Source organism: Xenopus tropicalis, chromosome 4 (genome assembly GCF_000004195.4).
Source record: "Xenopus tropicalis strain Nigerian chromosome 4, UCB_Xtro_10.0, whole genome shotgun sequence".
Taxonomy (NCBI): Eukaryota; Metazoa; Chordata; class Amphibia; order Anura; family Pipidae; genus Xenopus; species Xenopus tropicalis.
Genome location: NC_030680.2, coordinates 2,193,427 through 2,304,190, shown reverse-complemented (window position 1 = coordinate 2,304,190; position 110,764 = coordinate 2,193,427). Strand labels below are relative to the sequence as shown.

At 50.9% G+C, this 110,764-nt stretch overlaps 2 protein-coding genes across 12 annotated transcripts; both read left to right on the top strand.

Annotated features, from left to right (window-relative positions):
• Positions 1-13,952: 13,952 nt before the first annotated feature.
• On the top strand, positions 13,953-106,288 carry plekha7 (pleckstrin homology domain containing A7). 11 transcript variants are annotated; one of them, XM_031900352.1, is made up of 28 exons: positions 13,953-14,146; positions 14,985-15,061; positions 18,219-18,276; positions 69,457-69,540; positions 79,084-79,195; positions 80,468-80,572; positions 80,964-81,036; positions 81,115-81,215; positions 84,145-84,323; positions 84,590-85,051; positions 85,196-85,709; positions 86,929-86,985; positions 91,203-91,256; positions 93,323-93,403; positions 93,952-94,020; positions 94,660-94,740; positions 94,818-94,967; positions 95,304-95,405; positions 95,800-95,908; positions 95,988-96,244; positions 97,464-97,670; positions 97,749-97,866; positions 98,039-98,130; positions 99,214-99,408; positions 103,924-104,079; positions 104,346-104,479; positions 104,908-105,050; positions 105,183-106,288. In XM_031900352.1, the coding sequence occupies exons 1-28, from the start codon at positions 14,064-14,066 to the stop codon at positions 105,203-105,205; spliced, it is 3,876 nt and encodes a 1,291-aa protein (XP_031756212.1). In that variant the 5' UTR covers positions 13,953-14,063; the 3' UTR covers positions 105,206-106,288. The 11 variants fall into 11 exon arrangements, with proteins under 11 accessions (XP_031756212.1, XP_031756211.1, XP_031756214.1 ...); XM_031900351.1 differs by having other exon boundaries at positions 86,929-87,015; XM_031900354.1 differs by lacking the exon at positions 93,323-93,403 and having other exon boundaries at positions 13,954-14,146.
• Positions 100,875-103,926, top strand: LOC116410230. The gene is made up of 2 exons (XM_031900362.1): positions 100,875-103,662; positions 103,787-103,926. Exons 1-2 carry the CDS (start codon positions 102,448-102,450, stop codon positions 103,847-103,849), a joined length of 1,278 nt encoding a protein of 425 aa, XP_031756222.1. The 5' UTR covers positions 100,875-102,447; the 3' UTR covers positions 103,850-103,926.
• Positions 106,289-110,764: the final 4,476 nt, after the last annotated feature.

Sequence of the window (110,764 nt, the reverse complement as noted above, 5' to 3'; positions counted from 1 at the left end):
TTTCACCTGTGAGAGACGGACCCCAAACAATGGCTTTATAGTCTGCAGCGAGACCCTCTGCCCCGGGTTACGGGCAGGTCAGCGGCCAAACCCCCCTATTGCTACCGAGAGAGTAGAACATTCCATCCCTGTAATATATAGCCCCCCCACAGTCTGAATGGTCTCCTCCTGTTCCCAGGGTTTATGCTTTATGGAAAGTGACCTGGCACCCATGGGTGCTGGACACCTCCCAGGGAGTATCACAAGGACTGGAAAGAAGGGGAAAGGTTCCCAGCACTGAACAAGTCTGTCCCTTTATCCCCATGTCTGATTCCTGTGCCATATAATGACGGGAAAATGCCATCATTATCTCTATATGTAAGGTACCAGCAAGGGGCCTGACACAGGGAATCAGTATTCTCATTGGTCACTTCTCTTGCATCTATAATGACGGGAAAATGCCATCATTATCTCTATATGTAAGGTACCAGCAAGGGGCCTGACACAGGGAATCAGCATTCTCATTGGTCACTTCTCTTGCATCTATAATGAAGGGAAAATGCCATCATTATCTCTATATGTAAGGTACCAGCAAGGGGCCTGACGCAGGGAATCAGCATTCTCATTGGTCACTTCTACTGCATCTATAATTAAGTAGAATTCTCATTGGTTATTTGGTTTCCATGTGTAATTAGGTTACAAAATCTGTTGTCTCCCCCCATAAACAATGCAATGAGATATCAGTTCCTATAGGGCCAGTGGCAGCTCTGGGCCGGCAGGGGGGGCACAAACAGAGAAGCCCAAGCGCCGGGGGGGTCGGATCTGAATTAGTTCCCCTGTTGACATTCCATTGGAATATCTGCCGCTCGGCCAACAATTCTCACAGGCGGGCGGGGCGAGCGCAGTGCCAAGGTCGGGCATGTGATTCTCCTATGGGCAGAACCCCCCACTCCCAGGTCTCACCTCAGCATTAACCCCTTGCAGGCAGGAAAGCCAATCCCATAGTGATATTAGTTGTATTTGCAGTCAGTTTATGGGGTTCCCTACCCAGAGAGGGGGAATGAGTGATACATTGGGGGGGTGAGGAAAGGAGATCTCACCATCAGCATAGGAAGGGGTTCCTTACTGTAAGGGCAGTCAGGTTATGGGGTTCCCTACCCAGAGAGGGGGAATGAGGGATACATTGGGGGTGGGGAGGAAAGGAGATCTCACCATCAGCATAGGAAGGGGTTCCTTACTGTAAGGGCAGTCAGGTTATGGGGTTCCCTACCAAGAGAGGGGGAATGAGTGATACATTGGGGGTGGGGAGGAAAGGAGATCTCACCATCAGCATAGGAAGGGGTTCCTTACTGTAAGGGCAGTCAGTTTATGGGGTTCCCTACCCAGAGAGGGGGAATGAGTGATACATTGGGGGTGGGGAGGAAAGGAGATCTCACCATCAGCATAGGAAGGGGTTCCTTACTGTAAGGGCAGTCAGGTTATGGGGTTCCCTACCAAGAGAGGGGGAATGAGTGATACATTGGGGGTGGGGAGGAAAGGGGATCTCACCATCAGCATAGGAAGGGGTTCCTTACTGTAAGGGCAGTCAGTTTATGGGATTCCCTACCCAGAGAGGGGGAATGAGTGATACATTGGGGGTGGGGAGGAAAGGGGATCTCACCATCAGCATAGGAAGGGGTTCCTTACTGTAAGGGCAGTCAGGTTATGGGGTTCCCTACCCAGAGAGGGGGAATGAGTGATACATTTGGGGGTGGGGAGGAAAGGGGATCTCACCATCAGCATAGGAAGGGGTTCCTTACTGTAAGGGCAGTCAGGTTATGGGGTTCCCTACCCAGAGAGGGGGAATGAGTGATACATTGGGGGTGGGGAGGAAAGGAGATCTCACCATCAGCATAGGAAGGGGTTCCTTACTGTAAGGGCAGTCAGGTTATGGGGTTCCCTACCAAGAGAGGGGGAATGAGTGATACATTGGGGGTGGGGAGGAAAGGGGATCTCACCATCAGCATAGGAAGGGGTTCCTTACTGTAAGGGCAGTCAGTTTATGGGGTTCCCTACCCAGAGAGGGGGAATGAGTGATACATTGGGGTGGGGAGGAAAGGGGATCTCACCATCAGCATAGAAGGGGTTCCTTACTGTAAGGGCAGTCAGGTTATGGGGTTCCCTACCCAGAGAGGGGGAATGAGTGATACATTGGGGGTGGGGAGGAAAGGAGATCTCACCATCAGCATAGGAAGGGGTTCCTTACTGTAAGGGCAGTCAGGTTATGGGGTTCCCTACCAAGAGAGGGGGAATGAGTAATACATTGGGGGTGGGGAGGAAAGGGGATCTCACCATCAGCATAGGAAGGGGTTCCTTACTGTAAGGGCAATCAGGTTATGGGGTTCCCTACCCAGAGAGGGGGAATGAGTGATTCATTGGGGGTGGGGAGGAAAGGGGATCTCACCATCAGCATAGGAAGGGGTTCCTTACTGTAAGGGCAGTCAGGTTATGGGGTTCCCTACCAAGAGAGGGGGAATGAGTGATACATTGGGGGTGGGGAGGAAAGGGGATCTCACCATCAGCATAGGAAGGGGTTCCTTACTGTAAGGGCAGTCAGGTTATGGGGTTCCCTACCAAGAGAGGGGGAATGAGTAATACATTGGGGGTGGGGAGGAAAGGGGATCTCACCATCGGCATAGGAAGGGGTTCCTTACTGTAAGGGCAGTCAGGTTATGGGGTTCCCTACGAAGAGAGGGGGAATGAGTAATACATTGGGGGTGGGGAGGAAAGGGGATCTCACCATCAGCATAGGAAGGGGTTCCTTACTGTAAGGGCAGTCAGGTTATGGGATTCCCTACCAAAGAGAGGGGGAATGAGTGATACATTGGGGGTGGGGAGGAAAGGGGATCTCACCATCAGCATAGGAAGGGGTTCCTTACTGTAAGGGCAATCAGGTTATGGGGTTCCCTACCCAGAGAGGGGGAATGAGTGATTCATTGGGGGTGGGGGGAAAGGGGATCTCACCATCAGCATAGGAAGGGGTTCCTTACTGTAAGGGCAGTCAGGTTATGGGGTTCCCTACCCAGAGAGGGGGAATGAGTGATACATTGGGGGTGGGGAGGAAAGGGGATCTCACCATCAGCATAGGAAGGGGTTCCTTACTGTAAGGGCAGTCAGGTTATGGGATTCCCTACCAAGAGAGGGGGAATGAGTAATACATTGGGGGTGGGGAGGAAAGGGGATCTCACCATCAGCATAGGAAGGGGTTCCTTACTGTAAGGGCAGTCAGGTTATGGGGTTCCCTACCAAGAGAGGGGGAATGAGTGATACATTGGGGGTGGGGAGGAAAGGGGATCTCACCATCAGCATAGGAAGGGGTTCCTTACTGTAAGGGCAGTCAGGTTGCAGCAGATAGAGTTTGGGGAGGGGCTAATCTCGTTGTTGCAGAACCCAAACAAAAGGTCATGTGACACCCGTGTGGGTTTAACCCTTGCGGCGCTTCCCATATAAATATCAGCAGGGTGACCCCCAATCTCACTGAGATACAGCGCTGGGGCCCCGGGGAGTCGGCCAGTGAGGAGCCACACAGGGAACGTGTTGTTATTGGCCGAAGCAATGGGCAGCGCTTTGGGCCGAGGGATGCACCAATAGGATTCAGATTTACTTTTAATTAAAGGGAAAGCTCATTAATTGAATAAATGAACAGGAAGAGGTGCAGATTCAGCCTTCCCAGCCTCCATTGTTTCCCATAATGCCCTGAGCCACAGGCGCACAACTGAACCTTCCCTTTAACCTCCTGCTGGTTCTATTTATACACAATCTGCTAATGGGCCCGAACCCCTGCGGTACCAGATCCGCTTCCCCTCCTTCTCCTTAGCAACAGTATCAGTTCATATTCGCTGTTTCTGGGCCGGGAAGCTGCCATAATGCTTGTGCCTCTCACAAGTAATGCCCAGGAATGGCCAGAAGGTGGGGCTCCAGGAAGCGGCTATCTGGCTCATTGCAAATGTCCCTCAGACAGAAGCCGACCAATGCTGGCAGCGGGGGCGGGGGGGGGGGCAAAGAATGTGGGTGGAGCTAAGGGGCTGCTAATTAGTGCAGATATTCACGCCGTGCAGTCAGGCCCCACAGCTCAGGGAGGAAAGGGTTACAGGCGAATGTTAGTACATAGCATGACGAGGGCGGGGCCTGGGGGCAATAACCCTCGGAGAAACCCGAGTCGCCCGGGACCCACACACAGGGGAACAAAAATAACCCATTGTCCCGGGATGTGATTGTTACACGACAAAGGCCCCATTCTGTTCCTGCACCCACGGGGCCACACTGAGGGCCCGGCCTGTATAATGTCCCTGAGCAGGCCGGGTATTGGCCAGAATAAGGGGCTGCTACCGGGTCAGGGCTTGGCCACCTATCAGTCAGGTTGGCTGGGGGCAAGGGCCACTTTGGGGCCACACATACAATCTATTTCCTACAGGGCTGCACAGGCCCCAGTGTGATGTGATTGTCAGCCCCGGGGGCAAAAGATTGGATCAGTATGGAATGCCCCAGCGTGTATGGGCAGCTATAGATGTCTAGCACAGGGGGCAATTAGAGGTCTAGCTGCCCCTTCCTCTTGTGGGTCGGAGAGACTGCCACATAGGGCTGTCGGGGGATGAGCAATTGTAAGAAGCTTATTGGCTCTTGTATGGGGCCCCATCAACTGCCCTTCTGGCTGATATCTGACCAACTGGGGGTAAGAGCAGTTACCACATGGCCCCATAAGGTCAACAATGATGTTTTATCCAATTAGTATTGAGATTGATTAGGGTTTGGTTTAGCATTATGGCTGGGGTTAGGGTTATGATTAGGGTTATGACTGGGGTTGAGGTTATGATTAGGGTTATGACTGGGGTTGAGGTTATGATTAGGGTTATGACTGGGGTTGAGGTTATGATTAGGGTTATAACTGGGGTTAGGGTTATGATTAGGGTTAAGGCTGGGGTTGAGGTTATGATTAGGGTTATGACTGGGGTTGAGGTTATGATTAGGGTTATGACTGGGGTTGAGGTTATGATTAGGGTTATAACTGGGGTTGAGGTTATGATTAGGGTTATGACTGGGGTTGAGGTTATGATTAGGGTTATAACTGGGGTTAGGGTTATGATTAGGGTTAAGGCTGGGGTTGAGGTTATGATTAGGGTTATGACTGGGGTTGAGGTTATGATTAGGGTTATAACTGGGGTTGAGGTTATGATTAGGGTTATGACTGGGGTTGAGGTTATGATTAGGGTTATGACTGGGGTTGAGGTTATGATTAGGGTTATAACTGGGGTTGAGGTTATGATTAGGGTTATGACCCAAGCACTTTGGAGTGTAAATGGTTTGGCTGCTGATTCCCAGTACAGGCTCTGGGCGCTGATTCCCAGTACAGGCTCTGGGCGCTGATTCCCAGTACAGGCTCTGGGTGCTGATTCCCAGTACAGGCTCTGGGCGCTGATTCCCAGTACAGGCTCTGGGCGCCGATTCCCAGTACAGGCTCTGGGCGCTGATTCCCAGTACAGGCTCTGGGCGCCGATTCCCAGTACAGGCTCTGGGCGCTGATTCCCAGTACAGGCTCTGGGCGCTGATTCCCAGTACAGGCTCTGGGCGCTGTCAGGCACCTGGGCAGGAGGAGCATTAGGCTTTGTATCTCTAAACTCTGTAAGCTGCTACAGGGAACAATGGCGCTATGTACATAACTACAATAATAATAATAATAGTACAACAGTCACAACACAAGGCTGAATAACAATGAATTCAGAGACACATTGCATGGTGGTGTAGAAACCAGTTCAGTCTGCATCAGAATATAACCATCAGCTCTGTGGCATTAGCGTCTATGACCTCACTTCCTGCTTCATGATTTGCCACGCCCCCGAAGCTTAGCTCCTTCCCTGCAGCCCACTGAGCATGTGCAGTGCCACTGACACACAAAAGATGGCCTTATAAGGTCCAAGATGGGGGGTGGGGCTGCTGGGGGCAAATATAAAAGCCTGGATCATTACTGTTATCAATGCTCTTTATTCTAATGAACCGTGACCCTCCCTTAGGGCTCACTCGGGGCACCCACTGACACGGGTGGGGTATAAAGGGGGTGTCATCTTATTTATTAGCACCCTGTGCATTCTCATACCCTGAGGGGTAAATGCTTTGTACATACCCCAAGCTGCTCCTTAATCCACACAGGGAGGTATATTCTGTATTGGGGGAAGGGACACCGGGGCCAGGGCTGATCCCCACCACTGAGGGGGGGCAATTCCTTCATCTGCCACTTAAGAGCACAAAGGCAGCAAGTTGCTTGAGATTCTGCCCTTTGTTACATATCCCCCTAAATCTCTCCTATTTACCCTCCCAGAAACCTCCCCTAAACTGAAAAGCAACCCCCCCCCCATGTACAAACGTGATTTGCACCCAATCTCAGCAGATAAGGCTGAAAAAAGACACTGCCACCAATTCACCCTTTGTTCTACGGAAACTGCCCAACCTCCAGGAAAAAGTGAGACACTTGCCCTTTAATGAAACCTCTTCTGCGTACAGAGATCCCATACAGCTCCTGTGCCACGGGGGGGGGGGGGGGGGGGGGGACAAGTGGGGTACAAGAAGGGAACCCCCAATAACTGGCAAATAGTAAAGTCCTTGCCACTGGGCCACCACATTTTCCCTGGGGGGGAATGACAGTGGCTGAGAATGTCTCAGATTTACGGATAGGGAGTTTCCCCGTTCCCACTGACAGCAGGGCTTCAGGCTGAGCTGCCCTATTAAGTACAGCACTAATTAAAGGGATTATGGCAGGGGGATTTCAGTGCCTGTTCAGGACAGAGGTCAGTAGGTTCATTAACCCCTTCTGTGCCTACCTTGGGCCACTCTAGCTGCTCTTTGCCCAGGGGCAGAGAAAGGCGCTGGCAATGGCAGGAAGGCTAATTAAGCACATAATAGCGGGATAAAAGCGACGCTGTACAGATAAGTGAGCTGAGCCTGACAGCAGCGCATTGTAAATCCTTATTGGGACATTCCCGGTATCCAGGTCAGTGCCGTATAATGTGCCCCCAGCGCCGGCTCTCGGCTTACACTCCCCCCCCCCCCCCCGGGGTATCATTGTCTCACTATGGAAAGGCCATGTTTTATACATACCTATTTATTATGGACTCAGGCGCCCCACCCCAGGCTGGCTCTGGCATCACCGCTGTGCCACTAATATTTACTATACCAAATATAGTTATGGGATTCCATACACAGAGAGGGGGAATGAGGGATACATTGGGGGGGAGGAAAGGAGATCTCACCATCAGCATAGGAAGGGGTTCCTTACTGTAAGGGCAGTCAAGTTATGGGATTCCCTACCAAGAGAGGGGGAATGAGTGATACATTGGGGGTGGGGAGGAAAGGAGATCTCACCATCAGCATAGGAAGGGGTTCCTTACTGTAAGGGCAGTCAAGTTATGGGGTTCCCTACCAAGAGAGGGGGAATGAGTGATTCATTGGGGGTGGGGAGGAAAGGGGATCTCACCATCAGCATAGGAAGGGGTTCCTTACTGTAAGGGCAGTCAGGTTATGGGATTCCCTACCCAGAGAGGGGGAATGAGTGATACATTGGGGGTGGGGAGGAAAGGGGATCTCACCATCAGCATAGGAAGGGGTTCCTTACTGTAAGGGCAGTCAGGTTATGGGGTTCCCTACCAAGAGAGGGGGAATGAGTGATTCATTGGGGGTGGGGAGGAAAGGGGATCTCACCATCAGCATAGGAGGGGTTCCTTACTGTAAGGGCAGTCAGGTTATGGGATTCCCTACCCAGAGAGGGGGAATGAGTGATACATTGGGGGTGGGGAGGAAAGGGGATCTCACCATCAGCATAGGAAGGGGTTCCTTACTGTAAGGGCAGTCAGGTTATGGGGTTCCCTACCCAGAGAGGGGGAATGAGTGATACATTGGGGGTGGGGAGGAAAGGGGATCTCACCATCAGCATAGGAAGGGGTTCCTTACTGTAAGGGCAGTCAGGTTATGGGATTCCCTACCCAGAGAGGGGGAATGAGTGATACATTGGGGGGGAGGAAAGGGGATCTCACCATCAGCATAGGAAGGGGTTCCTTACTGTAAGGGCAGTCAGGTTATGGGGTTCCCTACCAAGAGAGGGGGAATGAGTGATACATTGGGGGTGGGGAGGAAAGGGGATCTCACCATCAGCATAGGAGGGGTTCCTTACTGTAAGGGCAGTCAGGTTATGGGGTTCCCTACCAAGAGAGGGGGAATGAGTGATTCATTGGGGGTGGGGAGGAAAGGGGATCTCACCATCAGCATAGGAAGGGGTTCCTTACTGTAAGGGCAGTCAGGTTATGGGATTGAGGGGAATGAGGGATACATTGGGGGGGGGGAGGAAAGGGGATCTCACCATCAACATAGGAAGGGGTTCCTTACTGTAAGGGCAGTCAGGTTATGGGATTGAGGGGAATGAGGGATACATTGGGGGTGGGGAGGAAAGGGGATCTCACCATCAGCATAGGAGGGGTTCCTTACTGTAAGGGCAGTCAGGTTATGGGATTGAGGGGAATGAGGGATACATTGGGGGTGGGGAAGGAGTAAGGGCCCAGGTTATGAAGTGGGGTTACAGGATGACACCCCGTTTCATACAGCCTTAACCCTCTCACCACCGCAGGGGTCCCGGGCCAATGAGAGGCTGAATAAAAGGGCACATAGTTGTGCGAGTGCCAATCACGGCTCATGTTACCCCCCCGCCCCCTCCCATGCTGGAGCTGCTGTGGGGCCCAAACTCCCTCCCATGAATAATGAATGAGAGCCGCTTTGTCTTCCAAATCCCCTCTGGGCAGGTACAGAGTCCGGGTAACGGATCCCGCCAGGGAACAAAACAATCCCCCCCCCCCCCCAGCAGCCCCCCCTCGCTGGATCAAAGGGGAAGCAGCGCCTTTTATTTCTTTATAGAAACAATTCCAACATTTCTGCTGATAAATGAGATGAGCCGCTTGGCCACTTACCCCCCAGGGCTCCCTGCTGTACATTGTCTTGGCCTGCGGGGGGCGCTGTTCTGCTGCTTTCTATGCAACGGATTGGCTGTCTCTGCAAGGCGGGAAGTGGTATTGCTACCCAATGAATGAGGTGGTGAAGCCCATTCATTGTTTGCCTGACACAAAATGGTCTATTGAGTGCAGCAAGTGAAGCCACACAGAGCGCCGTCTGCTGGATGAAAGTGGTACAGCAGCAGATAGTGGCTTCTGAGGGATCTGGTTCCAAACTTGCCCCCCACCCCCCCAGCAGTGCCAGGATTCTCACCTACCCATTAACCCGCTAAATGCCAGTTGCCTATAGGCCGGCTGCGCTGTGTGGATAATAACTGCCCCGGGGCAGCAGCATTGGCACGAACACGTTGCACATTTAATTACTAATTTACACCGCTGTATCATTTCACTCATTAACTTTCACTTTAAATTGGGGATTCTCAGCCTCAGGTGCAGAACTACATTTCCCAGCATGCTCTGTAGGCTGGGAGTAAGGGAACGGCAAGTGGTAAGAAAACAGAGAGATAATAGATTTGCTCTTACAGTAGGACTCCTCCTGAAATCTGCCCCTGGGAGAGAATGGTCTGGGGCACATTCCTTGTTGCTCCCTCCAAATGCCCCACAAAATACAATAGTGCCACTCAGTGGGGGCAGTGGCAGAACCGTCTGGGAACATTCTACAGTCCCGTCCAGGGAGTCCAAGGTGACGTAGCAGGGATATACCAGGCATACAGTAAGGAGATGTGCCAGGGATATACCAGGCATACAGTAAGGAGATGTGCCAGGGATATACCAGGCATACAGTAAGGAGATGTGCCAGGGATATACCAGGCATACAGTAAGGAGATGTGCCAGGGATATACCAGGCATACAGTAAGGAGATGTGCCAGGGATATACCAGGCATACAGTAAGGAGATGTGCCAGGGATATACCAGGCATACAGTAAGGAGATGTGCCAGGGATATACCTGACATACAGTAAGGAGATGTGCCAGGGATATACCAAGCATACAGTAAGGAGATGTGCCAGGGATATACCAGGCATACAGTAAGGAGATGTGCCAGGGATATACCAGGCATACAGTAAGGAGATGTGCCAGGGATATACCAGGCATACAGTAAGGAGATGTGCAGGGATATACCTGACATACAGTAAGGAGATGTGCCAGGGATATACCAGGCATCCAGTAAGGAGATGGCCAGGGATATACCTGACATACAGTAAGGAGATGTGCCAGGGATATACCTGACATACAGTAAGGAGATGTGCCAGGGATATACCAGACATACAGTAAGGAGATTGTGCAGGGATATACCTGACATACAGTAAGGAATGTGCCAGGGATATACCAGACATACAGTAAGGAGAATGTGCCAGGGATATAACCAGACATACAGTAAGGAGATGTGCCAGGGATATACAGCATACAGTAAGGAGATGTGCAGGGATATACCAGGCATACAGTAAGGAGATGTGCCAGGGATATACTAGGCATACAGTAAGGAGATGTGCCAGGGATATACCAGGCATCCAGTAAGGAGATGTGCCAGGGATATACCAGACATACAGTAAGGAGATGTGCCAGGGATATACCAGGCATCCAGTAAGGAGATGTGCCAGGGATATACCAGGCATCCAGTAAGGAGAATGTTGCCAGTGGATATACCAACATACAGTAAGGAGATGTGCCAGGGATATACCAGACATACAGTAAGAGATGTGCCAGATATACCAGACATACAGTAAGGAGATGATGAACCAGAAGGGATATACCCAGACATACAGTAAGGAGATGTGCCAGGGATATACCAGGACATACAGTAAGGAGATGTGCCAGGGATATACCAGACATACAGTAAGGAGATGTGCAGGGATATACCAGACATACAGTAAGGAGATGTGCCAGGGATATACCAGACATACAGTAAGGAGATGTGCCAGGGATATACCAGACATACAGTAAGGAGATGTGCCAGGGATATACCAGACATACAGTAAGGAGATGTGCCAGGGATATACCAGACATACAGTAAGGAGATGTGCCAGGGATATACCAAGGCATCCAGTAAGGAGATGTGCCAGGGATATACCAGACATACAGTAAGGAGATGTGCCAGGGATATACCTGACATACAGTAAGGAGATGTGCCAGGGATATACCAGGCATACGAGTAAGGAGATGTGCCAGGGATATACCAGGCATACAGTAAGGAGATGTGCCAGGGAGTATACCAGGCATACAGTAAGGGAGATTGCCATGGATACCAGCATACAGTAAGGAGGCCAGGATATACCAGCATACAGTAAGGAGATGTGCCAGTATACCTGACATACATAAGGAGATGTGCCAGGGATATACCAGGCATACAGTAAGGAGATGTGCCAGGATATACCAGGCATACAGTAAAGGAGATGTGCCAGGATATACCAGGCATACAGTAAGGAGATGTGCCAGGGATATACCAGGCATACAGTAAGGAGATGTGCCAGGGATATACCTGACATACAGTAAGGAGATGTGCCAGGGATATACCAGGCATACAGTAAGGAGATGTGCCAGGGATATACCAGGCATACAGTAAGGAGATGTGCCAGGGATATACCTGACATACAGTAAGGAGATGTGCCAGGGATATACCTGACATACCAGTAAGGAGATGTGCCAGGGATATACCAGGCATACAGTAAGGAGATGTGCCAGGGATATACCTGACATACAGTAAGGAGGATGTGCCAGGATATACCAAGCATACAGTAAGGAGATGTGCCAGGGATATACCAGGCATCCAGTAAGGAGATGTGCCAGGGATATACCTGACATACAGTAAGGAGATGTGCCAGGGATATACCAGGCATCCAGTAAGGAGATGTGCCAGGGATATACCTGACATACAGTAAGGAGATGTGCCAGGGATATACCAGGCATCCAGTAAGGAGATGTGCCAGGGGATATACCAGGCATACAGTAAGGAGATGTGCCAGGGATATACCAGGCATCCAGTAAGGAGATGTGCCAGGGATATACCAGGCATACAGTAAGGAGATGTGCCAGGGATATACCAGGCATACAGTAAGGAGATGTGCCAGGGATATACCTGACATACAGTAAGAGATGTGCCAGGGATATACCAGGCATCCAGTAAGGAGATGTGCCAGGGATATACCAGGCATCCAGTAAGGAGATGTGCCAGGATATACCAGGCATACAGTAAGGAGATGTGCCAGGGATATACCAGGCATACAGTAAGGAGATGTGCCAGGGATATACCAGGCATACAGTAAGGAGATGTGCCAGGGATATACCAGGCATACAGTAAGGAGATGTGCCAGGGATATACCAGGCATACAGTAAGGAGATGTGCCAGGGATATAATACCTGACATACAGTAAGGAGATGTGCCAGGGATATACCAGGCATCCAGTAAGGAGATGTGCCAGGGATATACCAGGCATCCAGTAAGGAGATGTGCCAGGGATATACCAGGCATACAGTAAGGAGATGTGCCAGGGATATACCAGGCATACAGTAAGGAGATGTGCCAGGGATATACCAGGCATACAGTAAGGAGATGTGCCAGGGATATACCAGGCATACAGTAAGGAGATGTGCCAGGGATATACCAGGCATACAGTAAGGAGATGTGCCAGGGATATACCAGGCATACAGTAAGGAGATGTGCCAGGGATATACCTGACATACAGTAAGGAGATGTGCCAGGGATATACCAGGCATCCAGTAAGGAGATGTGCCAGGGATATACCAGGCATACAGTAAGGAGATGTGCCAGGGATATACCAGGCATCCAGTAAGGAGATGTGCCAGGGATATACCTGACATACAGTAAGGAGATGTGCCAGGGATATACCAGGCATCCAGTAAGGAGATGTGCCAGGGATATACCAGGCATACAGTAAGGAGATGTGCCAGGGATATACCAGACATACAGTAAGGAGATGTGCCAGGGATATACCAGACATACAGTAAGGAGATGTGCCAGGGATATACCAGGCATACAGTAAGGAGATGTGCCAGGGATATACCAGGCATACAGTAAGGAGATGTGCCAGGGATATACCAGGCATACAGTAAGGAGATGTGCCAGGGATATACCAGGCATACAGTAAGGAGATGTGCCAGGGATATACACTACAGTAGGAGATTGCCAGGATATACCAGGCATACAGAAGGAGATGTGCCAGGGATATACCAGGCATACAGTAAGGAGATGTGCCAGGGATATACCAGGCATACAGTAAGGAGATGTGCCAGGGATATACCAGGCATACAGTAAGGAGATGTGCCAGGGATATACCAGACATACAGTAAGGAGATGTGCCAGGGATATACCAGACATACAGTAAGGAGATGTGCCAGGGATAGAAGGTACAGCAGGAGGGAAAGATAAAAGGATAAATATTGGGGCTATAGGATCTATTTTGGCACAGTATTAGGAATATAAGTTCCAATAAAGAGATATATTGGGGTACAGTAGGGGAGATATAATACATATAATAAGGAGATATATCGGGTACAATGGGGGTATATAATACATATAATAAGGAGATATATTGGGTACAATGGAGGTATATAATACATATAATAAGGAGATATATCGGGGTATATAATACATATAATAAGGAGATATATTGGGTACAATGGGGGTATATAATACATATAATAAGGAGATATATCGGGGTATATAATACATATAATAAGGAGATATATCGGGGTATATAATACATATAATAAGGAGATATATCGGGGTATATAATACATATAATAAGGAGATATATCGGGGTATATAATACATATAATAATAACAATGAGGGAAGCGAAGGAATTCTCCTCACACCGCAAACTTCTCAGACTTTGTTCCCCAGTCACATGGCCGCGCCTCCCAGTCACATGGCCGCGCCTCCCAGTCACATGGCCGCGCCGCGCCACCTTTCCCAGTCGGAGTGCAGAGACGTGGGCGCGCCCCATTCTCCAGCCTGGGATGTAGGAGTACGCGCAGGGCAGGCACACAGAGAGAGCGGCCGGTGGCAGCGGTGGGTACGCGCGTCCCGGTGCCGCGGAGATGGCGGAGGCTGCGGGCGGGAGCTGCTTACCGGGCGGCTGGTCGTACGGAGTGTGCCGGGATGGGCGGGTCTTCTTCATAAAGTGAGTTCGGGGCAGCAGGTGGCACTGGGGCTGCTGGGACTTCGCTAACTTGTCTGGAACTAATCCCTACTCACTCACTAACTAATCCCTACTCACTCACTAACTAATCACTACTCACTCACTAACTAATCACTACTCATTCGCTAACTAATCCCTACTCACTCACTCACTAATCACTACTCATTCGCTAACTACTTACTAACTACTCATTCGCTAACTAATCCCTACTCACTCACTCACTAATCACTACTCATTCGCTAACTACTTACTAACTACTCATTCGCTAACTAATCCCTACTCACTCACTCACTAATCACTACTCATTCGCTAACTACTTACTAACTACTCATTCGCTAACTAATCCCTACTCACTCACTCACTAATCACTACTCATTCGCTAACTACTTACTAACTACTCATTCGCTAACTAATCCCTACTCACTCACTCACTAATCACTACTCATTCGCTAACTACTTACTAACTACTCATTCGCTAACTAATCCCTACTCACTCACTCACTAATCACTACTCATTCGCTAACTACTTACTAACTACTCATTCGCTAACTAATCCATACTCACTCACTCACTAACTACTTACTAACTACTCACTCACTAACTAACTAATTACTAACCACTCACTCACTAACTAATTACTAACTACTCACTCACTAACTAACCACTCACTCACTAACCACTCACTCACTAACCACTCACTCACTAACCACTCACTAACTTACTACTCACTCACTTACTAACCACTCACTAACCACTCACTCACTAACCACTCACTAACTACCCACCGACTGACCCCCCTGTCCCTCTGTTTCCCTCACAGTGACCGGAGCCGCAGCACCAGCTGGTTACATCCCCGCACCGGGGAACCCGTCAACTCCGGGCACATGATCCGCTCAGGTACTGACCCCCTGTCCCTCTATATATGCCCCTCCCCTGGTCACATGATCCGCTCAGGTACTGACCCCCTGTCCCTCTATATATGCCCCTCCCCTGGTCACGTGATCCGCTCAGGTACTGTACCCCCTGTCTCTATATATGCCCCTCCCCTGGTCACGTGATCCGCTCAGGTACTGACCCCCTGTCTGTATATATGCCCCTCCCCTGGTCACATGATCCGCTCAGGTACTGTACCCCCTGTCTCTATATATGCCCCTCCCCTGGTCACATGACCCACTCAGGTACTGACCCCCTGTCCCTCTATATATGCCCCTCCCCTGGTCACATGATCCGCTCAGGTACTGTACCCCCTGTCCCTCTATATATGCCCCTCCCCTGGTCACGTGATCCGCTCAGGTACTGTACCCCCTGTCCCTCTATATATGCCCCTCCCCTGGTCACATGATCCACTCAGGTACTGACCCCCTGTCCCTCTATATATGCCCCTCCCCTGGTCACGTGATCCGCTCAGGTACTGTACCCCCTGTCTCTATATATGCCCCTCCCCTGGTCACGTGATCCGCTCAGGTACTGACCCCCTGTCTGTATATATGCCCCTCTCCTGGTCACGTGATCCGCTCAGGTACTGTACCCCCTGTCTCTATATATGCCCCTCCCCTGGTCACGTGATCCGCTCAGGTACTGACCCCCTGTCTGTATATATGCCCCTCCCCTGGTCACGTGACCCGCTCAAGTACTGACCCCCTGTCTGTATATATGCCCCTCCCCTGTCACGTGACCCGCTCAGGTACTGACCCCCTGTCTCTATACATGCCCCTCCCTTGGTCACATGATCGGCTCAGGTACTTACCCCCCATGTATATATATACCCCTTCATATATCTAAACCCATATAGATACATATATGCTCATATACTGACCTCCCTATATATATCTGTCGGACTGGGGTACCGGGGGCCCCACTTGAGAACACCACCCCAGGGGCCCCCAAAACATAAATGTGCACCAGCCTGTGACCTTGCTATGTACATGGTAAGTGGGGCTGTCTCAACAAAATATGGGGCTTTAGGGGTTAAAAAAACTTGGTACCCCAAAATATGCACCTGGCACAGTACCAACGGTTTGATGCTTTTGCTCTTACCCGTTAGCCATAGTTGCCCAGACCTGCAAGGAAGGGACCACTGTAGCAAACAATTTGTAAACACATTAACCTTAGACCCACTAGTAAGATTAGTGCAGAAATGGGCAATTATAGTATTTACTGGAGATACCGGTAAGATCACTGCAGCAAATAGAGAATAAGCACATTAACCCCAGCCATGCCAGTAAGATCACTGCAGCAAATAGAGTATAAGCACATTAACCCCAGGCGTGCCAGTAAGATCACTGCTGCAAATAGAGTATAAGCACCTTAACCCCATGCGTGCCAGTAAGATCACTGATGCAAATAGAGTATAAGCACCTTAACCCCAGGCGTGCCAGTAAGATCACTGCAGCAAATGAATCATGAGTATATTAACCCCAGGTGTGCCAGTAAGATCACTGCAGCAAATAGAGAATTTGCACATTAACCCCAGGCGTGCCAGTAAGATCACTGCAAGAAATGGACATATTAACCCCAGACACACTTGTAAGATTACTGCAGATCAAAAGCTTTAACTTACCGACCCCATGGAAGCAGAACTTGCTATAAATTTAATAAGTTATATAAACTTACCCCTACTACATATAGCTAACCCCTATACATGCCCACCCCTATATATATATATATATATATAAATACCCCTCCCCTGGTAACATGATTTGCTCAGATAATGACCCCCAATTTATACCCACTCCTTATATATATATATATAAATACACAAGAACGATATAAATATCCTGTAAAATATATCCTTATAAAAGGTGACTAACGATGTAATCAGTTATTAATGGGGCTTAATGGTGTCATTTTGAGTCACATGACTCGCTGAAATGCGTTATAATAATATATAATAGTAATAATAGTATATAGTAATAATAACATATAATAGTGTAAGGAGTGGTGCAATATGAAGGGTTTTGCTGCTGTAACTGCCCCAGCCCTTCCGGGAAGGTTCCCACAGTCGCTTCCATTCAGTGAGTAGGGAACTGATATTGGGGTTCAGGCCTGACTCACAGTCAGGGTTCCAATTTAGGGGTTCACTTGGGTTGAGGTCAGGTCAGCCTTTTAACCTGGGGGCCTTTATATTCCCAGAGAGGCAGAACAGGGGGGCAATTAATCCCACAGCCACATACACAGAGTCAGTAAAAGGGGGAGGAGCTTGAGGAAAGTGTGAGAAGCTGAAAGTTCCTTTTCATATTAACTTCCCCTTTACTCTGTATTGGGAAGTCGTCAGTCTCGTGCCAGTACCTTCTGCTTAGGGTTTGTTTCCTAAATCTGGGCCCAGGAGCAGGACCTCGGCCAGTCATTGGGTCGCCTCGTCCTCTGGTACTTAGGGTCCCGGTAGGGCCCCCCCTTGTTAACCTTGGCGCCCCACATTTTACTCCCAGCATCATTGATTTGCTTTCTCTCTCTCTCAGTACCCCGGACTCCTGCCTGATGGATATCCCCCCGCCCTGGCCCACATGTTAATGTCCCATGTGTTTGGGGGGGCTTGCACTGCCGGTTCTGACTAGTCGCAGTATTCAGTTCCGACCCAGCTGAGACTTCCATCCCCACAATGCCTTGCATGTTCTGTCAATCATAGATGTGTGCAAGGCATGGTGGGAATTGGAGTCTTGGCTTAGGGAGAGCTGTTTTGATCTGCTGTATGTAGTCAGAACCAGCAGTGCAGAGAATAGCCAATACCCATTACTGTATATTGGGAAGTTGCTTAGAAAGATATTTTGTTTCAGGTGGCGGGAGGCAGCGGTGCCACCGGGCACAGGCCCGATTGCTGGTATAGCTGCCCACTGCCAGTCTGTATTCGGCTAATTTCTCTCTGTAGGGCAGCAGCAGTGCAGTGTCTCATTCTGGAATGTAATAATGTAACAGTCACTTTGCTTACTAAGCCATTAATAGCAGTTACATAGAATTATCCGTGACCAGTGAGGACAGATATATGGTCGGGCCCCGTATACCTGTGTATATATATATATATATTTGGGGCACTTACGTGTCTCTGCTTCCGTTCCAGATCTGCCCCGAGGGTGGGAAGAGGGCTTCACGGAGGAAGGAGCCAGCTACTTCATAGAGTGAGTACTGACGCCCTGGCACTGCCCGCCATGCTTTATCTGACTGCTGCCCGAGGGTTTATAGTTGGCACGGGGTGAGCCTTTGCTCATTGATCCTCGCACGTTGTGCTTGGGGGTGAAATCACTTGCACTTACATGTGTGTAAGTGACAGTCTCTTGCTGCAGTTGGGAATCTCAGGGTGATAGGAGAGAGTGAGTGCAGTCTCCTGTAATGACTCCCATGGGGGGGTCCGGCACCCAGGAGGGTGATACCAACTGCACCTCAGGCTGGGGGTTATTCTATTGTTTGTATTGTATGGGTCTCTCTGATTTACAGGCCATTAGCTAATGGGGTGCAGTGGGGTTATTGGGGCTGATACCGACTGCACCTCAGGCTGGGGGTTATTTTATTGTTTGTACTTGTGGGTCTCTCTGACTCACTGGCATTAGATAAAGGGGTGCAGTGGGGATATGGGGGGGCTGTGGGGGGCAGATGAATGGGAGGGTCTGTGCGACTCTCGTATAAAGGAAAGTATCTGCTCTGTGATTGGGGCGTCGCTCCGGGATGTTTATATTAGATTTGCATATATGAATATTTTATCTCTAATTGCATCGCTGCTTTCTCTGTGCCATTGGGCAGATCCCTCTGTCTCTTTCCCTGAGAGATGTCGGGTGTCACATAGAGAGCTATGCATCGTGCCTGCGCTCTAATTAAGCACGGGGGAGAGCTGGAATGGGCCGATTGCCCCTTGGGTTCTAGAGCCCCCCCGTGGTTACCCTGGTGCTCAGGCTCTTGTGTTTGTTCCTTTAATAAACTGCATTAAAGGGGAACTTTCCCTGCACGACTATAGCAACACTGCGCGTTATTGGCAGGGGATTTCCTAGTGCCAGGCAACCGGGACAGGAGAGGCCGCGTTTGTTTGCTTTTGGGGCTTGTGGTTGTGTCGCAAGGGAAAGGGCAGTGGCGCTGGGAGTGCTGGGTGCAGGGAGTCTGGGTGCTGGGAGTGCAGGGAGTGCTGGGAGTGCTGGGTGCTGGGAGTGCAGGGAGTGCTGGGTGTGCTGGGTGCTGGGAGTGCTGAGTGTGCTGGGAGTGCTGGGTGCTGGGAGTGCTGGGTGCTGGGAGTGCTGGGTGCTGGGAGTGCTGGGTGTGCTGGGAGTGCTGGGAGTGCTGGGTGCAGGGAGTGCTGGGTGCAGGGAGTGCTGGGTGCTGGGAGTGCTGGGTGCAGGGAGTGCTGGGTGCTGGGAGTGCTGGGAGTGCTGGGTGCTTGGAGTGCTGGGTGCAGGGAGTGCTGGGTGCAGGGAGTGCTGGGTGCGCTGGGAGCTGGGAGTGCAGGGAGTGCTGGGTGCTGGGAGTGCTGGGTGCAGGGAGTGCTGGGAGTCTGGGTGCTGGGAGTGCAGGGAGTCTGGGTGCTGGGAGTGCTGGGTGCTGCGAGTCTGGGTGCTGGGAGTGCTGGAAGTGCAGGGAGTGCAGGGAGTGCAGGGAGTGCTGGGAGTCTGGGTGCTGGGAGTGCTGGGAGTCTGGGTGCTGGGAGTCTGGGTGCTGGGAGTGCTGGAAGTGCAGGGGGTGCTGGGAGTGCTGGGCCTCCGGGCTCCTCTCTCCATGGAACTTTCCCTTGCCAGACTCGTGTGTCCGTGATGAATAATTCAGGCGGCTCGTCCGGGGCCCCTCCCTCCAGCCGTAGCTTTGGCCGGCCAATTACTCTCTTATACATTCACTTTGCACATTTAATGGGGATTTTATACCAGTAAACATATTGGTTTAAAGGGGAAGTAGCACCAATATATGAAATACCTTAAATGCACTTTCTCTGGGGCTCAGGGAACATGGGCTCTGCTGGAAATGTTCTTTTGTTGGGGGAAAGCGATTGTGCGATTCTCGCGCCTTTACCCGGCGTCGCTGGAACGGGGAGCGGGAATGGAACGCGGGGGTTCATGAAACAGAACATTTAGATATTTATACGTCTCCTGCAAATTGGGCCAATTGGGCCCCCAGGGGCTGGTTATTTACTGCCTGATGGGTAATAATGGGTCGCTGGGTCATTATTGCCCCATGGTGCACTTACCAGTCTTACCTGTACGTGCCTACCTGTATGTCTGTATGTACCTACCTATAAATACCTACCTGTATATACTTACCTGTATGTACCTACCTGTATATACTTACCTGTAAGTACCTACTTGTATGTCTGTATTTACCAACCTGTGCATACCTACCTTTATATACCTACCTGTATGTACCTACCTTTATATACCTACCTGTATGTACCTACCTTTATATACCTACCTGTATATACTTACCTGTATGTACCTACCTGTATGTACTTACCTGTATGTACCTACCTGTGCATACCTACCATATGTACCCACTTGTATATACCTACCTGTACATAACAACCTTTATATATCTACCTTATATACCTACTTATAAATACCTACCTGCATGTACCTACCTGTTGTACCTACCTGTATATAGTGCACTGAATAGTTCAGACAAAGGTTTTTGCCAGTACTAGAAAGGAATAACTGATTTTTACAAAGTTTAACTTTTCCTTTTATTTCAAGCCCCTATTGTTTGTGACCCTGGGGAGTCATTTCACCTTGGCAGTGGGGGGGGGGGGGGGGGGGGGGGGTGCCGCTCTGTATTCCCTGCCCAGTCGGTACATAGTGATAGGAGCCCGGTTATCAGCACCGACACTCCCAGAGTACACACGCAGCACCCATACTGTGCCAGGCCATTAAATAGTTAATGTTTGGCAAATGTGCAAGGAATGGCACTGGCGGGTGTGACCTTTCTCCTGGGAGGGGAAACTATAAACCTTCCTCGCTTTCTGCCCCCGGGGACCAAGGTGGCTCTAATGAGATTCTCCCTTTGTACTCATCTCCTTAATGTCACCACCTGGGGGTTCCCCAATGCGCTGATTTCTTTCTATCGATCCGGTCCATGAGTCGCTTGTCTGGGATTCCCCGGCGCTCGCTGTGTATTTGGAGCAGGAGGGTTCCTAATGGAGGCGCTGTTGTTGAAATGTGCCGGAAGCAGAGGGGCATTAGAACTCACTGGCACTGCCATTATATCTGCATTATGGCAACCGGGGCAACTGCCCTGTGATCCGGGCCCGGGGGAACGGCTAGGGAATCTCTGCCTGTCTGTGCCGAGATTGGGCCGGGGGCACACAGACCATCTATCTATCATCTATCTATCTATCATCTATCATCTATCTATCTATCATCTATCTATCTATCTATCCATCTATCATCTATCTATTTATCTATCTATCATCTATCTATCTATCTATCTATCTATCATCTATCTATCTAATCTATCCATCATCTATCTATCATCTATCTATCTATCTAATCTATCATCTATCATCTATCTATCTAATCTATCTATCATCTATCTATCATCTATCTATCTAAACTATCCATCATCTATCTATCTATCATCTATCTATCTATCTATCCATTATCTATCTATCTATCTATCTATCTATCTAATCTATCTATCATCTATCTATCTATCATCTATCTATCTAATCTATCCATCATCTATCTATCTATCTATCTATCTATCTATCTATCTATCTATCTATCATCTATCTATCATCTATCTATCTATCCATTATCTATCTATCTATCATCTATCTATCTGTCTATCATCTATCTATCGATCTATCTCTCTATCAGTCTGTCCATCTATCTATCTATCTATCTATCTATCTATCAATCATCTATCTATCTGTCTATCATCTATCAGTCTCTCAGTCTCTCAGTCTGTCTATCTATCTATCTATCTATCTATCTATCTATCTATCTATCTATCTATCTATCAGTCTATCAGTCTATCAGTCTATCAGTCTATCAGTCTATCAGTCTATCTGTCTATCTATCTATCTATCTATCTATCTATCTATCTATCTATCTATCTATCTCTATCTGTGTATTGTCTGGGCTCCCAGATAATAATGGGGGGCTATCTCCCCCCTGACACAGTGCCTCCCATCCAACATGAGTGACAGGGGGTGATTAATCCATCACAGTTGATGTTGGGGGGGGGGGCAATAGGCAGGAGTTCATGGGTTAAACTGGGTCCCTTGTCACCCAATGTGCAGCTCATTATGCGGGGCCCCTGCCCAATGGATTGCCGGCTGGTCCGTACAAACCCAATCTCCCCCATGAGCGGTTCTGTAGCTGTTCCAGTTAGTGGGTTGCGGTGCCCGGCGCCTGTACAGTCGGTGCCAATGGGCATTTCATGGGGCAGGAGATTTATAGGCGCCGGGAGCTGCTGACATTTAACATCAGACGTGAGCAGGCGGCGGTTGCTAGGGAAGCGGTTACGTTGGTGACGCTGGGGTACACTCAGCGCCGGTTGCCTCTCAATCATTTTAATTAGGAGAAACCATCTGCTCCGCTCGGAGCCGGCCCGGTATATTTATCCGCGGAACAACATGTTCCCATCACTTCTGCACTCGCCTTCTCTCCTGGGGGGCCCCTAGCCCTTTGTTTTATCCATTTGGCCCAACTCCGGGTCCCCCCAATGCTGAAATGGAATCCCCATTGGCAGAATGACATTTGGGCCACTTATGGGGGTCCGGCATTTTTAGGGTCCGGATTTTGTTTGGCAGAACCCTAATGAGGCAGATTTAGGGGCGCACCACTTTTTTCCCATAGTTCCCCAGGGTACTGCCATCTCCCTAGGGCTTATTGGACAGGAGGCACATTAAGAGTTAATGAATGGGAGGGGCTTACTAGAAGCAACCTATAGCCACTGTAATATTGCCCTCCAATAGAAAACTGTCATTACAATGAGGTGGATTAATATGATTATTATCTGTAAAGGGGTTATGGTTTACCCTTTATTCTGAGACAATTTGCAATTGGTCTTTATTTTTTTATTATTTGTAGTTTTTTTAGTTATTTCATTTTCAGTTTTCCAGCTTGGAGTTTCAGCAGCTATTTGGTTGCTAGGGTCCATGTTACCTTAGCGACCATTCAGTGGTTTGGACGAGAGGCAGGTATATGAATAGGGGAGGGGCTGAATAGAAAGATAAGGAATAAAAAGTACAAAAGTAACAATAAAACTGGAGCCTCACAGAGCAATAGGGTTTGGCTGCCGGGGTCAGTGACCCCCATTTGAAAGCTGCAAAGAGGCAGAAGAAGAAGGCAAATAATTCAAAAACTATAAAAAATAAATAATGAAGACCAATTGAAAAGTTGCTAGGAATAGGCCATTCTATAACATACTAATACTTCACCTTCCCCTTTAATTCTGAGCCAGTTCTTGGGGGGCTGAATTGATTCACACACTTTCAGGTTCTACTGAGAATCCCAAGTCCTGGGGGGGGGTAGGGGGTACAAACAGACGCGCATTCCATCTGCTGTATTTATTTAAAGGGAACAAAGGCAGAAAGTGTTGTTTTTAGCAGAAGGGAAAGGCAGGAAACAATAGGGGGAGGGTGGGGCCGGCGCACAGGTGGCCTCATCTATAGGCGCATACGGACCCCTATTTATATATATAGAGCCGCCTCGTTAGCAGAGACATATTTTCATTTGCACTTTTTTAATTATTTAGCTTTTGTGTTCAGCCGCTCTCCAATTTGGAATTTTGGCAGCTATCTGGTTGCTAGGCTCCAGTTTCACCTAGCAACCAGGCAGTGGTTTGGAAGAGAGGAAGGAATATGAATAGAGAAGGGTCTATAAAGTAATAAAAAGTAACAATAACAATAAAACTGGAGCCTCACAGAGCAATAGGGTTTGGCTGCCGGGGTCAGCGACCCCCATTTGAAAGCTGCAAAGAGGCAGAAGAAGGGAAATAATTCAATAATAAATAATGAAGACCAATTGAAACATTGTAAAGAATAGGGGGGCAGATCCGGCTCATCATTTCCCACACACTTGCCCAGTTGCCAGACTATCAAATACAGAAGCCTAATTTGCTTATATTTATACTTGGCCCCCCAAGGATTCGGCTGGATTTGGGGGTCCCTAATACTTTCTATTCCCTTGGCACAGAGATTTCGGCTTATGTGCCGCCCAGAAGGCTCCCGTAGCCCAGGGCTCCCCGGCTCTTTCCCATCGGGGTGCCCTATACCCACAGCAAGTGGCCAATCATTGCCGTTGGGATCCCAGCTCTGGGATTGGCTCATTCGTTCCCCCCGTCGGGGTTGCCGCGCCGCGGTGTAAAGCAGCCGTTGGTGCCGCGGATGAAAGCTGGGGGGCACATACCAATGTCATGACAACTTGGTTTTGCTTTAATGGGGCTGCAGGCAGCGTGTTGGAGGCGCACAATAGGGCCACTGTTAGCCGCCTCGGCACAATGCCGTCTAATTGATCTCTCACTCCGGCCCCGCGCTGAAAGGGACTGAATGTTGTTGGGGTATAAATTACGTGGGAATCTCGGGCACGGCCAGCCCCCTCCCTCTATATGTTACCCTAACCTTTCTGTTATCGGACAAAACAACCAATCAGATTCACTTGCCTGGGCCCAAGAACCGCTTGCCCACTAGCCCAGCCGGTGTGAGTAAATCCGGCTCCCTGTTCTCTGTTCCTGCAATTGGAGTTGGGAGCAATAAGCACAGTTTCCCAGCACTGAACAAGTCTGTCCCTTTATCCCCATGTCTGATTCCTGTGCCATATAATGACGGGAAAATGCCATCATTATCTCTATATGTAAGGTACCAGCAAGGGGCCTGACACAGGGAATCAGCATTCTCATTGGTCACTTCTCTTGCATCTATAATGAAGGGAAAATGCCATCATTATTTCTATATGTAAGGTACCAGCAAGGGGCCTGACACAGGGAATCAGCATTCTCATTGGTCACTTCTCCTGCATCTATAATGAAGTTATTTATCAGTAGAATTCTCACTGGTGAATTTTCTTGCATCTATAATTAAGTTTTTTGGCAACTTCTATAGCAAAACTAGGGGGCAACATCATGGCTGGGTTTATATGCCCTTTAAAACCAGGAGCGACGGAATCCTTCAGTTCGGGGATTACTTTGCCTTTATAAACATCCTGTAGGAATTTGCATGGGAAATATATTTATCTCTAATTTGAATTATTATATTAATATTTCCTCTCTGGCTTCAGACCAGTGACGTCCCAGTGACACCCCAAGCGGCTGCGCCCCAGACAGACGGGCAAACACCGGCCACCGGGACCCTGAATGCTCTTCTCTGTTAAAGGGGAAGTTCACCATAAAATGAACTTTTAGTAGGATGGAGCCTGTGATATTCTGAGACAATTTGCAGTTGAAATTCATTTTTTATTATTTGTTGTTTTTTTGTTCAGCAGCTTTTCAGATTGTAAATTTAGCACATATCTGGTTGCTAGGCTCTAATTACTTTAGCAACCAAGCAGTGGTTTGAATGAGGGACTGGTATGTGATTCAGAGAGGGACTGAATAGAAAGATAAGTAATAAAAATTAACAATAACAATAAAACTGGAGCCTCACAGTGCTTCCCATTCTGTGACATACTAAGGATTAACTTAAAGGGGAACTACAGTGAAAAGAACGGGTCTGTTCTATAAATGATAGATGGATAGATGATAGATAGATAGATAGATAGATACATGATAGATAGATAGATACATGATATATAGATGATTGATAGATAGATAGATACATGCTAGATAGATAGATAGATAAATAGATAGATACATGCTAGATAGATAGACAGACAGACAGATAGATGGATATATAGATGATAGATAGATACATAATAGATAGATAGATACATGATAGATGATAGATAGACAGACAGACAGATAGATAGATAGATAGATAGATGATAAATAGATACATGATAGATAGATGGATAGATAGATGATAGATAGATATATAGATAAATAGATACATGATAGATAGATAGATAGATAAATGATAGATAGATAGACAGACAGACAGATAGATAGATACATGATAGATAGATGATAAATAGATAGACAGACAGATTGATGATAGATAGATAGATAGACAGACAGATAGATAGATAATAGATAGATAGATAGATAATAGATAGATAGATCAACCCCCACCCTGGGGCCCATGACAGGGAAGTGAGTGCAGAGGGAACCCACCCTGCCCGGCTAATGAGCAGTCTCTGCACTCTGAGCCCCTCACTGTCTCTGGTTCCGGCACCGGCCGATCATGGCTAAGTGAAGACCAATGTGCAATCTCGGCACAGACAGGCAGGGATTCCCCCGGGCCCGGATCACAGGGCAGTTGCCCCGGTTGCCGTAATGCAGATATATTGGCAGTGCCAGTGAGTTCTAATGCCCCTCTGCCCCCCGACGCACCTCTATCTGTGTGAGGGGAGAGCCCCCCGGGGCTGCAGGTCCCCACCTCCAACTTCCAACCTGCAGCCTGATCCATAGGAGCTCACACTCTCTCCCGACTGCGCTGCAATGACGGTGATTTCTCTTCTACTAATTCAGCATTTGGATCTGATTTAACTTCTGGCTGCACTCACAGCAGTGATAGAAACGGGGCCCAATCAGTATCTGGGGCTGCGAGTGTTGGTTCTGAACCATTTGCCGTGCGTGACACTCTAATAAACATTCAGTGTAGCATTTAATGAGCCCCTGTCCCACATTCCTGCTAAATGGGGCATTTTATAGCTGATACACTAGCAACTCAACCGATGTTCCTGCTGAACTGTGCTTAGTACTGGGGAATCCCTATGTGCCATAGTTTTATGGTATCTCTCTGTACAGGCTATGGGCAAACTTAGGGGGCTGTTCCTGCTGAATTGTGCTTAGTACTGGGGAATCCCTTTGTGCCATAGTTTTATGGTATCTCTCTGTACAGGCTATGAGCAAACTTAGGGGGCTGTTCCTGCTGAATTGTGCTTAGTACAGGGGAATCCCTATGTGCCATAGTTTTATGGTATCTCTCTGTACAGGCTATGAGCAAACTTAGGGGCTGTTCCTGCTGAATTGTGCTTAGTACAGGGGAATCCCTATGTGCCATAGTTTTATGGTATCTCTCTGTACAGGCTATGGGCAAACTTAGGGGGCTGTTCCTGCTGAATTGTGCTTAGTACAGGGGAATCCCTATGCGCCATAGTTTTATGATATCTCTCTGTACAGGCTATGGGCAAACTTAGGGGGCTGTTCCTGCTGAATTGTGCTTAGTACAGGGGAATCCCTATGTGCCATAGTTTTATGGTATCTCTCTGTACAGGCTATGGGCAAACTTAGGGGGCTGTTCCTGCTGAATTGTGCTTAGTACAGGGGAATCCCTATGTGCCATAGTTTTATGGTATCTCTCTGTACAGGCTATGAGCAAACTTAGGGGGCTGTTCCTGCTGAACTGTGCTAGTAGGAAGGAGAAGCAATAGAGGGAACTGATCCTCTATTTATATAGTTTATATTCCCATTAGACCCAGGGGCAGTTGAGAAGAACCAATTATATCAGTTTATTTAGTGATTGTGTCGCACATTGATCATTGCAGCTGTAGCTTCTCATGGCTGTGGGCCCCCCCCCCGCTGCGCATGGAACTGGCAGGAGAGGGGCCCCTGGGGCCCTCGGCTGCTCCTGAATCTGCTCGATATGAGACGCGGCACTTACCCTGACAGTGATAATAAGAAACACACAGAGAGTTTAGCAAATGATTTTGTTATACCAGAAAGTGCCGGTTAGGGTTAACTTCCCCTTTAAAGCTGAGTGAATGTGCATTGTTGGAGGTGCAGCTGTGGGGCCGGGGTGGGTGGGGGGTACCTGCCTGTGCACGTGGGGCTGTACAGGGGCAGCCAAGCGTGGGGGCCGCTGACGTTGATGCTCAGTACAATGCGTTTCTATTCATTCATATGGAAGTTTTTGCTCCTCATTTCCCAGGAATGCCCCAGTCGCGTGCCGCCTTCCTGCCCCGGCCCCCCCCATAAGCCCTGCCCCTCCCACAATGCACTGGGAGGCAGGTGAGAAGCAGTCACGCAGAACTGTATCTTGTGCACTTTGCTAATTCTTTCCTATTAACGGAGCAAGTTCTTTCCTGTATCCAACCCCCCCCCCCCAGTAATTACCCGCACATTGTCTGTACTGGGGCAGTTGGCTTTGGCTACTATACTCCCACCTAATGATATTGTCACAGAGCATTACTGTGTGCCCAGAACATTCCTTCTCTGTATATTTGTATTTATACATATGGGTAGGGGGTGCCATAGTGTTTCCCTTAGACAGTACAGTATGGGGGTACAGCTTATTGTGTGCCCAGAGCATTCCTTCTCTGTATATTTGTATTTATACATATGGGTAGGGGGTGCCATAGTGTTTCCCTTAGACAGTACAGTATGGGGGTACAGCTTATTGTGTGCCCAGAGCATTCCTTCTCTGTATATTTGTATTTATACATATGGGTAGGAGGTGCCATAGTGTTTCCCTTAGACAGTACAGTATGGGGGTACAGCTTATTGTGTGCCCAGAACATTCCTTCTCTGTATATTTGTATTTATACATATGGGTAGGGGGTGCCATAGGGTTTCCCTTAGACAGTACAGTATGGGGGTACAGCTTATTGTGTGCCCAGAACATTCCTTCTCTGTATATTTGTATTTATACATATGGGTAGGGGGTGCCATAGTGTTTCCCTTAGACAGTACAGTATGGGGGTACAGCTTATTGTGTGCCCAGAACATTCCTTCTCTGTATATTTGTATTTATACATATGGGTAGGGGGTGCCATAGTGTTTCCCTTAGACAGTACAGTATGGGGGTACAGCTTATTGTGTGCCCAGAACATTCCCTCTCTGTATATTTGTATTTATACATATGGGTAGGGGGTGCCATAGTGTTTCCCTTAGACAGTACAGTATGGGGGTACAGCTTATTGTGTGCCCAGAACATCCTTCTCTGTATATTTGTATTTATACATATGGGTAGGGGGTGCCATAGTGTTTCCCTTAGACAGTACAGTATGGGGGTACAGCTTATTGTGTGCCCAGAACATTCCCTCTCTGTATATTTGTATTTATACAAATGGGTAGGAGGTGCCATAGTGTTTCCCTTAGACAGTACAGTATGGGGGTACAGCTTATTGTGTGCCCAGAACATTCCCTCTCTGTATATTTGTATTTATACATATGGGTAGGAGGTGCCATAGTGTTTCCCTTAGACAGTACAGTATGGGGGTACAGCTTATTGTGTGCCCAGAACATTCCCTCTCTGTATATTTGTATTTATACATATGGGTAGGAGGTGCCATAGTGTTTCCCTTAGACAGTACAGTATGGGGGTACAGCTTATTGTGTGCCCAGAACATTCCCTCTCTGTATATTTGTATTTATACATATGGGGGAGGGATATTATTCGGTATAACAGGGATAAATTAGAAATATCTGTTTAATAGGATTTGATCCCAGACAATTAATCTTGTTCCCCTAACGACACAGACCTAACGAGCGCAGATAAGGGGGGTACTTGGGGGTATTATGGCTCATTGTGCAGAATGAGACCAGTTACCAGCATTTAAGCGCAGCTCGTGGCTCCGTTCCAGGCTCATTGATTTGCTGCTCTGCGGAGCGTTTACCCCCTGACTTGTTTATTGCAGGAGATGCCGCCGCATGTCCCATTCGCTGAGAAATTACAGCTCTGTTACTTCTGGGCGAGAGGGGGAAATACGGAGGCAATTGAGAGATACGATTATCTTATTGGCCATTATGGGTCACTTACAGGGCTTTACCGTTGCTATTCTGTCTTCCCTTCCTTTCAAAGAGCCCAGGGTATTACCCCAGCGCAGCACTGAAATCACAACACTATCAGGGTTTTATGGGTGACAGATCCTGCAAACCAATTGAATTGCCCTTTATGAGGAGGTGAGCAGGAACCTTGACTCTGGGATGGCAGTGAATGGGATTTACAGCAAAGTGAACTTTATGCATTCTGCCCAATGGGCCCCAGGGATACAGGGAAGTGGGCTTTGTGCATTCTGCCCAATGGGCCCCAGGGATACAGGGAAGTGGGCTTTGTGCATTCTGCCCAATGGGCCCCAGGGATACAGGGAAGTGGGCTTTATGCATTCTGCCCAATGGGCCCCAGGGATACAGGGAAGTGGGCTTTGTGCATTCTGCCCAATGGGCCCCAGGGATACAGGGAAGTGGGCTTTGTGCATTCTGCCCAGTGGGCCCCAGGCAAAGGGGTAGGCACAGGGCTTGGCACGAGGGTTGGCACAAGGGTGGGCAGAGGGCTCGGCACAGGGGTGGCACGGGTGGGCACAGGGCTCGGCACAGGGATAGGCACAGGGATAGGCACATGGATAGGCACAGGGGTGGCACAGGGCTCGGCACAGGGCTTGGCACAGGGGTGGCACAGGGGTAGGCACAGAGCTTATCTTGGGTAGGCATGGGCCTTGCCACAGGGCTTGGCACAGGGCTAGGCACAGGGGTGGGCACAGGGGTGGCACAGGGGTAGGCACAGAGCTTATCTTGGGTAGGCATGAGCCTTGCCACAGGGCTTGGCACAGGGGTGGGCACAGGGCTCGGCACAGGGGTGGGCAGAGGGCTAGGCACAGGGGTGGGCAGAGGGCTTGGCACAGAGCTTATCTCGGGTAGGCATGGGCCTTGCCACAGGGCTTGGAACAGGGCTAGGCACAGGGGTGGGCAGAGGGCTTGGCACAGAGCTTATCTCAGGTAGGCATGGGCCTTATCACAGGGGTAGTGCGGCCAATTGGCTGGTCTGTAATACGGAGGCTCAGATGTTCCCTATTGGGAATCCCTAGGGGCCAGGAAATATCTGTCAGCACTAAGTGCCTGCACGCCTGTCAGTTGCACAGATCATTTGCACTGTGCCCCCCCGGGGGTCTCTCTGTAGGGAATCCTAGTGCAGCGCTGGGGCTGTGGGGCACAAAGCAGCATTGAGAGAGAATTCCTCAGTGGGAGTCTTAAATCTGCCCCCCCAGTCACAATCCTCTCACATTCCTTCCAGCGATCCGGAGACTGGGCCCCGCCGGCTCTACAGGGCCACATCCTTATCCCCTCTAACGACACCAGCTGGGCCGCCCCACTGCCATAGCCGGAGGCACCATGGGCTTGGGGTGCAGCTGTGACCCCAGAGGGAGCAGTGGGAGGAGCCACGGGGAGGAGCCCAGGGGGAGACATTGCACCGGAACACTCACGTAGGTGTTTTATTGGGTTCCCTGCTGCTCTGTATTGTACTCGTGTAACTCCCTGCACCCTCAGTGGGGATAGAGCCCACTGGAGAATCAGAACAGTTTTGCAGTGATTGGGCCTGATTGCTCCAGTGGTGCCGGATTTTACCCCTAGGGGGTACTAGCCCCGCCCCTCCCAATCATTGGCCACATTGCTTTGGGGCACTGGGTTCAGTTCCAGCCATGGGGTTTGTAGGTTCTTATGGGAAGGGACAATTGTTCATTATGTTTGTACCTGTAATGTGGAAATTAGATTGTAAGCTTTTGGAACAGAATTGATTACATGGAACTAAAGGTTAAAAGATATTTATTTATCATTTGATATAATTCTCTGAGTCTTGGGGGAGGCTGAATAATAAGATGTTGCTACTCTGTGCTGATTGGGCAGCTGGGCGCCATTATATTGGGACGTGCCTTGTATCGGGGGTATTTGGACTGGTGGGTAAGTGCAACCCAGATTCAGAGCCAGTGATGTTTCTGATTGGGCAGCTGGGCGCCATTATATTGGGACCTGCCTTGTATCGGGGGTATTCGGACTGGCGGGTAAGTGCAATGTAGAATCAGAGCCAGTGATAACTCTTTGTTTTCTTAAACACATTAAGGAAAAAAAGCAAATTGCTTGTTAATGTGTAATTAACATGAAACCCCTGCGATGGCAAATAAATAATGATCGCACTTATTCACTGTAATTGAATGTTTCATCTGATTCCGCTGCCAAACAGCTCGGCAACTGCGCCATAATAACCCCCCCGTGCCCCCCTGCCATAATAACCCCCCCCGTGCCCCCCTGCCCCCCTGCCATAATAACCCCCCCGTGCCCCCCTGCCATAATAACCCCCCCGTGCCCCCTGCCCCCCTGCCATAATAACCCCCCGTGCCCCCCTGCCATAATAACCCCCCCGTGCCCCCCTGCCATAATAACCCCCCCGTGCCCCCCTGCCATAAACCCCCCCCGTGCCCCCCTGCTCTGTGCCCCCCTGCCATAATAACCCCCCGTGCCCCCCTGCCATAATAACCCCCCCTGCCCCCCTGCCATAATAACCCCCCCGTGCCCCCCTGCCATAATAACCCCCGCGCCCCTCTGTGCAGCGCTGGGAATAAATTGCTCTGCGAGCGAAACACACGGATCTGAGTGGCGCCGTTCGGCAGGCTCCGGAGTTTAAAGGATATTTATCCGTCCATTGGGCCAGGGAAGCCGGTTCTGAGTGTAATTACGCATTACTGTATGTTGGCATCTCGACTGAGGGCATCTACCACCCCAGCGCCACCTTCAGTGCCCATTCTGATTGGCTGGGGAAAGAGTTACAGGCACCGCCCCTGTATACTGCCCCAGTACTGACCCAGCTGCCCCAATAGGTTATTGGGGGGCAACAGAATAAAACAGGGCAATTCCCAGGGGGATTTGGCCTTCAGCCTGTAACAGTTGCTATGGGACAGACATTAGTAACGCTCAGGGAGCATGCTCAGTAGGGGCTGAAGGGGCTGCTGGGAAATGGACCAACTAATGTACCAAATTTAACAGTTGCTATGGGACAGATGTTAGTAACGCTCAGGGAGCATGCTCAGTAGGGGCTGCTGGGAAATGGACTGACTAATGTACCAAATGTAACAGTTGCTATGGGACAGACGTTAGTAACGCTCAGGGAGCATGCTCAGTAGGGGCTGCTGGGAAATGGACCGACTAATGTACTGAATTGAATCAGTTTGGCTGGTTGGCAGCCATGAAATGGCCGAGATGTGCTGGAATGTTCTGCGCTTCTATTGCCCCCCCGTCTCAGCGCCCCGGCGGGGGGAGTATAACGCACGCCGTGCCCGCCATCTATTTGCGCATATCCGAGATATATTTAATCTTCACGCCTTCTGATAATGCGGAATGTGAGCTCCTAATGGGCCCTGAATGGGAAGGAATTCTGCCCCCCCCACATACTGCCCCCCCCATACTGCTCATTAATATTAATGCCCACATGGCTGCGCATAATCAGGCTTTAAAGGGAAAGTTCACTTTCAGTATGGTTTCTGATTTATTTTCCTTCCTATTCTGCAACTGAAATGCTGCCCCCGTGTGGCCGCAGGGGGTAATGACGCTGCAACAAAAATAACATATTTATTGTTTATAATAGTCCTTATTTTTACTGCTCATTTATCGTGTCAGGCCCTGTACTGTTCCTTTAAAGCAGTTAAAGTAATCAAGTAGAAAGCTACTCCCCCAGGGTTGCCTTTGTGGGTTGTGATGGGGAGGGGCTTGTTGAAGAGTGGGTGGGGTTGGGGCGGATCAGGGGTGGGGTTTGGGAATAATGGACGTGACTGTCCATTATTTGAATGTGGTGCCGTAACCAGCGGTGCTACAGACTGAGTGGATCCATATGGGCCCATATACTCCCAGATAATTAGTACAGGAAGCCTAGATCTGCCCTTGTCCCTGCCTGTGTGTGTACAGACCCATAGAGACCAATGAGATCTTCTTTGCTGAATGGCAGAACGCCTGCAGGCAGGGATCAGATCATATTGGGAATCGGATCAGGACCGGATCTGGCATCTCCAGCCATCAGGGGGGGAGTTTGTGTGGATTCTGCTTGATTCTCAGCCCCCCCCCCCCCCGTATAATTGTAGCCCCCAGAACCCAGAATAAGGAAACTGCATCCTCCATGGAATAATAAGTGATTTATTGCTGTTGCTGCTGGGATTTAATATAGGGAAGAAATAAACCAGGGGCCTGTGGGACCTGATAGGCTCCATGCAGACTGCACCAGTGGCCACGCAGCCATGCAGCCACGCAGCCACGCAGCTAGAGGGCCCTGGGTTCCGCTGCACATTAGGAGCCCAACACACAAGGCATTTCCCACACTCTGTCCCTGTGTGTTTGTGTAGAACCCGAGTAACAGGTGTGTGTGTCTCAGCAGGAAGGAGACTCCGCCCAGTATTGTCTCTTACGGTCCTGATGAACTAGTAACCTCTGCACTTGTCACATTCAGCGCATTCCTGAGCCGGGTCTATTCCCAGCGTTTGTGTAACCTACAGGTGCGGCCCAGGGACGCGCAGCGCCGGGTGCTCTGTTGCACAACACTGGGTCACATGGTGCAGAGCTGGGGGTGTCACACCTCTTCTACTACTTGTGTTGTGGCTTCTCCTCCAATCAGAGCTGCTTAATACAAAGTCACACTTGCCCCTCCCCCAATGGCATAAACGTTCCTGTACAACTACAATTCCCTGCACTAAGGAGAAACCTGGGATTCTAAGGGCATTAAATGATAACCACTAGCTTACACTTTAATCCCCCCCATACAGAGTCTGTGCAGATAGTGCCCTGGGCAGAATCAGCCCTTAGGGGGCAGCGGTGCCACTAAGTACCGACATCCCATGTGTATCATAGAATATTTATATTCACTGTGTGTTTCTCTGGGACTCAGTAGCAGAATTACAGAGAGATGGGAATGTGGAGCTGCGCCGTGTCCCACTGATATTGTCCCATAATTGTTACTGTATGCGGGGTGTTCAGTGCTCAGGGCTGTAGGGAGTCTGGGGTGTAGGGGTGTATGGAGTCTGAGATATAGGGAGTCTGGGGTGTAGGGATGTATGGAGGCTGGGATGGGGGGTATAGGGAGTCTGGGGTGTAGGGGTGTATGGAGGCTGGGATGGGGGGTATAGGGAGTCTGGGGTGTAGGGGTGTATGGAGGCTGGGATGGGGGGGTATAGGGAGGCTGGGATATAGGGAGTCTGGGGTGTAGGGGTGTATGGAGGCTGGGATGGGGGGTATAGGGAGTCTGGGGTGTAGGGGTGTATGGAGGCTGGGATGGGGTATAGGGAGTCTGGGGTGTAGGGGTGTATGGAGGCTGGGATGGGGGTATAGGGAGTCTGGGGTGTAGGGATGTATGGAGGCTGGGATGGGGGTATAGGGAGTCTGGGGTGTAGGGGTGTATGGAGGCTGGGATGGGGGGTATAGGGAGTCTGGGGTGTAGGGGTGTATGGAGGCTGGGATGGGGGTATAGGAGTCTGGGGTGTAGGGGTGTATGGAGGCTGGATGGGGGGGTATAGGGAGTCTGGGATGTAGGGAGTCTGGGGTGTAGGGGTGTATGGAGGCTGGGATGGGGGGGTATAGGAGGCTGGGATTAGGGAGTCTGGGGTGTAGGGGTGTATGGAGGCTGGAGGGGTATAGGGAGTCTGGGTGTAGGGGTGTATGGAGGCTGGGATGGGGTTTAGGAGTCTGGGATGTAGGGAGTCTGGTAGGGATGTATGGAGGCTGGGATTATAGGGATCTGATGTAGGGAGTAACAGTAAGGATAGGGCTGGGGCGCTGTGTAACAGTAAGGATAGGGCTGGGGGCTGCTGTAACAGTAAGGATAGGTGGGGGCTGTGTAACAGTAAGGATAGGGCTGTGGGGGGGGGGCTGTGTAACAGTAAGGATAGGGCTGTGGGCTGTGTAACAGTAAGGATAGGGCTGAGGGCTGTGTAACAGTAAGGATAGGGCTGTGGGGGGGGCTGTGTAACAGTAAGGATAGGGCTGGGGCTGTGTAACAGTAAGGATAGGGCTGTGGGGGGCTGTAACAGTAAGGATAGGGCTGTGGGGGGGGCTGTGTAACAGTAAGGATAGGGCTGTGGGGGGTGTAACAGTAAGGATAGGGCTGAGGGCTGTGTAACAGTAAGGATAGGGCTGTGGGGGGCGTTGTAACAGTAAGGATAGGGCTGGGGGGCTGTGTAACAGTAAGATAGTCTGTGTAACAGTAAGGATAGGGCTGGGGGGGGCTGTGTAACAGTAAGGATAGGGCGGGGGGGGCTGTGTAACAGTAAGGATAGGGCCGGGGGGGGGGGCTGTGTAACAGTAAGATAGGGCTGTGGGGGGGCTGTGTAACAGTAAGGATAGGGCTGTGGGCTGTGTAACAGTAAGGATAGGGCTGTGGGGGGGCTGTAACATAAGGATAGGTGGGGGGGCTGTGTAACAGTAAGGATAGGGCTGGGGGGGGGCTGTGTAACAGTAAGGATAGCCGGGGGCTGTGTAACAGTAAGGATAGGGCTGTGGGGGGGGGCTGTGTAACAGTAAGGATAGGGCGGGGGCTGTGTAACGTAAGGATAGGCGGGGGGCTGTGTAACAGTAAGGAGTGGGTGGGTCTGTGTAACAGTAAGGAGGCCGGGGGGGGCTGTGTAACAGTAAGGATAGGGCTGTGGGGGTTGTGTAACAGTAAGGATAGGGCGGGGGGGCTGTGTAACAGTAAGGATAGGGCTGTGGGGGGGGGGCTGTGTAACAGTAAGGATAGGGCCGGGGGGGCTGTGTAACAGTAAGGATAGGGCCGGGAGGGGGGGCGGGGGCAGGAAGGTGACAGTTATGTGCTATCTAGAGCAGGGCAGATATTTTGGGCTGGGAGCTGGGGGTGCGACTCTGTGTTATTTGCAAGTTTATTCCCTGAGTTGTGGCCGAACTGATTGATACTGAGCCCCCGACTGGCGCTGCCATAGCGCTAACTGTACGGCGGCACGGGATTTACTAAGGGAATTAAAGGGAACACAAAGCATTGGAATAATTCTAATGGGTGAGAGAGAGTTAGAGGATGGCGGGGCGGCCAGGTAAGGGCCCTGTGTGTTACTGTGTGTGTTACTGTGTGTATATATATATATATTGTTTGCTTAATGCTAAGGAACTGCGCCAGCGTATGGTATAGATACTGTTACCTGTTTACCCAATGGCTGTTAAAGGGGAAGTAAACCCCAAAAATATTCTGCATCATGAAAGAAAATGAGATGCTAATCAGCTTCCCAATATCCATTTATTTATAGTTATGTGTAACTGTCACTGTGTCTGTCCCTTTCCCTTCCCTGCACTGCTGGTTCTGACTCCTGATACAACTCCCCAATATCCATTCATTCCTCATTCTCACTGGGTTTATAGTTATGTGTAACTGTCACTGTGTCTGTCCCTTTCCCTTCCCTGCACTGCTGGTTCTGACTCCTGATACAACTCCCCAATATCCATTCATTCCTCATTCTCACTGGGTTTATAGTTATGTGTAACTGTCACTGTGTCTGTCCCTTTCCCTTCCCTGCACTGCTGGTTCTGACTCCTGATACAACTCCCCAATATCCATTCATTCCTCATTCTCACTGGGTTTATAGTTATGTGTAACTGTCACTGTGTCTGTCCCTTTCCCTTCCCTGCACTGCTGGTTCTGACTCCTGATACAACTCCCCAATATCCATTCATTCCTCATTCTCACTGGGTTTATAGTTATGTGTAACTGTCACTGTGTCTGTCCCTTTCCCTTCCCTGCACTGCTGGTTCTGACTCCTGATACAACTCCCCAATATCCATTCATTCCCCATTCTCACTGGGTTTATAGTTATGTGTAACTGTCACTGTGTCTGTCCCTTTCCCTTCCCTGCACTGCTGGTTCTGACTCCTGATACAACTCCCCAATATCCATTCATTCCTCATTCTCACTGGGTTTATAGTTATGTGTAACTGTCACTGTGTCTGTCCCTTTCCCTTCCCTGCACTGCTGGTTCTGACTCCTGATACAACTCCCCAATACCCATTCATCCCTCATTCTCACTGGGTTTATAGTTATGTGTAACTGTCATTGTGTCTGTCCCTTTCCCTTCCCTGCACTGCTGGTTCTGACTCCTGATACAACTCCCCAATATCCATTCATCCCTCATTCTCACTGGGTTTATAGTTATGTGTAACTGTCACTGTGTCTGTCCCTTTCCCTTCCCTGCACTGCTGGTTCTGACTCCTGATACAACTCCCCAATATCCATTCATCCCTCATTCTCACTGGGTTTATAGTTATGTGTAACTGTCACTGTCCCTTTCCCTTCCCTGCACTGCTGGTTCTGACTCCTGATACAACTCCCCAATATCCATTCATCCCTCATTCTCACTGGGTTTATAGTTATGTGTAAACTGTCACTGTGTCTGTCCCTTTCCCTTCCCTGCACTGCTGGTTCTGACTCCTGATACAACTCCCCAATACCCATTCATTCCTCATTCTCACTGGGTTTATAGTTATGTGTAACTGTCACTGTGTCTGTCCCTTTCCCTTCCCTGCACTGCTGGTTCTGACTCCTGATACAACTCCCCAATATCCATTCATTCCTCATTCTCACTGGGTTTATAGTTATGTGTAACTGTCACTGTGTCTGTCCCTTTCCCTTCCCTGCACTGCTGGTTTCTGACTCCTGATACAACTTCCCCAATATCCATTCATCCCTCATTCTCACTGGTTTATAGTTATGTGTAACTGTCACTGTGTCTGTCCCTTTCCCTTCCCTGCACTGCTGGTTCTGACTCCTGATACAACTCCCCAATATCCATTCATCCCTCATTCTCACTGGGTTTATAGTTATGTGTAACTGTCACTGTGCCTGTCCCTTTCCCTTCCCTGCACTGCTGGTTCTGACTCCTGATACAACTCCCCAATACCCATTCATCCCTCATTCTCACTGGGTTTATAGTTATGTGTAACTGTCACTGTGTCTGTCCCTTTCCCTTCCCTGCACTGCTGGTTCTGACTTCCTGATACAACTCCCCAATACCCATTCATTCCTCATTCTCACTGGGTTTATAGTTATGTGTAAACTGTCACTGTGTCTGTCCCTTTCCCTTCCCTGCACTGCTGGTTCTGACTCCTGATACAACTCCCCAATACCCATTCATCCCTCATTCTCACTGGGTTTATAGTTATGTGTAACTGTCACTGTGTCTGTCCCTTTCCCTTCCCTGCACTGCTGGTTCTGACTCCTGATACAACTCCCCAATATCCATTCATCCCTCATTCTCACTGGGTTTATAGTTATGTGTAACTGTCACTGTGTCTGTCCCTTTCCCTTCTCTGCACTGCTGGTTCTGACTCCTGACACAACTCCCCAATACCCATTCATTCCTCATTCTCACTGGGTTTATAGTTATGTGTAACTGTCACTGTGTCTGTCCCTTTCCCTTCCCTGCACTGCTGGTTCTGACTCCTGATACAACTCCCCAATACCCATTCATCCCTCATTCTCACTGGGTTTATAGTTATGTGTAACTGTCACTGTGTCTGTCCCTTTCCCTTCCCTGCACTGCTGGTTCTGACTCCTGATACAACTCCCCAATACCCATTCATTCCTCATTCTCACTGGGTTTATAGTTATGTGTAACTGTCACTTTGTCTGTCCCTTTCCCTTCTCTGCACTGCTGGTTCTGACTCCTGATACAATATCCCAGTCATTCCTCTATGAATTGCCCAGAGTGATACATCCCTGCAGGGTTGGGGCTTGTTGTTCTAACGAAGGTCTCGTTAGGTGTTAGGTGTGGGCTCGGCCTCGCTTGTCCTTGATGTGACCTTCGCCCCCCCATCTTTCCATTTCGTCCCACTGTATCTTATCAGGAATGTGTCGGGGGCTATTGTGGGGGTGATGTGAATGGGACGAGGGCCAGGGCAGCTTGTTAAGCCTTAATAAGGAAAGCCTGGGACTGATTGCCCCTCGCTATCGCTCTGCCTGGCTGCCGGGGCGTAACACGGGGGGGGGGGGGGGGGCACTTGGCTGACACCCCCGTTATCTCCCCAGTGCTCCAGACCAGTAACAGGATAAGCCCCCTGGTACCAAGGGTATTTCTCATTGTGTCTCTTGCATTTATAACTGTGCTAAGAATCTACCCCTGGAGGTGGTATAAAGTGAAACAAACCAGGGGGCACTGGGGGGACAAATGCACCCCTAAGCTTTTTAGGGTACAGGGAGCCCAGCAAGTTTGTAAGCGCTAATGAGTGATGGTCGCTGGGGTGCCAGTAGGTAACTTACCAGGGGCATCTGGTGGGTGCTGGTTAAAATGTCAGTGGGACTAATGACAATCAAATATTCCTAATACAGAAAGCTGTAACCCCCCACAAACCCAGAGCTGCAAATGTAAATGTGGGGCGGGGGTTTGTTTTCCTGTCTCCCGGGGGTGAAGAATAAAGGGGAAGTTTCCCTTAAAGGCACAGGTCTTAGAAAACTGGGGGTTCATTAAAACCGATGCTGATTGGGGGGCTTTTCTTCTAAATGGATTCTGCGCTTTGTCCCAATAGTGTGAATGTGTTTGGCGCAAGTCCCTGCGGAAAGCCGCGGGAGCGATATAATTACCGTATATAGAGATATTCTCCCCTCTGCCCCCCCATACAAACGTTGGGATCAATGAAACGCGGAGCCATCAGTCACCCCCCCCCCCAAACCCGGGGGCTGATCTCTTTGGAAAGAGCGGAGGATGATGGATGGCGGGGAACACGGGTTCTCGCTGTGATGGAACAGACGCACGGATCTATAGCAAGTGGGGGGCACAAAGGGTAGAATCAGGCTCAATTAAAGGGGAACTAAAGCCTTATACAGAATCTGGCTAGAAATGCTGTACTTTATATACCAGGCTACCAGCCTACCAGCCTAAAGGTGCAGTAATGATCTGGGCCTTCCTAATTGCCCCCTAGCTGCCCCCCCCCCCATCTCGGATCTTGTTAGACCTTATTTTGTGTGTCAGTGGCACTGCACGTGCTCAGTGGGCTGCTGGGGAGGAGCTGAGCTTAGGGGGTGTGGAAAATCATTAGACAGAGAAATCATTAGTCAGAGAAGCTGATGCTACAGGGCTGATGATTACATTCTGATGCAGACTGCACTGGTTCTATGCTGCCATGTATGTATGTGCCGTTAGGAATGTGTGAGTTCAATGCCCCGTGATGCTGCATTGCACGACTTCTCCTGTGCAGGTTAAAGGGGTAGTTTACCTTTAAATTAGCGTTCAATTAGGGATGCACCAAAAGGCAACTATGTAAAAAAACTATATAAAAAAAAAATCATGAAGACCAATTGCAACGTTGCTAGGAACCGGCCATTTTATAATGTACTAACGTTAAATGAAGGGTGAGTCTCCCCTTTATTGATCTGCTCACACAGAAAGTTGGGGCGCAGTATGGGGCCCCTAATTGGATGATAATAAACAGACAATGGGAAGAGATGGGCTCTGTGTGCTGTAACCTGCACTGCTGGTACCACCGGGCCGACCCACTCACTGCCAGTAGGGGATTAGGGGTAATGAATGGGGATTAATGTAACATTCTAATGGCGGGGAGAGAATAAAGGGAAACAGATCCTCTGTGTAACCGCAGGATTTACATTACATTCAGTTTCAGTAACGAGTCAATAACGAGCACTTAGCTAATTATATGCTAAACAGATGGGTATGTGCTGCCATATAGCTTGCCCAGGCTGCCATATAGCTTGCCCAGGCTGCCATATAGTTTGCCCAGGTGCCATATTGCTTGCCCAGGCTGCCATATTGCTTGCCCAGGCTGCCATATAGCTTGCCCAGGTGCCATATTGCTTGCCCAGGCTGCCATATAGCTTGCCCAGGTGCCATATTGCTTGCCCAGGCTGCCATATTGCTTGCCCAGGCTGCCATATAGCTTGCCCAGGCTGCCTTATTTGCCTTGCCCAGGGTCCATATTGCTTGCCCAGGCTGCCATATAGTTGCCCAGGTGCCATATTGCTTGCCCAGGCTGCCACTTATAGCTTGCCCAGGTGCCATATTGCTTGCCCAGGCTGCCATAATAGCTTGCCCGTGCCATATTGCTTTCCCAGGCTGCCATATTGCTTGCCAGGCTCCATATTGCTTGCCAGGCTCTTATTGCTTCCCAGTCCATATTGCTTTCACAGGGTGCCATATTGCTTGGCCAGGCTGCCATATAGCTTGCCCAGGTGCCATATGCTTGCCAGCTGCCATATTGCTTCCCAGGTGCCATATGCTTGCCCAGGCGCCTTATTGCTTGCCAGGTGCCATATTGCTTTCCCAGGCTGCCATATTGCTTGCCAGGTGCCATATTGCTTGCCCAGGCTCCATATGACATTGCCCAGGTCCATATTGCTTGCCCAGGCTGCCATATTGCTTGCTCAGGCCAATGCTTCCCAGGCTGCCATGCTTGCCCAGGTGCCATATTTCTTGCCCAGGCTGCCATATTGGTTACCCAGGTGCCATATTGCTTTCACAAATTTTTCTGAAGTTTCGTAAATTTTCCGCCAAAGTGAAACGGGACAGATTGGCTCATCACTAGTTCTGACTACTGAATGGGACTGTTCTGTACTGATCTATGGGCTGTATCTCCTCCAAGTCACTGCCAGTTTGTTATATTCCCGGTTGTTGCAGAACTACAGCTCCCACAGCACTAATACATTGGCTCATTCTATTCCCGGTGCTGCTAGAATCCCTATAGGTCCCGTGCAAGCTCGCCTGGGATTGGCTGCTACTGAGACTCCCGGCGCCTCTCTATGATTTATTGCTGGGAGTTTAACGATCTCCTTGGGCCACAGATTTACTTTATTGGAATTTTATGAGCTTTTTCTCTCCTGACTTCACTCGCCGCGAAATTCCCTGGAAATGCAGCAATTTTACCCCCTGTATTTCCAACTTTACCCCCCCGTATTTCCAACTTTACCCCCCCGTATTTCCAACTTACCCCCGTATTCAAACTTACCCCCCCGTATTTCCAACTTTACCCCCCCATATTTCCAACTTTACCCCCCCGTATTTCCAACTTTACCCCCCCGTATTTCCAACTTTACCCCCCCCGTATTTCCAACTTTCCCCCCCCGTATTCCAACTTTACCCCCCTGTATTTCCAACTTTACCCCCCCCCCCCCGCCGTATTTCTGATTTAACCCTGTGACAAAGCTGTGCTGCCTGCACTCTCAGCGCATATCAAAGCCTCACTGATTTCTGATTGGCTGATCACCACTACATTGAGCAGCTGGCCCCCTGGCAGCCAATGGGAAGCGAGAAAGAGACACATATATCTGTATTTTATTGATATTTATCTGCAACTGCCATACTGCTTCCCAGTGCCCCCTGCCCCCCCCCCAGGTGTTTCTGGGTAATAGCACCATGCAATGATTTACCAAGCACTAACCTTTGAGCTAAACCTTATAGGAGGGTGTCTCTATAGCATCCACTTCATTTTAAAGGGCAAGTAAAGCGCACAGCAAGCAACCAATGCACAGAGCTCATTTGCAGCTGTTACTTGGTTATACACCAGCTCATTGGCCGCTGCCTTCAAATTAACTTTTAATATGATGTAGAGAGTAATATTCTGAGACAATTTGCAATTGGTCTTCATTTTTTATTTGCAGTTTTTTAATTATTTAGCTTTGTTCAGCAGCTCTCCAGTTTGGAATTCCAGCAGCTATCTGGTTGCTAGGGTACAGTTCAACCTAGCAACCAGGCAGTGGTCTGAAAGAGAGACAGTGACCCCCATTTGAAAGCTGCAAAGCGTCGGAACAGAAAGGCAAATAATTCAAAAACTATAAAGAATAAAAAATGAAGACCAATTGAAAACTTGCTAAGAATAGCTAATTCTATATCATACTAAAAGTTAACCTGTAATGGGTCCATATAGGGGAATATTCACCTGTGTATAAGACTGAGGGATTGGCCCCTGGGAGCCCGCTGTCTCTGTCGGACGCTGCTAATTCCGACTTTCGCGATTTGTTTGCTACATGCTTGGAATTCCTTCCCCGGGGAGGTGACCGATACCGTCACTGTTTGTAGCGGCAGAACTACAGTCTGTGTGAATGTGGCACGGCCGTGGCAAATACCAGAGGCAAATTCCAGGTAGGGGTGGGTGCCCCCCTGAGATGTGGCCCCCAGTCAGGAGTCTGTATATTGGGGCTCATCCCCTAGACTGGGTGCAGCTGTATATTGTGTCCCCACAGCGCCGTTCCCTCAGAATTGTGCAATTATAGCAACATTAGTAAGTGTGGGGCAGTTTGCATTCTCCTGATAAAGGGGGGGGGGGTGTTCACCATTAAGTTAACTATTAGTATGTTATAGAATGGCCAATTCTAGGCAACTTTTCAATTGGTCTTCATTATTTATTTGTTAACGTTTTTGAATTATTTGCCTTCTTCCTCCAATTCTTTGCAGCTTTCAAATGGGGGTCACTGACCCCGGCAGCCAAACCCTATTGCTCTGTGAGGCTCCAGTTTTATTGTTATTACTTATTTTTCTATTCAGCCCCTCCCCTATTCATATACCAGTCTCTCATCCACACCACTCCCCGGTTGCTAAGGAACTTGGACCCTAGCAACCAAATAACTGATGAAAACAATAACTGCTGTAAATGAAATAACTAAAAAACAACAAATAATACAAAATGAAGACAAATTGAAAATTTTTACGACTATTACCTCTCAATATCATACTAACAGTTAACTCACTGAGGCGTTTCTTGCCCCATATATAAAGGAACAAGGTCAGGGTAGTTTAACAGGGAACTTGAGTATCACTCTTGTTTTAAGGTATATTCCCTACTGTAAATGATAAATATTAGCAGTTCATGAGGTCTGTGCCCCCATTATAAAGCACCAGTGCAAGGCTGAGTTTATAAGAAACTCTGAGATCTACTCATGTATTATAAGTAATGACCCCCGAACTGTAATAAAATAATTACAGTTCACTTGAGGTTCCTGTCACCCCATATAAAGGCACAAAAAAAAGGCTGCAGCTGAGTTATACAGGGAACTCTGAAGTATCACTATGTATTAAAAGGAAATTAACCCCTACTTAAATGTAGATATTAGCAGTCACTGAGACGTTCTGTCCCCCCATATAAAGCTACAAGGCTGCAGGCGAGTCTATACAGGAACTCGATTATCCACTCATTATTATAAGATAATTACCCCCTAACTGTAAATCATAAGATATTACAGTCAAGGCAGTTTCTTGTGACCCCATATTTAAAAGGCACAAGTCTTGAGCTGAGTATACAAGGAACTCTGAGTATCACTCATTATTGAAGATAATGTACCCCCTACTGTAACATGCATAAGTATTATTAGCATCACTGAGGGTTCTGTCCCCCAATAAAACACAGGCTGCAGTCTTATAATATACTAGGAACTCTGAGTTATAACTATGTTTATAAGGGATAATGTACCCCCTACTGTAAATTGATTAAGGATATTTAGCAGTCACTTGAGGTGTTACTGCTGCCCCATGCATATAAAGGCAGAAGACTGCAGTGTTATTAATGCGGCTCCAAGCCCCTGAGTGCATTGCTTCAGAGTTGTACAAATGTCCTTTATGCCCCCCCCCCAGTGCAATGGGGTAACTCACAAAGGGAAGGTGCATAAATACTGCAGAGAGGTGCATTTCTGGGGTCACAGACTTCAGGAGCAATAAACGCCTGTGCGACAACTGCCTCCCATTTTTTAGGGATGCGAGTACTATCACCCCCCCCAGAAAACAGATTGCAAAGGTCAGATCTGCCCCCCCCCGCCCGTGACCCCTCACTGCAGCAGCCGTCACACTGACAGCCCGGAGAAGCCTTACTCTATGCTCACTGGGGGGGATAAAATCTGAAATGTGTTTGTGCTGAGAAACCTGCCGGGCAGCGTAAATGGAGATTGATTGCTTCAAACTTTCCTGTACGTGTATGAACCCCCCCAGCTCAGTTTGGGGGAGCAGAACTTGCCCCTGCAATATGAGAGATTGGGAGTCAAATTGCTGCGCTAATGCTCTCTCTCTGCAAGGGGACACTGTGACTCTATAAGTGCCCAAGTGGCTACTGGAGTGTTTTATGTCTCAACTTTCCCAGGGACTGTCTCTCTCTGTCTCTCTCTGTCTCGCTGCGGACCCTCAAGGTCGTAGATCACCGCATTCATTTCAGAGCCAAGTGGGTACAAAGGGCTGAAAAATCCCATTACACCTGCAGTCTCTTCATTAGCCGACAGATAGGATTTGCAGCATGGACAGTAAGTTGTGCGGCTGTCTGGCTGGCAGCCAGGGGGTAGGTTGATCTGTCGCACACACACTCTCGCACACACACACATGCTCTCGCACACTCACTCACAGGCAGATAAAGGGACAGGCGCCCGTATTCTCTTACAGGAAAGGCTCACCTCTCCCCCCTGTGCTGACTGTCGGTTGAGTGATGTCAGCAGGGTGTTGCCTATAGGGTGCTGCCTATAGGGTGCTGCACCGGAGTATGAAGGCTTAGGAGCAGCCACAGGAGCAATTTGTACCCGGGGGGGGGGATTGTGTTTGGATCTTGTGCCGGGGGAGAGTTGCAAGTGGATGTAAAATGCCAGAAGACAATGCAGAATGGTGTTCTTCGGCTTTTCCCTGCTCGAGTGGTCCCTTCTTGCCAAGGTGGGTAATGTCCCCGGCCGTCACCCCCATGTGTTTGCTGCAGTGGGAACAAGTGGCTGCTTGACTGTCTCGTTAACTCTCCCTAACGATCCTCACATTCCTGTCTGTCGGGGGTTAATCAGCTCAGCTGCCCGGCATTACATTGTGTCCTGTATTTCTATTTGTTACATTGTATCCTGTATGGATCGTACCCCATGTGTTTGTTTATTTCCTATTTGTTACATTGTATTCTGTATGGATCTGTGTTTGTTTATTAGTTACACTGTATCCTGTATGGGTCGTACCTGTTTCTTTAATTCCCATTTGTTACACTGTATCCTGTATGGGTCGTACCTGTTTCTTTAATTCCCATTTGTTACACTGTATCCCGTATGGGTCGTACCCCAGTGTTTAATTCCCATTAGTTACACTGTATCCTGTATGGATCATACCTGTTTGTTTATTTCCTATTTGTTACATTGTATCCCGTATGGATCGTACCTGTTTGTTTATTGGTTACATTGTATCCTCTATGGATCGTTATGTTTTATTCTCTTTGTTACACTGTATCCCGTATGGGTCATACCTGTTTGTTTTATTCCCATATGTTACATTGTTTGTCTCTTGTATGGGTCGTACCCCAGTGTTTAATTCCTATTAGTTACACTGCCCCCCGTATGGGTCGTACCCCAGTGTTTAATTCCCATTAGGTACACTGCCCCCCGTATGGGTCGTACCCCAGTGTTTAATTCCCATTAGTTACACTGTATCTCGTATTGGCCGTACCCCAGTGTTTAATTCCCATTAGTTACACTGCCCCCCCCCCCCGTATGGGTCGTATCCCAGTGTTTAATTCCTATTAGTTACACTGTATCCCATATGGGTCGTACCCCAGTGTTTAATTCCCATTAGGTACACTGCCCCCCCATATGGGCTGTACCCCAGTGTTTAATTCCCATTAGTTACACTGTATCCTGTATGGGTCATACCCCAGTGTTTAATTCCCTTTAGTTACACTGTATCCCGTATGGGTCGCACCCCAGTGTTTAATTCCCTTTAGTTACACTGTACCCGTTATGGGTTGTACCCCAGTGTTTAATTTCCATTAGTTACACTGCCCCCCTATATGGGCTGTACCCCAGTGTTTAATTCCCATTAGTTACACTGTATCCTGTATGGGTCATACCCCAGTGTTTAATTCCCATTTGTTACACTGTATCCCGTATGGGTCGTACCCCAGTGTTTAATCCCCATTAGTTACACTGCCCCCCGTATGGGTCGTACCCCAGTGTTAAATCCCCATTAGTTACACTGCCCCCCGTATGGGTCGTACCCCAGTGTTTAATCCCCATTAGTTACACTGCCCCCCGTATGGGTAGTACCCCAGTGTTTAATCCCCATTAGTTACACTGCCCCCCAGTATGGGTCGTACCTGTGTGTTTGCGCTTTCGGGGAGAGAGCGTGGGACGGCGCTGTCAGACACGGTGCAACTCTTTCCGGATCAGTTTAGTGCAGCCGTTGCAGTATTTTTCCTGCATAACAAGCAGTCGGACCCTGCATTGCATCCCAGCTTGGCACCGGCGCCAGTCACACTTCCAAGTGAGAACCAGTAAAGAATCCTCGCTAGAATCTCACGTTATTCAGGGCTATTGCAGATGAGCCCCGGCCTGTGGGAAGTGGGGGTGTATATCCCATATGGACCAGCAGTTTGGGATCAGTACTTTGGGGTAACTGTAGGGTTATTATATAAACAGACCCATTGTCAGACTGGAGATTCGGTAGGATCTGTGTATGTTGTGGGGGGGGGGCAGGTAAATGGATGTGGTACCTGCGTCAATTCAGTGCAATACACGTGAGGTCTGCCGAGCAAATGCAAACGGACTTGTACTTGGTTTCACTCTCGTGGATTATTGTGCCAGTGATCAGGATCCACTTCTATTTTACTTGTACATGTTCAAATAATGCAAATCTGGCACCCTGGAACCCTTCCTTGGACCCTAACCTGTGCTTCCTGTTTCTTGGGCTGGAACCCTAGAACCCTGTTCTGTCCCTGTTTCACTATGCTGGCACTAGAACCCTTGCTGTCACTAGTTTAACCTGTCCTGGCACCTAAACCCTTGCTCACTGTGTCCACTTGGGCTGGCACTCGTAGAACCCTTTTGTCCCTTTTCACATATGGCTGCACCCTAGAAACCATGCTATGTCACTGTGTAACCCATCCTGGCCCTTAGACCCTTTATTGCCACTGTGTCACTAATGGCTGGCACCCTAGAACCCATGTCTTTCCTGTTTCACTATGGGCTGGCCACCCCTAGAACCCCATGCTGTGCACTGTGGAACCCTGGTTGGCACCCTTAGAACCTTGCTTCACTGTGTCACTTGGGCTGGCAACCTAGAACCCTGGCTTCACTGTGTAACCCTGTCCTGCACCTTAGAACCATGTGCTGCCAACTGTAGATCACTATGAGCGGCGCACCCTAGAATCCTGTGCTGCCCCTAGTGTCACTTATGCTGCACCCTAGAACCCTTCTAGTCACTGCTATCATTAATAGATGACACCCTAGAACCTGTCTGTCACTGTTGTACCCTGCCCTATGCACCTAGAACCATGTGCTGCATTGTTCACTTGGGCTGGCACCCTAGACCCTGTCTTCACCTGTGTTCACATAGCTGTGCACCTAGAACCCTTGTGCTTACTGTGTAACCTAGTCCTTTTACCCTAGAACATTTGCAACTGTTTTCACTATGGGTGCACATAGAACCGTGCTGTCACTGTTGTAAACCTGTGTTGCACAAACTTAGAACACTGTGCTGTCAGCTGGTCACTAATAGGCGGCCCCTTAAACCCTGTGCTGTGACTGTGTAACCCTGTCCTGCACTTAGAACCCTACTGCTCACTGTTTCACTATGAGCTGCACCTAGAACCTGTGCTTGTCCATGTGTCACTATCTGGCACCTTAGAACCTGTGCTGCACTGTATCATTATAGACTCACCCTATAACCCTTTGCTGCACTGTGTAACCCGCACCTGGCACCTTAGACCCTGTGTGCATTGTTCACCTTGGCTGCCACCCTAGAACCCTGGCTGTCACGTTGGACTATAGGCTGCATCCTTAAACCCTGTGCTGTCACTGTTTACCCTGTTCCTTGCACCGCTAGAACCATGTCTCCACTGTGTCCACTATGGCTCGGACCCTAAGAACCCGTTCTGTCACGTTAACCCTGTGGTAGCACCCTAAACCATGTGTCATTTGTCACTATGGCGGCACCCTATAACCTGTGTGCACTGTATACTTATAGACTGCACCCAACCCTGTGCTCACTGGTAACACCTGCCCTGACCCAGAACCCTGTGCATGTGTCACTTGAGCTGGCACCCCAGACCCTTGCTTCACTTGTTCACTATACTCACCTCTACCTGTGCTGTCACTGTGTAACCCTGCCCTGGCACCCTAGAACCCTGTGCTGGCATTGTGTCACCTTGGGCTGGCACCCTAGAACCCTGTGCTGTCACTGTGTCACTATGGGCTGGCACCCTAGAACCCTGTGCTGTCACTGTGTCACTATGGGCTGGCACCCTAGAACCCTGTGCTGTCACTGTGTCACTATAGGCTGGCACCCTAGAACCCTGTGCTGTCATTGTGTCACCTTGGGCTGGCACCCTAGAACCCTGTGCTGTCACTGTGTCACTATGGGCTGGCACCCTAGAACCCTGTGCTGTCACTGTGTAACCCTGTCCTTGCACCCTAGAACCCTGTGCTGCCACTGTGTCACTATGGGCTGGCACCCTAGAACCGATTCTCGTCCTGTGTCACATATGGGCTGCACCTTAGAACCTGTGCTTCACTTGTCACTATAGCTGCACACCTAAAACCTTGCTGTGACTGTGTAACCCTACCTGCACTTAGAACCTGTGCTATGCATTGTGTCACCTTGGGCTGCACCCTGAACCTGTGCTGCATGTTTCACCCTTGGGCTAGCGCCTAGACCCTTGTGCTTCACTGTTACACTAGCACCCTAGAACCCCTGTGCTTTCACTTATGGGCTCACCTGACCGTGCTTCACTGTTTTACTAGCACCTAGAACCCTTGCTTCACCTTTCATATTGCGCTGGCACCTGTTAACCTGCAGACGGCGCATTACTTGTAGGAGGGACATGCGTAGGGGTGAGCGCACACAGTGGCGCAACCGTTAGGGAGTACATACCGTGGTGGCGTGCGGTGGTGGCGGGCGATACGGTGTGGGGGCAAGAATCGTGTGGAAACACAGAGGGAAGAGTCTCCCACACCAAAGGCACCGAGCGTCTGGCTGAGCCCATTGTGTTCTGCTCGCTGGCAGGGAACGTTCCATTCTCATTACTCATCTTTTATCAGCTCTTCAAATAATAACAGCATTCCGGCGGCGTTAATGATTGATCCGCGCCAAGGAAGCCGTGCGTTTAGTAGCCTGTCCCTCACACCCTGGTTCCTCCCTATAGAAACGCTCTGTAAGTCGCCCAACTGCATTTTTTGTACTTAAAGTCACTCTGGTACCAACGTTACTACTCAGTTACACACCGAGCCCATTCTGTGTCACTCACATTCCTCTTACAGTCTGACTCTTACACGGAGGCGCATTGGCCCCAGCGGAGCAGCTGTGGGCAGGAAGGGCGGGAATAGCAGCAGGGTGGCATCATGGGCAGAGTAGGGCAGCACCATGGAGACATTGGGGCAGGATGACTTTGACCCCTGAACTGGGCCGTTGCCCCTAGTTCTACCCCATCACTGATTGGCTGTGCCTCATTGCTCTCCTACCTTGAAAGATGTGGCCCCTCCTACCAGGGCATAATGCACATTAACCCTTTATGTTTCACTGCTTTCCGTCTGTCAGCACATTCCTGTATATCGTATATTTTATATTGGATATTGTAAATTGTATATTTTATATTGTATATATATATATTGTATATTGCTTCACTGGTATCCAGAGCACTCGGCTAAAGGTGTTTCAAACTGCCCCCCCTGAGGCTGAATTGGCACCTGTCCCACTGTCTTACTTAGTGCTTCTCCATGGTTCTCTGTGACGGACCCAATGTACCCCCAGCCTTGGCCATGGAGCACACACTCTATAGTAGGTGGTGGAGCATTTTGCATTGTACTCCTTGGGCTCAGGGGGTTCTGCTTGGCAGGGTTTCTATTGCCTGGGTATAAATAATTTAGCGCCCATCAGAGGGACGGAGTCAGGCCTCCAGACCCTGCTTGCAGTAACCTTATGCTATTGAAATCTCATTAAGTATAGATGGGCAGCGGAACCCACGCCATTTATATTTAATCAGCTCTGCCACATGAGACGCGGCTGCTTTATTGAACCGACCGTTTTCAACACCATTCAGTGCAAACGCTCTTGCAGCCTTCCATGTGTTTAGGGTTAAATCAAAAAAAGAAGCATTTTTTGATTTAGCTGAAGATAATTAATGGGTTGACCCCCCGGACTACTGACGCTGCACTAATGGTGCAAGTGGGACCCCCCGAACTACTGGGCTGCCATTATTGGTGCATGGAGCCCCCGACTACTGAGGCTCCACATAATCGGGCGCAGTGGAGCCCCCCGATACATGAGCTGCCATTAATGGGCAGTTGTGAGCCCCTCCGACACGAGGCTGCCATAAGCGGCCATGGGAGCCCCACTACTGGCTCATTAATGGTGGCAGTGGATCCCCCCGACTACTGACGATTGCCTTAATGGCAGTGTGAGCCCCCCAGACTACTTGAGTCTGCCATAATGGGCAAGTGGGACCCCCGACTAATGAGCTCATTAATGCAGTTGGGGCCCCAGTATACTGATGGCTGCCATATAATGGCAGTGAGAGCCCCACTCTGAGGCCTGCCATTAATGGCAGTGGGAGCGCCCCCCCGCTACTGAGGACTGCATATGGGGCAGTGGGCAGCACCCCCGACACTGAGCACTGCATCAATCGGTGGCATAGGGAGCCCCCGACTACTGAATGGCTCCTTAATGGCAGTGTCAGCCCCGACTACTGAGGCTGCCATTAATATGTGGCAGGTGAGCCCCTAGTGAGCCCTCTGCATACTGAGGCTCCCATTAATGGCAAATGTAGCCCCCTACTGAGCCCCGACTACTGAGGCTGCATTAAGGCATGGGACTCCGCCGACTACTGAGATCTGCATTAATGGGCAGTGGACCCCTGAACTACTTTGCTCCATTAATGGGGCAGTGGAACCCCCACATTACTGAGAAGCTGCATTAATGGCATGGGACCCCTGACTACTTGGCATGCCCATTAAATGGCATCGGAACCCCCCTGATACTAAGCTGCTATTAATGGCAGTGGGAGCCCGACTATGAGGCTCCATTTCAATGGCACAGAAAAAAAAACCCCCCGACTACTAGGCTGCCATTAAATGAGCAGTGTGAGGCCCCCGATACTGTGGCTGCCAGTTAATGGCAGTGAACCCCTCATACTGGCTGCCGATTAATGGGCAGTGGAGCCCCCGACTACTGAGGCTGCCATTAATGGGGCAGTGGGAGCCCCCTGACTACTTTGGCTGCCATTAATGGGGCAGTGGGAAGCCCCCGACTACTGAGGCTGCTATTAAATGGCAGTGGAGCCCCCGACTACTGAGGCTTGCCATTATTGAGCAGCTGGGAACCCCGCTCTTGAGGCGCATTAATGGGCAGCTGTGAGCCCCCCGACTACTGTCTCCTATTAATGGGGCAGTAGGTAACCCCACGATACTAGTGTGCCATAATGGGAAGTAGGAACCCACCGATATCTGATGCTTGCTATTATGGCAGTGGAGCCCCCGAACTACTGAGCTCCATTAATGGCAGTGGAACCCTGACTTTACTGTGCTGCCATTAATGGGCAGTGTAGAAGCCCCCCGACTTACTGTATTTCTGGCTGCCATTAATGCATGGAGCCCCCACTATAGCTCCATTAATGGGAGTTGGAACCCCCCGACTTACTGAGGCTGCTATTAAATGGGCGTGGAGCCCCGAATACTAGGCATATTAATGGGCAGTGACCCCCGACTACAGAGACTGACTATTTAATGGGCAGTGGAGCCCCCGACTACTGAGCTGTCCATTAATGCATGAACCCGACTACTGTGGCTTGCCATTCTATGGGCAGTGAACCCCCCGACTACTGGCTCCATAATGGGCAATGGAGCCCCCCGATCTGTGGCTCATATTAATAGAGCATGGGGAGCCCCGACTACTGTGCTCTATTATATGCGCGCACTGGGAGCCCCCCGACTATCTGATGTAGCTGCCATTATATTGGCAAGTGAGACGCCCCACGACTACTGAGCGCCATTAATGCAGTGTGTCACATTCGACCTACTGAATGTCTATTATTGGAGCAGCTGTATTGCCATTATACCTACTGAGCTGTTTATGGGGCAAGTGGGGTGTGCCACCATTAATGCCGTTCTGGAATAACCAGGTCACATAAAATATTTGTCACACACAGTAACTCTGTGCTATTATGGCAGTGTGTGCCTTCTTACCTACTTGAGCTCGGTATTATTGTGGGCAGTGGAGCCACTCTGGAAACGGCAATTATGGCCGTTCCTGGTTTACACGTCACATAGAGTATTTGTCACACTCAGTAACTCGGGTCACTCATCGCTGCAGACAAAAATAGACATAATGTGAGTGTCTGGACTGGACGCACCCGCCCGTTGCACGCCCGATGCACAAGTGGCTTCACACGCGGCTACAGAGGAGGTTGGTGCACGCCCTGCAGATGCCTCTCTGGGTTATTGCCTCACAATCAGGGGTAATTCTTCTCTCATGTACCTATAGTGTGCAAATACACATGGTATGAGGGGCCGGTGTCTGTAGAGTGAGGGCACTTGCACATAGTGCTCGAATCACCAGTTGCTTGCAAACTATTGCCAAATTCGCACCCTCTTGTCCCCACAAGTGCCCAGAGAAAAGGCGTGAGTAGAGAGTAGATCTGCAACATCTTCCTTTACAGCTGAGCAATTTTGTATGGACCAAGATTAAGAAGTTCCGTGCTACCACCTTACGAGCTGTCGGAGCAGCACTTTTCTTTCTGAATCTTATTTAATGGCCTATATCTTAAATAAATGGTTGGTGTTTACTACTAGGAAGAGTCTCGGGCTTGTGTGGATACAGTGAAGTGAGTCTGAGGTTGGTTGTACAGATAGAAGCAGTCTCTATGCTGGTTGCGTACAGTAGAAGGAAGTCTTCGTAGTTGTGGCATACAATAGGAAGGAAAGTCCCGAGTGGTTGGTTCGGATATCAAGTAGGAAAGGGTTCTCGTGGCTTGTTGGCTAATATGAAGAGTCTCGTGGTTGGTTTGTTACAGTAGAAAGGATCTCATGTTGGTTGGTTACAAGTAGGGTTTTTATTGGTAATTTATTAAAAAACTTCACAAAAAGAAAACTTAACTCAGACCAACATGCCGGCCAATAAGAAGGATTCTCGTCGTGGTTTACAGTAGGAAGGAGTTCTCGTCGTTTGTGTTACGGAATAGAAGGAGCAGTCTCGGGGTTTGATTACAGTAGGAAGATCTCGGTGGTCGGTCGTACTAGTAGGGAAGAGTCTCGTATTAGGGTTGCTAAATAAATGGAGATCTCGGGTGCGGGTCTTTGGTACAGTAGGAAGGATCTCGGTGTCTGGTCGTTACAGCTATGAAGAGTCTCGTGTTGGCTTGGTACATAGAAGGAGTCTCGTGTTGTTGTTTCGTACAGTAGAAGGATTTCTTGTATGACGATACAGTTAGAAGAGTCTCTGGTCATCGGATACAGTAGAAAGCATTCTCGTGTTGGTTGGTACATAAGGAAGGAGTTCTCGCGGTGGTTTGTTATACATTAGAAGGATCTCAGTGGCATCGCAGGTACGAGCTAGGAAGGATCTCGTGGATTGGTTGCTACAGTAGAAAGTCATGGTGTCGGACAGTAGGAAGGAGTCTCGTGGATCGTCGGTACAGTAGGAAGGAGTCTCGTGGTTGGTTGGTACAGTAGGAAGGAGTCTCGGTGGTCGGTCGGTACAGTAGGAAGGAGTCTCGTGGTTGGTTGGTACAGTAGGAAGGAGTCTGTGGTTGGTCGGTACACTAGGAAGGAGTCTCGGTGGTCGGTCGGTATAGTAGGAAGGAGTCTCGGTGGTCGGTCGGTACAGTAGGAAGGAGTCTCTTGGGCCCACACTGGGCAGATCTCCCTGTTGAACAGCAGAAAAGTTGAATATTATTTGAGCAGTCCGGCTGCCATAACGGGTTTGTACTGTACATTAATACCTGGGAGGCGCAGGAACTTAACAATAGAAGATTTAAGGCACTTAGTGTAATAAAGTACTTGCTGTACTAGTGCTGTAAAGTGAATTATAGTTTCCATGACAACTTTAGACGTGGGTCCCTTAATCATTTTCCCTCTAAAGCCTAATTACAGTGACATAAATGGATGTAACGCGGAGTGACTTTCCCTACAGCAGGAAGGTGATACACGTGGCCTATGGGATTCTTCCCATTGCCCCCCCCAGTAATTCTGCCCTTTCTCCTGCCGTACGAGCCAGGGAGGGTATTTTCGCACGGTTGATATTAATGACAAATAACTCTTTCCAGAAGAGCTGTCTATTCAGCACATTTGGCACAAACTCATTAACGTAAAGGGACAAGACAAAAGCCCATTTGCCCCAAATGATTCCCCTTTCCGCATGAATGGCTCAGATGTCCCAGAAGCCCTTGCTCTCGCTGCTACACTGGGTCATTGTGCAGATATTGGAATCAAACCCTTCGGGCCGGTCCTGCCCCAGACCTTTTGGGCTTCATTGTGCGAAGGGAAAACGTGATTCACTTGGGGATTCGAGAGGACGAGACGCATTCCTGCCCAACCTGTTTCTCCAGGTAGGAGGGCTGAGGAGCAAGTCGGGTCCCTACGTTCTCCCCTTGGAGGGAGGTCTCTGGGCAGATAAAGGCGCCTTTCTTTAGTAAATGCCACCGTTTGGAATCTCATTAAGCCTCATGTTGCGCTGACTCCGTGGGAATTCCGTGCCTACGTGCCGGGCTTGCGTTTCACTCCACTTGGGCACGGACATTATTCCATATTCCGGCTCTTGAGCTGATGGAGATGTTTGGGAACAATGATCTGCTGTTTATCTCCGGTTCTGTTGGGTTACATCACAAGTCAAGCCTCTAGAGCGTATTTACTCTCCTGGGGCACCGAATACCAAGTCCAGATGCTCATTTAGATCCATGCCGCCATTTTCATTGGTTCTTTGGCTCATCCTCATACTCAAGGATGCTCTAACCAGTGCTAATATATCCATATTTTGGGTGCTTTTCCATTGGCTGAGAGAAAACACCTGCTTGGCCCAATACCCGATACCACCATAGGACTCGCCACTTGTGGTCGCAGCGCGATGGTGGGAATTCAGCTGGAAAGCCGCAAGTTGAAGATCCCCCCTCCAAAGAACAGGAGCTCCAGGTACGGAAGCCCACGGGGGTCACTTGCAAGTGGGTCACGGTTGTGCCAATGGGGCAGGGCCGCTTGGATGTTCTGGGCACTCAGGGTAAATGGGTTTGGCTCATTTTGTTGCTTGATGTTCTGAGGACTTTGCACCCATAGTAACAGTCATTATGGACGGCCATTGACCCTTATTATGAGACTTATAAGGAGGTGCCAGTCGCCTCCCCAGTAATGATTCTAGCTTGCGGCCAGGCTTTCTGTAATTAGTGTAATTACCGGAGAAGTCACTGCGCTGCCCAAGAACTGGAATGTCACTTGTCACTCCCTTCTACATTATATACCTTAATGATTATACCTTAAATGCTTCATCTACTAATTGCTTCCTTGCTTTATTCATATTCTATTTATGCACTTGGCCTGCTGGAGAGCTACATACCTGCCCCATATACCTGCCCCATATACCTACCCCATACACCTAATATATACATCTGCCCCATATACCTGCTCCATATACCTTCTCTATACATCTGCCCTATATACCTGCCCCATGTACCTGCCCCATATACCTGTTCCATATATCTGCCCTATATACCTACTGTATACATCTGTCCCAAACACCTACTCTATATACCGACCCCATATTCATGTTCCATATATCTGCCCCATATACTATACCCGCCACTGTAGGGCATCACACTGCCCCTGGGTGCCACTGTAGGGCATCACACAGCCCCTGGGTGCCACTGTAGGGGATCACACAGACCCTCTGTGCCACTGTAGGGCATCACACAGCCCCTGGGTGCCACTGTAGGGCATCACACAGACCCTGGGTGCCACTGTAGGGCATCACACAGACACTGGGTGCCACTGTAGGGCATCACACAGCCCCTGGGTGCCACTGTAGGGCATCACACAGACCCTCTGTGCCACTGTAGGGCATCACACAGCCCCTGGGTGCCACTGTAGGGCATCACACAGACCCTCTGTGCCACTGTAGGGCATCACACAGACCCTCTGTGCCACTGTAGGGCATCACACAGCCCCTGGGTGCCACTGTAGGGCATCACACAGACCCTGGGTGCCACTGTAGGGCATCACACAGACCCTGGGTGCCACTGTAGGGCATCACACAGACCCTCTGTGCCACTGTAGGGCATCACACAGACCCTGGGTGCCACTGTAGGGCATCACACAGACACTGGGTGCCATTGTAGGGCATCACACAGCCCCTCTGTGCCACTGTAGGGCATCACACAGCCCCTCTGTGCCACTGTAGGGCATCACACAGACACTGGGTGCCATTGTAGGGCATCACACAGACCCTCTGTGCCACTGTAGGGCATCACACAGCCCCTCTGTGCCACTGTAGGGCATCACACAGACCCTGGGTGCCACTGTAGGGCATCACACAGACCCTCTGTGCCACTGTAGGGCATCACACAGACCCTGGGTGCCACTGTAGGGCATCCCACATCCCCTCTGTGCCACTGTAGGGCATCACACAGACCCTGGGTGCCACTGTAGGGCATCACACAGACCCTGGGTGCCACTGTAGGGCATCACACAGACCCTGGGTGCCACTGTAGGGCATCACACAGACCCTCTGTGCCACTGTAGGGCATCACACATCCCCTCTGTGCCACTGTAGGGCATCACACAGACCCTGGGTGCCACTGTAGGGCATCACACAGACCCTGGGTGCCACTGTAGGGCATCACACAGACCCTGGGTGCCACTGTAGGGCATCACACAGACCCTGGGTGCCACTGTTGGGCATCACACAGACCCTGGGTGCCACTGTTGGGCATCACACAGACCCTGGGTGCCAACGTAACTCCATACTCTGCCACGCGCAGCCCAGAATTATGGGTTGGTAATGGGAAGAAGCCGATAGACAAACACGGTTCCAGATCTGTGTGTGACATTGTTCCATCCCGCGCCGCATGTAGCTGCACATTTAATGAATGGCGCCGTGTATCCGAGTCGGTTTTCCTGTCTAACAGGTTCTCTGCTGTGTGGCACAAATACCTGCTGCCAACTGCTCCTTGGCACTGCCCACTCTGGCCCGAGGCACCGACTCCTACTGCATTTAGCCTTAGCTTCCCCTTTATATTATATCAGCAGTTTTAACTCCCCCCCCGGAATCAATTGGGGGTGAATCATGGGGCCCCAGACTAATGTTAGCAGGGCCCTACAACCCACCTATTAGTCCATTGGCCACCTGGGCAATGTTAGCAGGGCCCTACCACTCACCTATTAGTTAATTGGCCACGTGGGCAATGTTAGCAGGGCCCTACCACCCACCTATAAGTTCATTGGCCACGTGGGCAATGTTAGCAGGGCCCTACCACCCACCTATAAGTTCATTGGCCATGTGGGCAATGTTAGCAGGGCCCTACCACCCACCTATTAGTCCATTGGCCACCTGGGCAATGTTAGCAGGGCCCTACCACCCACCTATAAGTTCATTGGCCACGTGGGCAATGTTAGCAGGGCCCTACAACCCACCTATTAGTCCATTGGCCACCTGGGCTATGTTAGCAGGGCCCTACAACCCACCTATTAGTCCATTGGCCACCTGGGCAATGTTAGCAGGGCCCTACCACCCACCTATTTGTTCATTGGCCACGTGGGCAATGTTAGCAGGGCCCTACCACCCACTTATTAGTTCATTGGCCACCTGGGCCAATGGCCCTGGCAATAATAGAATGGAGCCCTTATGATAAAGAAATTACCCGTGGATATATGGCCGCTCAGCCGTACCCCGAAACCCACGCATCTCTTACGGCCCCTGATAATGGCCCTGGGGTTGGCACAACTTGGAACTTCTCCTTTTACTTCCCCTTTAACTTTCAGTATAACAAAGAGAGTGATATTCTGAGACAATTTGCAATTGGTCTTCATTTTTTATTATTTGTGGTTTGTCAGTCATTTAGCTTTTTGTTCAGCAGCTGCCAGTTTGGAATTGTAGCACCTATCTGGTTGCTAGGGTCTGAATTCCCCCAGCAACCAGGCAGTTGTGATCTCCTTCCCTCTTGGAGAAATAGTAACCCCACCCGCCCAACTGCCCCCAGACTCCAGTATGGAATTGGGCCAATTAGCGCACTCAGAAATGGTGATGTGATAGTTGTTGTCATGATGCAATTTATAAGAATATAATATAATCATTTTATCCCTTTCAGTATCTTCTTTCGTTTCTGTTTGTTGAGAGGTTTTATTGGTAACAAATCCCCTCGGCATGACGCTCGGCGCCATTGTCACACAGGAAGGGGCCCCCGCCGAGCGCCACGTCTCCCCGCGCTGCTCATTTCCATTTAAATTGGAGGCTTTTTGTTGCTCAAACAATTAGGCCTCACTTAGTGACGATAAACAAAATGCCGAACGTGTCACCGAGGGTTTTACAGACATTCACCTTCACTTGTCTCCGCTCCTCTGCGTCGCATTTACTGCGCCATCAAATTAATCCTATAAACATTGTGATGGGGACTGCGCCCATAGCCGGGAATAAAGGCAACACAAACATGGCGACCATCAAGGGAACGTCTGGCGCAGCATCTGCTCCGACTGCAAATGCTAATGTTATATCCAGGGAGGGATTAAAGGGGAACTTGCACCCTCTCCCTACTATATCTGCTATCCCACTGCCCCAGTCCCTTCCCAGAGGCTATTATCCCCCCACTGCTACTATAGGCACCATCTCTCCCTACTATACCTGCTATCCCACAGCCCCAGTCCCTTCCCAGAGGCTATTATCCCCCCACTGCTACTATAGGCACCATCTCTCCCTACTATACCTGCTATCCCACAGCCCCAGTCCCTTCCCAGAGGCTATTATCCCCCCACTGCTACTATAGGCACCATCTCTCCCTACTATACCTGCTATCCCACAGCCCCAGTCCCTTCCCAGAGGCTATTATCCCCCCACTGCTACTATAGGCACCATCTCTCCCTACTATACATGCTATCCCACAGCCCCAGTCCCTTCCCAGAGGCTATTATCCCCCCACTGCTACTATAGGCACCATCTCTCCCTACTATACCTGCTATCCCACAGCCCCAGTCCCTTCCCAGAGGCTATTATCCCCCCACTGCTACTATAGGCACCATCTCTCCCTACTATACATGCTATCCCACAGCCCCAGTCCCTTCCCAGAGGCTATTATCCCCCCACTGCTACTATAGGCACCATCTCTCCCTACTATACCTGCTATCCCACAGCCCCAGTCCCTTCCCAGGGGCAATTATCCCACTGCTACTATAGGCACCATCTCTCCCTACTATACCTGCTATCCCACAGCCCCAGTCCCTTCCCAGAGGCTATTAATGCACAGGGGGGTTATTAGATCCCATGTAGTATTATGACAGTTGCAATAAACCTGATCCCTTCACATAGAAAGAAAGGTGACAGTTATGAGCCGGAACCTGAGTTGCTGTTATGTTGTTACAATGTTACACGTCAGTTACTAAGTGAAATAAATGGGTTATATAATGTGCTGATAATAATGTGCGGCACAGACAGGGAATTTTAATGAGGAGCTTCTGTAATGAAATTGTCTGCTTAACCATTTCAGGAATAGAACATACAGAAATCAAAGGGGTTGTTCACCATTGAGTTATCTTTTAGTATGATGTAGAAAGGGATATTTTGAGACAATATGCAATTGGTCTTAACCAAACGTTACTCAGCTGTTGCCGGACTACAAATCCCAGAATAATATAACATATAATGAAGGGTGAGGCATGCTGGGAGCTGTAGTCCAGCAACATCAGGGTTGGATTCTTAAAGCAATATTGCCCAATAAAACTTTCCCAGCTCTCTAGGGCCCGCATTGGCAGAAATGCAAAAGAATCCCCCAATGAGAATCCCAGCTGATGTGAGTAAATCCGGCTCCCTGTTCTCTGTTCCTGCAATTGGAGTTGGGAGCAATAAGCACAGTTTCCCAGCACTGAACAAGTCTGTCCCTTTATCCCCATGTCTGATTCCTGTGCCATATAATGACGGGAAAATGCCATCATTATCTCTATATGTAAGGTACCAGCAAGGGGCCCGACACAGGGAATCAGCATTCTCATTGGTCACTTCTCCTGCATCTATAATGAAGGGAAAATGCCATCATTATCTCTATATGTAAGGTACCAGCAAGGGGCCTGACACAGGGAATCAGCATTCTCATTGGTCACTTCTTCTGCATCTATAATGAAGTTTTGGGCCAGTAGAATTCTCATTGGGGAATTGGTTTCCATGTGTAATTACATTTTCATCAACTTCTATAGAGAACTAGGGGGGCAGTGGGGCAGCTTTACTATAAGGATATATGTGAGTGGCTCAGTGTGTTTATATCAGGCCATAGCCAGGGATTATGGGGCAGGGAATAAATATATAAGTATATATATATTTATATAAATATGGCAAGGGAATGAGTGGGCCGGTGCCTGACAATGGGCACAACCAGCGCCGCAGTCTTTTCATATTTCAGGCTGATTTATGGAGCTCGTTGCTACTTTATGACTCCGATAGATGAAAGTTCTGCCAAATGAGTTCTTTATGAGCCTGTGTTTCCAGCTCCATAATGAGGCGCTCTCCCCGGGGCCATTCATCTCTATGTTTTGTTCATTTGCTCAACCCGCAATTATCCTCAGGCTATAATGCAGCCGCACTGTTGGTTTTGTGGGGATCCTGGAATAGGGCCCCCATATGGCACGTCAGTGGGTATGTATTGGGGTACAGCAGCTATCTGTGCCTTGGGGGGTTATGTAATAAAAAGCATTAAAGTTTGCCCAGGAGCAGCAATCCATAGCAACCAATCAGCCGGCAGAACCCGGAATCCAGGGGTATGGGAGATAGCTCTCAGTACAGGTTGCCCCAGGGACTGGTCCGATTGCCATCTTGGGGTCAGGAAGGAATTTTTTCCCCTCTGCGGCAATTTATAGAGGCTTCAGATGGGGTTTTTAGCCTTCCTCTGGGTCAACTAGTAGTTAGGCAGGTTATATAGGCATTATGGTTGAACGTGATGGACGTATGTCTTTTTTCAACCTAGCTTACTATGTTACTGGGCACCTGTTTAAAAGCAAACATCTTATTGGTTGCTATGGGTTACTGCTCCTGGGCAAACTTAGTGCATTTTATTACTTAGGGGAGGATTGTGTTTATTGGGGTCACAGAGGCTCTATATTGGGGTCCTGTAGCCATCTGGGCTTTATGGTTATGGGACTGGTTAAACAGTTTGCAAATATAAAGAATATTGAAAACATAGATGTAGTGCTATTCTGTGAGTGATTATGGGGGTGCCTTTATTGCGTCCCCCACAAATACACCTCAGTTCTGTTGCAGTAGAACGTTCTGCGCAGAAATAGAAAGAAGAAGATGAAGGCTGAGCCGGCGATTTATTGATGACAATTGTGACAGTTTATTGGGGCAGTTGTGACCTTTTTAGGACATTTGCAGTTTGGGGGGGGGCTCTTTGTTTGAGATGGGGATCAATACTCTGGGCCAGGGAATTACATGGCGGTTCTGCTACAGTAAGTGATGGGACGCGTATTGCTGGGGGAGCTGTCATAAAGATTAGTAACCCCCCCTTCCTCCATAAATCATCGGCGCCGCACTCACGGCACAACAACCCATAAATCAGGCGCTTCATTCGCCGGCGCTGGCAGAGCGGCCAAACACACACAGGAGAAAGGGCAAAAATTGTACAAAACAAATGGCGGGTTTGTTCCGAATCAATGAAAAAGGTGGCTAGAGGTTCTGGGGGGGTCGACGGGCCTCTGGCGGCGACCCAAAAGCCTCTGCTCATTGTTCTGGTTCTAGGATTTTTTTTAACAGGTTTGGACTGAACCAGAGGGCACAATGGGGCCCTTGTATAAGGATTCTGGGTAATATTAGGGTCGCACTGTGTCCCTTGTGAGTTGGTATTTGCCAATTATGTTGGAATTCTGGGAAAGGTTGTTGTATTGGAGCTTAGAAACAAGGTGAGTTGAGTATAAATGTATTTAAAATTCTGAGCTGTCAATCATACATCACCTGCCCCGCCTCCATTACTTTCATTTTCCATTCAGCACTTCCTTGGTGTCATTGCATTCATGTATCCTGTACATGGGCATCGAGCGCCAGATTATGGAGCATAAAGAACATTTTGCGATGATGCAAAGCGTGTCTTAATAATAGTGTTTCCAAAATGGCGGCCGCCTACTCGCTGTGACTGTTACCTCTAGGACTGGGGGAAACAAGACTGATATCCTTTATGCAGTGTAAGTAAAGTTTCTTTTGCTCCAGCAACATGATATAAAAGCATTTGGGATTATTTCCCCTTTAATTGTGTGTCCCGTGTAGGAGGCGGAGTCAGAAAGTATCAGCTTTTGTTTTTTTTGTGGTTTGCGGCTTTTTTAATCGCTTTTGAGAAAAGAATGTGAGGAATGGAAATCCTTGCAGAGAAACAAAGGCCGGGGCGCAAGGCATTCTGGGAGTATTGGGCTTGGCTTGTGTTGGGTCTGTGTGTGATGTCACAGGCTGTGCGCACCCCCAGGCACACACAGTAAGGATCAGCGGCTCAACCAGAGCCACACAGTGACCGTTGCCTTGATTTTTCAGAATATATGTGTGTGTATATTTATATATATATATATATATATAGTTCCCTTGTGTGCCCAGTGCTGTGTATATATATATATATATATCTGTGGCCTTGTTGTTGCCCCTAGGGGCCCCGCATGGGTCTATAAAGGGCAAATTCCCTGAAGCTGCTGCCATTATTTAGATTTTGAGAAATTAATGATCATTTTAATACAACAGGAAGGATTTTGTGTCTGTGTTAAACTGGGTTACATTTCCCACGGCGCCGGGTTCTGTCAGTACCGTGATGGGGCAACTTCACTATAAATAGACCCCACGCTGTGTAATGTGTCAGCGCCACTCACCTGAACAACTTGTGTTGGGCCCACATTGCAGCTACGGTAATTGTGCCTTTTATATCATCATACAGGCCAGTCCCTATGCACTCAGGCTGCTCCCTACTCAGAGAGGGGGAATGAGTGATACATTGGGGGTGGGGAGGAAAGGGGATCTCACCATCAGCATAGGAAGGGGCTCCTTACTGTAAGGGCAGTCAGGTTATGGGGTTCCCTACCCAGAGAGGGGGAATGAGTGATACATTGGGGGTGGGGAGGAAAGGGGATCTCACCATCAGCATAGGAAGGGGTTCCTTACTGTAAGGGCAGTCAGGTTATGGGATTCCCTACCCAGAGAGGGGGAATGAGTGATACAGTGGGGGTGGGGAGGAAAGGGGATCTCACCATCAGCATAGGAAGGGGTTCCTTACTGTAAGGGCAGTCAGGTTATGGGGTTCCCTACCAAGAGAGGGGGAATGAGTGATACATTGGGGGTGGGGGGGAAAGGGGATCTCACCATCAGCATAGGAAGGGGCTCCTTACTATAAGGGCAGTCAGGTTATGGGGTTCCCTACCCAGAGAGGGGAATGAGTGATTCATTGGGGGTGGGGAGGAAAGGGGATCTCACCATCAGCATAGGAAGGGGTACCTTACTGTAAGGGCAGTCAGGTTATGGGGTTCCCTACCCAGAGAGGGGGAATGAGTGATACATTGGGGGTGGGGAGGAAAGGGGATCTCACCATCAGCATAGGAAGGGGTTCCTTACTGTAAGGGCAGTCAGGTTATGGGGTTCCCTACCCAGAGAGGGGGAATGAGTGATACATTGGGGGTGGGGAGGAAAGGGGATCTCACCATCAGCATAGGAAGGGGTTCCTTACTGTAAGGGCAGTCAGGTTATGGGGTTCCCTACCAAGAGAGGGGGAATGAGTGATTCATTGGGGGTGGGGAGGAAAGGGGATCTCACCATCAGCATAGGAAGGGGTACCTTACTGTAAGGGCAGTCAGGTTATGGGGTTCCCTACCCAGAGAGGGGGAATGAGTGATACATTGGGGGTGGGGAGGAAAGGGGATCTCACCATCAGCATAGGAAGGGGTTCCTTACTGTAAGGGCAGTCAGGTTATGGGGTTCCCTACCAAGATTATTAGAAATTTCCTGCAGGTCTCCAATGAGGGCGGTGCAGCTGGAGGGCCCCAGGAATAGAATTGAATGGCCCCCATCAGGCTGCTGGTCACTATGTGTAACATCGCTGCTTTATAATAATCTAGTGCCCAGGCCGGGCTCCTTACTTCCCCCTTGTGGCAACTGGCCCACAAGGGGCACTCGTAAGACGTAGGCTACTGCATGGCGATGCCCGGGCCCCGCTGGCACAGTCCCTAGGGGACAATATGGAGACTGGGTGCAGTACCTGTTGCCGTAGTGACTGCGTGACAGGTCGGGGGCCACACACAGCTGCCGCCTGTTTATATTGCCTGGGGATAGTGTCACGGAATCCAGACTGGGGGGATTACTGGGAATATGGGGGGGGGGAACGCGCGCATTACGGGGATTAACGCTCTGTGTGTTCAGCTGCTCGCGGCGTCTTCCTTCCACTCCCCGTTCTGCCTCAGCTCCCAGCAGCCCCATCATGTTATCTCTCATAATCTGTGTGTGTGGGGGGCCTCACTCCTCATTGGCTTAGATTGTAGCCACTCAGAGATTGTCCTGGTGGGGCAGGAAGTCTTTGGGTAGTGAGTGGGACTAGAACACTCAGGGGGAGTGGCAGGGAGTCTGTAACTCAAGCAGTGGGTGGGACTAGAACACTCAGGGGGAGGGGCAGGGAGTCTGTAACTCAAGCAGTGGGTGGGACTGGAACACTCAGGGGGAGGGGCAGGGAGTCTGTGACTCAAGCAGTGGGTGGGACTAGAACACTCAGGGGGAGGGGCAGGGAGTCTGTTACTCAAGCAGTGGGTGGGACTAGAACACTCAGGGGGAGGGGCAGGGAGTCTGTAACTCAAGCAGTGGGTGGGACTAGAACACTGATGGCAGCTTACAGGGGGAGGGGCAGGGAGTCTGTAACTCAAGCAGTGGGTGGGACTAGAACACTGTGATGGCAGCTTACAGGGGGAGGGGCATCCAACAGTGGGTGGGACTAGAACACTCTGATGACAGCTTACAGAGGGAGGGGCATCCAACAGTGGGTGGGACTAGAACACTCTGGCGGCTTACAGGGGGAGGGGCAGGGAGTCTGTAACTCAACAGTGGGTGGGACTAGAACACTGTGATGGCAGCTTACAGGGGGAGGGGCATCCAACAGTGGGTGGGACTAGAACACTCTGATGACAGCTTACAGAGGGAGGGGCATCCAACAGTGGGTGTGACTAGTACCTTGCACTTTAGGACAATTCTCCTAAAACTGTAATTTCCTTTAATAATAACTATCTTTTCCCACGTTTATTGCCCAGAGGAGACAAGCTGCTCCCACCCTAAAGCTTCCCCCCGTCTCCCTTCCAAGACCCCACTTCCCAGTCACATGGTTGTTGGAGCGAGGCATCTGATTTGCCTCTGGGCCGGGGCTTTTCCCACACACATTCCTCCCATGGATAAGACCCATAAACCCAATTAATGAGCATTAATGAGGCTGCTTGTGAGCCCAGGGAGACGCACAAAGCCACGTGGGGGCCAATCAGTGAGGCCATCACATTGTACCTCATGTGAAAAGTATTTTGTGCCGGTGCCAGTGAGAGGGGGCACTGCCAAGCCATTAGCCCAAGCGGCAGGAATGTGGCTCTTTGTTTGACTCCCTGTGTGTGTACTTAGGGTGCTGGGAGGTAAGTCCTCCTTGCGCTTCACTGCACGTCACTTATTTGTCACCCCCCCTGCAGAATGGTACGAGCCCGACGCTTCTCTACGTAATGTCTGGGTATAGACAATAACCCCACAAGGCTGCCGATTGCACGAGGTTGTGTTGGATCTTTCCCATACACAGACATACCGGGCCCAGTTTTATAAAGGAGTACTTCACCCTTAATTAAACATTTAATATGTTATAGAATGCCCAGTTCTAAGCAACTTTTCAGTTGGTCTTCATTATTTTTTATTGTTTTTGAGTTATTTGCCTTCTTCTTCTGCCTCATTGCAGATTTCAAATGGGGGTCACTGACATGAAAGATTACAGGCCGTGCCCCCAACCTGCCAAATACTACTGGCATCTTGTGGGCATTTTCACTTAATATCCCGACCGTCCACAGTATTACTTGCATACTTCCTGAATGTTCAGTCCATACTCCCTAATCCTTTTGGGTACATTGCAAGTCTTCCTTCCCTACTTCCTGTTCCATTTGGGTACTTCCTGAGCCTTCCTTCCCTACTTCCTGTTCCATTTGGGTACTTCCACTTCCTGTGCTTTCCTTTCCTACTTCCTGTTCCATTTGGGTACTTCCTGAGCCTTCCTTCCCTACTTCCTGTTCCATTTGGGTACTTCCACTTCCTGAGCTTTCCTTTCCTACTTCCTGTTCCATGTGGGTACTTCCACTTCCTGAGCTTTCCTTCCCTACTTCCTGTTCCATTTGGGTGCTTCCTGAGCCTTCCTTCCCTACTTCCTGTTCCATTTGGGTGCTTCCTGAGCCTTCCTTCCCTACTCCCTGTTCCATTTGGGTACTTCCTGAGCCTTCCTTCCCTACTTCCTGTTCCATGTGGGTACTTCCACTTCCTGAGCTTTCCTTCCCTACTTCCTGTTCCATGTGGGTACTTCCACTTCCTGAGCTTTCCTTTCCTACTTCCTGTTCCATGTGGGTACTTCCACTTCCTGAGCTTTCCTTCCCTACTTCCTGTTCCATGTGGGTACTTCCACTTCCTGAGCTTTCCTTTCCTACTTCCTGTTCCATGTGGGTACTTCCACTTTCTGAGCCTTCCTTCCCTACTTCCTGGTCCATTTGGGTACTTCCTGAGCCTTCCTTCCCTACTTCCTGAACCTTCCATTTGTGTATTTCCTGAGCCTTCCTTCCTTACTTCCTGGTCCATTTGGGTACTTCCTGAGCCTTCCTTCCATACTTCCTGGTCCATTTGGGTACTTCCTGAGACTTCCTTCCGTACTTCCTGGTCCATTTGGGTACTTCCTGAACCTTCCTTACTTCCTGCCCTGAGTACCTGAGATTTGGAGCAGCAGCTTTCTGCCCTTCAGCCCCCACACCTTTCTGCCCCCCTGGGTGGCGACATTGAGCACAAACTGATTTCAGCGTAGGAAGAGTAATGAGTAGGAATATTTCCCACATCACTTCATAAATTGCTAATGAATTGTACTGTATGTTCGTTATATTGCTTATGGTGGGCCTGGCATTCCTTGGGGGGGGGGGTATTTAGTGGGATTTGTAGTTCATTAGGAGAGCCACAGGATTAAAGGGAAAGTTCACCTGCAATAGGGCACTAAGGGGGGGGGGTGTAGCAGCAGGAACGCATGGGGCTCGCATTGTTCCCCTGAATAAGAACGGGGGGGGGGGGGGGGGGGGGCTGTAACATTGCGCTCAGAGGGTCCCTGTATTGTGCCCCATTCCTGGGGATTCTGTGCATAATAATTACCATTTCTGGGCACTTACCTCATTCCCTGACTGTGACTCCCATAGACTGACCCTCCTCTCCTTCTCTCTACAGCCACAACCAGAGGGCCACCACCTACCAGCACCCCGTGACGGGCGAGATCTCCCCAGAAAACTTTGATTTTGATTTACGAGACGGGTAAGTCCGGGGGGGGGGGAGGGGTGTCTCTAAGCTCCGTCTTGCCCCTCTGTGCGCTGATTCACTATCCAAGCAGATGGCCCCCAGGCACAATGGGCAGAGCTTGGGGCCCCCAGGCACAATGGGCAGAGCCCGGGGCCCCCAGGCACAATGGGCAGAGCTTGGGGCCCCCAGGCACAATGGGCAGAACCCGGGGCCCCCAGACACAATGGGCAGAACCCGGGGCCCCCAGGCACAATGGGCAGAACCCGGGGACCCCAGGCACAATGGGCAGAGACCGGGACCCCCAGGCACCCTGTATAACACGGGCATCAGGGAATGGAACAGAGATGATACGTCCCTGTTTGAGCCTAATGATGGCACCATTGGGAGACAGAGATCTGACGCGCCCATTAGGGGTCTGTATAATGTAGGGGTTCACCTCATGTTGGGGCGCAGTACAGAGGAAGAGCTTTCATGCTGCGCCACACAGGCCCCCGGCCGCCGCTGCCCGACATCAATAATGATTTGGATTTAAAGAAAATGCTGCTAAATTGCACCCGGTGTGCGAGGAACCGACGGGGGGAGATCTTGTCTGTACCCAGAAGCTCATTAACTAATGTGTGTCTGCCGCTAACGATCTCTTCCTCGTTAATCTGCCACATGGCTAATACCTTGTCCGACTGGCAGAGCAGCAGCTAATTATACAGATTATATTAATATATAATGGATTCGCAGTGCGTCGCGCCGGGGCCCAACATTCCCCCTTCAGCTCAGGCATCAAATGGAATCTCTGCTCTGGGCCCCCCCCTGCGCACTTCCATCCCAGGGTCACCCCACGCACCCAGTGTCACTTAAACTGCAGGGGGCCCATTGCACTTACATCCCAGGGTCACCCCACGCATTATAGGGGCACCCAGTGGCACTTAAACTACAGGGGGGCCCAGTGTACTTATATCCCAGGGTCACCCCACGCATTATAGGGGCACCCAGTGGCACTTAAACTACAGGGGGGCCCATTGCACTTACATCCCAGGGTCACCCCACGCATTATAGGGGCACCCAGTGGCACTTAAACTACAGGGGGGCCCAGTGTACTTACATCCCAAGGTCACCCCACTCATTATAGGGGCACCCAGTGGCACTTAAACTACAGGGGGGCCCAGTGTACTTACATCCCAGGGTCACCCCACTCATTATAGGGGCACCCAGTGGCACTTAAACTACAGGGGGGCCCAGTGCACTTACATCCCAGGGTCACCCCACTCATTATAGGGGCACCCAGTGGCACTTAAACTGCAGGGGGCCCATTGCACTTACATCCCAGGGTTACCCCACGCATTATAGGGGCACCCAGTGGCACTTAAACTACAGGGGGGCCCAGTGCACTTACATCCCAGGGTCACCCCACTCATTATAGGGGCACCCAGTGGCACTTAAACTACAGGGGGGCCCAGTGTACTTACATCCCAGGTTCACCCCACGCATTATAGGGGCACCCAGTGGCACTTAAACTACAGGGGGGCCCATCCCAGTGGCACTTAAACTACAGGGTGGCCCATTGCACTTACATCCCAGGTTCACCCCACTCATTATAGGGGCACCCAGTGGCACTTAAACTACAGGGGGGCCCATTGCACTTACATCCCAGGGTCACCCCACTCATTATAGGGGCACCCAGTGGCACTTAAACTACAGGGGGGCCCATCCCTGTGGCACTTAAACTACAGGGGGGCCCGATTGCACATTTCAAGGTCACTCCACTACAGTCAGATTATAGGGAAACCAAACCCAAATTGGGTGGGATTAATAGGGGCATGTAGGGGGGATTAGGAGGGACATTTCAGGTGGGATTAATAGGGGCAATAGGGTGGGATTAATAGGGGCATGTAGGGGGGATTAGGAGGGACATTTCGGGTGGGATTAATAGGGGCAATAGGGTGGGATTAATAGGGGCATGTAGGAGGGATTAGGAGGGGCATTTAGGGTGGGATTGGTAGGGGCAATAGGGTGGGATTAATAGGGGCATGTAGGAGGGATTAGGAGGGGCATTTAGGGTGGGATTGGTAGGGGCAATAGGGTGGGATTACTCAGGGATGAGCCTTCTCTATGGCACTGAATATCGATAATGAGAACATTCTGGAGTGGAAAGGGTTAGTTAGGGGAATGTGATTGGTTAAACCCACCGGCTGCAGTAATTAAGAAGAATCAGAGCTGCACTTGGGTAAATGGGTTCCTTGGGAGGGGCACAGACTGGCAGCAGCGCATTATGGCACCCTGGGTGCCCCCGTGCCACCCCAGTACCATAAGGAGCCACATTCACCTAAATGGCCGTGGCTGCGCCGGAGCCACCGGCTGTGACAATTCCGCTCCTATTAACCTGCGAGTGTCGTGCGTCGAGTTCCATGAAGTGATTTCAGTGATACCGGCGCCGCGTGGCCCCCGGGGAGCAGTGTCGTTACATCGGCCCCGTTACTATGGCAGCAAAAGGCAAAATGAACAAATACCTGGGAACTTAGCCCCTTTGTCTCCCACCTCTCCGAGCACAAAGGGGGGCCCATTCCTTCCTCCCAATCAATAGGTGGTTTGTGCCCATGTTAGCTTCCCCGGGTACCAACCCCTGCCCTTCTCATTGTGGGGCACAATTATGGCGGGTAATTTCCTTTGCACCCAATAGAGGGCACCTCATTCTACTGGTGGGTTCTCTTTGTACTGGGCATTCTACTGGTTATACTTACCCTCCTCCATATGGGCACTACTGGCAGCAGGGGGCATATAGGGTTAGACTTACCTACCTGTACATGGGCACTACTGGCAGCAGGGGGCATATAGGGTTAGACTTACCTACCTGTACATGGGCACTACTGGCAGCAGGGGGCATATAGGGTTAGACTTACCTACCTGTACATGGGCACTACTGGCAGCAGGGGGCATATAGGGTTAGACTTACCTACCTGTACATGGACACTACTGGCAGCAGGGGGCATATAGGGTTAGACTTACCTACAGAAGGACATTACATGGGGGTTGCTGGGAGTTATACAGAAGGACATTACATGGGGGTTGCTGGGAGTTATACAGAAGGACATTACATGGGGGGGGGGGGAGTTATACAGAAGGGCATTACATGGGGGTTGCTGGGAGTTATACAGAAGGACATTACATGGGGGTTGCTGGGAGTTATACAGAAGGACATTACATGGGGGTTGCTGGGAGTTATACAGAAGGGCATTACATGGGGGTTGCTGGGAGTTATACAGAAGGACATTACATGGGGGTTGCTGGGAGTTATAAAGAAGGACATTACATGGGGGTTGCTGGGAGTTATACAGAAGGACATTACATGGGGGGGGAGTTATACAGAAGGACATTACATGGGGGGGGGAGTTATACAGAAGGGCATTACATGGGGGTTGCTGGGAGTTATACAGAAGGGCATTACATGGGGGTTGCTGGGAGTTATACAGAAGGGCATTACATGGGGGTTGCTGGGAGTTATACAGAAGGACATTACATGGGGGGGGGAGTTATACAGAAGGACATTACATGGGGGTTGCTGGGAGTTATACAGAAGGACATTACATGGGGGGAGTTATACAGAAGGACATTACATGGGGGTTGCTGGGAGTTATACAGAAGGACATTACATGGGGGTTGCTGGGAGTTATACAGAAGGACATTACATGGGGGGGGGAGTTATACAGAAGGACATTACATGGGGGTTGCTGGGAGTTATACAGAAGGGCATTACATGGGGGTTGCTGGGAGTTATACAGAAGGACATTACATGGGGGTTGCTGGGAGTTATACAGAAGGACATTACATGGGGGTTGCTGGGAGTTATACAGAAGGACATTACATGGGGGTTGCTGGGAGTTATACAGAAGGGCATTACATGGGGGTTGCTGGGAGTTATACAGAAGGGCATTACATGGGGGTTGCTGGGAGTTATACAGAAGGACATTACATGGGGGGGGGAGTTATACAGAAGGACATCACATGGGGGGGTGTTATACAGAAGGGCATTACATGGGGGTTGCTGGGAGTTATACAGAAGGGCATTACATGGGGGTTGCTGGGAGTTATACAGAAGGACATTACATGGGGGTTGCTGGGAGTTATACAGAAGGACATTACATGGGGGTTGCTGGGAGTTATACAGAAGGGCATTACATGGGGGTTGCTGGGAGTTATACAGAAGGGCATTACATGGGGGTTGCTGGGAGTTATACAGAAGGACATTACATGGGGGTTGCTGGGAGTTATACAGAAGGACATTACATGGGGGGGAGTTATACAGAAGGACATTACATGGGGGGGGGGAGTTATACAGAAGGACATCACATGGGGGGGTGTTATACAGAAGGGCATTACATGGGGGTTGCTGGGAGTTATACAGAAGGGCATTACATGGGGGTTGCTGGGAGTTATACAGAAGGGCATTACATGGGGGGGTGTTATACAGAAGGGCATTACATGGGGGTTGCTGGAGTTATACAGAAGGGCATTACATGGGGGTTGCTGGGAGTTATACAGAAGGGCATTACATGGGGGTTGCTGGGAGTTATACAGAAGGACATTACATGGGGGGGAGTTATACAGAAGGACATTACATGGGGGGGGGAGTTATACAGAAGGACATTACATGGGGGTTGCTGGGAGTTATACAGAAGGACATTACATGGGGGGGAGTTATACAGAAGGACATTACATGGGGGGGGGGAGTTATACAGAAGGACATTACATGGGGGTTGCTGGGAGTTATACAGAAGGGCATTACATGGGGGTTGCTGGGAGTTATACAGAAGGACATTACATGGGGGGGAGTTATACAGAAGGACATTACATGGGGGGGGGGAGTTATACAGAAGGGCATTACATGGGGGTTGCTGGGAGTTATACAGAAGGACATTACATGGGGGGGAGTTATACAGAAGGACATTACATGGGGGGGGGAGTTATACAGAAGGACATTACATGGGGGTTGCTGGGAGTTATACAGAAGGGCATTACATGGGGGTTGCTGGGAGTTATACAGAAGGACATTACATGGGGGGGAGTTATACAGAAGGACATTACATGGGGGGGGGGAGTTATACAGAAGGACATTACATGGGGGTTGCTGGGAGTTATACAGAAGGACATTACATGGGGGTTGCTGGGAGTTATTCAGAAGGACATTACATGGGGGTTGCTGGGAGTTATACAGAAGGACATTACATGGGGGTTGCTGGGAGTTATACAGAAGGAGACATTACATGGGGGGGAGTTATACAGAAGGACATTACATGGGGGTTGCTGGGAGTTATACAGAAGGACATTACATGGGGGTTGCTGGGAGTTATACAGAAGGACATTACATGGGGGTTGCTGGGAGTTATACAGAAGGACATTACATGGGGGTTGCTGGGAGTTATACAGAAGGACATTACATGGGGGTTGCTGGGAGTTATACAGAAGGACATTACATGGGGGGGAGTTATACAGAAGGACATTACATGGGGGTTCCCGGGAGTTATACAGAAGGACATTACATGGGGGTTGCTGGGAGTTATACAGAAGGGCATTACATGGGGGTTGCTGGGAGTTATACAGAAGGACATTACATGGGGGTTGCTGGGAGTTATACAGAAGGACATTACATGGGGGGGGGAGTTATACAGAAGGACATTACATGGGGGTTGCTGGGAGTTATACAGAAGGACATTACATGGGGGTTGCTGGGAGTTATACAGAAGGACATTACATGGGGGGGAGTTATACAGAATGGCATTACATGGGGGTTGCTGGGAGTTATACAGAAGGACATTACATGGGGGGGAGTTATACAGAAGGGCATTACATGGGGGTTGCTGGGAGTTATACAGAAGGACATTACATGGGGGGGGGAGTTATACAGAAGGACATTACATGGGGGTTGCTGGGAGTTATACAGAAGGACATTACATGGGGGTTGCTGGGAGTTATACAGAAGGACATTACATGGGGGTTGCTGGGAGTTATACAGAAGGACATTACATGGGGGTTGCTGGGAGTTATACAGAAGGACATTACATGGGGGGGGGAGTTTGTATTTATGTAATAATGATATTATAACTTTTTCACACAGTAAATGGCACCGGTGGGAGGAATGTGATACTGGAACTGGGAATTTATCAATAGGAATAGAAATAATAAGGAGTGGGGGGGGGCTACTTGCCCGTGACATCTTCCTGGGGCATTTTATAAGTGGGAACCGGGAGAGCAATAAAGGGAACGAGCCGCGACCCTCAGAGCAGGACTTGGGTTCCAGAAGCCATAAGGTGGTAAATGGTGTCTAAAAGGAAGCGTTGTTGGGATTATGATGTCACTCATACATCATCACTTCCTGATATGATGTCACTCATACAACGTCACTTCCTGATATGATGTCACTCATACAACGTCACTTCCTGTTATTGTCTAAAAAGAGGAGTTAGGATTATGATGTCGCCCCTAAATAAATATGATACGCCCCTAAATGTGAAGGGGGGGGAGTTTCCTGGGCCTAATAACCGTTACACATGTGAATAACACGCAGATACATGTAACTAGGGACATTTTGTGCCCATCCTTGTAGCCTGCTGATTCCTGGCAAAACCATCTGTGCCCTCCCCTGGTACCAACTCTGTAAACAAATATGCCAGCTGGGTCCATCTGCTTAGTGTGCCCCAGTCCCACAGGCAGGGCGTAGGCTGGCATTAACCCTCGCTGGCACCAACCTGCTGGCACAATACTGTTTGTGCTGCCAACCCCTCCCCTCAGGGCTCTGCTCTGTTTACTGACTTCCATAATCACCCCATGGGCCCCGGGGCCCCCAGGCACCTGCTTATGTGAGAGAGAACCCCCATGTGCAGAATAACATGTAATATGGAGAACAGCGAACCCTGGAACTTTAAAGTGGGGGCCCTAGTGTAGTACTGAGTACAATAAATGTATTGCCTTTATATCTATACGGGATGTAATTCTATTCTAATGATGCCAATGGGGCCAGTGGGTAACAGACTGGGGGAGACAGGGGCCGGCGGGTAACAGACTGGGGGAGACAGGGGCCGGTGGGTAACAGACTGGGGGAGACAGGGGCCGGTGGGTAACAGACTTGGGGAGACAGAGACCGGTGGGTAACAGACTGGGGGAGACAGGGGCCGGTGGGTAACAGACTGGGGAGACAGAGACCGGTGGGTAACAGACTGGGGGAGACAGGGGCCGGCGGGTAACAGACTGGGGGAGACAGGGGCCGGCGGGTAACAGACTGGGGGGAGACAGGGGCCGGTGGGTAACAGACTGGGGGAGACAGGGGCCGGTGGGTAACAGACTGGGGGAGACAGGGGCCGGTGGGTAACAGACTGGGGGAGACAGGGGCCGGTGGGTAACAGACTGGGGGAGACAGGGTCCGGCGGGTAACAGACTGGGGGAGACAGGGGCCGGTGGGTAACACAGTGGGGGAGACAGGGGCCGGCGGGTAACACCCTGGGGGAGACAGGGGCCGGTGGGTAACAGACTGGGGGAGACAGGGGCATAGGAGGGTATAGTAGGGGCATAGGAGGGTATAGTAGGGGCATAGGAGGGTATAGTATGGGCATAGGAGGGTATAGTAGGGGCATAGGAGGGTATAGTAGGGGCATAGGAGGGTATAGTAGGGGCATAGGAGGGTATAGTATGGGCATAGGAGGGTATGGGTATATTATGGGTGTATATGGATATTCAGAGTTGGTATAAATGTATCTGAAATCCTGTCTCAGAGACTCCTTTGATCTGTAATTGGATTTGGGGATTTGGATTCTCCGTGCAGTTTCCATTATACCGAGTAGGGCGCCCCCCCTGCGCCCGGTGCCCACGGAATGCCAAGTGCCCCACAAATCACATTATTGGCTCTCCTGTGTTTACAGAGAAGCGAGCGCGGCTGCATCTCTCATACAGAGACTGTACATTCCCATAGGGCCGAGCTGCTAATAAATACTGTATATAACGCTGTACTTCTGCTCGCAGGCAGAACCCGGGGCGCAGGCTGCAATGTGTCTGTAACAACAATTTATCTGAGTGGCGCAGCCCCCCCCCGAGCAATCCAAGGACAAATTTCCCTACTCGGTGACATTAGCGCGGGATACAGTACTTACCCCTGACGGATATACAGCATTCCCCAGTGCAATATTGTTCTGCCCCACGCTATATATATTTATAATAATTAATACCCCACGCTAATACCCTGTGAGCTGGACTGGAGCAGTAGTGGGGGGGATATCTGGCTTCTTGGTTCCAGCTTGAAGGTCCAATAGGGTGCCATTTGGGCTACTAACCTGCTTATGAGCAACGGGGGGCCCTGACCGAGGGTTGGAGCTCTAAGGGGGGCTTCAGCAGGGAATAGTCACACAAACACTGGTCCAGGTGATCATTTCTATCAGAATCTCGCTATCCACCTACCCGCTTATATATCTTCCTTTGTGACATTGGATGGTTGCCATGGTAACTGGGCAATGCAAGTTTAACACCTTGAGCCATGGTGTAGAACGTGCTGTCAATCTACCTATCATCTCTTGCCTGTTTGTACTCTCAGGCCCAGTCCCACAGGTGGTCCGTTGGGTTTAGCTCAGGGCTCGGTGCCGGCCGGTCAGGTTCTTCCATTGCAGCAAACCCATTCTGTATGGAGCCATAAGAACCTTTCTCAGGAAGAGCAGGGACCCCAAACCCAGACATTAATAGTCAATCCCAGTACATTATTCCTTCATTCAGATAGGCAACGTTCCTCTGGCAATGCCCGCCCCATACCAGTCTGTCATACCAACGTAGTTCCACTGCCCCAGGGTCCAGTTTCCACCATGTTCTCACCAGTCCGGCCCACACTGACATTGCACTTGGGGGTGTTGGGCTTGTGTGTGTGGTTGCTCGCCCATAGGAAGCCCACTCTCCCCACGCATGGTCCATGCTCAGAAGAAGACATGTGAGTGCTGAATGCTACAGACTTTGGGACTTGGTGGCCTCTTTTTGTGAGTTTTTCTGGCCTGGAACTTCTCAACGGACCTATTGTGGCTCCTAGACAGTCCCACTCACCAGTTTTCCTACCGCCCCCATATTTCTCCCATCATTTCCCTTCTTCCATCTTTATCACTTCATTGCCAATAATGGGGTTTCCCTCCCCACCCTGTTCCTGGGTAAGGCCTAGAGGTGCTAGGGGCTCTGTGGCCTAAATCCTCAGGCAACTGCTGGCTTCTCTATACTAGCCACTGTTACCCTACTGGCAGGGGGCCTGCTGGTACTGACCCCCCTATACCTCTTTATTGGGGCACCCATGCCACCTAGCTCCACTGAGCCCTGGCATCGTCCCCAGGCCAAATAGAAAGTGACCAGTACTCAGCCTCCTTGTATAACCTCCCACCCAACCTGGAAACCCACCCTAGTGCTTGGACCTGTGTTCGACCCATATGCCTGGTACTGAATATATCACTGCCGTGCCTCTCCTCTCGTACCTGGGCGACACCTACAGACCCAGTCCTTTCCCGGCGGCAGAGCTTTCTATCTAACCGCAGTCTGCCCTTTCCTTCCCCACAGGCACGGCTCAGCCATGACCCAACCACCAAGCGGCCAGAGACCTTCCAGTGCGGTCAGTGAAGGCTCCACCGCAGTCACCAATTCTACTACCGAGGTCAAACCGGTCTCCAAGGTAAGGAGCCTGCCCGATGTGTGGGTGGGGGGGCATGAGATGTTGTATATAGTGATACTGAGAATAACCAGTCAGCAGGAAGCCCCCTATAATGGCTTTATTGCCAGTCTCTATGCAGGCGTGGGCACTAATGAACCAGTGCGGGGTAATTACAGCCTAGCGATGTGTTTAATTGCCTCCATCTGCTGTCAGTTCCCTCATCCTCGTCTATCGCTTTGTTCCTAAGGGGTTTTATAGGGGCTCCTTGTAACCGCAATGCCAGGCTCAGTGGGTACATTTGTGCCATGAATGTGCCATCTCCTACCCATGGTCATTCTTTTGGCCTTGTATCCCTTGTACATGGGTGAACCCCCTCTCTGCAACTATAACAGCACCCCCTATTGCCTGTTTATTGGGGTTACACTATGGATCCTGCTGCCCTCCCTGTAAAGGAGCCTGAGCTACAGCACTGGTAATGCCCCATGTAGGGTTTGTGGGTGCTGTACTGGGGTATTACTGACCCCCATGGATGTGCCCATCTGGCGCTGTGCATAAAATATCCCAGCATGCCGTTTGTATCTGGGTAATGCATCACTGGGCGGCCCACTCTGGCCAATGACTGGCTCTAAGGCCAAAATGTTGGGTAATGGCCCCCCCACAAATAGATTTGCTTTAATGTACCTGTGGCCCCTCTCACTTACTGATCTGCCAGACAAAGCAGCTCATATCTGATGGAATCGCCAGACAATATGGTGAAACTGCCCCCGTGGCCATGTTCTTGCCCCAGTGCTTGGGCAGTAAGGGGCCTACAACAACCGCCCCAACTGGAAGCTGATTTAGGTGATTAAGAAGAAAATCCTGGTATCAGGGGGGCCCCCCCTCCACGTATGATGAACACGGGGCCCCTTTCTGAGCCAGTTGTTGCCCCGCTGGGGGCAGATAATAATCTCAGCCCACGAGTCAGGCAGAGGGTTAATCAGGGGGCCGGGGAGGGAGGGGGTACAATCTACGCTCAGCACAGGAGTGGAACATTCACCTTAAAATGAACTGAATATAAAGCAGGCAATAACCTCCCACGGCAATTTGCTTTCTATCGCCCCGTTGCCGAGGGGTTGCTTGGCTCAGTACCATAGCAACCGTGCAATTGTTTCTTTACTTCCATCTGCAACTATTAATTTAACAGCGAGTGTCCTCTCTTTATTGTGTTTAAGTGCCTAGGAACATAATGGCACTATAATAATCCATCCGGGGGGGGGGTCCCCGAGCCACTCTCACCTTACCGATCTCTTCCAGGCCCACAAGCCCAGCCACAAAGCCCACAGCTTCGGCAAGCGAGACCACTCGATCAAGCGAAACCCGAACGTCCCAGTGGTGGTGCGAGGCTGGCTGCACAAACAGGTACCTTACTGGGTCCGACCCCCCCTCTCTCTATATATATATATATATATTGTATATATACAGGTTCTGCTCAGCAAGGGGGCCATGTTGGGACCGAGTACAGTGACATGGCCCTATATTATGCCCAAGGGACTCAGTATGGGAGTAGCAGGTAGCCCCCCCCTAGCCTGTGTACCCTGTATTAGTTCCCCATAGAGAGTACAGATGTGGAACCATCCTTGCAGTGAGTGTTTCCCTAGGGAAGAAGAGCATCAGGACGCCCCTATAGTTATATAATACTGGTGTCCCTCAGGGTATTTTACAGGCAGAGGGGGTTCCATTTGGCAGTTAGGGTGCCCGCACTTTGCCCTATGCCCGTGGCATGACCCCAGCTTTGTGCCCCTGTGCGCAGGACAGTTCAGCCATGAAGCTCTGGAAACGGCGCTGGTTCCTCCTGTCCGACTACTGTCTGTTCTACTATAAAGGTAAGAGACAGTCGCCTGAGTGAGTGCCCCTGTCTGTACGAGACTGCTTGGTGCATCTAACGCTCTGTCTGTTCCCAGATCACCAAGAGGAGACGGTTTTGGGGAGTATCCCCCTGCTCAGCTACGTCATCTCCCCCGTGGGGCCAGAGGATCGGGTCAGCCGCAAGTACTCATTCAAGGTATCCTTCCGCCTCTGGTGCCGACATATCCTTCCGCTGCCCTCTGTGTGGGGGGCACAACCTTCACCCCCAGTGCAGTCTCTGCGAGGAGATACTTTCCCTTTATGCTCAGTTATGTGTATCTGGTGCATAAAGGGAAACTAAAACCTTCAACTAACAACCCTGCTGGGGGAAGGTAAGTGGGTGTTATAGGGTTAAACACCCTGCTGGTGCCCTGAGAGGGGGGAATCACCATTGATCAGAATCCCCCCCATTTACAGGGAGTTGCTTTGTTCCTTCTGTAGCCGCTGCTCCTGCAGGGAGTTCCTTGCCTGAGTCATTTGGCTGCCTGGCAGGTGTGTCTTTTTCAGCCTGAGTTACTATGTTACCTTAGTGCATGTGTTGTCAGACTGGGGCGTTGTTGCCCTCAGGGTAGGTGTGTATGTGCCGCTGTCACTGTGGTTACAGGGAGTAGTTGTGTCTGGTCACACACAAGGGAGGGAAAGTACAATAGAACCTTTATTTATAGGCAGGATGACTTCCCCTTTAGCTTGTGTTGCCTTATTGCTGTGTGTGTGTGTGTGTGTGTGAGTGTGTGTGTGTGAGAGAGTGTGAGTGTGTGTGTGGGGGTCAGCGGATGTGCGCACGTCGGGGGTAATGATTGGGATCAGGCAGTTGGTGCAGCTGAATTGCTGAGCTGTCGGGTGAGGGCTACTGAATGGCTGAGTTATTGCTGTGTAAGGGGAGAGATTAGTCTGTCCCACCGGCACCTCCTCACCCCCACGTCCGACCCGCACTGCTCTCTGTCTGCCTACTGGTACCGGTACTGGTCCAGATACACAACTAGGGACATGTAAGTACCTTGCCCAGGGGTGACTGTTACCCCAATGTTTATATATCTGTAACCTTGTTATGGGCTAAGGGGGCCCAGCCTGAAGGCCAGTTAGGGGGGATTTGGGGTGAGTGCTTATTTGTGCCCTGGGTACCCCTGGAACTATAGCAGGGTGACTGTTACCCCAATGTTTCTATATATCTGTAACCTTGTTATGGGCTAAGGGGGCCCAGCCTGAAGGCCAGTTAGGGGGGATTTGGGGTGCTTATTTGTGCCCTGGGTACCCCTGGAACTATAGCGGGGTGACTGTTACCCCAATGTTTCTATATATCTGTAACCTTGTTATGGGCTAAGGGGGCCCAGCCTGAAGGCCAGTTAGGGGGGGATTTGGGGTGAGTGCTTATTTGTGCCCTGGGTACCCCTGGAACTATAGCAGGGTGACTGTTACCCCAATGTTTCTATATATCTGTAACCTTGTTATGGGCTAAGGGGGCCCAGCCTGAAGGCCAGTTAGGGGGGGATTTGGGGTGAGTGCTTATTTGTGCCCTGGGTACCCCTGGAACTATAGCGGGGTGACTGTTACCCCAATGTTTCTATATATCTGTAACCTTGTTATGGACTAAGGGGGCCCAGCCTGAAGGCCAGTTAGGGGGGGATTTGGGGTGAGTGCTTATTTGTGCCCTGGGTACCCCTGGAACTATAGCGGGGTGACTGTTACCCCAATGTTTCTATATATCTGTAACCTTGTTATGGACTAAGGGGGCCCAGCCTGAAGGCCAGTTAGGGGGGGATTTGGGGTGAGTGCTTATTTGTGCCCTGGGTACCCCTGGAACTATAGCGGGGTGACTGTTACCCCAATGTTTCTATATATCTGTAACCTTGTTATGGGCTAAGGGGGCCCAGCCTGAAGGCCAGTTAGGGGGGGATTTGGGGTGAGTGCTTATTTGTGCCCTGGGTACCCCTGGAACTATAGCGGGGTGACTGTTACCCCAATGTTTCTATATATCTGTAACCTTGTTATGGGCTAAGGGGGCCCAGCCTGAAGGCCAATTAGGGGGGGATTTGGGGTGAGTGCTTATTTGTGCCCTGGGTACCTCTGGAACTATAGCGGGGTGACTGTTACCCCAATGTTTCTATATATCTGTAACCTTGTTATGGGCTAAGGGGGCCCAACCTGAAGGCCAGTTAGGGGGGGATTTGGGGTGAGTGCTTATTTGTGCCCTGGGTACCCCTGGAACTATAGCGGGGTGACTGTTACCCCAATGTTTCTATATATCTGTAACCTTGTTATGGGCTAAGGGGGCCCAGCCTGAAGGCCAGTTAGGGGGGGATTTGGGGTGAGTGCTTATTTGTGCCCTGGGTACCCCTGGAACTATAGCGGGGTGACTGTTACCCCCAATGTTTCTATATATCTGTAACCTTGTTATGGGCTAAGGGGGCCCAGCCTGAAGGCCAGTTAGGGGGGGATTTGGGGTGAGTGCTTATTTGTGCCCTGGGTACCCCTGGAACTATAGCGGGGTGACTGTTACCCCAATGTTTCTATATATCTGTAACCTTGTTATGGGCTAAGGGGGCCCAGCCTGAAGGCCAGTTAGGGGGGGATTTGGGGTGAGTGCTTATTTGTGCCCTGGGTACCCCTGGAACTATAGCGGGGTGACTGTTACCCCAATGTTTCTGTATATCTGTAACCTTGTTATGGGCTAAGGGGGCCCAGCCTGAAGGCCAGTTAGGGGGGGATTTGGGGTGAGTGCAGTTTCTATTAATCCAATGATTCCCAATGAGCCGTTAAAGATTTATTAAAGTTACAATTATGCGCTATCTTCTCCATAAAAGTTGTGACCCAATTTCCGAGGCTTTGCCCCCTCCCTCCCCCCAGGGCCCCCCCTTACTGGCACCTTTTGTATTTGCACAATCCCTTTTGCACGGAGAGAGGAGAGAATGTCGCTTTGTCCCCTGGTCGGTCTCTGTGCTGGATCTGTAGGAATGAGGGGCAGGGGGGGGCTCATTCCGCACATTACTGGGCGCACCGGGGCATTCCCTACGGGGCAATAAGCACAGGGAAGAGGAGGGTATTAGAGAGCACCCCCCGTATTGATACACTTGCTCTGTCTCTTTCAGGCTGTGCATGCTGGGATGCAAACGAATATTAACCCTAAAGGCTCTGGCGTTGGGGCTCAGCAGGACCAGTCGGGGATGCGCACCTACTTCTTCAGCGCCGAAACGCAGGAGGATATGAATGGCTGGATCAGGGTGATGAACCAAGCTGCACTCATGCAAACACCCCCAGGGGCCCGGAGGCAAGTTCCCTGCACTGCTGCACTCAATAGCCCAGCTAGAATTAACTCCTCGGGTGCACCTGGAATTTTCTGCACCCACACACTGCACCTCTTGTTCCCATCGGCCATTAGGGTTCCTGGCGTCTGTCCCCATTAGGTTCCTGACCTGCCGCCCCAGTAAAGGGCAAGTTGTAACACCCTTTGCCCAGATCATTGCTGAGCTACTCGGGGCGGGTAAGTGGGATCCCTGGAATTCCACGTATTTCTCATTTCTGTGCTTTTTGCAGTGACAGTGACAGCGCCGAGTGGCCGGCAGCCCAAGGGGACAACCACGTCGATTCCTTCAAAGAACCTGCGCAGCCAGAAGGCGTCCAGAGGAAGGAAAACTACCAGAGCGCCAAGGAGAGGGGCCAACCCGCCAAGCAGGAAGAGCCGAGGCGCCAGTCGCTGGAAGAAAACCGCCATTCCCTCCCCAGGTCTAAGAACTTGCTGGTCTCCAGCGACGGCGAATCGGCTTTCACCGATTTCTCCAAAACCTACCGGAGCCAGAAAGCTCAGCCGCAGCCGCAGACCTTGGAGAGGAACGGGACCCTCCCTGGTACTTACAGCACAAGCCCCATCCAGCAGAACGGCACAAACGGGTACCGCAGAGTTATTGCCCCCCACCCCACCATGGAGAGGCAGGGCCAGAGGCGGAGCAACATGGTCCAGGTGGAGCATTGGGTGAAGGTGCAGAAGGACAATCGGAGGTGAGTGGTTATGATCCCCCCTTTTTAACCAACACCCCCAGTTTCTATTACTTCTGCTCTTTATTTGGGCAAAAGGGCAGCCCCGTCCCATTTGGAAAGAGGGGTACCAGGTCCAATTCATGATGGTTCCCCTGTACCTTTCAGGCCTTCGGACTACACCGTTCCTCGACACGTCGTCAATCAACACAACCTTCACTTTGAGAATTACCAAACGTTGCCAAAGACCAGCCGGCAGCCCCCCGGCCTGTCCCCCCCCACCGACCGCCATTTGCCCAGTGACTATAAATATGCGCAGGACCGGGTCAAGAACTACAAGATGTCCAACGTGGAGCGCCAAGCCACCAAGGAGGGGACGGTGTGGCAGCTGTACGAGTGGCAGCAGAGGCAGCAGTTCAAGCACGGCAGCCCCACGGGGCCCATTTACATGACTTCTGCAGACATGGTGGATCGGAGCCGGAGTAAAAGTACCTTAGACGTCCCCCGGTGCATTTCTGTTCCCCCCTCTCCGTCGGACGTCCCCCCGTCACTCCCTATGAAAGCCTTTTCCATCAGGAGGCCCCACACCCCCGCTGACAGGTTAACCGTCCGGCCGGAGGAGAGGCAAATGGACGCCCCCTACATGGGATCCCCGCAGAAGAGCCGCGCCCAAGCAATTAAGGTAAGTGCACTGCCGGTTCTCCCTCAGTACGTCGCTAACTGTTAACTGGTGGGAAAGTGCGGGGTTTAGTGTGTGCCCAGTGATTGGCCGTTCTATTCTTAGAAAGGCATCTGTCAGTTTGTGTGTGCGGCAGCGGCACAATGTGATTGGTGGGGAGGAGCCGGTGTTTGTGCTGCACAGGTGTCCCACATAGTTCTGCTGGGAAACTCTATACAACACTGGTGTGTTACACACCCACACCCCACCCACTCCCCCCACCCACACCCACTCACTAGAATGTGGGTGAGTTTTTATGTAAACTCACCTTCTGATAAATCTGCCCCATGGTTCTGTTAGTCCAGCTCTAGTGCCCAGCATCACGCAGGCACCAACACTGGCATTGGCCGAGCTCTCTCCTGGGCTTAGTGTCTCACCCCCTGCACCCCTACATCCTTATATCCCTGTACCCCTGCACCCTATACCCCTGCACCCCTACATCCTTATATCCCTGTACCCCTGCACCCTATACCCCTGCACCCCTACATCCATATATCCCTGTACCCCTGCACCCTATACCCCTGCACCCCTATACCACTGCACCCCTATATCCCTGCACCCCTACATCCTTATATCCCTGTACCCCTGCACCCTATACCCCTGCACCCCTATACCACTGCACCCCTATATCCCTGCACCCCTACATCCTTATATCCCTGTACCCCTGCACCCTATACCCCCACATCCCTTTAACCCTGCACCCCTATATCCCTGCACCCCTACATCCATATATCCCTGTACCCCTGCACCCTATACCCCTGCACCCCTATACCCCTGCACCCCTATATCCCTGCACCCCTACATCCTTATATCCCTGTACCCTGCATCCCTATATCCCTGCACCCCTATATCCCTGTACCCCTATATCCCTGTACCCCTATATCCCTATACCCCTGCACCCCTATATCCTTGCACCCCTATACCCCTGCACCTCTATACCCCTGCACCCCTATACCCCCAAACCCCTATATCCCTATACTCCTGCACCCCTATACCCCTGCACCCCCATACACCTGCACCCCCATATCCCTGCACCTCCATACCCCTGCACCCCTATACCCCTGCACCCCTATACCACTATACTCCTATACCCCTGCACCCCTATATCCCTATACCCACTGTACCCCTCCATCCCCCCCACTGTACCCCCAGTGTAACAGCCCTACTCTGCTTCCTTTCCCAGGCTGCCTCGCACGTGGACCGGCGCTCTATGCCCGCCTTCGGGTACATGACCCACACTGTAAGTGCCCCCAGTTTGCATGGCAAGTCGGTAAGATGTTCATCTTCTTATTTGGCATTCTGTAGTTTCCTGCTAGAAACAGCAACTTTGGGCAAATTGATCTCTTAACCAAAACTTGTTTCCCGTTCCCCATGAATTTACAGTAGAAAGGCGAGCCTAACGAGCGACATTAACGATGGCTGTAGCCGTACTAATTATATAGGGCACTGCCCATTGGCCACAGGGCTCATTGGCCAAAACTACAGGCTCCCAGTGACTGCACTTAGTGGGGATCAGACCTCCCTGATTCAGTCCTGAGACAGTCGGCAGCCTACAGGGGCCACACTCTCCCCCCCCCCCCCAATGTGCCCTGATTGGCAGCACCCCGAGGGGTTAAGGAAAGGATCCGGAAGAATCGGTCAGTGTCAGAAATTACACGATTGCCAAATAAACCCACTGGGTGCCGATGGGTGTTTTGTGCTGCCCCCTAGTGCCCACCGTGGGTCTCGTTCCTCTGCACATCATCACCTCCTCATCCTCACTGCTTGTTTGGGGGGAGCCCCTTTGTGTGTGTAATGTGCCCACTTGCCCCCCACTAAGAACCCCATAATGCTGTAGGAATCCCCAGTTTGGGGGCCCTTTCCTTGCTGATGTACAGGGCCCGCTTGGCTCCGCCTCCGGCCTAGAATATAAAGCATCTCCCCAGTGAGGATGAAAGTGATTGGTCAGCACCGTCTCTAGCAGATAAGTGATTGGCAGTAAATCATTGATTGGCAGCAGTTCTCTCGCGCCCCCGGGGGCCCATCTCATTAAGCAAAGCTAAATAATGAATGTGCTGGGGATCGATGGGCCGCGCTTCTCCCTGGTACCAGCGCCCGTTTATTAATAACCCAGTCAGTTTTATAGTCAGCGCCAAGGTTCTGTTTGGTGTAAATCTGCCCCGGGGGCTCTGGGATTGGTGTAACGATGCTAAAGATGTGCCCATTGGCCAGAATTGGGCACCTACACGCGGGTCTGGGCTACCCATTTGGGGGGTACCTGCCCGTACCCCTGAAATTACTGTCCGTATCCGTATATAGCACTGACATACCCCATTGCGCTGCACAGAGACTGCCCAATCAGTTCCATCCATCCCTGCCCAGCTACTGGGGCCCCTGTCACTGGGTCTATAAATGCCCCCCCAGGGCAGTTGTGCTGCGCATCTGTTCATACATTATCAGCCGCTGGGGGGCCCCTGTCACTGGGTCTATAAATGCCCCCCCGGGCAGTTGTGCTGCGCATCTGTTCATACATTATCAGCCGCTGGGGGGCCCCTGTCACTGGGTCTATAAATGCCCCCCCGGGCAGTTGTGCTGCGCATCTGTTCATACATTATCAGTCGCTGGGGGGCCCCTGTCACTGGGTCTATAAATGCCCCCCCAGGGCAGTTGTGCCGCACATCTGTTCATACATTATCAGTCGCTGGGGGGCCCCTGTCACTGGGTCTATAAATGCCCCCCCCAGGGCAGTTGTGCCGCACATCTGTTCATACATTATCAGCCGCTGGGGGGCCCCTGTCACTGGGTCTATAAATGCCCCCCCCCGGGCAGTTGTGCCGCACATCTGTTCATACATTATCAGCCGCTGGGGGGCCCCTGTCACTGGGTCTATAAATGCCCCCCCCAGGGCAGTTGTTCTGCATATCTCTTCATACATTATCAGGCGCTGGGGGGCCCCTGTCACTGGGTCTATAAATGCCCCCCCAGGGCAGTTGTGCCGTGCATCTGTTCATACATTATCAGCCGCTGGGGGGGCCCTGTCACTTGGTCTATAAATACCCCCCCAGGGCAAATGTGCCGTGCATCTGTTCATACATTATCAGCCTCTGGGGGGCCCCTGTCACTGGGTCTATAAATGCCCCCCCAGGGCAGTTGTACCGCACATCTGTTCATACATTATCAGTCGCTGGGGGGCCCCTGTCACTGGGTCTATAAATGCCCCCCCCAGGGCAGTTGTACCGCACATCTGTTCATACATTATCAGCCGCTGGGGGGCCCCTGTCACTGGGTCTATAAATACCCCCCCAGGGCAGTTGTACCGCACATCTGTTCATACATTATCAGTCGCTGGGGGGCCCCTGTCACTGGGTCTATAAATGCCCCCCCCAGGGCAGTTGTGCCGCACATTTGTTCATACATTATCAGCCGCTGGGGGGCCCCTGTCACTGGGTCTATAAATGCCCCCCCCCAGGGCAGTTGTGCCGCACATCTGTTCATACATTATCAGCCGCTGGGGGGCCCCTGTCACTGGGTCTATAAATGCCCCCCCCCAGGGCAGTTGTGCCGCACATCTGTTCATACATTATCAGCCGCTGGGGGGCCCCTGTCACTGGGTCTATAAATGCCCCCCCCAGGGCAGTTGTGCTGCGCATCTGTTCATACATTATCAGCCGCTGGGGGGCCCCTGTCACTGGGTCTATAAATGCCCCCCCCCAGGGCAGTTGTGCTGCGCATCTGTTCATACATTATCAGCCGCTGGGGGGCCCCTGTCACTGGGTCTATAAATGCCCCCCCCAGGGCAGTTGTGCCGCACATCTGTTCATACATTATCAGCCGCTGGGGGGCCCCTGTCACTGGGTCTATAAATGCCCCCCCAGGGCAGTTGTGCCATGCATCTGTTCATACATTATCAGCCGCTGGGGGGGCCCTGTCACTTGGTCTATAAATACCCCCCCAGGGCAGTTGTGCCGTGCATCTGTTCATACATTATCAGCCGCTGGGGGGGCCCTGTCACTTGGTCTATAAATGCCCCCCCAGGGCAGTTGTACCGCACATCTGTTCATACATTATCAGCCGCTGGGGGGGCCCTGTCACTTGGTCTATAAATACCCCCCCAGGGCAAATGTGCCGTGCATCTGTTCATACATTATCAGCCTCTGGGGGGCCCCTGTCACTGGGTCTATAAATGCCCCCCCAGGGCAGTTGTACCGCACATCTGTTCATACATTATCAGTCGCTGGGGGGCCCCTGTCACTGGGTCTATAAATGCCCCCCCCCAGGGCAGTTGTACCGCACATCTGTTCATACATTATCAGTCGCTGGGGGGCCCCTGTCACTGGGTCTATAAATGCCCCCCCCCAGGGCAGTTGTACCGCACATCTGTTCATACATTATCAGCCGCTGGGGGGCCCCTGTCACTGGGTCTATAAATACCCCCCCAGGGCAGTTGTACCGCACATCTGTTCATACATTGTCAGCCGCTGGGGGGCCCCTGTCACTGGGTCTATAAATGCCCCCCCCAGGGCAGTTGTGCCGCACATTTGTTCATACATTATCAGCCGCTGGGGGGCCCCTGTCACTGGGTCTATAAATGCCCCCCCCAGGGCAGTTGTGCCGCACATCTGTTCATACATTATCAGCCGCTGGGGGGCCCCTGTCACTGGGTCTATAAATGCCCCCCCCCAGGGCAGTTGTGCTGCGCATCTGTTCATACATTATCAGCCGCTGGGGGGCCCCTGTCACTGGGTCTATAAATGCCCCCCCCAGGGCAGTTGTGCTGCGCATCTGTTCATACATTATCAGCCGCTGGGGGGCCCCTGTCACTGGGTCTATAAATGCCCCCCCCAGGGCAGTTGTGCCGCACATCTGTTCATACATTATCAGCTGCTGGGGGGCCCCTGTCACTGGGTCTATAAATGCCCCCCCAGGGCAGTTGTGCCGTGCATCTGTTCATACATTATCAGCCGCTGGGGGGGCCCTGTCACTTGGTCTATAAATACCCCCCCAGGGCAGTTGTGCCGTGCATCTGTTCATACATTATCAGCCGCTGGGGGGGCCCTGTCACTTGGTCTATAAATACCCCCCCAGGGCAGTTGTGCCGTGCATCTGTTCATACATTATCAGCCGCTGGGGGGGCCCTGTCACTGGGTCTATAAATACCCCCCCTGGGGCAGTTGTGCTGCGCATCTGTTCATACATTATCAGCCGCTGGGGGGCCCCTGTCACTGGGTGTATAAATGCCCCCCCAGGGCAGTTGTGCCGCTCATCTGTTCATACATTATCAGCCACTGGGGGGCCCCTGTCACTGGGTGTATAAATGCCCCCCCCCAGGGGGCCGCAGTGCATGGGGAGTCACAACCGCCAGTGCATGTCTCTGTGGCACCATAACTGTCACTTTTACACATTTTATATTCACAAATTATTCTGTAAAGCTGAGAGCTGACCCCCCCGAGAGACTCACCTGTCCCTGTCCCCCCCCAGGCGGATGATACCTACCTGCAGCTCAAGAAGGACTTGGAGTATTTGGATCTAAAGGTAACGGCGCTTGTGCCTCATTGCTGCTCCTCGGTTCTGATTGGTGCTTTGCTTTGGGTCTTTGGGTCTTTGGGTCACAGGCACCTTTTATATGTAATGTACTAATAATGCACCTTAGTGGGTTCCCTGCACCATCCCGGCCCCTGGTTTCTTAGCAAAATCTTCTCTTTCCTCCTTTTTTATTGGCTTTGTCCCTTATTCAAAGGGTTAAACGGTTATAATTATTCCCCTGTACTAAGCACAATTCAGCAGGAACAGCCCCCTAAGTTTGCTCATAGCCTGTACAGAGAGATACCATAAAACTATGGCACATAGGGATTCCCCTGTACTAAGCACAATTCAGCAGGAACAGCCCCCTAAGTTTGCCCATAGCCTGTACAGAGAGATACCATAAAACTATGGCACATAGGGATTCCCCTGTACTAAGCTCAATTCAGCAGGAACAGCCCCCTAAGTTTGCTCATAGCCTGTACAGAGAGATACCATAAAACTATGGCACATAGGGATTCCCCTGTACTAAGCAAAATTCAGCAGGAACAGCCCCCTAAGTTTGCCCATAGCCTGTACAGAGAGATACCATAAAACTATGGCACATAGGGATTCCCCTGTACTAAGCACAATTCAGCAGGAACAGCCCCAAAGTTTCCTCATAGTCTGTACAGAGAGATACCATAAAACTATGGCACATAGGGATTCCCCTGTACTAAGCACAATTCAGCAGGAACAGCCCCTAAGTTTGCTCATAGCCTGTACAGAGAGATACCATAAAACTATGGCACATAGGGATTCCCCTGTACTAAGCACAATTCAGCAGGAACAGCCCCTAAGTTTGCTCATAGCCTGTACAGAGAGATACCATAAAACTATGGCACATAGGGATTCCCCTGTACTAAGCACAATTCAGCAGGAACAGCCCCCTAAGTTTGCCCATAGCCTGTACAGAGAGATACCATAAAACTATGGCACATAGGGATTCCCCTGTACTAAGCACAATTCAGCAGGAACAGCCCCCTAAGTTTGCCCATAGCCTGTACAGAGAGATACCATAAAACTATGGCGCATAGGGATTCCCCTGTACTAAGCACAATTCAGCAGGAACAGCCCCCTAAGTTTGCCCATAGCCTGTACAGAGAGATACCATAAAACTATGGCACATAGGGATTTCCCTGTACTAAGCACAGTTCAGCAGGAACAGCCCCCTACGTTTGCTCATAGCCTGTACAGAGAGATACCATAAAACTATGGCACATAGGGATTCCCCTGTACTAAGCACAATTCAGCAGGAACAGCCCCCTAAGTTTGCCCATAGCCTGTACAGAGAGATACCATAAAACTATGGCACATAGGGATTTCCCTGTACTAAGCACAGTTCAGCAGGAACAGCCCCCTACGTTTGCTCATAGCCTGTACGGAGAGATACCATAAAACTATGGCACATAGGGATTCCCCTGTACTAAGCACAATTCAGCAGGAACAGCCCCCTACGTTTGCTCATAGCCTGTACGGAGAGATACCATAAAACTATGGCACATAGGGATTCCCCTGTACTAAGCACAATTCAGCAGGAACAGCCCCCTAAGTTTGCCCATAGCCTGTACAGAGAGATACCATAAAACCATGGCACATAGGGATTCCCCTGTACTAAGCACAATTCAGCAGGAACAGCCCCCTAAGTTTGCCCATAGCCTGTACAGAGAGATACCATAAAACCATGGCAGAGTTCTGTAGTTGAACCATTCCTGCTCATACTAAATTGCACCCCCTTTCTTGGCTTCTCTGCTGTTCTGTCCGTCTCTGCTGCTTCCCAAATGGTGACTAATGAGGAGCAGTCGGTGAGTGACAGCGTCCGGCCCAGTGGCGGCCATAGTGCTTAACCTGTGGCCCTCGGCTCCTGGGAGCCCCATAGACTGCTGTGTGGGCTGACAACTATATAAATATATATAACAAAGATGGACGTGTAACCCCGCCCCCCATATCTGCGCCGCAGGCTGTAGTGGAACAATAAGCAGCTCTGTTCTGTGCATGGGGTGGGGCCTCATTAACACTTCCCCTTTAATTTGGAACAGATAAAATATAACGAGCCCCTGGTCAACCTGGTTCACAGTCTCTTAAAGAACTCGACCCCGGGGTACAGAACCAGCATCAACGTAAGCCCCCCTGTCGGTAAATGTGCCCCCCGGCGCCGCCGCCGCTGCTCTCGTGATTGGCTTCTCTGTAGGTTTTTATTTCCCAAGCGCCCACGGTTTGATTCATTGGCTGCCTTTGTGTTTGCTTGTGTAGCCCCTCCCCCCCCGAGGTACGTCATTAGAGTGTCAGCTCTGCGGCCCGGAGTCCATCGTAGTCCGTTGTGTTTCAGTTGCCGCCAAATGTTTCATTTAATTTCCGTTATATTCGCTTTAAAGGGAAACTGTCCCCCCCCCCCCCATTATACAGTTGAGGGGGTCCAAAACTGGATTTTTTTAACCCTTTCAGCTGTGGGTCGACAGCTCCCCTTTGACCTTGCCAACAGAATTCGTTTCATTCGTACAAACCGGTAAAAACGTTTAGCCCCTCCCCCGCGGAGAGGGCGGAGTTACATTTATGGTTTGCGCTTTCTTTGTGGTGCTTTGCATGCGCTTACTGCCTACATTTCCCAGGATCCTCTCTGTCCCCCCAAGAACTGAAACAGTATTTCCTTTTATTGCTTTTTGTTTAGGTTTCCGGGAGAGAATCGCTGAAAGATCGCTCTCTGAAACCCGTACGGATCGCCGAAAGCGACGTCGACGTAAGTGTAAGAGGGTCGTACTTCCCCTTTAAATCGTATATCTCATCTCCGTGTCAGAGTTTGGGTTTCCATTGTGAGGAATCGGGCCGCCGGGACAGGAAGATTTGTAGCCGAGTGTTATCAGGGCCCGACAGCGCTGAGATGGCCAATCAGATAGAGCCGCTGCCATGGACCCTTTTGTCATTGGCTATAAAATGCAGGACAAGCCAGTAATAAATCACAGGCGCGTGATTGGCTGTCAGCGAGGGCCCCTCTCAGCGCCACAGGATTTCCATATCGGATCCATCTCTGCGTATCTTGTACTCTGTCCCCATTCGTCTTCCTGTCCCCCCCCCTATAGAGAGGAGAGCCGGCCCATTGGGTGCTTATGGGATAGGATTGTACTGAATTTCTATAATTTACAGAATTTAAAGGGAAAGTAAACCCGAATAATATATAATAAACCTATACCTGTCTGCAATAGAATTATCAGGTCTCTATGGAGGGATGGCAGACAGGTGGGAGTAATGACATAGGTTTATTATATATTATTTGGGTTTACTTTCCCTTTAAATTCTGTAAACACAGGTTTATTGTGTTACTATTAAAGGGGAAGTTTAAAGGGGAACCCGTCCCTCTTCCTTCTGTTCTTCCCCGCAGGTGAAACTGAGCATTCTGTGTGAACAGGACCGGATCCTGCAGGACCTGGAAGATAAGATCCGAGCCCTGAAGGACAATAAGGTGAGGGAGGGGCCAACGGGTATATGGGGGCGGAGCCAGAAGGGAACATGGCGTCACCTCTTGTCTCTCTCTCGCAGGATAAACTGGAAACGGTCCTGGAGGTTCTGCACAGGCAAATGGATCAGTACAAGGAGCAGCCGCAGCACACGGAGAAGATTTCCTATCAGCAGAGGCTCCTCCAGGAGGATTTGGTGCAGATTCGAGCGGAAATGTCCAAAGTTTCCACCGTAATTATTGCTTTTGGTTGCTACGGGAACAAGTGGGTGCGGCCATACTGACCTTAGTGTTCTGTCGGGCTGTTGCTATGCAGTGCCGGGGACCATAGATATGTTCTAGCTCATCACTCAGACGAAAAATCTGATTGGCTGGAATTTGATTAAATGCTACTGGTGGGCGGGGTGGGGAGGGGCTTGTGCTATTTTGTTTCATGAGTCCCAAGCTGCAGCTGCTGTTATTATTGTGGGGCCACATGTTGCAAGTCCCCGTTCATTCATTGGTTCATTGGTAGTAGAGGCACAGCCCACTTGTGGGCGGAGTCTAACGATTGCCCCCGACTCCCGCAGGACATGGAGAACGCGTGGAACGAATACGTCAGGCTGGAAAGTGATGTGATCTGCTTACGGCAAATGCTACAGGAACAAATGAACCGATCTCTGTCTTCTCAGGTCAGCTGACTCCAGGCTTACTTGCCCTTTAATCCCATTTGTGCAGACACAGCCATGGGCCAATCACATAGAGGTGCTTATTCCCTTTGTATCAAAGCAGAAGCCGCTATTGTCTATTGGCTGCTGTAGGGCTGGCCACATGTCCGGTCACATGTCCGGTGCAATTGTGATGTGATTGGCTACTTGTGTTTAAGTCAAAAGCAGCCAATTGCTCAGAGCTGATTTCCAATGGCTTCTTCCCAGAGTGACCCAAAGGCACCGCTGCTCCTCCTCCCTAGAGGGTGGGACCCCAAGTGCAGAGGCAGAACCCCCCTAATATTCAGGGGGTCGGGGGTCGGTCCGTATAACCCAGTAGCTCGGTCCGATTCTCCATGTGTTTCTGTTGGTTCTGCAGGAAAAGGCCCAGATGCAAAAGGATTTGTGGAGAATCGAAGACGTGACAGCCGGGCTCAGTGCGAATAAGCTCACCTATAAGGTTCTTGTGGAATCTTTTAAGAATCCAGGTCAGTACCGCGAGTAACGAGTATCACCCAGTCCCTGCGTTGCAGCCATTCCATTGGTCTTTTTATCTTCTCTTTCTAGAAAGGAAAACAGTGCCTTCCGTCTCGCAGCCATTCGTGCCTTCTGGGACTACAGCGTTTACGTCTGTGCGCAGTAAATCTGTGTCCCCCCAGAACCCTTCTGTGAGCCTCGTGATGCCCACCCTGGATGTGAGATTGTACTCCCAGCCGCCCTACTCCCAGCAGCCCTACTCCCAGCCGCGCTCTCACTCCCAGCCGCAGCTCCTCTCCAGACCCGACTCCCTCCTTCATTCACCAACAGGAGTCAAACCAAAGTTTGTAAGTACCTTATCCACCCACCAGTGGGCTGGGCTACTACTACTCCTGCCTCCAGTGGGCTGGACTACTACTACTCCTCCCACCAGTGGGCTGGGCTACTACTACTCCTCCCACCAGTGGGCTGGGCTACTACTACTCCTCCCACCAGTGGGCTGGGCTACTACTACTCCTCCCACCAGTGGGCTGGGCTACTACTACTCCTCCCACCAGTGGGCTGGGCTACTACTACTCCTCCCACCAGTGGGCTGGGCTACTACTACTCCTCCCACCAGTGGGCTGGGCTACTACTACTCCTGCCTCCAGTGGGCTGGGCTACTACTACTCCTCCCACCAGTGGGCTGGGCTACTACTACTCCTCCCACCAGTGGGCTGGGCTACTACTACTCCTCTCACCAGTGGGCTGGGCTACTACTACTCCTCCCACCAGTGGGCTGGGCTACTACTACTCCTCCCACCAGTGGGCTGGGCTACTACTACTCCTCCCACCAGTGGGCTGGGCTACTACTACTCCTCCCACCAGTGGGCTGGGCTACTACTACTCCTCCCACCAGTGGGCTGGGCTACTACTACTCCTGCCTCCAGTGGGCTGGGCTACTACTACTCCTCCCACCAGTGGGCTGGGCTACTACTACTCCTCCCTCCAGTGGGCTGGGCTACTACTACTCCCACCAGTGGGCTGGGCTACTACTACTCCTCCCACCAGTGGGCTGTGCTACTACTTCTCTTCCTTTCCATGGGCTGTGTTAGTATTTCCCAATGTTCATATATTCAGCTCCCATGTCTCTCTCTCCGTGGAAGCCGGTGCATGTAAGTTCAGTGGTCCGAATCCATTCCAAACAGCACCTTATATCCCCATTAAACTGCCTTTATCAGATACACGTGGCTTTGGATATAGCGACGTTTCAGGCACTAAATGAACCTTTTATACGTGACATTATCGCCACCTACTGGCCATTATACACTTTGCAACAAATTAATGACTTGTTACATTGTCACATTATATACAAAAAATCTGTTATTTCCTTTCAATTTACCCAAATCAGAGTATCTGTAAAACACAAAGATGAAAAACCCATTAAAACCAATGACAATTGAAAGACTCCCTATTCAGTCCTTGGGGGTCTCTAGTCTCCTTACCCACATTGCTGTACCCCCTGTTCCTCAGGACTCTGTATGGCGGAACCCAACGTGCGCTATAAATAACCGCCTTTCTCCCCAGGATGAAGATGCCCCGCCGCGGCCCCCCCTCCCAGACGTGTACAGCCCAGAGGGGCCAGAACCCTCTCCCACAGCCCCCCCGCCTCCGGCCGTGCCGCCGCCCCCCAGAGACCCCTCAGTGATCAGACACACGTCAGTGCGGGGCTTGAAGCGCCAGTCGGACGAGAGGAAGCGAGACCGCGAGCACGGGATGAACGGCGATTACAGGGTAAAGCTTTTCCTTTAAATGGACCCGGAGTCAGTTCTGCGGTTCTGGTTCGTTCTGCTCAATGTTCTGTTTCCGCAGCTCGACCTTCGCACGTACGTGAGTGAACCAGAACTCGTGGCCATGGGGAACGAGTCCAGCCCACCAGCGCCGGGGTTTCTGGGTTCTGACGCCGGATATCAGACGCTGCCATCGAGAGGTCAGTTACTCCCTTACGTCCAAGCACAGAGTAGTACTGAGTACCTGAAACTGGGCCTCAGTGGTTCTGTTCTGAGCTGCCCTGATACAGTGTGTAGTGGGCCCTTGTCCCATAATGGCCACCGTTGGATGTGGCATATTAGGGGTTAAATGATCACTTGTTGCTCCCAAAGGTCTATCTGGATCCACCTCCAGGCTCCCGCAGTCTTCTACTGTTGCCTCGTACGTCACTCTACGGAGAGGGGCAAATACCGACATTGCTAAGGTAGGAACAAGGGGAAGGGCTGGGAAAGGGCAAGGGGAGGGGCTAGTTAGGGGCAAGGGGAGGAGCTGGGAAAGGGCAAGGGGAGGAGCAAGGAAGGGGCAAGGGGGAGCTGGGAAAGGGCAAGGGGAGGAGCAAGGAAGGGGCAAGGGGAAGCTGAGGAAGGAACTAGAAATGTGCAAGGGGAGGGGCTGAGAAGGGGCAAGGGGAGGAGCTTGGAAGGGGCAAGGGGAAGAGCAAGGGGGAGCTGGGGAAGGAGCTAAAAAGGGGCAAGGGGAGGAGCTGAAAAGGGGCAAGGGGATGAGCTTGGAAGGGGCAAGGGGAGGAGCTTGGAAGGGACAAGGGGAGGAGCAAGGAAGGGGCAAGGGGGAGCTGGGGAAGGGGCAAGGGGAGGAGCAAGGAAGGGGCAAAGGGAGGAGCTTGGAAGGGGCAAGGGGATGAGCTTGGAAGGGGCAAGGGGATGAGCTTGGAAGGGACAAGGGGAGGAGCAAGGAAGGGGCAAGGGGGAGCTGGGGAAGGGGCAAGGGGAGGAGCAAGGAAGGGGCAAAGGGAGGAGCTTGGAAGGGGCAAGGGGAGGAGCAAGGAAGGGGCAAGGGGGAGCTGGGGAAGGAGCTAGAAAGGTGCAAGGGGAGGAGCTGAGAAGCGGCAAGGGGAGGAGCAAGGAAGGGGCAAGGGGAGGAGCTTGGAAGGGGCAAGGGGAGGAGCAAGGAAGGGGCAAGGGGGAGCTGGGGAAGGAGCTAGAAAGGTGCAAGGGGAGGAGCTGAGAAGCGGCAAGGGGAGGAGCAAGGAAGGGGCAAGGGGGAGCTGGGGAAGGAGCTTAGAAGGGGCAAGGGGAGGAGCTGGGATGGGGCAAGGGGAGGGGCTGGGATGGGGCAAGGGGAGGGGCTTGGAAGGGTCAGTTTGGGCTGCTTAGCATTTAAGGTGGCACTTCACAAATTGCTGAAACAGAATCTCCCAGAATTCATCTGATTAACCAGTTATGGTAATTATCTGCTACTTAACCCCTCAGTGCCCAAAGCCACTCCCCCCCCCCCCCCCCCCCCCCCCCCCCCCCCAACACAACTCTCTGTATCTCGTATTTTACAGGAAAGACCAAAAAGTGCCTTTGAGCGCCTTTACTCTGGGGACAACCAAAGAGGCAAAATGAGTGCCGAGGAGCAACTGGAGCGAATGAAGCGCCACCAGAAGGCCTTGGTCCGCGAGCGCAAGAGGACTCTGAGCCAGGGGGACAAGCAGCCGCCCACCAGTAACTCCCAGCCCCTCCCTGCGGACATAAGCTCAGTATGTTAGCTAAGCATCATGGGAGAACGGGCTAACCTTTAACCTTTAGCGTTTGAATAGTCAAGCACCTTACATGCACCGCGTATTGTAACTCGCCGATCAGTGTAACTAGTAGCTGCCCCCGAGGGGCAATTCCCTTGTACTGGGGTCTCTGGGCCCATAGAACTAGCACTTCCCTCATTGGTCCCTATGCACCCAGCTGGGCAGGCTCACTTTCATTGGTCATGTTCCTTCTGGCTTCTCATTGGCTTGTGTCTGACTGGGAGGGGCAGCCTCAAATGGGCAGTCAGATGGAGCACCCCCCAAATGGGCAGTCAGATGGAGCGCCCCCAAATGGGCAGTCAAATGGAGCGCCCCCCAAATGGGCAGTCAGATGGAGCGCCCCCAAATGGGCAGTCAGATGGAGCGCCCCTTTAATGGGCAGTCAGATGGAGCGCCCCCAAATGGGCAGTCAGATGGAGCGCCCCCCAAATGGGCAGTCAGATGGAGTGCCCCCCCAAATGGGCAGTCAGATGGAGCGCCCCCCAAATGGGCAGTCAGATGGAGCGCCCCCAAATGGGCAGTCAGATGGAGCGCCCCCAAATGGGCAGTCAGATGGAGCGCCCCCCAAATGGGCAGTCAGATGGAGTGCCCCCCCAAATGGGCAGTTTGATGGAGCGTCCCCCAAATGGGCAGTCAGATGGAGCGCCCCCCAAATGGGCAGTCAGATGGAGCGCCCCCCAAATGGGCAGTCACATGGAGCGTCCCCCAAATGGGCAGTCAGATGGAGCGCCCCCCAAATGGGCAGTCAGATGGAGCACCCCCCAAATGGGCAGTCAGATGGAGTGCCCCCCCAAATGGGCAGTCAGATGGAGCACCCCCCAAAGGCGTAACCCCAAAAGTTCTCCTTAGATCAAGGCAAAGTGAGTCTGCCCAGCTTGGTCGGTAGGTCAGTACAGTAACACTTACCCCCCCTACTCACTAGGAGATGCCTACATGGGAATTGCCCAGACTCATTACTGATAGGGAGACATGAATGTGCTCAGCCTGGGGGGCATCAGCAGTACCATGGGGGGCATCAGCAGTACCATGGGGGGCATCAGCAGTACCATTGGGGCATCAGTGGTACCATGGGGGGCATCAGCGGTACCATGGGGGCATCAGCAGTACCATGGGGGCATCAGCAGTACCATGGGGGCATCAGCGGTACCATGGGGGGCATCAGCAGTACCATGGGGGCATCAGCAGTACCATGGGGGCATCAGTGGTACCATGGGGGGCATCAGCGGTACCATGGGGGCATCAGCAGTACCATGGGGGCATCAGTGGTACCATGGGGGGCATCAGCGGTACCATGGGGGGCATCAGCAGTACCATGGGGGCATCAGCAGTACCATGGGGGCATCAGCAGTACCATGGGGGCATCAGCGGTACCATGGGGGGCATCAGCAGTACCATGGGGGCATCAGCGCTACCATGGGGGCATCAGCGGTAACATGGGGGCATCAGAAGTACCATGGGGGCATCAGCGCTACCATGGGGGCATCCGGGGGGGTCGTTGCGGTGCTAGATCGATGCAGTGACGCTTGCAGCCGCTTTTTTTTATACAAAATAGTCGATATTTTCTAACCGAGGCGCCATTACGAGTAACGACCCCCCATATTTGGGGGGTTCCCCGCGAGCACCCCGGCTTCCGTAACAAGCACAACCTCACCGAGAGCAGAATTTGCACGTTTCTAGGGAAACCGAATAAAGGGGAAAGGCTTGAGCACAAGGGGTTAAACGGGGGGGGGAATGTAGAGCCCCCCCTAGCCCCGGGGGCCACACTACCTAATGCCTTGTACTCATACATCATTGCGTCATTCCAACTCCCCCCAAACTTCATTCAAATGACCCCCCATTGTCCCCCGCTGCCTTCCTATAACCTTCCCAGAATGCATCTGTGTGTAATCTCCGCTAACCATGGCCATACTCATTCTCGCCAGGCTTCTCTATTGCCCCCCCCCCATGTAATTCGCTTCCCGTAACCGCCATTCAGCCGCCATTCTCCATCCGTCTGCTTCTTACCCCTCGGAAGCCTCACAGTTGCCCCCGGGATATTGTAGGTACAGTCACATATAAGGGCAAGTAAAGGGCAAGTAAAGCCGCAGTCACTATATTGGTTGTTGGCACTTAGGCCCCAGGCTGCCATAGGACAGGCAGTTAGTACAGGGGGCTCCATTGTGGCCCTTAGGGGACTGAGGGCGGGGATACCTACATGCCCCTCCCACCACCCCTAATGGAGAGCTGCCAATCATATTATCCTTATTATTGATTGTGTTTGGATCTAATTAGTTAATTGGCTGACAGGAGCTAATGAACCATAGCACTTAATGAAACGGGTCAGTAATTAATGGGGGGTTCAGACTGGTACCAGCACTTATAGATTCTATCACCCCCAAATCCTTCCATTCACCCCCAATGCCTTCATAAGCTCCGCCCTCATTGGTGAATGGGAAAATCATTATGGGGAGCAGATTAACCCCCCCAAATCATAACTTCCTGTAAATATAACGAACCAGAGCAATAACGGACCCCCCCCCGGCGCTGCAGAACCGCTCTCATGTTTTCCTTTATGCAAATGTTAATTCCGCCGGTCGTTAGTTTCTAATTAGAGCCTTTTGGGAATAATGTTTAACGAGGAGAGTTCTGATGTTTGTCCGACCAATAAAAATGTGTCGCCTTTACCTCACGCTTCTCCTTTATTCTCCGGCGCTGCTCCGTACTGATCCATTTGCCCCATAGCGGCCTGGCTAGAATGAGTATGGACTGGTGGGGCAGTGGGCTTGCAGGGAGTCATTTGATTGGCTGGTGAGTATCACACTGCTCTATGTGATTGGTTACACCTGGGAACTGTAAAGAAAGGCAACGGATACCGGTACCAGAACTTTCTCATGTGAGTGACACATATGGGCCTGGTACCGGCAGGGAGTCCCACTGTGTGTGTATGGGGGGTACCTATGTTCTGTATATGGGCCGGTACCGGCAGGGAGTCCCACTGTGTGTGTATGGGGGGTACCTATGTTCTGTATATGGGCCGGTACCGGCAGGGAGTCCCACTGTGTGTGTATGGGGGGTACCTATGTTCTGTATATGGGCCGGTACCGGCAGGGAGTCCCACTGTGTGTGTATGGGGGTACCTATGTTCTGTATATGGGCCGGTACCGGCAGGGAGTCCCACTGTGTGTGTATGGGGGGTACCTATGTTCTGTATATGGGCCGGTACCGGCAGGGAGTCCCACTGTGTGTGTATGGGGGGGTACCTATGTTCTGTATATGGGCCGGTACCGGCAGGGAGTCCCACTGTGTGTGTATGGGGGGTACCTATGTTCTGTATATGGGCCGGTACCGGCAGGGAGTCCACTGTGTGTGTATGGGGGGTACCTATGTTCTGTATATGGGCCGGTACCGGCAGGGAGTCCCACTGTGTGTGTATGGGGGGTACCTATGTTCTGTATATGGGCCGGTACCGGCAGGGAGTCCCACTGTGTGTGTATGGGGGGTACCTATGTTCTGTATATGGGCCGGTACCGGCAGGGAGTCCCACTGTGTGTGTATGGGGGGTACCTATGTTCTGTATATGGGCGGTACCGGCAGGGAGTCCCACTGTGTGTGTATGGGGGGGGTACCTATGTTCTGTATATGGGCCGGTACCGGCAGGAGTCCCACTGTGTGTGTATGGGGGATACCTATGTTCTGTATATGGGCCGGTACCGGCAGGGAGTCCCACTGTGTGTGTATGGGGGGGTACCTATGTTCTGTATATGGGCCGGTACCGGCAGGGAGTCCCACTGTGTGTGTATGGGGGGGTACCTATGTTCTGTATATGGGCCGGTACCGGCAGGGAGTCCTGCTGTGTGTGTATGGGGGGTACCTATGTTCTGTATATGGGCCGGTACCGGCAGGGAGTCCCACTGTGTGTATGGGGGGGGTACCTATGTTCTGTATATGGGCCGGTACCGGCAGGGAGTCCCACTGTGTGTGTATGGGGGTACCTATGTTCTGTATATGGGCCGGTACCGGCAGGGAGTCCCACTGTGTGTGTATGGGGGGTACCTATGTTCTGTATATGGGCCGGTACCGGCAGGGAGTCCCACTGTGTGTGTATGGGGGGTACCTATGTTCTGTATATGGGCCGGTACCAGCAGGGAGTCCCACTGTGTGTGTATGGGGGGTACCTATGTTCTGTATATGGGCCGGTACCGGCAGGGAGTCCCACTGTGTGTGTATGGGGGGGTACCTATGTTCTGTATATGGGCCGGTACCGGCAGGGAGTCCCGCTGTGTGTGTATGGGGGGGTACCTATGTTCTGTATATGGGCCGGTACCGGCAGGGAGTCCCGCTGTGTGTGTATGGGGGGTACCTATGTTCTGGAATGAAGGGATCCAAGTGCCTGTGGTTCTGTTGGTGGATCCATATGTAGATATGTGTGTGGGTTCCAGCGCCCCCTGTGGGTGGGGGTAACAGCGCTAATAACCCCCCTGTATTTGCTCTCAGTGGCGGCGGGAGCAGGAGTTTGACCTACAGCTGCTGGAGAGGGCGGCGCGGGGCGCGGGGAACAAGGAGGAACAGGATTGGCTGACAGCGAAGGCCGTACATGTGACTGAGTTGGATCTGGAGCCGGAGGAATATGATTTAGACATCAGCAAAGAGGTGGGTTCCAGGAATGGGGCTGAAAGGGCAAATATTCCCCCCATGCTGTTTATTGGCTCAGGGGGAGGCGACACATATGTAAATATGAAGCACAACTTTGTATCTGCCTGGAACTCCGCACATTACTGCCACCTAGTGCCTTAGTGTAGCAGCACTGCCACCTAGTGGGGAGCCGGTGGGAAGGCATAGAATGAATAGACTGTCCCTACACTCATTATGGCAGCTCCGAGTGAGTAGAATCAATTGGTCCCCTCTGCTTCCCGTAGCTCTCCATGCCGGACAAGGTCGCAATCCCAGAGCGCTACATTGAGCTGGAGCCGGACGAACCGCTGAGCCTGGAGGATATGGAGGCCCGACGGCGCAAAGTGGAGAAGATAAAGAACATTCTGGCCCGGTCAAGGTCCGTATCGACCCGTTTACTGAGTATCAGTTCCCTGCTTGTGTGAGTCCTGCCCAATGAGTCACATGATGTCTAGGGGCAGTTATAGATCCCACCTACCCCTGTCTCCCTTGTATGTTGTGCTCAGAGCAAGTGGCAGGAGGTAATTATTAAAGGGAAACTAAACCCTGCGGCACAGCGCGGCTCAACGTTACTCAGCTGCTGCCGGACTACAAATCCCAGAATAATGTAACATATAATGAAGGGTGAGGCATGCTGGGAGCTGTAGTCCAGCAACATCAGGGTTGGATTCTTAAAGCAATATTGTCCAATAAATCTCCCCCAGAACATGGAAGTGAGTTACCCAGAAAGCCCCGGTGCCCATGAAGGTGCCATAGGGATAAGGGTTTGTGGGGGTCTCAGTATAACCATGGTTTCCCCCCCCCCAGCGTGCACAACCTACAGACCCCCGCGCTGCCGGAGATACAGGGGCTGGCGGATATGGGGGCGCAGAAGGAGGAGCAGGAGCGGATGATCACCATTTCCTACGCGTTGGCGTCTGAGGCCTCGCTGCGCAGCAAACAGGTGGCGGGTAAGTGGGGGCAGTGGGACTGGGTGTGGGGGGTAATTACCCAGGTAGCCCTGGGGCAGAATTGGGGTTATGGGGGGCACCGATGAACTGAGACCCCCCATAATCACATTGATTCTTCCCTTTCCCGCCCAGCTCATGCCGTGACTGATCACTGACGCCCCCCCTGGAATCTTCCAGCAACCGTCAGGAATCAGCCCCCGGGGGCAATAAATATGGAGATGTCGGATCAGCGCCACTTTCCCATCATTTGGACTCTGTCGTTGCTCTGCCGGGTCAGAACCCCGGGGTTAGGGATCCGTTGGCTCTCTGGGGTCAAGTCGAGCCAATCGGTGGGATCCGTGTATATATATTTATAAGGGGGGGGTCAAAGGGCCGGGATCCTTCTCAGGTTCTGCTGGGGGGGCACCTGGGGGGCTTTGCTGCCAGCAGGAAAAAGGGCAAATTAATGTGAAATAAAGTTTATTTTCCCAAACTAAACTGAGCCGCATTGGCCCAAAGGAACCTGAAGGAACCTGAACCCGATTGGACCAGGAAGTGTAGAACAGGGAGGAGGGGATTTGGGACCAAGGAATGGATGGGGGGGTCTCAGAATGGGATGGAAAGAGGTAGGTGACATAGTGGGGGGGGGGGGTGGGGGGCAGTCACATGACCCCGTATTAAATACGTCCCGCCTCCTTTACCTCCAAAATCTCCCCCCTCGGGTTTATTTATCAGTCAAAGTTGGGGGAATTTTTTTTTATAAATTCTGTATTTTATAGCAGGAAATTTCCCCGAATGTAACAAATACCGATTATTTTCCCATAATAACGACACGCAGAATTACCGACCCCTCGCGCTTCCAAGAACAAAAATCACCTTCTATTAATGGGGAAAAATTCCTAAAATAAATATATTTATATGTGAAATCCCCGCGCGGCGCCCGAGCGCCAATATCCCGCGTTTAACACTTTCCCGTAATGAATCGTTTTCTGTAAATCCCCCCCCCGATTGCTGTGGTTTGTGCATTTACTAGCCCGCCGTTTGTACCGCGAATGTGTCACGTGACTTGCGCTTTCATTGGAAACAGATTTGTTGTTTTATATTTTCAATATTCTGATAAAAATAATCTATAATTATATTTAGTAATAATGTCTATTTTTAACTAACTCTCAACTGCCAGCGTCGCGCCTTTGCCAAAATTACATCTATTTTTTGCCTTTTTAAAAAAAATGTAAATAAAGAAAAAATCAATAAAAATGGAAATGTGATGTTTATTGGGGCGCAGGGGGTAATGGGGGGCCAGTGGGGTCCCTGACTGATGTACAATATATGTGTGAGATACAGATCATTATCCCCAAGGTTTGGGGGTGCAGGAGTATAGGGGGCCAGTGGGGCCCCTGACTGATGTACAATATCAATATATGTGTGAGATACAGATCATTATCCCCAAGGTTTGGGGGTGCAGGAGTATAGGGGGGCCAGATACAGATCATTATCCCCAAGGTTTGGGGGTGCAGGAGTATAGGGGGGCCAGTGGGGTCCCTGACTGATGTACAATATATGTGTGAGATACAGATCATTATCCCCAAGGTTTGGGGGTGCAGGAGTATAGGGGGGCCAGTGGGGTCCTTGACTGATGTACAATATCAATATATGTGTGAGATACAGATCATTATCCCCAAGGTTTGGGGGTGCAGGAGTATAGGGGGGCCAGTGGGGTCCCTGACTGATGTACAATATATGTGTGAGATACAGATCATTATCCCCAAGATTTGGGGGTGCAGAAGTATAGGGGGGCCAGTGGGGTCCCTGACTGATGTACAATATATGTGTGAGATACAGATCATTATCCCCAAGGTTTGGGGGTGCAGGAGTATAGGGGGGCCAGTGGGGTCCCTGACTGATGTACAATATATGTGTGAGATACAGATCATTATCCACAAGATTTGGGGGTGCAGGAGTATAGGGGGGCCAGTGGGGTCCCTGACTGATGTACAATATATGTTTGAGATACAGATCATTATCCCCAAGGTTTGGGGGTGCAGGAGTATAGGGGGGCCAGTGGGGTCCCTGACTGATGTACAATATATGTGTGAGATACAGATCATTATCCCCAAGGTTTGGGGGTGCAGGAGTATAGGGGGGCCAGTGGGGTCCCTGACTGATGTACAATATATGTGTGAGATACAGATCATTATCCCCAAGGTTTGGGGTGCAGGAGTATAGGGGGGGGCCAGTGGGGTCCCTGACTGATGTACAATATATGTTTGAGATACAGATCATTATCCCAAGGTTTGGGGGTGCAGGAGTATAGGGGGGCCAGTGGGGTCCCTGACTGATGTACAATATATGTGTGAGATACAGATCATTATCCCCAAGGTTTGGGGGTGCAGGAGTATAGGGGGGCAAGTGGGGTCCCTGACTGATGTACAATATATGTGTGAGATACAGATCATTATCCCCAAGGTTTGGGGGTGCAGGAGTATAGGGGGGCCAGTGGGGTCCCTGACTGATGTACAATATATGTTTGAGATACAGATCATTATCCCCAAGGTTTGGGGGTGCAGGAGTATAGGGGGGCCAGTGGGGTCCCTGACTGATGTACAATATATGTTTGAGATACAGATCATTATCCCCAAGGTTTGGGGGTGCAGGAGTATAGGGGGGCCAGTGGGGTCCCTGACTGATGTACAATATATGTGTGAGATACAGATCATTATCCCCAAGGTTTGGGGGTGCAGGAGTATAGGGGGGCCAGTGGGGTCCCTGACTGATGTACAATATATGTTTGAGATACAGATCATTATCCCCAAGGTTTGGGGGTGCAGGAGTATAGGGGGGCCAGTGGGGTCCCTGACTGATGTACAATATATGTGTGAGATACAGATCATTATCCCAAGGTTTGGGGGTGCAGGAGTATAGGGGGGCCAGTGGGGTCCCTGACTGATGTACAATATATGTGTGAGATACAGATCATTATCCCCAAGGTTTGGGGGTGCAGGAGTATAGGGGGGCCAGTGGGGTCCCTGACTGATGTACAATATATGTGTGAGATACAGATCATTATCCCCAAGGTTTGGGGGTGCAGGAGTATAGGGGGGCCAGTGGGGTCCCTGACTGATGTACAATATATGTGTGAGATACAGATCATTATCCCCAAGGTTTGGGGGTACAGGAGTATAGGGGGGCCAGTGGGGTCCCCTGACTGATGTACAATATATGTGTGAGATACAGATCATTATCCCCAGGTTTGGGGGTACAGGAGTATAGGGGGGCCAGTGGGGCCCCTGACTGATGCACAATATCAATATATGTGTGAGATACAGATCATTATCCCCAAGGTTTGGGGGTGCAGGAGTATAGGGGGGCCAGTGGGGTCCCTGACTGATGTACAATATCAATATATGTGTGAGATACAGATCATTATCCCCAAGGTTTGGGGGTGCAGGAGTATAGGGGGGCCAGTGGGGTCCCTGACTGATGTACAATATATGTGTGAGATACAGATCATTATCCCCAAGGTTTGGGGGTGCAGGAGTATAGGGGGGCCAGTGGGGCCCCTGACTGATGTACAATATCAATATATGTGTGAGATACAGATCATTATCCCCAAGGTTTGGGGGTGCAGGAGTATAGGGGGGCCAGTGGGGTCCCTGACTGATGTACAATATATGTGTGAGATACAGATCATTATCCCCAAGGTTTGGGGGTGCAGGAGTATAGGGGGGCCAGTGGGGTCCCTGACTGATGTACAATATATGTGTGAGATACAGATCATTATCCCCAAGGTTTGGGGGTGCAGGAGTATAGGGGGGCCAGTGGGGTCCCTGACTGATGTACAATATATGTGTGAGATACAGATCATTATCCCCAAGGTTTGGGGGTGCAGGAGTATAGGGGGGCAGTGGGGCCCCTGAGGCTGTTGGGCCCCGGGCAGAGCCACATAGTGAGCGGATGGGGGTGCTGCAAGCTGAGTGCAGTTCCACACATCGCCAATAGGTGTCAGTCTCTGATATACAGAAAAAGGCGACAGATAAAAATGATTTTTCTGGTTTAATTCCCAGTTTAACCCCTGAGGTGCCAGTTATACTTATTTACACCCCACACACTGGGCTTTAACTGATTCAAAGGGGACTTTTTTTCCCACAGTCACAACCTGTCGCCCCCCAATCTCTCTCTGCCTTTATCTGACGCTGAGGATGACCCCCCCCCCCATGATCCCTACCTACGGGGGGGGGGGGGGCGCGATATCGGGGAAAATGTAGGCTAATTCGGTCGTTTGGCCCTGGGGCAATGGGGCAGTTACAATCGGCCTTTAGTCCCTTTATATCCCACCCACATAACGACCAATAAACTAAGTGGAAATAACGTGCCCTTACACTCCTTCCCCCCAAACTATACTAACCCTATACTATATTAACCCTCTGTTGGCTGTTACCCTTATTGCCCCCAGGTTCCTGCTGTTGTTTTATTAATTGTGCCAATAACTCCCTGCAGCCCTAAGTACCTGCCCCGGGGCCAGTTCAGCTCAAAACAATCCCCATATTCCATGCAAACAGGTGGGGGATCAGCAGCTGCCCCAGGGCCCCCCACAACCAGCCTGTGTAACCCCACCCAACCAGCCTGGGAAAGGCCTTCAGCAAGGAAGGGAAAGGGGTTATTAGGAGGGGTAATAGGAGGGTACCGGACCGCAAGGTGATACGGAATTCCCTGTCTGGAGGAGGGCAGAGGGGTATTAGGAGGGGTATTAGGAGGGCACTGGACCGCAAGGTGATACGGAATACCCTGTCTGGAGGAGGGCAGGGGGGTATTAGGAGGGGTAATAGGAGGGGTATTAGGAGGGGTATTAGGAGGGTTAGTAGGAGGGGTATTAGGAGGGCACTGGACCGCAAGGTGATACGGAATACCCTGTCTGGAGGAGGGCAGAGGGGTATTAGGAGGGGTATTAGGAGGGCACTGGACCGCAAGGTGATACGGAATACCCTGTCTGGAGGAGGGCAGGGGGGTATTAGGAGGGGTAATAGGAGGGGTATTAGGAGGGGTATTAGGAGGGTTAGTAGGAGGGGTATTAGGAGGGCACTGGACCGCAAGGTGATACGGAATACCCTGTCTGGAGGAGGGCAGGGGGGTATTAGGAGGGGTATTAGGAGGGGTAATAGGAGGGGTATTAGGAGGGGTATTAGGAGGGGTAATAGGAGGGGTATTAGGAGGGGTAATAGGAGGGGTAATAGGAGGGGTATTAGGAAGGGTATTAGGAGGGGTATTAGGAGGGGTAATAGGAGGGGTATTAGGAGGGGTAATAGGAGGGGTAATAGGAGGGGTATTAGGAGGGGTATTAGGAGGGTACTGGACCGCAAGGTGATACAGAATTCCCTGTAAGACTGAAGGTTGGAAGGCTGGGAATGTGCATTTGCTGTGGGAATTGTGTGTGTGAATGGCTGACTGGGGGTGAGACCCCCCCCTCCGTGTAACAATAAACAGTAAGAAACTGCCTCGTGTGGGTCGTGTTCTGGTGCTACAAGCCGGGCCGGTACCAGACTCCAACGTAACAGAACTTTATATCCCACGTCCAGCAGGGACCCACTGACTGAGCCACAAGCAACTCAGTGCCGTATCCTAATCTTCTCCCAATATGTCCGGCCTGGGGGGGGCAACATCGGGGGCAACATCAGGCAAATGTGATGTTTGGCCCAAAAACAGGGGGTATTGGCGCTGTCAATTCAGGGAGTGCAGTA

Bases quoted from the DNA above. Each gene is read 5' to 3' on its own strand.
- plekha7 (XM_031900351.1), top strand. From the start codon at position 14,064: ATGGCGGAGGCTGCGGGCGGGAGCTGCTTACCGGGCGGCTGGTCGTAC. The intron at 69,541-79,083 runs GTAAGTCCGGGG...CCTTCCCCACAG, and splicing joins GATTTTGATTTACGAGACGG to GCACGGCTCAGCCATGACCC. The intron at 94,968-95,303 runs GTAATTATTGCT...CGACTCCCGCAG, and splicing joins AAATGTCCAAAGTTTCCACC to GACATGGAGAACGCGTGGAA.
- LOC116410230 (XM_031900362.1), top strand. From the start codon at position 102,448: ATGTTCTGTATATGGGCCGGTACCGGCAGGGAGTCCCACTGTGTGTGT. The intron at 103,663-103,786 runs GTACCTATGTTC...GTGTATGGGGGG, and splicing joins CACTGTGTGTGTATGGGGGG to TACCTATGTTCTGGAATGAA.